Raw genomic sequence first — 144179 nt, 5'->3', positions numbered from 1 at the left:
CAGTTACTATTATGAATTTTCATAAAATGAATAAACTACCAACAAACTTAAGAGGGGAAAAATGTATGATTTTGACAACCAATTTAGAAGAAGGAAGACTTTTTGTGACACTGTAATCCATACAAACATAGTGCTGGTAGGTATTATGTCAAAACACACTTTAAAACTTTATATAAAGATAATCCCTGGGGCATCTGACGTAGTTATAATAGGTGATACTTTGCCATAAAAATTTATAGTGTAATATACTATTGACACTACCGATAGCCGTATAGTTTTTAGATTACTTGCCTTAATATACATGTAGCATCATAATCTGTGGTGTGACAAAGAATGACAAGCAATGACATAAGCAGGCGTGTCAAGTGTTCTGATACAGGTTTGTTTACAGTTAACGTGTTCATTACCATACCTGTGCGTGACGCACATAATAAATTAAGTGATCAAAAGCTGATTTATAGTATTGCTGCAGAATTAATTAAGTGTTATAAGTAGCTACTGTTACTGTATGATTAATTTCCTTTCATAATCTGTATTATACTAAGGTTATTTTTCAAGTAGGTAATTGAGACACAAACTGTTCGAATTTAGGCGTTCCATTTTTAATTCAAAAAAGGAATCGAACATCGGCGTCATTCTCCAATTTTTTTTTGGTTCGTGACTTTTTTTTGCAGGAATAGGCAAAGGCATTATGCTATACAGCCAAGTATTTTTTTCTATGAAACTTCAATCAGGGGGCAATTATTTTTTTCTTGCGACAAAACAAAAGAACATCACTCCTCCAAAATAACAAGCAGCATCTATTACGCCTTTGCTCGATTCTATTTTTTTTTGCTCAACCTTTTCGATCGACGTCGCAGACAAAATTCACCCATAATGTAAACACGCCTTAACCAAACACAAAAGGAAGGACGGTGCAGAATAGGTAATGTGGTATATAAAGAAAACATCGAATTTCCATGTCGTCCGTGGCAATCTACATTATATTCCCAATAAGCCGGCATGTATTGCGTATATCAGACGTTTTGATTATGTGGCAGCAAGATATGGAAATAAGGATTTGTTTCGGCTGCCAAGTCGCGTTTTGGCAAACGGAAAGATTTGCTGTGGCGTGGAAAATGGTAAACGAGACCATTAGCGGAAAAGCTAGTGTAATTTTCGGATGTTTAACACAACAATATTTTTACTATCTCGACAGCGGTCGTTTTTTTTAAGTCAACACAATATGGTACTGTTTAGTAATAAATACTTTTGTTTAAAGTTACTAGAACTAGACTAGCTTGTAGCTGTACAAAGAAGGAATATGACAAAAAGTCAGACAAAATCTACTAATCTTCAAATATGGCGTGGCTTGGAAGTCTATAAATCTATCCGAGCCAACATAAACCATCTTCTGTTTTTCAAAATCAAGCGCATATTTTTTGCTGTAAAAAGGTGCCCTTAATACTTTCCGAGTGTTCACATTTTCACGCGTCTCGATAAAAGTAGGTACGAGTAATCGAATATGTGAACTACCGGAGCCCACACTACATCGCCCCCCGAGGGGAGGCTTCCAAGAAAACGAATCCCATCCATCAACAAAGAAATAACGAATCGTGCCTTAGACAAATGATTGACAGTGAATGAAAAAAAGAATAAAAAACTGGAAAAAAAGAAATGATGATTCTTTATTCAAATTTTCACAGCGTTCGATTTTTTCCTTTGTCGTGAACGTTCCGTTTTGTTTCCATTTGTAATTTGTCGGTTTGCTCTTTACAGAATAACGGTGCGTTTTGTTCGAGCGTAAAAGTCTTTTGGCAAGTTTTTTATTGGTTTATTATAGAGCGCGTTCGGTTCGCAAGTATTTAGAGTAATTGGCCCAAGTCGATTGAAGGGTGCGATACTAACTGCTCGTATGGGAGGTAGCTTCAATTTCGTTGGCTCAATTTAGATGATTGTAATGTTTTCTTGAACGATAATGTTAATAATACTGTGGTTTGTTTAGAACGAGTCGATCATAATATTTTAATAAGAGCATTTAGCACAAGTACGAAGTATTCTATGTTAGAGTGTTATGGCGCAAATATTGTACAAGATTATCATGATGAGTTTAAGCTAATTTAAGGTTTTGGTCTGATGGTCCAAGCTCCCTTTTGACTAAAAACTATCCATTTTTGATATAATGTTCAGCAGACGTGATAATGATGATTGGCTAAATTTCATCTACTTTCCACATTTCCACAGATACTTAGTCGCGGACCGCAGTCAATTCTTACAATTTCCAATTCCTCAACGAGCTCGACCAAATCATATTAATTAAACAAAGGTTCACTACCCTAAGTACCTATTCCCAAGGCTACAATGATCTTTAATTAACGTCACAAATCTCCAAACAAAAAAACAAAACCCAAACGCACCAATCAGCTGTTCCCGAAACGCAAACGCGGAAGCCCGCGTTTCGGTTAAACATTGCGACCTTGTTATCGGACTAATTCCACCCGCATCCCCACATAATTTGCGCTTACCGTAAAACTGATTACTCCGTTTCCAGACGATTCCGTCCCTTTCCACTCTCCCTGTCCCACTCGCTCCCATTCATGAACCGTTTAATTATACCGCCTTGGGATGGCATTATGCGATAGCGAGAGTGGCAAAGTTTGATTGGACTTTCCCCGGGAAATTTCCATTTGTGGGACAGCCGGTGGAAAGTGTAAGTGTTCTGTAACAGCAAAGGGTTGTTTGTAGTTTACTGACACTGGATGTAGGTCGGGTTCGGGGCTTAATTTCGCTGTTGTGTGTAAATTTTAGCGAATGCGAGCCGGAAAGTTTTAGGTCTAAACTGTGATAGTCGCCATGTAGGTTGTTAAGTTCCCAAAAACAAAATTATGTCGTGTTTGTTGCTATTTTTCTTTTATTTTAAAAACCAACTGTGTTTACTTAACAGTACGTGTTCCTACGTTACCCAAATATTGATTGCAGGATATTTATCTCTAATAATTATGTTCTTAACTCATCTCTTTATGAGAGCAAAACGTACTTATGAATCTGTTGCGTTAAGTTAAAATCATAAATTCCCTTCCCTACCTTGTGTCTTTTACATTTTTCCTCTCGTCTCGTTTCAGCCAAATGACGTCAATTGCTAGACAAAGGCCTCCCCCAAAGATTTCCACAACGAACGGTCGGCCCGCATCCATTAATGAAAACTACCACGAGTAACATTCCGTTTCACTACTCATCACGCCAGATAAAAACAAAACACAAAAAAGCCAAAAGAAAAGCGAAAGAAAACCTGACAGTTGCATAACACCGTCCCGGCTATTACTTACGTTCGTCTCCCATTTTTTAAATATGGAGCAAACGCCCGAAGCGAAGTTCTCAAACACTCATTTATTTTCTCCTTCACTTTCTTGTCTTCTTCCGGTTTAATTTTAAATGTGGAACGCGGTTGAGGCAGGTCGGGGTATATTAGGCCCCCGGCGTAATGAGTCAATGGGGGGTTAACTCGGATTTGCGAATTAAGGAGCGTTAAACAAGCGAGCGCGGGGTAATTTCGTCACTTGTTGATGTGCTTGGAGGTTAAGGTCGCGGAGACATTATTCTTTAATCTCTTATGTTTTGTATGTGTGCGTTTGTGGATTATGTCAGATCTTTTTATTTATTTATTTATTTATTTATATGGCATACCAACAACATATATTATACTCTTATGATTAACATTTATGAACATAACATTTCTGATATATATGTCACTTAAGGGTAAGCACAACATTATCTTTTATGACGTAGATGGTTTTTTACTAAGGCTGAGTTGCACCACCCAACTTTAACGGTAACTATATCGATAACCGGTGCTTTTTGTATGGAATTTGACAAACTTTTGACGTTTATTAAAGTTAAAGTAAGATAGTGCAATGCGGCACTAAGCATTAGTGAAATTAACTGCAGAATATTTTTGGTGAATTAACAAAATGAAGTGAAGTGAGTGTTAGGTTATCATAATTTTGACCATGAAAAGTTTCATAGATTCCTACTAATATTATAGGTAAATGCGAAAGTTTGTATGGATGTTAGGATTTCATGATATTATGTTTTTTACTATTTCACGCAAAAACTACTGAACGGATTTTTTTAAATTATAATATTGAACGTATTTTGTTAAAATACAGTATTTTTGTTTGTACCCAGATTAACATATTGGCTGTAATTTATGACGATCTGTGACAAACCAAAGTTCACACGGGTGAAACCGCGGGCAAAAGCTAGTATAATCTAAAATAGTTTCCCCAAACCCCGTTCTATGATCCTACTAACTCAAACTAAACTTCGAATAAGCCGTGAGCAAATAGAACGTTATTGATGCTTGAAATAAAAATGGCGGCTTCAATAAACCATAATATCGTGACGCGACTTATTGGTACCCATCGCCAATATCAGAATATCAGGCTATTCACAATAACGTGCTGCGAGGAATTACTGGGATCGACGATACACCACTGTCTTTATTTTGCAGCAGGACTTCAAAGCAGAATAACTTTTAACGCCTTTGCCTGAAATTTTAATGAAAAAGAAAAACATGAATTAGCATTTTTTTTTCAGTTGCCAACTGATTTTGCGCTAACCTGCCAGTAGGTATGCAATAATATTGATATTGCTAATTGTGTTGTTCACAATCGAATATTGAATATCGTAATAATCGAAGATATTAATATTGTATACCTTATACTTACTGAGTGCTAACACAGATAATAAAATTGACCATCGCTAAAAGAAATCAAAACACAATAGAGGCAATATTACACAAAAAAGAGCTAAGATAACGTCGATTACATATGCCTTTATTAATTTAATTGAAATTGACCGAAGTATAAGACACTTTTCATATTAAAAAGCTCGTACCCAAGGCTGGTTCATTACAAGTTCTATAAGAATCAACTAAATGCTCTTTCGTTCCAAAATTAGTCAACAGCGATTAACCTGATGCTCCATATTCGTATCAAAGTTTGATCCAGCGAGCATCCCAAAAATGTTATAGCGACGTCCATTAAACATTAAGGCTTGCCTTCCAAGGACTTGTTTACGACATCAATACCCCGTAATACACATATTAAGACCCTAAACCCATCTTTAGGGCAACAAAACCTCATCCCTTCAAAATTGACAAGGATAATCATTTCAAAATCGTGTCAGCCCAAGCAATGACCTTATTAAAGGCCCGAATGTACCCGTAGCGAATTATGCACGAATATACGTCAAGAATGAGTGTTTTTATATACAAATGTATATTACACGTGCTACTTGGTAAATCCTTCAGAGGAGAATGAGATGGGACAGGGTGGCATCTGCCCCCACGGCGGGGGAGGCGGCCCCCTCACCTATAGAATGTCCCCGCGTTTGAGGAGCCCCTTTTGTGGAGAAGGGTTACCTTGGGAAACGAATAGAAAATAGTACATAATAAAAATTCAAAATATATTCTTTGGAGGCACCAATTTTCTGGAATACCCTGAGGGTTCTTGGATTATTCCCTTTTATGTTGGAAGGTTGATGCATGAAGTTTTGGATTGCCAGCTCCTGGTATGACCGGTTAGAATACAGACCACAAAGGAACGAATGTTGAATGCATGAATAATTGTGTTTCGATGTTACGTTCTTGCATCTCTTGAAATAACTTCTTCGATGTTATAGAATAGGTTTGATGATACGTTAAAATACTTTTAATTGCATTAAGTGAATATTAGAATGTACTCTAATAGTTTGGTTTCTTTTTCCTCTAATCTTACTTGCTTTGAAGGCCATAAGCATTTGCTATCTTTTAAAAAATCGATACAACAATACATGGGAGATTGTCTTTGTTTTTTTTTTACTTTAATCTTACATTTTTAAAGTCATGAAGTACCTGCTACCTATTTAAAAATCAATACAACAATACATAGTCAAATCTCAGGGATGCTTCAAAATAAAACTGCGGGTTTTTATTTGTATAGTGCTAATGTAAAAAATATCATAACTTTTCACAATTAATAGAGTAAGCAAGATTTCCAAACATCTCACGAGAAGTTGCCAACAATCAAAGAAATACTTACTAGAATGTGAGTAATAAACTTGCATACCAAATTATCGGGAAATTCAAATTTACTAAGCAAAATAACTGCAGATTAATAATAATAATATTCTCTACCAAATTTAAATATAGGAAATTGTTCAGACAACCTGCGTGCGAAACGTCGAATCTACGGTTCCGCGAAAATAAATGTACGGAAATTGTGGTTTGATCTAACATCCTATGTCAGGTTCCCATAAGAAAATTCCATTTGCACAAACGAAAAATCCATCCAATACAATATATCACACGGTTCTAAGCCCGTTAGGTGAGGGGGACGGGTGTATGGGAGACGTGGGTGGGCGACAGAGACGGAATCAAATGTCCCCGAGAAATGGAACGTAAGGAGATTGAATAGAAGTCACACTAATACTCGCGCGAGTTACCTTTACGCGTGTGTAGTATACGGTTAAGGCGAAGGTTGTCGTAAAATAATATTTTAAGGCAGTCGACAGCTCGTTAGACTATAACATTTTTGTTGCAAAGTCGCACTTATGACCTGCAATGTAATATGTTAAACTAGATGTGCCTACGTTCGTAACTGGTAGTGAAAAGAAAACATGTGACAATCAGATTCATACTAAGCTTAGAATGAAGTATGAAAATGATGAACAATAACGATGAAATGACCTTACTGAAAAATAAAAAGATTTAAATTAAACAGTTGACAATACAATTACATTGGGTTCGAAGAGCAAACTTTGTAAAAGGAGCTGCAGGGAATTGCAGGTTGAAAAAATGAAACTTGATTGAAACATTAGATTAGAATCTACGAGTATGAATGATGCTTTATGTAAAAAAACAGATAAAATATTTTTATTTATTTAGCCTTCTTAGGTTAGGTATATTATAATGATGAGTCAAACAGTCATAGTCATTCTTTTGAATTTTTTTTACATGAAAACTTGCCAAAAATTTTCCTTACCCTTAACAGAATTGCATTTGTGAGCGCCTAAGTACACCCACACTCTCAAATCCTCAGATCAGCCGTAAAGAAACGACGCACACATACCCAAGTAAAGGCTTAGATCACGCACACATGTGCACTCTGTCGTATTTCGTACACGTACAATGTCGTGTTGTTTGTGTGTGTGATTTTCGCGATATAGTACCCTTGGGTGAGACCCTCCTTTTATTTATTATCTGGAGTTACGGTTTGAATAGTTTACGGGATATCTTGGTGGTGTGATGTTATGGTGACGTTATGGTGTTCTTGGAACTGGTATTTGGTGTCTATATGAAAGAAAGAAAGAAAGATAAAATATTTATTTGGTACCAAAAATAGAACAACTCAGTTGGAAGAGCAGTCGCTCGGCAAGCGAAAGGTCGAGGGTTCGATTCCCGCCTTAGGCAGTTCGATTTTTTTAATTGGTTTAATTAAAATTTAGTTTGTGAAGCAACTCTAATCGCTAAGAAATTTTAATAACGATTAAAATAATAACAATACAAATCAACATAAAGAGAAAAAAAAGAATAATTATTTGTACCAAAGTGGTATCTGCCCAGTATGAGGCCATGACTTTGTTAAAGTAAAAAGGTTACTTTCAGACCTATATTTCTAAAGTCACACATAATTTAATTTTCTACTTCATTTCTTCTATTTTCGTCTCAACATAGTGTGTTACGGAATAATTTCTACTCCATCTCTTGCTTGATGAACCGACGACCTCAAGAAGATAGGCAGCAGCTGGATGAAAAAGTGTTAAGAAATTTACTATAGAAAAGTCAAAATAAATCATTGTCAAAAGAAATGCAGCATGTGAAGATTTTACGATTGAAATTTTTATGATTATCAAAGCTTTAAGAGCAGTCAATTATTTTAGCAAAATACACCAAGTTATGACGTCACGTTACACGATTAGTTGACTGGATATTAAGTTATACAAAATTACATTTGAACTTTATAAGTAGGTTGGCAAGAGATCAAGCGTAACTCTTGCGTTTCAAAAGTCGCTCTTACTCTACAAAGAATAAGGTACAGACCATCTCAAAATCCACGTCATATTTTATGAGTTTTCATTATATGAAATCGTCATAACTTATATATTACCCATACCACTTAAGAATCAGCCGATACATTAGCAAAACCACTAATGTGTTATATCCCTAACCGACAATAAGTTTTTATGGGAGCCATGCACGGAACCATGTTTAGCGGTAGCATTCATGCCAAGTATACGACTGAGTATAACATGCGGAAGTGGTGCGTTTGGACGGGCAAGTACACTTGACCAAGTTGTGAAAGAAAGAAAGGAAGAAAAACATTTATTTGGTACTAAAAAGTTGTGAATGTGGTAGTAGTGATAGCAGAATCAAAAGCCGGTATGAGAGTAGAGCAAATATCAATGCGTTTAAGTTGTAGACGGAAGCTCATTTTGGTTATTGTAGATAAGCATAAGGAATCTATTTTACTGCAGATCATGTATCTGACTTTTTGTAGACTTGAAACTTGCTTATGATGTCAATGACGTATCAGCTAAAGGAGAAATATGAGCGAACATCAGGCCTTCCCATTCCCGTCTGGCTAGTGTGGGGAGTAAAGGCTAAATCCTCAATTTTCCTATAGTAAATTAAAGAGGGTCATGCTCTTGCAATGGTGGCTTAAAGACCTGTTGGTGATGACGATGACGAGGTACCTATTTCATGAATTGCTTTATGCTTAATTGCTATCTGAGTGACTCTTGAAACGTGATAGATACACCTTGGATTCGTCGGAACGTTAAGTACTTAAGTCTTATAAGTAAGACTCAGCCTAAGGGCTGAGTTGCACCACCTAACTTTGATCGTAAGTAAGGAGCGCTAACTATAACGATAATCGGCATTTTTGTATGGAGTTTAACAGATTTTTGACGTTGGTCAAAGTTAAAGTAAGATGGTGCAACCCAGCCTCATTAAGATGTTAATCTATAATAAACAGATATAAGCAGAATGTCCCAGTGTCCGCAAATTAAACTTATCAAACTTGCGGTCAGACTCGACTTACAAAAATTTACTTCAATAAAATAATTAGATCCTCAATAAAAACGCCAGAGTGACTGCTCCATTACTTACATACGATACTTCATACTTGCCAATGTAACTATATCAAGTCAACTTTCCTTATCCACCCTTCAAGTCCACTTGCCTGTTCAAACGAATCACATCCTCGTGCCGTGTTCAGGTTCCATCAACTGCGTGAGCCAAGTGAGAATTCATGTGATATGTAAATCCAAGTTATTATAACGATGCTTGATTTCTGCGGAGCTATTCTTCAATTGTTGTTAACATTGTAGCAATGATGCCTAAGTTTAGTATTCTTAGCTATTTGTTGCTGTGTTTACTTGCTGTTAAACTTATGAACTGTCTATACCTATAGGCCAGTTGCAGTAGAATAAAACACAAAATTCTTCAAATAGGAAATAATTCCTAGAAAAGGTTCAAGTGACAGTAGATTTTAAAAACAATTGATAATAATTCAATTGATGTGATATACGAGTAGTTTGCATTCTGTTTTATGTAGTGTAGCTTTTTCAGGAGCCACAATGGCAAGTAAAGATTGTGAGAGTCTCTACTTGGATTCATATTGTGGAACCCAATCCAAGAGGTACTACCACTTGGATTGGGTTCCACAATATACAAAGTCATTTTTTTGTGTATTTGTTCAGTTTGGGCAGGACATTACAGGCATGAATCAACCCAATTGTTCAATATAATTTTATAATTTGTTGGAAACATTAAACGATCGTCTGATGAACCATTTTACAGACGTTTATAAAGCCGAACTCTAGGATTGTGACCTTAGTTTTCATAAAAATAAGTTACACCTAACACAGTAATTTTTAAGTACAAAGAGTCTTTAACTACGTCCAAAACCCAACCAGTAATATTTCTCATCCTACTAATATTATAAATGCGAAATCCTACTAATATTATAAATGCGAAACTTTGTGTGGATGTCTGGATGTCTGGATGTTTGTTACTCTTTCACGTAAAAACTACTGAATGGATTTTTATGAAACTTTACAGTATTATTATTTATAACCGAGAATAACACATAGGCTATAATTTATGACGATCTGTGACAAACTAAATTTCACGCGGGTGAAGCCGCGTGCAAAAGCTAGTCCCACATAATGAGAGTATTATTTCTTATAAAAGCAATAGGTACTTACTTGCTCTCTCCACTTCCCCTGTAACTCTCTTCAAGTCAACTCGCCCTACCAAACGCGCACCACTTATCGTGCTAAGCGTACATCAAGCGAGTGTGCTACGGCTAGTGAGGATTCATGTGGTATAAATCAGTTTTACAACTGATTTGTTTCTGGGCAGGCCTAGCAATGAGGGTCGTCATGCAATGCCAGGTATTGAATTGGGAGTTATTGACATACACGTTATTTTCGAATGTCTTTGTGTATCAAAATCCAATTTTGACTTAACAATACATTTTTAATTTTCTTGAATAAAATCAAATTGCATAAGGTGGGATCAAAACCACGACCTTTCGATTGCCAGGCGACTGCAGAACTACTTAGACATTGCTACGGCCAGCGTTTATTTAGTTCATTTAGTCTACTATACACATCTACTACATTCATTAGATATAGTAGTATTCAGTAGAAAGAGCTCAAATATTTAACTACCTACTTGAAATATCTCACGTACCTACCTACCTACTTAGAAATTGGCGTGTGATTATTCAACTATTTGAAAATTCTTACGCACAGGCTACGACAAAACAAGCTAAATACTGGACTTACATTGGTATAATGGGTGCTCCTAAATATTCATCCTCCGTGATTCATATGCCTTTAACAACCCTAAACGCACATAACAGATATCTAATCCAATATCTTCCAGACACGTACCTAATCCCTTACTCAATTCAACTTGTCACCAAACTCATGGTCCGATAGCATCGGTCTCCATACAATACAGGCATTTAGACCCAGCTAGGGCGCCTAAAGGACGTAGCACATTTATCAACCCGGAAAGGGATCATAACCATATTATTATCAACTTGAGGCTGTCAGTATTCTTTGTATGGCCTACTCCATACTGCAACGAGGAGGTGCCTGGATGCGAGCGGCGCAGGATCGGTCTTCGTGGAAATCCTTGGGGGAGACCTTTGTCCAGCAGTGGACGTCTTTCGGCTGAAACGAACGAACGAACTGCAACGAACTTTTATCGGTACCGTAACGCAAACGCCTCTCCACGCAATTGACAGCGCACGAAAGGCGATGACAGCTCGCGAAAGGCGATACGGTGTTGATCCCTTTCCGAGTTGATATGTCTGCTATGACCTTTAGACCCCAGCTAGGGCGTCTAACCAGGTATCAGATCGTCTGCACCGGACGCCCGGACGTCCGCGTCAGCAACAGAATTCGAAATTCGAATTCAAACATCGAATAAAGGTGTTCCAAAATTCAAACTCGCCCGTTTTATTTCTAACTGTCAGCGGAGTGAAACAAAAGAGCGCTGATAACTGGTAAGGGTTATTTTGTGCCAGTATTGTTTTTGTTTCAAAGCTGTCGCTCTAAAACTGTATACTGTCTTGTGAACACACATGTCAAATCTCATAAGTTGTTTGATATTCGAACGGATCGGTTTTTTTTGGGACTCTGCAAACGGGATGTTCGTATGAATATGAACGCTAAACACGTATACTACTAAACTGAATCCTGCAAAAAACAGTCTCTGCAAAAAAACAGGATGTCCCCGTGGGAACTAGCCCTAAGTGTGAGGGTTGGAATATAAATATTTTACTGCTATTTTTATTTATAGATAATAGTGAAAGAATTTTACGAAAGAAGGGTAAATTTTAAACTAACTCTACGCTATAATAGCTTTAGTTGGCACTAAATTTCTTCCTAGACAAACAAAATAAAGGAGCAAACGCCATGTGCACGGCAGTTGGCTGGTTAGACCTAAGGCCATAATGTTTGTACTTTTTGTTTGGACTGGGCAGTTATAAATTTTACTAGATGTGCTCTTGAATGATTACAATCAATAGAGTACCAAATACTAAAGCTGGACTGCCCATAATAAGCCATCTTACTTAAACTTTAACAAACGTCAAAAATCTGTCTAACTCCATACAAAATACACCGGTTATCGTTATAGTGACGGTTAAAGTTATGTGGTTTAACTCAGCCATAGATACTTTGGAAAACTATTGATTGAAATTGCAATGAAAATGAGTCAATTTTTCAACAAATAAGCACAGAAAAAACTAACATGGGAGAGGCCTATGTTCAGCAGTGGACGTCCTATGCCTGAAATGATGATGGTGATGATAACACAAAAACTATCATGAATTTGTATTTCAAACACGACAATTATATCGACATATTATCATGTCTTGTATGTTTTCGATAGTGATCTCTATGTTAGTCAAATAGTTTTAGTTTTTTATTGTCACTTCTAGAATACTATTATAATAATATACGAGTACACGGAAAGTTTTTATAAAAGCTGACATAAGCCCGTATCTAGCCTCCAAGGCTAATGCCTGTTAATTGTCACACTGTATAGTGGTCAGCACATTTGACTCTACATTCTCGTCAAAATGGCTTCTATTACAACCACATGTTAAGACACTATAGTGCTTAGCTTGATAATTCTCAGTTCTTACATATCTACCCTTCATCACTATTATTATTGTAAAACAAACACTATAAGTATTTTATTTTTATTTTATTTATTTAAAGGCACAACCACAGAATACAATTCAATAAAATTACAATGATAACTTAACTAGGTTTCACAATTATTATAAGTATTAATATTACAAAACAAAGTCGCTTTCCTGCCTGTCTGTCCCTTTGTATGCTTCGATCTTGAAAACTACGCAACGGATTTTGATGCGGTTTTCTTTAATAGATAGTGATTCAAGAGGAAGGTTTAGTATAAAATATGCAAATTTAGAAGAGAAAAGCCAAGAAATTCCATTGCAACTGTGCGAACGGGCCGCTAGTTTGTTATAGGTACAATGAGAAAAACCAGAAGTTTAGTGCATCCATATAATTTAAAGGAAACTTATGGAAATTAAATCTAAAATGTTTTATAGAGGAAAGATTTAATTATTTGTTTTTTTGTATTGAATAGGCTCCGAAACTGCTGGACCGATTTGAATAATTCTTTCACCATTAGAATTCTATATTATTTCTGAATAACATAGGCGGTACGAAGATCAGCAGGCCAATTAGTAGGAAACAAAAGGCTGACATTCCATAGGAGTTACACTACTTTTCAAGATAGACCCAAGTAAAAGATATTAAATACATTGTTCTAATTTGAAACTTCTTGTTACAACTTCACTTGTCACTTGACCGGTCCACACGTCATACAGGTGCCATACTTATCGTGGCTTATAACCGGTGTCATATCAGACTTGACGGAATGATGACTCGCCTCGGGCGTCACGCGACATTAATACTCTATAATACATGTAAATATCATTTGATACGTTACTTAAAAAGTTGTATGACAGGTGCCGCAGAAATTGATCTAAGTAAACCTATTACTGCTAGATTTGCCACCGTAAATTCAACTTTATTGTGATGGATTAAGGTTCAAATTAAGACTAATGGAAAATTTATTTTCAAGATCTGTTAAAGGGTTAATACATATTGAAATGTAATGCCTTTTAAATAACTTTGCATAATATGACAGGTTTTAGTTGCAGTGTTATGCTAAATGCTAATTTCTCGCTGACAAGGCGAGGAAAATATCTGTGGTGCGGTTTTGTTTAATGATCCTAAACAAAGCAAGAAGTTTTAATGCATTTGATATCTCCCTACGAGCTATGTTACTTAGGCTGGGTTGCCCATCTTACTTTAACTTTGACAAACGTCAAAAGTCTGTCAAACTCCATACAAAACCACCGGTTATCGTCACAGTTACCGTTAAAGTTAGGGGTGCAACTCAGCCTAAAAGTAGATAGAGTTTGATGATTTTAATTAAATAAAAATCGTTCGTTCGTTTCAGCCAAATGACGTCCACTGCTGGACAAAGGCCTCCCCCAAAGAGATTTCCTAACGACTGGTCCTGCCTGCCTTAAAGTAAATTTATCTTTAAACAAATGCTGTAATATACTAGCATAGTCATGTTTTTTTTCACCAATTTAACTAAACAAACATTACCATCACCAGGATACCCATTATCACATAATAGGCCGTAACTTTAACAACCTTTGGGACATAAACTTTTCTTTAAATTGCATCCAGTAGATAAGATCTATATTTATTTCGTATAATAACAGTTTCGCTATCTTTCGGATCGCTTGTCGTTACTATTATAAATCGAAGAAATATCGCCACTAAATGGACTTAACCCTTTGCTGATTTATGGGTCTATTAGACTACTATGAGTTCAAAATTTTAAAAAATACGTTATATTATAACCCTCATTCTTCTTCTTGTCGTGTCGACAACAAACCTACACAGCGTCAGCCCAAAACTCCGCCACAAGAGTGGCGTTGTCAGTAGCCTTCATTAAATCTTCCTGCGTGCAGTTGTTTGGGCACGTAGGGCACGACATCGTGCTTCTCTTTCTCACTCTTCCAGTGCATGTCGTAAAAGCGACTAAGGGACAATTAAGCGAACTTGAGGCCTCCTCAACTCGTCTGGCCAGCGTGAAGAGTTTAAACTAAATCCTCCATTTGCCTCTGTTAAGTAGAGAACAAGTGGTGGATAGCAAAATCATAAGTCATTAATTTTCTGCAAATATACTTCTGATTTCCACAAGGTGGACCGACGACCTGATAAAGGTAGCAGGAAGGCGCTGGACGCAGGCCGCTACCAACCGTGCGATGTGGAAGTCTTTTGGGAAGGCCTATGTTCAGCAGTGGACGTGACGTCCTATGGCTGAAATGATGATGATGATGATGATGCTTTTAATAAACACATTACTACTCCTTTGCGTGCGCAGTCGGGTAAAAAGCGCTTATTTATGTCTCAGTGTTACTTTTACTCTAGCTCTGCCACTGTTTCAGGACAATTGAAATTAATTTAGGTCTATAAGACCCGCAAAACGTACAACCACATTTTACTAGCATTTGTCGGTTAAGCCACTTGATGGAATTCGTTAAACCAACAGAGCAATAATATATCATACCATACTTTATCTACGAAATCAAGTGCAATTTTTATTTTTATTGAGCTAGCAACACCTGCTAGTCCTAAAGGCAGCATTAATTGTTTCGTAATTTATATGCGCGTGCGCAATATGTCTGTCCCTGTCTGTTTTAAGGGCCTCCTGTCCATCTCGGAGCGAACGCGCTGACATTTAGAGGCTTTGTTTTACTTTACTTATTGCTGCATTGTGCAATCAATAGTTAGTTAGATATCGATAAAGTTATCGTATTAATGAGCACTATAAAACTCTTATTTTGTGTGGTTCTAACGTTTTTGTTACTGTATTTTCTTGTGACACAAACAAAACAAAAAGGAGTTTTTTACTTTTCTAAACCTCCAAAATACAAATTCTCAATCGCAGGTCTTTCGCTTTAAAAGTGAAATAAAAATAAGCTAGAGCTCTCCGTCTTGATAATATTAGACAATTTAGACATCATAGATTTGAACCAAATTCTGGTCACTAGGTTTTAAAGGTTACTCTATCTATACAGTCGCTTAGTACATCTAAATGTATGTAAAAGCAATTTAGCCAGTTAAAACCAAATGCTTAAATAACAAATGTATCGATGGAATGTTGAATTCGTATCCATTCAACTAATCCTATAACTTCATGATAATCAAATCCGGCTCGAAGGACCAATGAAAAGCACATTACGTTAAATGAATAAAAACAAGACGAGTCTCTAAGTTGCTAGCATTAAGAATATACCTACATTTTTGCATTCGATGTTGCCAACAAAAGTTTTCCCAACCCTAACCGCTGCACTCGACAAATGTCGATAAATTAGTGTTGCATCTGTTGTTTAACGAGCGTATTGGTGTCTAAACGTGCATTAGGAATTAGGTATTAGTTTTATCGATAGCCTGATGCGCAGGCGGCGATGCAGCTGCGTTTTTAGGGTTCCGTCCTAAAGGGTAAAAACGGGACCCTATTATTAAGACTTCACTGTCTGTTTGTCACCAGGCTGTATCTCATAAACCATGATAGCTAGACAGTTGGAATTTTCACAGATGATGTATTTCTGTTGCCGCTATAAAAATTAAAAATAGAATTAAGTAAATATTTAATTGGGCAACCATACAACAAAAAAATATCATACGGAACCCGTCGTCCGCGTGTCTGACTCGCACTTGGCCGGTTTTTCTTTGTTGGCACTTCCAATTAATTCAGTGCTGCCAACCTAAGGGTAATCAGATGATCTACTGATTAGAGTGCTAAATCAACTGCCTTCGAGCTGATAGCTTTATATGCAGACGTGATGGATGGACTCGCGGCAAATTAGTGGAAATAGTCGATGGCTGGAATTTTAATTCTGAATTTAATTGTTGATTACATTTATTTAGCCATTGAGTGGTATGTCAACAGTAAGGCTAAGTTGCACCATCTTACTATGACTTTAATAAATGTCAAAAATCTGTCAAACTCCATACAAAAAGCACCGGTTATCGTAAAAGTTACGGTCAAATTTAGGTGGTGCAACTCAGCCTAAGAATAGGTTTTTTTAACGTCAGTACAGACGACACCATACATTTCTATTGCAAAATCCTACCTACTAGAACGATTACGATACCACAGAGCTATAATATTACCTACTCTTCTGTATTTAATTTTTATAAGCTATTGGCAACATACATATCCAGAAAAATAGTATACGAGTTTTACATTAATCCTTATATTATTACAACATTGTAAGTAAATGTGCATACACAGCCCGTTTGTCCAGATGTTTTACTCGAAACTCCTATCGATTTAAATTTTCCCCGTTAATTCGATTAATTACGGCATTCTACGGTCCTGCAATAGATAGGATGCCGGAGCACCCGGGGCTCATTATTTCTTAAAACGGTATCAGTACGAACAAATAAGTGGTAGAATTATTTCAAACAAAAACGGAGGAAGTTGGGCCACAGTATAGAAAGGACCAGTATGTTTTTACTTTCATAGTACCAATATTTCAACCCAGTGTTTTTCAACCTTTTTCATGACACGACCCCCCTAGCATGAAAAAATATTTAGCGAACCCCATCCGCTCGCTGTTTTTTCATGCATTTTATAATGTTTTAAAGATGTTGTAGGAACCGAATATTTCAATCCATACATTTTATGCATTTTCATAATTAAAATTTAACCTATTAGACGCCTCTCAGACAGACCTTTTCATCGGCCAATAGTTTGGTCTCTGACTCTAACTCGACTAAAGTCTGCAGTCTGCGGGATGTTTTTTTGTTGATAGCGAAGCCAGTTGATAAAAGAGTATACATATCATCGTACTTTGCTAATATTATGTCTTATTCTTACTTTTTTATTACGTCAGAGTATAAGAAATACTGGTCTCATTTGTGTATAAAAAACAACATTCAAAAATCGATTTAATCTTTGGTCGATTGGTCTAAATATTGAAATTAATCCAATCAGAATCCTCAATCTAAGCTTGAAATTAATCCAGTTTTGTTTGAGCCTCTTTTACTAAAACAGAGGTCTATAAAATGGACCTACTGCATTATTTATACTGTAACTTCGACTATTTTGCACCAATAATATTGGATGTGCCTTAGTTGGCACCGCACCCTGAGGCGTATAAGAAATATCGCCACATTATTTGGTTAATCTAATTTAAACAATGTCGGTTAGTTTATGGTGGCTTTGTTAATAGAAAGTCGGTAAGCTTTTGATAATTTTAATTAAAGGTATTACAAGTAAAGCATATCGCCCCTATCGAGGTAAAATATGTGTGTATTGCAGCGATTTTCTAGTTTGACTCTATCAACAGTTTATTTTATTAGGTTTTTAAAAGATCTCTAGGCATCCCAATAATTTGTTTTTGTGACGAGATGAATGAGGTTTTAAATAAAAAAAATAGAGACAGTCAAAGCTTATTCCATTCTATAGAAATCCTACCATCTATATTTTCAATAACAATACTGGATTGCTAATTTTAAGTCTAGTCGCAAATTAGCGAAAAGAAAATATTAAATTTTCTGCAACTAACTTCAGATTACACGAATTATGGCAATCGCCATCGTTGTCGCAATCCATAGACAAATACCATTAGCAAATTGAGAATCGCGTCAATGAGATCGTATCGTGATCGTGCCAGCATCGTGAGCGGGCGTTGAGTAATAAAGATTTCGGAGAATTTGCTGTATTTACACAACACGAGGAAAATCTAAGGAGAATTTTTCGTAGTAACTTTAAAAAAATGACAAACATTAAAATTGTATCGTCCTTTGCAGTTTTAAGTACATATGATAAAAAATATGAGACGGTCTATGACTTAATCGAACAGATTATTATTTTTACAGGTACTTAACCCATAAAAGAAAAAAAACGGGGAAAGTGTTGACCTAAGAAATGACAAATGAGGTGTACGTACACATCGAGATTTGCGAAGGCACCTAATATTGTCTGTTTGTCTGTATTGAGGAAGACACAGTAGTATATTATTAAATATTTGTGTGACTGACAAACAATCCAGTTTTTTTTATTAAAATACGCAAGCTTTATTCGAAATACATTTAATAATTTATGCAAAAAATTTGATGTTCCTTCTGGGATTGGTTTAGAATTATTATCCCTACGTTCTTCAAAATATACTAAACCGAAATCGGACGATGTAAAAGCCATTCCCAAGGAATACGAAGAAATACGGCGCAGACGTTTGCAATATCGCAAAACGTGGCGATTGCATATTGATTGTCGTGAATTATAGTTTTTGTCGCGTGCTCTTGCGACTAGCTTCGAAGGCTTTGCTTTTTGGTGCCAGAATGGTTAATGTACAACAACCGTTTGTTGTTCCGATACGTCATAATACCGGCAAGGGTGAGTTGGACTCGAGCACTAATACCATTTTAAAAATCAAGCATTTCTAGCGACAATCTAAGAAGACCTACTGGGCATTACAAACTATGGTAATAATTTATGATAGTATTTTTAAGGATAACAATAAACAACTTGAAAAAATCGAACTGCCTAATTTACAAAATTAGTTTGAGTTTAATTAAAATTACAATAATCTAAATATCCCTGACTCCGTCAATAATTCTTGTGCTCATCATTAATCCCTAATTTTTAAGTGCACATAACAGGAATTTTGTTTTCACAGGGCTTACTTAAGAATTAGGGATTGATGGTGAAAACGGGCATAAGTCACATCAAGCAGTCATGGCTTTGCTTATGCAAACTTGGCTTAGTGATATAACTACGAGTATTTCTAATTCTTGAAGTTGAAAACATAGTAATTATTTTTTGTGTCTCTGATCTCTTTTTTGACTATGGACTATGTAATTATTTCAAGCTAGTTTTTTCCTAAAGTAGGTATAAGAATTTTGGATTTTAGCATCAATTACATGCTTGCGTAAGTTCCTTCGCCTTTTTCAATTGCTACTTAACGTAATAACTTACTAGCAACTAGTATTATGTTAACTGTGCTAGCATTAATTCGGGATTAAACAATAATTTCTTAATGGTTTGTGAGAAACCATAGTTTTTTGTCTATGTTCATAACCGTAACTAATTCAGAGTTCAACGTTCGTTGTAATTTTGTACGGTGTCATGGCATTTGATTGACTTAAAGCTGAAATTATCTTATAGTTTTATTTTTGTTTCAGTTTAATGCACTATTTTAAATGCTATCACCGTTTTATGCCTTCGTTTTACGTATGTCAGGCAGGCAAGAGTGCATTTTCTCGAACTCTTGAGTGTAAATAGAAATATGTAATTGGTATTAAATAATTTGGTCCACGGCCCCTTGAAACTGCTTTTTTATCCACAACGAGGAAGCTCTTGGCCTGCAATCACCCAGATGAATAGTGATGATCAGGCCGAAGATGGAAGCGAACTTCACCCGGAATCCTCAACAACGGAGGAACTGACTATACCTCTAACCGACGCCGGAACACAAATAATGTGTTAACATTTTCTTATGGTGCGAGGCTTAGTTAAGCCACAGAATTAAAAGAACTAAGGTAAATGTAGAAAAATGTTGTTTCTGGGGTTTCAATCTCAATTGCAATGCAATTTATAACATTCTTTCTTAAAAAAATTACAAAAAGCTCCCCTCAAACTTTTCAACTGAATGTAGATCACGAAATCACGAATCACTTTCTCCACAACCTGTGTTTAACCCTCAGAAAAAACTTACAACAGCTTTACACCACCTGAGATCAACAAAGGGATGTTTAGACCTTTTTTATCGAATTGTCAGTTAACCCTTCCGTGGGGAAGTCTTCAAACACCTGCGTAGAAAGTGAATCTATTTAGGGTTAAGTTTGTACAATGCAATCTGTGTCGGGATGATTTGTGTGGGACTTTTTCTTGCCTTTGAAATTGATAGGCAGACCCTTTCAAGACGTTTATTAAAGGGTTAAAAAGTAGAGAACGAACTTTTTATGGTTATGGCAGTTATTGTTATTTCATCGGTCGGTTCTATTGTCTAAATAAAAGTGTCATAAAAAGACTTAATGCAAATTTTTAACGCCTGCCTATCATAGATTAAAATCTGCAACGGACAAAACCTAACATCAGAATAAAGAGAACCTCCTCCTTTTGTTGAAGTCGGTTAAAAAGACAAAAACCATCAAGATTGGATCTAAACACGTGCATTAAATTGAATAAGCTACGATCGCTCGGCATCGACGCATTAAATTGCAACACAATTAACTATGCAACGCAAAAATGGGACCATTAGCAAAATATGCGCTATTTAAAAAACTTTCTTAGCGCAACCCAGTAAAAAATATTCACACGCATATTAAATAGAATACTTTCGAAGCCCGTTGCCAACAATAATGAGAATCCGTTTTTTATTGTGGCCATTGTGACACACGCTCATCAGAACACCTGAGTATTACAATGCAGCATTGTGAGGCTACATGATTTATATTTGCATACGGCTTTGTATGAGTTCGTTAGCATCGTAGGGTTCGATTGAATCGAGAAGGTTGAATCGAAGATCGATTGAATTCGCATGGGTCTCATCGGCCGCCGCTCGCAGCGGAGGGTTTGAAATATATTAATTTTAATTTGGAATACTTGTCGAGAATTTGCTGGTGGACTAGTTGAAAGGACGTCTGGAGAGTTGTCGAACCATTCAGAATTTTGGCTTTGTGAAATAAGGTATAAAATAATAATTAAATATAATTTATATTTCATAGTTTTTATTTTGTTGTTTTTGGAAAAACTTAACAAAGATAATCAAATTACTCGTAAGGCAACATTCTGTAACGATTTTCAAATTCAAGCAAACAAACATAGAAATTAACGACTTCTTATGCTCTACTATTTTCATTTTGCGGACAATTTATGACTGTCGATTGTTTTGCGAATATAAGAAAAAAAAGTAATCAATTCAAACCGAATTTTTTGAGAGTGATTATCATAATCATGTCCACGCTAAAGAATCGAAGTGTATAAAGCATTTCGATTTACTAATAATGGCTAGACAATTCGATTTTCGCTATCGACTTCGCAATTTTTTACCAAAGTATTTTTTAATAAACACCCTGTATATTGTAACCCTTAAAACATCCAGGTACGCGGAGTACAATAGTTCATTCCATAATGCGCCGAAACTCAATATGCAAATTCGTTCTTTTGGCATGCTAATGTGTTTTTTACCGCTTTTTACAAATGTTCGCTGCTGCATCGATCCAATCAATACGGCTATTGATTTTTCGAGTGATTTATTGGCTTATACTCTGGTTAGAACCGGTTTGACAAATGTTTATTTTGTTGGCTTAGTAATTGGGCTTAGAGGAAATGTGACTAATTTAAAAAAAAATAGTTCAAAAGTATGGCAAACCTATTATTGTGACATAAATGTAATTATACGAATTTTCCTCGCGACGAGTAATTATTATTATTTTACCAAAACAGAAAACAAAATCTATTCATTTTATCAAAAAACATTTTTCATTAAACTTAGTGGGTTGAGCAAAACTACCTACTTGTTCCTAACTACAACCTACTTATTCACAAAATAGAAAAAGACATCGAAATTACATTACCAACCCCAACAAAACTTTTTTTTACCCCAAAACCCCGCTCAAAACATCCCCATTCCAACCGTTTACTCCAATATCAGAAAAAAACTACTTGACCGCCCCTTTTTATTTGCCGCCGCTACCCAAAATTTGGTTCATCCCACATCCTTTGTACTGGACCCTCTATCGTGGGGGTGATTTTTTTGTCTGTCCGTACGCACCGTTTTTATGGCAGGAAAACGTTTGCTTAGGTGTATTTAGTTTTATAGTTTTGTTATGGTGAAAAAGAAAATATTTATGGATGCATAAGTTTTCATATAATTTATGTGACATGAATTTATAAAACAGGTTTTTTTCGATTGCATGATAATGTGACACAAAGATAAGTGTGATAAAAAAAGTCCTAAAAACGTAGCGAAAACAAACGAGATCATTATAGAACTATGTATTCCTAAAGAGAAGTTACATTTGTATTAAAACCGAATCATATTTTTTAAGGAAGATATTTACACTTATTTTTATCCCGGTTTTTGAAACAGAAAAGCGCGCGATATAGTTTTTCTGTGACAAAATTAAAATACGCGGATAAAACTGGTATTATTATAATCATTTTCATTGCATTCAATAAGATTGCTAATGACTAAAAAACAAAGTGTTAGCAGATTGACTTGAACTAGTACTTCACCAATGGGTCTTAATTTATGACTTCTAAATAAGGTTAATTTGACTTCTAAATAAAGTTAATTTCTAAAAATGGAAACAGTGAGGTTTGCATAAGAAATGTTGACCATTAATTGAATAAGTTTTTATTACCTTTTAGTTTTAAAATAGGCTTTAATCAGAAGTGGACAGTTTTGCCTTAAAAACTTTTGAAGCCATAAAAGAGAAAATTACGAGTAGAAGGAATTCAGATAAGAAATAAATAGAAAGGAGCAATTGAAAGAAAACTTCGTATTTTATTAGTCTATTTTAGAAATTAAAACTTAAAGTTCAACGATCTCGCTCGTTACATGACAATCCCATTTAGGATTTTCTCCTTGTAACCGACTTTAAAAAAGGAGGAGGTTTGAAATTCGACTGCATTTTTTTTTCCTATGGCTTAGTGTCGTTTGCACATTACAGCCAGTGTCAAGTAAAATAAAATCATTAGTATATTTTTGTGACAACTAAAAGATATGATTATGTTACACTGTTTTATTTCATTTACTCTCAAACACATTCACGAAATTAATAATGAAGTAATAATCCACTAATAAAACACGTTTTTACTCGGCTTTACAACAAAACCACAGATTAGTAATAAGTTACTTCGACAAAACTGCTGAACATGACGTTTCACTTTCCCGCCAAGAAGTATATTTTTCTTTGCAACTCAAAATGGTGACCGTTAGATGACGTCAGAACATAAATAGCATGTCACCCATCGCTTGTAATTACGTCGGGCCCGCCTGAACGATGTTGGGCCTACGTGGGTCCACGTATTAATATTTATTAACGTTTTTATTTGTGTTTTAGATGTTTAAGAATCTTTGGAGGCATTGTTTTAAGTATTAACCTTCGTATGACGTAATGTAATGTAAAATTCATTTGTTTTTGCGATTAGTATTTTTGCATGTCTTCGTCTTTAAATCATAGAGACATAGAAGTTGATATTGCTGTAATTAATAAATAATAACATCAAAATCAAACAAAATATCATAATTAAAATTTCAAAAACACATGTTCAAATTAAACACAAAGAAATTAATAAATAATTCACAGCACGACCACTTTAAATACACACAAAAAACACACCTATCAATAAAAACTGACCACAAACGTCCAGTGTAACAAACCGTGTAATTTCCTAAATTACTTTTAAAAATCGAAAAAATACCACCAGCTTATTACAGCTCACCCCATAATTTGATGGTGGTTGAACCCAAAAATTGACCCCCACCACGGGTTACCGCCCCTTGGCAGGGTGGCCTCCCCTCGATAGTTCCCATTGATGGATCGACTCCTGTTGGATTTTAAATCCTGTTAGATTTTAAAACTTATTGGAATTTTTGAAGACGGATTTTAGGCGAACACTAAAACTATTTAGAAAGAGCCAAGTCCATTTCGTATAATAAAGAAAGATATTAAAAAATATGACAATGATTGAAAAATAAAATAAATTAATATATTATTTTTAACCCCGGTTAACCTGAACTTAATTCATAGTTTCAGGTTCCAAGGTCGCAGCCTTCCAAGCTTTCAAGCTCAGGCTATTTTTTATAATTTTAAATCAGAAATAATAATCATCCACCGTCAAAAGCTTCATACCTGCTTACAAAAACAATGTTATAAAATTCTTATAGGAGAACTTGTCTTGTTTCAGGTTTTCGCGACGTACAGCGCCATCTATTGACAACGTGTGAGTATACTACGTACGAAACCACCCCAACCCTGTTTAGACTTGTTCACCGCTCGTGGCGCCATCTATTTTATTTTTCTGACACTGATCACGCTATTTGCAGGTTATTTTTTGTTTTAGGATTGGGACCAGCTGAAATATTTTAGTAGTCTATTAAGACTATTTAAAAAGCAATATTCTTATGGCAATAACAATAAATGCGCGTGTTATTGTACCAATGACGCCATTTTAATTACTGTTTAATGTAACTAACTAGGCGAGCCCTAATAATAGTTTAAAGCTTGAATATTAATCTACAATTTATTATTAACCGTCCATAAAAAGGAGTTAATCCGCCATAAAAACATTCAATAACGAACCTCACGATTGCATTAATTTAATAGTAATTACTTGTGCAATTTTGCACATTTTCTCAATTAAATATTTGCATCATCGTTTAATATGCAGATGTTTGCTTATTCTGTTAGCCACTTCAATTTTCTTTAACAACAGAACTGTCAATCTTAAGACTAACTAAATTGACTATCAAAATGATTGCAAAATCCACTATAAAATAAAGTGAATCTACAACGAGTTAATTAACTTCTTTGTCATAATTTAAACGTGCAATTAAATACTTACACGTTATCTAGAAGCAACAATTCAAATGGCATGTTTGCATTAGTATCTGTCTAGCCTAGCCAGTTTTTAGAAAAGACTGGAGAATTCCGCAGAATCTAGTCCAGTCACGGCAGCTAATGTAAACAATTATGCGCCTATTGTTTTCCTGTTCACGTATAAATCTGTCGAAGGCGTTCGACCAGGTTGCTCTCGATACATTGTCGCTTTACCAACGACTGCATTAGTACTAGTGTTGCCAGTCGATACTTGAATAAATTGATGGCCTATCGATAGAGTACACATCATAAACAACTCTCGATAGGTAGATCTAGGGACTGGATTCACCGCTTACTTCTTTCTTTTCCAAGAATTATAGGCGAGAGTAAATAGGCACTAGACAGGTTTGTACTATTCTAGACTGCATTTTACTGCACATCCGCACCTGATGTTGCGGTAAAACTTTGCGCTGCATAAAAAAAAGATCATAACATGACAAAACTTTGACAGACTTCAATGCTATCGATATTCAAAAATTTCCACAATGACTAAGTAATTCTGCGCTACCCGTACCCAGGCGCTTCCTGAAATCTTCACAAGATAGTACAACGAGTCAGAAGTCTGCCTACACAACGTTTTCCGTTCCATGGTTTGCCAATTATTATCTGCCCCAAAGATCATAAAAAAGCTTGCTACTTATCAATTGAAAATTCTCAATGTTATCGATAGCTTTTGTTAAGTAAAGAAGTTCGGCAACACTATTAGGAACTCACGTCACAATTCACTCGGCACGTGTAGAACTTGTACCATTTTATACTGCACTAGTATCCACCTACGGCTACGCTCGTACTGTCTTGTCTATCACAATCACATGTTTTACCAAAAGCATACGTAATTTTTCAAATCGACTTAAGACTTTATGGGTTCCCCACTTTTGTGTCATATTTATTTTGAAGACCATTAAGAACTATTTTTGAAAAAATAAAAACTTTCCTGATCCTTTAGATCTCTTTTCCTACTGAAAATATATTTAGAGGTTAAGGCATGAAAATATAGGAGACAATTACGTCATAGACAGACATGCAACTATTTTGTCATTGTTATCATTAGTATGACACATCAACTTAAGTGATTATACCACAGAGAACTCGATCCGTAAGAGGCGTTCCGCAAGGAGCTGTTATGGGACCACATTTTTATAACCTCTTTGAATTTAAAAGCAGCTAATTGCAGTAATTAACGGTGCTTTAATTTGAATTGAAAGTGACAATAAAAATATTGATAACGCTAACGTTTTTGCAGCTGAAAATTGGTGAAGAAATGATAGTTTAAGTTATGCATTTCTATTAGCATACATAATAAAAATTAATTAAAGGAACATAAAATGTAGCGCCGTTTTACATATAAATTGACATTCTTTTCTTAATTGGTCCTTTAAGGTTAGTTAACGATTATACGTTCGTTGTCTTTATAACTAGGTTAATTTTGTTTCACACCGACAAAAAATATTATAACTACAAATTGCCTGTCACTTTATTGTCTTTGTAAAACTGGAAGCAATTATTTACAATTATTACACAACCTACATAATTTTTACACGTAACATTTAACTGAAAAAAAGTTTCAAATTAACATGCCCTTTTTCAAAGTACTTAATTACTTATTGATGAAAACTAAAAACAGCAATTTGATCTTTATTGTTCACTCTATTTACACAAAAACAACTATTAAATTAAAATACTTAAGTCATTTACTTCAAGAGTAAACTTACATGAAGTATTTCTGTAGGCTTTGTATGTTAATATCCACCCTATATTATAACATTTCCTCATCTCTCACATTGTTTTTCCTTTTAATTTTTTTTTTAATTATAAATCTGCCGTTACAAATCCAACATATTTATGACATGTATGTAGTTAAACAAAACTATCAAGAACATTTAATATTCCATGCTTGTGAAAATGAATGATTAAGGCGATTTATAAGTAATCGATATCTCTTGATGTAAATTTAAATTAATTTCGCGATTACATTGTAATTTTGCGGTGTGAAACCGCTCGATTTCAATACCATGATACGGCAAATATTAATTTGAGATCCAGTGCAGCTCTTGCAACTTATTAACGAGATAATGTGTAATGTGCGGGATTCCCGACTGTACAGCATTGTATAGTTGGCAGCATTTATTACTCAACACCAAAAATGTAAATCAAAAATATTTTATTAAATTTTCACCACTAGTGGCACTTATGAACGTAAAAAAAACAGTAAAAAAAAGTTAGCCCTTAAAGGGTACTTTACATTTCTCCTTATCTTTTGGGCCCTACCAGCGCTTCGAGACAAACATTAACTCGTTAGCTTTATATCAAACCGTAGTGGTTTTTAAAGCTAACTAAATTTAATTGTCCCAAAATCAAGGTCTGTCTTTTACTTGTTAAATAAATTAAAAAATATATGGCAAGTGCTTTGAAGTTAATTTTACATTAATTATGTAACATTTTACTAATTGTGAAGGTAACATTGTTTGTCTGATTCGATTTCACACTAAGCCACTAAGTATTTTTTTACGAATTTTAGTGGAAAGATAGACTTTGATGGAAAAACAAATAAATCTTAGGGATTCAAGAGCTTTTATTGTCAAATTAAGGCTTGGTATTTCTTCTAAAGTAGGTATTTCGCGCTGTCAAAATCTGCGCGCGCAATTCTTCGCCGAAAACAGCGCGTCAAAGAGCTCCCGCCACAATTTCCAGCTACACAGTATAGAAATACGCAGTTGGTTAGGTTAGGTTGACTTCCTTCCCTTCAAGCGTCACACTCACAACACTTTCTAATAGAAATCATATCCAAGTGATACAAATTAAAACACCTTTCAGACTTTTTGGGAATATATTCTAGAATCGAATAAATATAAAATATAACTGCAGAAGTAAACACTGTTCAAAGTGGCCGTGGCGTCGCCCGACCTTCTGGAAGTTCTGCGCCGGCTTAAAGAATTTCAAGATTACGTCACCCGACCTATCGGTAGGCCCTTGGGAGCTTGAGCGATTGGAATTTTTTTTTATGATAAGTTACTCTTAGTAGCGATTATTTAGAGCTTGGATAATAAATTTAATTATAGTTGTTGCAATTCACGAAGCTTTGCATGTGGTTAATAACATTAATCAGTATAGGTACGCATCAATTTTGTTCAGTCTCTTTGTTTATTAATAAATAAAAATATCATACTAAAATTGCAGAAACATATTTGTTTGTATTGGTCTGGGTGTTTTCTTTCTATAATATGTATGACGTATGTACGGGGTTCTGTACCTATCGAAAATTGCTATAAGCATCACACGCGGTTACCTGCGTACCTCTGTGCACTCATGGGAGTTTAAGCAGAGGTCCCTAGAGTTTGACTTTGAGCTTTGTTTATAGTCATTACGAAGCAGACTGATGGGAAACTGCAATGTCTTGAATTCGAAAGGGTAATTTGACGGTGTTTGGGGAATTCTAGGAATAAATACAGAGTCTCCTCATTGAGATTGAGACATTTCAATTTGAGATTTCACTTGACATTGAACACAATCTGAAATGGAGTTTTCAAACACTTGTAAAAATAAAAAGTAATTAAATCAAAGGCACTAAGTAGTATTGATATCAACTTCGAAGAAAATGACTGCCAAAATTACTTTCTACCCGTTCCACACGTCTTTCATGAATTATATTAAGGTATTGTTAAACTAAATTTCAAGTAGATTGAACCAAGGAATCACTTTGTCCCATACAAACTTTGCCCCCTTTTTTCACCCCCTTCATTTCATGACCCCATTTCGGAAAATCTTTTCTTATGAGATGCCTACGTCATAAAAAGAACACACCTTCCAACTTTCAGGTCTCTACGATATCCGTCAGTCATTTAGGACAAAGCATTTTTATTAGTTGTTCAAAACTCTATCGTTCCAGGTATGTCATTGACAGGAGGGCGCTACTATCTTAATGGGTTATTCATTAGTCCACTTGACATTTCAGAATCGTTTGACTTTAGATACCTAAGCGATTTGATATTCGGAGTCTTTTAATGAAATCAAGTTCTGAAATAACTTGAGGTGTTGTACCCGATCAAGCTTTTCATTGCAGGACAGTTAAATAGTTTTATTAGTTTCTTCTCTAAGTCTTAATTTGTCAGAGTAGGTAAAGGCTCCATGAGTATTTAGCTTTATAATAGTTTTTAATTTTTTTCTTGAAATATTTGACGCCTTGTAATCTCTTGTAATCTCTCGTTAATATAGGTCCACACAAATAAAGAATGTTTGAATTCGACTTTAATAATTATGCTCTTACATAATTATAAATAAACTAGCTTTCCGCCCGCCGCTTCGCCCGCGTGGAATTTTTTGGTTTTTATATAACTTATTACACTCAGATATAATGTGGCTTTATATTGGTAAAAGATTTTTTAAAATCAGTTCAGTAGATCCCGAGATTACCCCTTACAATTTAACAAATATACAAACACACAAACTTTACCTTTTTATAATATTAGATTATAGATAGGTAATTTGAAACCCTATTTTGTTTTATTCTTTTTTTTATTTTAAATATTTCACGATCCAAACTAATATTTACTGTAAGTAAATGCTAAATAGTAAATATTAGTTTGGATTGTGAAATATCCTACTAATATTATAAAGGCGAAAGTTTGGATGTCTGGATGTCATGATGTCTGGATGTTTGTTACTCTTTCACGCAAAAACTACTGAACGGATTTTGTTGAAACTTTACAGTATTATTGTTTATAACCCAGATTAACATTATGACGATATGTGGCAAATAAATTTCAATAAATAAATAAGACTAGTCTAAAAGCGCCATCTATCGTCATTGGTTAAAATCTACAGCACTGGACAAACTACGGTATGACGTTCGTAAATATTCATTCGAGGGAAACCGTGAAACGCCATCTATCAACATGGGTAAAATGAGGTAAAACATCATATCTAACGGGGGTAAAACGAGGTCCACGCGAACGAAGTTGCGGGCGGCCGCTAGTTTATAATAGGTAGCTTTCCCTTCGCAACCTTATTGGTATTCCATGTATGTGTCTTTTAACTGAGTTCTGTTAAACATTTCATGTAAAATTTGTCCAATTATAACTCTACTAGCTTTCCGCCCGCGGCTTCGCCCGCGTGGAATTTTGTCTGTCACAGAAAAACTTTATCGCGCGCGTCCCTGTTTCAAAAACCGGGATAAAAACTATCCTATGTTCTTTCCCGGGACTCAAACTATCTCTATGCCAAATTTCATCAAAATCGGTTGCGAGGTTTAAGCGGGAAAGCGTAACAGACAGACAGACAGACAGAGTTACTTTCGCATTTATAATATTAATTTACATCTGCATCTGTAAGCAAGGATTCATGTTCTCCAGCCCAGATGCCGAGTAAACAGAATCGTCTTTCAGTGACGTGCAGCTGCCCCTATATTTGACCCACTGACCTAATTTTTTTTTATTTATTTGTGTCAGTGTGCTCTTCTAAAGAGTGAAGACGATTGTATGTAGGGTAACGGCACCAGTGGTCAGCCTCATAACAGTTTTTTGAAGTTTTGACAATTGCCATTTCTACAACAATCGTCGAATAAAAAAACGTACAACATGTATGGATTTATTGTTTATTGTAGTTTCGAATCAACGTTTATCAAAAACAATAATTCTCTTAGTAAAATATATAATTAATTTTAAACAAAAAATGGCCCAGTGTCCCAGTGAACAGCCTCTAAAAACCAATAAACAGCCTTGTTGAACCCAGTGTTCAGCCTATAGTAAGTATAACTAATAATGAGATCAAAATAAACAATGTTATATCAAAATCAACGATATTAATCACATTTTTATAGCAACGATTCACTTAGCACAAAAAATGTATATCGCACATTATACAAATATTATTTTAAACATACTATTGCAATCTCTTTGTGTCTTCTTATTTTCTAGGAACTTCTTATTACTTATCATGAAAACAGCAATATTTCTTTTAAAAAAAAATCAACGATATTGGTATATAATTATGTCCTATTGATGTATCTATAATCCACTAGTATTGTGGTTCTTCACTTCTAATCTCTAAAAAGAAACGAGTTTTTGCCATTCCGCAGTTTTAGCTAAAAAAAAGTGAACAATAATAACTTTTGGATATGAATACACATTATACCATTATTTCAGGTAAAACTTAACTAACATGAAGTATTACTTATAGATTTACACACAAACATTCGCATTTTATACTTAAAATATTATTTCAATAACATCGTGGCTGGAATACTGGATCATTGAGACCCAGTGGTCAGCCGCTTAAAAAAATATTTTGAAATGCGGCTGACCACTGGGTTTTCTAACAATTAGGAAATACTTGTCTCACTAAATATGTAAATATTAATTTAACGGTTTTAATGGCTCGTTTTGCTTTTACTGTTAAAAAAAAATAGAAAAACCCAGTAATCAGCCCCGGGGGCTGTCCATTGGATCTTTCATAAAAAATCAGTATCCAATGGTCAGCCCCTCAAATTTTTAAGTAAAAAAACAATATTTTTTATCAAATTTCATAAAATTAAATGCAGTAAGTAATGTATAAAGTTATTATCTATAAAACACAATCACATTTCATACTAAAATATGTTATTTCTCACCTTTCAAAAGAGCACCACGTGAAACAAAAAATATGGCGGACATGACACTTCTGCTCTTGTCGGCGGACAGCACCTGTATGAACGTGTTTACTTCTCTCCCCTGACCCCCTGCCGCTCCTATCGCGTGATGCATGAACCAATAAGGAAACAGAGCTTCTATTTAAGTGCGCGTGTTTTGGTTATTTTGATTACAGCGATATTTATGGCCAATAAACAACGCAATAGGCTGATCACTGGTTCCTGGCTGACCACTGGTGCCGTTACGTTACTATTAAAATGTAATTTTAACTCATTGGTTTTGTCTCATATTTGAGGAATGTATCATGAGTAGAGTCTTAGTTTAAAATGATGCCAACGATTTAAATTTCAATAGGTAGACAAAATTCAGAATTGTTAATTATCAAAAATTTTAGCTTTCTCCAGTAACACTGGTATTATTATACTGTGACTCATCAAAGTCATCATTGTCAAAAATATTGACAAATCGAGAACTGTCACGGCCAAAAAACTGGCACGCGTCCGTCCTCCGTAAGCGCCACCGCGCGACTGATTGAGATTGTCCAAGCCGTCATGGGCGATTTTTTCCACATTTTTTAACATATTAACTAAATAAGACGCAATATAAAAATTTCATCCGTTAAAAGCCCTCAAGTTATTTCTGTACTTTAGTTTAGTAAAAGATTCAGAATCTCAAATCGCTTATTTTAAAAATAAAACCATTATTAGAAAACGAATAGAGGTAACTTTGGGAATTTATTCTATCGAGTCAACTTCATCAAATCGTGTTTCCATCCGTTAATAGCCCTAGAAAATATCCTCAACTATGCCCAAAAAAAATCTTAGCCTTTTATTTTACTGTTTAGTACCTCAAAAATGAAAAATGAAAACCTCATTTTCGCCATTTTCTCTGTTACCCGGCCTTAAGTAGTGAAATCAGTTACGAAAATGATGAAATTTTGTAAAACCTCAACCGCAGATATTGTCACTATTTTGTACCCATTATAAAGTGCACAAAATACCCGCCAATAGGTACACCTTATAATCGGCATTCAACTTACTGAAGGTAAATAGAGGAAGAAAAGAAAAGGAGAAAACAAAGAAAGATACTAAGAACTTATTTTCTTCTTCTCAGCTGCAAGATGTCCACTGCTGGACAAAATAAACGACTTCCCCAAGGATTTCCGCAGTGAATAACTTAAAAATATTTGCATCTCCTTTAATTTGCAATTTATTAGTTTATTACTATTTTCTATGTAAGACGTTACAAGAAATCATCATCATCGATGATTAGCAGAAAAGCAGTTACTGGGCTGTATTCATTGTGCATTAGGGTTGCCAGTTACAAATTAATTTGAAACAAATTTCGACATAGTATCAAATTCAATCTCTTTAATTTCTTTCAGTCTTCACTGCAATTTACCAGAGTCAAATGCAGGATTTAGCCCATTTTCACCCGTTATAACGCTGGTCAGTTGTAACGTTTTGAGGCTGTTTTCTCCCTTCTTCTTCTTCTTCTTCTTCTTTTCAGCCAAATGACGTCCACTGCTGGACAAAGGCTGTTTTCTCCCTTAAACGAATCTAAAGATGGACTTGGTTCTAATTATTTTTTTATAAACTTGACTCTGTTGTAGAGGTCAACGCAAGTTTGGTCATTAACAGTGGGCTGGGCAGCCCTCTGGTACGCATACCTGTGAAATTAGTAGACCCTTTGATTCTAGATTTTTTTGTTTCTTACTCTTAAGTTGGTAGCACAGTTTTATTCAGAGTAGCCTATTTCTATGGTAATTTAAAAGCTGCAGCGTCTTTTATTTTTTTTTTGATTGGATAATTTATGTCACCGTAAAATTGTAAATTCCGTCAGATTATAATCGGACGTGGTTAAATTACAATCTAACCTAACCTAACCCACTGTTAGTTCACAATCTAACGCGTTATATTATAAACTGACAGAGTTCACAATTTCACGTTGACAGATACATAGTGAATTTCCATGGGCATCCGACAGTGGCAGCCCTGCCTTTGTCCCTGATTGCCCTTTCTGGAGGCGAGATCAATCCTTTATCAGGCGCATCGCGGACGCCCAGATCTCATTATAATTTAAACGCACCGAGATGCGTTTCTGTCGAATCACGGCTACAATGTGCACGCTGTTATGAGCACAGTCGGTTGCGAAAACTATTTAGATATTTTGAAGAAGTTTGAAGAAGTAGCGAAACTGGTAGTTACGACAAATACAGGCTGTAGGCGCTGATTTTCTGATTGTAAACGTCTTTGCCTTTGTAAAAGAACTAGGCTTATTGCGTTCAATCAAATACATTTTGAATATATCCAAAGAATTGTTCATTGAAAAAACAGTTACTCAATATTCTTCTTTTTATTTAATTGTGTGCGCAAAATCTTACTTAACTCAAATTTAATAATAACTTGTTGTGATTAAGCTAAGACAATAAAAATTAAGAAATATTATCTATAATATTAAGGTTATTAATTGTTTGTAGATTCAATATTAGGTATAATTACGCGTATAATTAATTAATTAATCCTAAGTACTTACATTACAAGCGCTCAATTTTATTAAAAGCATTATAAAGATAATAAATGTAGTTAATTATTTTTAATTACTCATTGTATTGGTGGATAGACATGTTACAAAACGATGTATCTGTTGATACTTCACTAATTATTTTAATGGAAAGCCAAGTGATTATTTTTAATTATGAAAATCGCGACCTGACTCGTGCTAATATTATGAAATCATCTTAATGTCTGTGTAATTGATGGTAATGAAGTGTGGGTGATTTATTACTTTATTCGTCACTAGCGGCCGCCCGCGACTTCGTACGCGTGGATCCCGTTTTACCCCCTTCCAGGCCTGGCTCACTTCGTGCGGTACATCCGATAATTACCTACAGCAAAGCGCCCCGCCGGCGGGTATTATATCAGTCGAGTGTCACGCGCGCGCCCGTCAGGACGCTGGCGTGCGTTGTAGTAGGTACCTAATTCTATGATCGAAGTATTATTTAAAAATGGACATAAAGAGAAAGAAATATTGTGCGGCGTTCGGGTGTTTAAATTCGAAAAGAAATCTACCGGATTTATCTTTTTTTTCGCTTCCCAAAGATGCTGAAAGGTATGTTGGCCATGTAGGTAATCAATAATAAAATTCTTAGGATAGTATAGGATTCTTCTTTTTTCTATGATAGTATGTTTAATTTATCTGTCTTATGTTTAAATAGGTATGAATGAAGACATTGTAATAAAACAAGTTTTTTTAATCCTAATTAGGTATATTTGAAATGTTATTTTTACAAAGGTAAAATAACAGTAATACTTACTTACCTACATACGTACCTCATTACAAATAAGTAGATTAATTATTTTTTCACTAGACAACAACCCTAACAGCGTAAGAAGAGTTCAGAGGCACGCGATAGAAAGAGACAAAACTTGTAGGTGAATAAAATTGTAGGTACGTAGTGCTGTGCGAGCTGAATTCCACTGTATCGCGTCGTAGCAAGACTTGCATTTATTTAAATCGTCTTGCGGAGTAATCCTTCTGTACCTGTACTATTACTTATTCTGTGCCCCTTCATCTATCTTACGCGGTTTAGATTTTCATACTAATGTTTTTTCCCGATAACTCCCGTTCCCGTGGGAATTTTGCAATATCCTGTTGTAACTAAGCTTTAAGTTTACTAAGGTACCTGCATGCCAAATTTCAAGCGTCTTACTTAAGCGGTTTAGATTTTACATACAAAAGGATTTTCCCGCTAATTTCCGTTCCCGTGGGAATTCCTAAGTATACTATAACCTGCCCAGGAGTATGAAGAATAATTGTACCAAGTTTCGTTAAAATCCGTCCAGTAGTTTTTGTTTCTATAAGGAACATACAGACAGACAGACAGACAAAAAAATTACTGATTGCATTTTGGCATCAGTATCGATCACTAATCACCCCCTGATAGTTATTTTGAAAATATATTTCATATACAGAATTGACCTCTCTACAGATTTATTATAAGTATAGAAGATTAGAGATTAAATCCTTCCTCTAAGGTTCAATAAGTGTGCCATTAAAAGGGGCTTATTTGCAGTTATGGTACATAGTACAAAAAAAGGGTCATGTTATCTTTTATAAACGCTTTTCTAAAATAATCAGTCTGGCCATTCAGCGCGGAAATGCAGCCAGGATTTTGGGCTCAATGTTGCGTTGTTTGGACAGCGATATATTTTTACAAGCTTTTCGTCCGCGGCTTCGCCCGCGTGGAATTTCGTCTGTCACAGAAAACTTTTTCCCTGTTTCAAAAACCGGGATAAAAACTATCCTATGTTCTTTCTCGGGACTCAAACTATCTCTATGCCAAATTTCATCAAAATCGGTTCAGTAGTTTAAGCGTGAAAGCAAGACAGACAGACAGACAGAGTTACTTTCGCATTTTTAACGAGTTCTTAATAATTATGATATGTAATTGATTCGTACCTGTAAGACATTGTAGATCAGTACATTCCAGCGCAACTAATTGATGTTTTACCATCTTTAGTATTCAGGGTCTTCCACCACCGTTACCATTCCTGCATGGTCGTAACGGACCCTAGACCCGCCTGGACTGCTAAGAGGCGTCATTGTGATTCTAGAAGCACTGTGATTCTTATTCAAACAATATCTTTATTAACAACTGCCTGCATGAGGAGAATGCGTAATGCATAGTGGATGGAAAACGGTAGGTTTGTACTGAGATGTTAATGAATAAAGGTATCTATGTACTTAATAATGATGGTAAGTGATGATCAGGCCGAAGGTGGAAGCGAGCTTCACTCGGAATCCTCCACCACAGAGGAACTGGCTATCTTACCTCTAACTGCCGGAACACAACAATGCTGTTAACATTGTTGTTATGGCGACAGACTTAGGTAAGATGGTGGTAGCTAGCCAGGCGGACTTGAAACAAGCCCTACCACCAACCAAACCGAGAAAATTCTGCCCCCACTGGGAATCGAACTCGGGACCTCTGCGTCTGAAGCAGGTGGTCTAACCACTAGACCAGAGAGGCGTTACCACTAGACCACAGAGGCGGTTGACCACTAGACCATAGAGGCGGTTACCACTAGACCACAGAGGCGGTTGACCACTCGACCACAGAGGCGGTTAGTTAATGTCTACTAAAACTATGACGTGTCCTTCAAAGTTTGTTAAGACGCAACTGTTAGTTACTGTTCAAAATTAAATGTCCAAGTCGTTGCGGTAAAAAGTTCTCAAGTAACCAAGACTCACCTGAAGACGTAATGAAGGCAGGCCTTCCTACTCGGTGAACTGACTACCTGATGAAGCTCTCGGAAAGCATAATTATGGATGCAGGCAGCGCAGTCTGTACTGATCTTTGTTTAAGTCCTTGAGGGAATACTTTGTCCAGTACTGGATGTCTTTTAGCTAAGAGTGGGAGGAGGATATCATCATCATCATCATCATCTCAGCCATAGGACGTCCATTGCCAAACATAGGCCTCCCAAATGCTTTCCATGTTGCCCGGTTGGTAGCGGCCTGCGTCCAGCGCTACCTTTATGATGTCGTCGGTCCACCTTGTGGGTGGACGTCCCACGCTGCGTTTTCCGGTACGCGGCCTCCACTCCAGATATATGGAGGAGAATATATGGATACTATTTATACAATACCACACCGCATTACTGATTTTCATCGCATCGCGTAACCGCAATATCCCATTCATCATTCACAACCAGACATTTGTGACTTACAATAGTGCTATTCCAGTATATGGTATTTATCAAGCCTATTCATAAATTAAGCCTTAAAATGACGGGGCTTATATCAGGAATTCGCGTTCATTTGTTGGGCCGACAGCTTATTAGCATTGTAACAACCGCGTGCCTAACTTGGGCATCGAATCTAAGATTGCTGTTAGCTCACCACCAATCAAGGCTGGTATCCATTGTGAGAGCAATTTCTGGGATAGTCGGTCTCAAAAATTCTAGTCACCTACTCATACAGTATTTTTGGTAAATACTTTTTCATGTAAAGAGACGTAATGTAGAGAAAACTTTAATTATGATGGACTAATTTAAGTTAAACTTAATAATAATAATACATTAATTGTTAAGGAAAAGAATTGCCGGAAAAATTTGGAAAAAACAAAACAGGCTTCTGAGTAGGTAGTACCAGATTTAGAGGATGGTAGTAGGGCAAGTCTATGCTTTGTGAAAGAACTCATCAAGTTCAGTTCAGGCATTTGGCGTGATGAGTGATAACTCTCATCTTTCTCTCTCTTCTCACGTCACTACCTTGTTTAATATACCACGCAATCTTGTATACCCATTCTTATAAGATACACCATACAAGAATGCATGGTAAATTCAGTGAACTGCTCCTGAATCGAATGTACAGTCACGGAATGAAAAGGTTCGTCAGTTTTCAAATTGATTCCTTCAACGAATCACGAGCACATATTACCTTTTGAAACTATGTTACAGAATAATCTTGAGTTAGAGAAAATAAACTTTAACTGTTCGTCAGTAAAGTTCAAAATTATTCAGATCAAAGTTATTTGACGATTTATCTTGTCAAGAAGATTATTATGATTGATAAACTAAAACCTTCTTGTTGGTTCAAACTGCCATTATTATTTCTATTAAATAAAAAAAACTATTGTCAATTGGTCAATGTCATCATTGCATTGCACTGATGGGATAGAAAAATAAACAAGCAAAACCTTATTCGTTAGCAAACGTCATATTTATTTCAATGTTAGCAGCACTGTTTCTTGCACTATTATGTTGGCAGGTTTGACTCTTACAGTACCTAGTGCAAGCGAAAACCGACACTAAGGTGACGAACCTTTTCATTCCGCGACTGTACCTACTACTACTATTTCTATTTATTTATATTAACCGGCAGACAGTGGTGACTGAGTTTGTTGCGGCGCTTCTTCTCAGCACTTGCCAAATGTTGGTCTCGAAGCGCTGGTAGGGTAAAAAGATTATGAGACATGTAGAGGCTCCTTAAGAGCAAAATGACGATTTGTAAGAACTATTTATTAGTCCAAACAAATAAAGAAATTTTGACTTTGACTTTGACTTTGACTTTGAGTAATCTAAAATGGTGGTCTGCTGGAAAAAGGTTTTTCTCAAGGATTTCCACAACGAAAAGTCCTGAGCTGCCCGCGTCCAGGTGCTTCCTGCGACCTTCAACATTTTCGCTCTATCACTCCACTTTAAGTGCCCCATAGTAATTGCTTCAAACTCTCCATTCAACTGAACAATTCTATTTAATCTCGCTCAATTTAACTTACCAAAAGATCCTTGATTACAACAAAACGACAGCAGCCACTCCTGCCGAGGTAGTCCACAATTGCGCTGAAATTCAATCTGATTCCTATCAGAAAACTGTCAGCAATGAGTGGGCAGTCCGGCCAGGGAGCCGCGACCTCCCGATGTAGGAACAGATAATATCATACTGGACAAGAGGACAGGGAGAACAGCCAGGCAATCGTTGACTTAATATTTGTCACATGTATTGGCCTTGTCCCATCCTTGTTGGGTAGCTTATTCAGGGAATGGATGTTTTTTCCAAAGATAGATAGTGATAGCTCATACAGTAACATCATATTACAAGGCCTGTATTAGAATGTATGTCCAATTGTCCATGGACCTAATATTTCTAGTTAGATCAAAAGCATTCTATAAACAACGGATTGAAATGATTGCTCATCATTCGCATTAGTGGGTAGATATCAAAAAGCTGAACACATTGTTGATTGAACTCCAAAATGTATTTGATATTTATGTAATTTTCTTCATCTTTTAACATACGTTATCATTCGGTCAATTACTAATTAAGTTTTCTTCTTCTCGCACTGTTTGTACATCTGATGTGTGGATAATAATAAGATGCAATGAAAGCTCAACTGACGAAGCAGGGGAAGATATTTCCGAACTATACATTCTGTAAGTAATAATATTCCCAACTTTTCACAAAACAAGAGTTAAGTCAAATGAACTGTCTTTCCTGCTTTAACTATGACAGTACCACGGCAGAGGGGTCACCGCCGACTGGTCGCCGTAACAGATTTGCTGTCAACTTTAATCAAGTTATTTGTGCCAACCGTTACAACACAGGCCCTTTCGCGGATTCGACTCCTGATTTGGTCAAAACGGAATGCTCTTAAGTTACAGATAAAACTATTTAAATAGGAATGTTTGAGATAGCCTTCTGCATGAATGGCTAAATAAAATGTGGCTAATCTTGCAGGCATATCTTTGAGTAATGGTTTGTCTTTAATTTCGCAATTTGTTGAAAATAATTAGCTCATTAATTATTTAAATAATTCTTTTTTTATTATTTACATTTTGACGTTCATAAGTGCCACTTGTGGTCTAAACTGAATAAATATTTTATGATTTTGATTTTGCTCTATCTCCATGATTTGACGTTTATGATTCCACCATCTAACACCACGTTTAGATGTGATTTAGGAGTCAATACAAAAAACTATGGATTTTAAAACTGACAATTTAATGCAGACTCTGCTAATAGGCCACCATAGAGCTTATCAATATTATTATAATCTATAGCACATCACAACAAATCATCGCAAGTCCATAATGCAGTCGGAGGCACGTCGAGCGTGTCACTCCCACTCGCAGCCTACAATGGACCCTAAGGACCTTGGGAAACCTCACTAACCTAAAACTAAGTAAACGCAGGGCTTGTCAATTGCAAAGTTAGTGGGTCGCATTTTAAAATGACAAAGCTGATGAAATGTAGAGTTCGTTCTTATCAGCCAAATGATGTCGACTGCTGGAAAAAGGCCTCCTCCAAGGATTTCCACAACGACCGGTCTTGCGCTGCCCGCATCCAGACACCTCTGGTGACCTTCACTAGATCGTCGGTCCACCTAGTACGCCACGTCTACCACGTCGCCATTTCAGAACTTTTCTGCCCCAGCGGCCATCATCTCTGACGGCTGCGGGAATGTAGAGCTTTTTGAATTGAGATCACATCTTGGCAAAAGTAGTTTTTTCACAGCAGCACTGTAGATCTGAGACCTCACTGTAGGTTCAACTCGATACCTACACGCATTTCTCTATAATTTGCATAGGTCCGTCAGGTCATTCAGTCTCCATTATAGGAGGAAGAACTTCTCTAATTTACCAGAGGCATAATGAATTTGGCCTACACTTACCACTTTGGTCAGACAGGTTGAGGAGGCCTGATTTGTGGTTTAATCGTCCAAGCTGATGTGGTATAAATTAAACCTAACAATTTACTAACAGCATGCAGCCCACAATTGACCGTCCCTGTCCTCGGATCAAATGTGGGTGGTTAATAATAATTCTTACGACCACAATTATTTAAGATTGGCAGATATTTCAAAAGCGCCGCTCGTGTGGGACTCTACTTATTTATTTAATTATGCCACGAACTTGCAGTTATACTAATTGTGCACTAAACATTGCAATGTATTATTGTACTTTATACTAATCTAGCTAGTAGAACGTATGGAAGTTTAATGTCCAATCAAGTAAGACCTCTGATTTATATGGGACTGCGTGCAGTAGAGAGCTCTAATATTTGCATCACTTATGGAAAGTTAGTGTTCCCCAATTTTATTGTTTGTTTGACGGAGCATACACCAAGCTAAACAATGCGAGCTCATAATATACAGTACCTAATACCCCGCTTTACGCGACCCCGTTATGCGCGGTTTCACTATAACGCGAATTTCAAATTTCGCGTAATATTATTTAATAATTTCAAATGTCTCACATTACGCGAAATAATGTGTTAAACATAATGTAAAGTCATTAACTTCTCTTTAGTCGCGGGAATCCTCGCTTCCTCTGAACATTGATTGAAGAATTGGATCTTCCCCGTCTTACGACTCTGTTCTACAGGGATTCCCTCGTTCGTTTCGTTTGTTCTGTCGTGTGTAGCTCGGCTGATAGTCGTGCAATGACTCTTGTTTTAACATTTATTGATTTGTATTACATTTTGACTATGTTAAATCATATACCTCGATATACGCGAATTTCAGTTAACGCGATTTTTTCTGGAACTTATCCTTCGCGTAAAGCAGGGTATTACTGTACCTACTTAGTTGTTATTACGGTTTTGAAACAAAAAAATATACTCTAATGTGATGACTGTAACTATGGATTTCGAGATTTTTATCCATCCATCATCTATCAAAGCAAACATTTTCTCTTCTTGCTCTTAAGCTGCGTGCTTCACAAGGTAAATGAAGGCTGGCCTACACAAAAATTGTGTACGTTATGGTCTTAACTCATTATTAAGTACCTACTAACGGCCGCCCTTTTACCCCCTTAGGGGTTGAATTTTGCAAAATCCTGTTTTAGTGAGCATCTACGTTCTAAAAGGAATCCCCATGCAAAATTTGAGACTCCCAGCACTTGTACTTAAAGCATTGATACTTTTACACAGGGTTTCAGTGATCAATATGTCTGAACAAAGGATGAGAAAAGAAGTACACAGTCATCTCATTATTATTTATTTTATTTATCTCATCTACTCACAAAAATATTCCTACAAATAAACAAAGCAATACGAATCCTTGACAAGCCATCAGCGAGTCACGCCAATAAAGCCGATATTAAGGCTGGGTTACACCATCTTACTTTAACTTTGACAAACGCCAAAAATCTGTCAAACTCCATACAAAAAGCACCGGTTATCGTCATAGTTAAAATAGTTAAGGCTGGGTTGCACCATCTTACTTTAACTTTGACAAACGTCAAAAATCTATCAAACTCCATACAAAAAGCACCGGTTATTGTTAAAGTTCCCGTCAAAGTATGTTGGTTGGTGCAACTCAGCCTAAGACACGGGACTTAACGCGACGTTTATTAATGAGTTACATTATGTTTATGTTATCATTATGAGTGGACGTCATTTGGCTGAAACGAATAACGAACGAACATTATGTACTCACGGCTTGACGTAAAATAGTAAGACCCGTGTCTTACTATTTCAGTTGAAATGGAACGCGAAAGTTTAAAATCTTATATCGTCATAGTTACCGTTAAATTTAGATGGTGCAACTCACCTTAAATGCGATATGCCACTAAAAGAGTTAAAAGTATTCCTCGTATGGCTAATGGCGGTGTTCCTCGATGGTCGGCGATTAATAGTGCTTAATCAGAGTTTAAACGGCGATAATTCGCGGCGTATGCAGCCAATGCAGCGGTAATGCCTCGATCACGAACGAAGATTTGGGGGTTTTACACGATGCGGTCTATAAAGGCACAGACTAAATATCAGACCAGTACTATGCTAAAGGTTAGTTTAAAACTGAAAAGTTGAAATAAATTAACTGAAAATAGGTAGTAGAAAATATAAAAATGTTATTATTTAATTTGCTATTATGATAAAAATAATACTTGAAAACATTGGGGGAGGCATAATGTTCAGTTGTGGACGTCCTGTGGCAGATGATGATGATGAAATCATCTTCATTTATATTATTTACATTTCTTCAATCAGTCAATTCATTCAATTACATTTCTTCAGTCTTTCTCAATTATTTACATTTAACAAAAGATGTTAAAAAAGCGTAGGCCTACTTTAGCTTTGCTGCTATTTTAGCTTTTATTATAATTTGTCAATGCCATTAAGAGTGAAACTATTATAAATTCTAACCTACTTTAATTTTCCGTTGTTTAAAGAATCGTCGACTGTCTTTGTTGCTCTTTAACAATAGTTTCTTTTTGATTTCTTACAGAAAACACTCCGTGTAAATGCCACATTTTAACTTCGCAAATCATTTGTAATTACAAAACCTGTATTCACTCCAATCCAGACCCTTTTCCGACACCGTAAGATTTATAATCGATCGCAAGCTTGCTACAATCTTGTAATCACTCTGGCTTAAATGACATTCCAATAGTGTTGACGGGAATTCGCTGCGATCAAGGCTACTAAAGAACTGAGCTAGCCTTTGATAGAAAGAACAGCTTGTTTCGTTAATCGTTTTTGGTAGATAAATAAATATTTTGGGACTTTTTGCATTGTGCCAAACTAAAAACAACTTATATTACCTACTAGTTAACTGATATCGTTCGTTTTAACTAACGCCCGTATTCACAAACATTACTACGTGGTCTCACATTGCGCGTGGACGCACAGGGTCACACACGAACCAATCACAAAGCTCTATTCAACGCTGTGCGTTCGATTTACTGCTTCACTTAAGCAAGCATGGTTTGGGAATACGGGAGTTAATGTCGTCCACTGCTGGACAAACTGGTTGAGTTTTTATTGGCGGTCAAGCTTTAGATCCTGGCTACACAGGAGTTGCAGCGGTGGGAAAGAGGGGTGGGAATAGTCCCGTGCTGGAAAAAGGCTTTCCCTTAGGATTTCCACAATGACTGACGGTCTCACAATACCCATATCCAGGTGCATCCCACAATCTTCACCAGAACGACGGTCCATCGAGTGGCTACGTATTTCGGTCAATGATCAAAATCAAGGTGTATTTTAAAAAAAGAAAACTGATCCATGTAATTTTTATTCTAAAAGTAGCTTATGCCACGAAAATCTGGAAAAACCACAGTATTAAGATCAGGTTTCTTTATTAGGAAACGAATGACAGACTAAGACTGATTCCTTGAAAATGATATTATTATAATGATTCAATACCTTTCATGGCCTTCGTCCCACATCTCCATTTATTTATCGACAGTGATGACTTGTAGTCTTCCAAGAAACATCATCTTTTTATATAAATCACTTACTATTATAGATGGACAATTAAATTCTACTTATATTACTCACCCGTTGAGAGATTTCTGTACAATTGACAGGTCTTCAGGTTTTAAGTGTTCGTTTAAAAATAACACCTATTTTAACCACTTAGGACGTCGTATTGTGAGTATGTGTATCTTGATATGCTGTCGTCTGTACAACAGTTACTTTGTCATCATCACTCATGACTCACGTTACCTACTGCACTCGTGGAAAATCAATTTGTCCTTGACAGGACATGATGATTCCATAGTCCGGTAGTTTGGGTGAACTCTCTCCTCTCAGAGGTTCAATTCAAATTCAAATTCTTCATTAGTATATAGGCCCGTTTATGGGCACTTGAACACGATCTAAATATACCTTATCCTATCAAAAGTTTGGGACAAGACATCAGCTAGCGCTAAGAAGAAGTGGCGGAAGAATTTATTATCCAAAAATGTACCCCCTTATGAATGACGATGATCTGATTCAAAATTCAACATTGGATTCAAAATTTTAGCGAGAAAAGTCGCGGGCAAAAGCTAGTTCGAAATAAGCATCATAATTTTCCAAAATGCTACCCATAAGGGGATGAAACGGTGTTCCAAAGTTAATAGCGAGCGAAACCGTGGGCACAAGCTAGTTAGTTTATAATAAGCATAGTAATTGTCTAGTACCGATCTCGTAACTATACTTCAGTGTTCCTCATTAGTTATGGTATTATTCTGATGGTCCATTACAATTGAGTTGAGCTGACAATGCGCCGGAGTGGGCTGAGTTTAGTGTTATTATTCATTGAGATGTTTCGACTTCGTGTGCACATGCACATAATAATGCAGGCTTGAATTATTAAAGGTGCTCCATCATCTGGAGCGTTCGACTGTAATGTAACATTTCAGATTCGATTTTTATCATTACATTACAATATGGGCTTAGGCAGTCTTGCCCTGACTTTACAAGTATTTGCTGCTGTCTTTCTCGAATACTATAATCTGAGCCTCTTCAAGTTAATGTATAGGCATTTACTATACAATGCGAGTACTACACTGCTTCTCACTTAACATCAGGCGTGACTATTCTACCTAAAAATGCCTGTAATGTAACAAGTAGGTAAATAATAATAAAAATAAATAAATATCCTTGGACATTTTACACTGCGCTTCTAAGTCCCAAACTAAGCAAACCTTGTACTATGGGTACTAGACAACGGATATAAACAAACATACTTAAATACTTTTTTTTTGTAAATACATACTTATTATACATAGAAACCACCCAGTCCAATACAAACAAATATGTTCATGCACACAAATGTTTGTAATGTGCGGGAATCGAACCCGCTACCTCCGGAATAGTTGTCCGTTTCGAACCACTACACCAAACGGCCGACAAAAGGTATATTTGTAAGTTATGCACTCTCTTCCCTGACCAATGTAAGCTCGAATCTGTAACATTACAACAGGTTATGCACGCACTGTGATGCTTACAGTTACAGGCAAACGCTCCAGATGTGAGAGCACCTTAATAAGTACGATGGCGGCTTCCATTACTACCCACGTCGGGACATCTCCATTGTCTGTGATGACTCACGATGTTGATGCTGATTCCTATGGTTATTAAGAACATAAATCTATTTTATTCTAGCAGTTTATGATGAATTACAAGCTAGGTGCGCCAGTAAAGATCAGGCACGTAGGATCATTTTGTAGAATAGTTTCCTTGTTCATCGCAATTTATAGATATTTGTATGTACTTCATGCTGGGACAGAAAATTCTCGAGTGGCAACCAAGGGGCCGGAAGACGTAGTGTGGGCCTGCTTCCTTGGTGGACCAACGATCTGGTGAAGGTCGCGGTAAGTACCTGGATGCGGGCAACGCAAGACAGGTCATTGTGAATCCATAGGGGGAATTTGTCCAGCAGTGGACGTCATTTAGCTGAAACGAATGAACAAACGAACGATGTAGGTACTTCATAATTGACACCAATTAACGAAGACCCCTGGGTTTTTTTTAAAGAATATTAGTAACTTGTATTGCACAAATTAAAAGTCCCGTTAGCCCCTCGTACTAAGCTAAATGTGCTTGTATTACAAGTGGGCTCACCAGCACCACAATAGTCGTGCAGCGGCGGAATTCGAACCCGCGTTCTTCGGATTTCGAGCCGGCTAGTCCGACCCCTCCACTATTTAGTTATCGTGGATTCATGGGTCGATCCATGGATCTACGTCCAGAAGTGGGGTCAGACTTAAATTAATCTGACAGAATTGAATTAACCCCCTTAGACTATGCTATCAATTAGTACTAGGTGGGTGGTGCTGTATAATATGTATCACCTATGTATTCAAGTGATTTTACACCTAAACCTCTGGGAGTCAAACTTTCTGTGCACTAAACTAGCCTTGGTTTTTGGAATGTCTCCAATTCCAAAAACTAAGGCTGGGTTGTATCGTCTTACTTTGACAAACGTCAAAAATCTGTCAAACTCTATACAAAAAACGCCGGTTATCGTTATAGTTACGGTCAAAGTAACGTGGTGCAACTCAGCCTAAGTCTATTAGGTACATAACCAAATACAAACTGTACGACTTGTTAAAACAAACACAGAACTGGCCCTAATCCTCGGTTTATATTTAGCAGGTCTCAATTAACTTGACCTCAATCAGCATTAACTACTTTAACCACTCGAGCTGCTAATGCGATGGTGATATGACCCAAATTAGCGAATTAGTCACGGAGAAGTGATGAGCAAGCAGATGCAGTTAGCAACGAACTATGCAGCAGGGTTTTGTAGTTTGAACGAGTTTCAGAAACGGTTTTATTTGAATTTTAAATTAAAAAAAAAAAGTAAAGATTGTAAATTAATAATTTCTCTGAAATAAACAAAATAGTAAGGTAAAGTGCATCATTGCAAAGAGGTAATTTTTTTTTATGTGATAGGAGGCAAACGAAACAATTAATGTAAAAAAAACTTTTGTTTGCAAATCGAAGAAAAAGTTAACACTATGAGTTTAATATCATAATTATATTAGCAATAATTTACATAAGAGTAATATTATTATTAATGTTAAAACTTTTTACTTAAATCTACTTCGATTTGATAAAAAAAAAGTACCTACTTAAATTTTATGACATACATATGAATTTTGCAGTAGGAATGGTATCTGCAACGCTGTGCTAAATTTTGATCATCAATGACATCTTTTATCGCAACAAATTAAATCAAAACAAATCTCAATGTAAATTCACAAAAAAAAGTCAATTAATTCATCTATGGTCACAAACAAGTCATAGACAAAAACAATCAGTTACAAGTTCATTACCTTATCAACGTTTACCCTATCAACATCATCACGTACGTGAGTGAATCCAACTAGTTAGTTTAAGTACTTCCGAAGCAAGTACAGTCAGCTTCAAATAGTTCGTGACACCTGCCCCCCTAGACAAAACGCACTTTTTGATCGAATCGAAAATCGAATCCGTCAAAACTCCATACAAAAAAGGGGCTTTTCGACCACTTATCGACTGGTTTGCGATTATAATTTGCACTTTGTCTAGACCCACTGAAGTGACCAAAAAGTTGACAACACAACCTTATTCCAATGGAGAAGTTTCCAATTTTACTCTTTTAATAACACTTGAAAATATAAGTAAAACTAATAATAATTGTAAAAGAATCATGAAAAATATCTCTACAAATAAAGGAGTTACAGGGCCAAAATAGTTAATACTAAATAGTTGCGCATAACAAATATTTCGAGCATTTGATCGGTGACGTCACGGCACTCATTCGGAGTACAAACAGTGAATCACCCCTGGTCCAGTGCTGTTGACTGATCCAAGCCAGGGTCACTCAAGATTCTTTCTTAGTAAAAATTTGTAACCTTTTTTTCAAATATCCCATACCTGACCAGATAAAAAAAGAAGAGGAATACTTTGACATAGTGTCATTCTCGACGACGTGTCATGTCAAACATTGCGCGCGAAAATAAGTAGGTAATTTAAATAATTAATTTCTCAGCCATTTCTTGATGGATTAAAAAAAACTTTACCGGCTTTTTAGTTTTGGTCTGTATTTTAATCCCATTCAGTGAAATATAATGTTTTCAACATCACGAAACTTCTCCATTGTAACCAAGATGTATTGCAAACTTTTGGGTAGGTACTATAGATAGGTGTTACGAACTATTTAACGCTGACTCTACATCCCAACTAATATTATAAATGCGAAAGTAACTCTGTCTGTCTGTCTGTCTGTTACGCTTTCCCGCTTAAACCTCGCAACCGATTTTGATGAAATTTGGCATAGAGATAGTTTGAGTCCCGGGAAAGAACATAGGATAGTTTTTATCCCGGTTTTTGAAACAGGGACGCGCGCGATAAAGTTTTTCTGTGACAGACAAAATTCCACGCGGGCGAAGCCGCGGGCGGAAAGCTAGTTTAACATAAGATAGTGTCCACTTTGAGTTCGTTCGTTCCTTTTTTTATGTAGGAGGCAAACGAGCAGACGGATCCCCTGATGGTAAGTGATTACCGCCGCCCATAGACACCCGCAGACCCAGGGGCGTTACAGGTGCGTTCCCGGCCTTTAAGGTGAAGATACGCTCTCTTCTTGAAAGCTCGCAGGAGAAGAAGTTTGAACGTTCGTTCGTTTCAGCCGAAAGACGTCCACTGTTGGACAAAGGCCTCCCGCAAGGATTTCCACAAAGACCGGTCCTGCGCCGCTCGCATCCAGGCACCTCCCGCGACCCTCACCAGATCGTCGGTCCACCTAGTGGGAGGCCTGCCCACGCTACGTCTTCCGGTTTGAGTGTCATTAACTATTTGACGCTGACTGTACAAGTACAGTCCAACTAGTTAGGTTACAGCCGCGCCCTAATTACCGATGTCGTTACAGATAAAGGGTCATTCTGGGTACGTGTCGCTATGGGCTGGCTACTTGATGGACACAGATCGAGGTAAAACAGCCAGTTCAAGAAGATATTGACGAAAAATACTGTGGCTAATTGATGGAGACAGGTCGAGGTATAACAGCAGACAGCTAAAAACTACTAATATTTTAAAGGGTCATTCTGGGTACGTGTCGCTATGGGTTTGTGGCTACTTGATGGGGCCATAGATCGAGATAGAACAGCCAGTTCAAGAAGATATTGTCGAAAACTGTGGCTAATAGATTAAGATAAGTCGAGGTATGTCAATCAGTTCAAGAAAAAGATACCTATATTACTGTGGCTACTAGATGGAGCCACAGATCGAGCTAAAACAGCCAGTTCAAGAAGATATGAAAGAAAACTACGACGATTAAAAACTACGAGTATTTCAAAGGGTCATTCTGGGTACGTGTCGCAATGGGCTGGCTACTTGATGGACACAGATCGTGGTAGAACAGCCATTTCAAGATGATACTTATTGACGAAAACTACAAGTATAATATGAGTATGAAATGTGAAAATTAAAAGCAATACAATAATTGTACATTTTAAAGTTCAAAATAACTATTTGCAAAAACAAAACTTTATCATAAGTTTACTAGATATTTTATGTAGGAAGTAGGTAAGGTCACCCGGGGCGAAAGCATAAAAAGCATTGATAAGATTGCTCTATGCTTCAAAAGATGACACTTTGTTGAAAATCCATCAAATTAAGAATAAAACCAATTATTCACTTTATAGCCTCATATTTGCTTTCGCCCCGGGTGACCTTACCTAATCTTTTCAGTCAATGATGTTAACAATGTGGACGGAATTTACCCTTTAGGGTGTAGGCTGTTTGTTCTTAAAGGACTATGGTTGTGCTACGTCTTTTTGACGGGCTATGTTTAAATGCAGAAACAAAACGTCCGATCACGAAAAAAGCGAAATAATTATAATGAACAAAAATAAGTTATTTTGTGACAATAAAGTTTCATAGTAATTTTCTCACTTATAAGGACTGCAATCAAAGGTAATAACTTCTTGCATCTTGTTTTTGATGATAAAAATAGTTGGTGGCCATGTTTTTGTTTATAATCTTGTTTTTGCTGACTCTAGATTTATTTTTAAACGAATACTGACCTTTACTTGCCAAAAACACATCCTTTATAATCATTTTCAATCCGATTGACCCCCGTATTCACAAACATTACTATGAGGTCTCACAGTGCACGTGGACGCAAAATTGTGACATATGAACCAATCACATAGCTCTATTCAACGCTGTGCGTTTGATTTGCTGCGTCACTTATGCAACCATCGTTTGTAAATACGGGCGTGGGTTAATTTCATAACTTAATTTGAATTTTTCATCTATCTGGGATCCGAACCCGCGTCTAGTGAGGTAACCGTAGTAATGGCAACAATACTAGTAGAAGTCTAACTAGTAACCATTGCCACTGTTTTTCTAGTCGGCCTACACTGAAGTGGGCAGCTTTTTTAAAGAAATAAAAAGAATGAAGCGCTACTGTCACACATAGTGATGTGCGGGTTACTGTAGTACTAAAGTACGGATATTAATTTATTGGATATGTATGCATATCCAATAAATTAATAAAAATCTCTTTTTATGCATATCAATTTTGATAACAATAGAGTTAGTTTTTAGCTTATATGGCGCTAAAAAACTTAGACTTACCATTAGGAGACAATTTTCTTGTTTGTCCTAATGATGATAACTCATTTATGCTTTGGGTCAGGGATTTATTAATTTAGTTACAAAAATACAGGAATAAAGAACGTTAAAGTCGAAACATTAATATTGAATGAAGCTTCGGGAAATCGCTTGGGTATGTTTATATGGAAACTCGAAAATACTTTAAGCACTACAAAGTTTTTTTACATGTATTACGTAGCATCCTTACCTTTGGAAAAAGTATTTGCAATTTTTTACAGTAGTACCACAGAATAATATAAGTACAAGCGGACTCGCTAGTAGCTTGCCCATCCCTACATAGCTATCTACATTAAAATTTGTTCTAAGTAACAAAGTTTCCGAGATTTGCCGGACAGAATCCGGACAGGCATGCGGCCGGTCGACCACTGCCGGACGGTCGGCAGAAAAAGCACCGCTTTTTGAGTCTACGACTTCTGGTAACACTTTGAATGTTAAACAGATAGTTTGCCTAAAAGAAGGGAAGAACAGGAGATCGTTTTTATTGGAGGACGCTTCTGAGTAGGTACTATCTGGGTACAAAAAGGTGGATGGCGTTAAAGGTTTAATTCCTGGTTCCTTATCTTTCTAAGCTTATGTTGAACATAAATTGAAAGAACACTTGATAACATAACATAAAAATATTAATAACACTAGTTTGAAACTACTAAGTTTCATATTTTGTTTAAAATGTTTTATTAACTGTTAAAAATATAAGTAATAATAATAATAGTAACCAATAAAGAGCTTTTCCAAAAACTAGGGCTTTTATCAATTTGAAATCATAGAAATTGCAACGTGTATTTTGCCGGACAGAAGCTGCTTTGACATTATTAAAGTCATACGATTTTTTTAATTTCCTTTTGGCTAAACATTGTCAGTCATCCTAAAACTCCAAGAAAGTCATTATTGTAACTGACTCCATGGACCCGATCTAGTGGTCACAAGGTTTGTTTTTGACGGACATTCCCTTTTCAATACAATTTCTACCAAAAATCAATTCTGCCAACGGTCCAAAGCAACGCAATCAAGATCCGAGCCCCAATTGAGTTACGATGACTCGCGCGGTGCGCCGGCGCAGCGCGGCTGATTATTTGATTTATACAAATTGGAACTACATTGGGTAAACGAATGCCAATCGGATCAGGAACTAGTAGTTCGTACTATCTAAAGGATTTGTTTCAATCTAAGTATGATAATGCGCATTCTAAAACAAAGTAGCCTGCCCTGTAAGTTATTGTCCTCAAGGGTGTCGAGACTCTAATAAATAGAGTCAAGTTCCGTGCTTAATACTGCAGTATTATCCAAGTAAGACCTAAGTCTGTCGCCATAACAACAATGTTAATAAGTTCCGGGAGTAAGAGGTAAAATGGGCAGTTCCTTTATGGTTGAGGATTCTTATCAACTCATTATTATAACTTATGGAAGCTCTTATCAACTCATTATTATAACTTATGGAAGCTCGCTTCCACCTTCGGACTGATCATCACTTTCCATCAGGTGAAAAACAGGCCAAGAGTTTCTACGTATGGTTGAAACAACGACCCCTTGTCTGGTTGAAAATAGCGGGTGAGCGTTAGATATGACGTACTACGTCCAACGGTGGTGTGTAATTACCTGAATTAATTAAAGTACGAGTATTATAAACCTGTAAAAAATAAACATTTGCTCATTACATTATTATTATTTAACCTATTTTTTCTTTTGTTTTAGAATTCTGATTCTGCGGCGCTACCAGTCATCTGCGATCACCCTTCCCACAACAGGTAGATTCTGCAGCAATACCACCACACCACCAGCTTCATAATTTGGTAAGTGTTTTTTTTATAATTTTACCCCATAATAATTTCTATGGTCTCTACATTTTGATTTAAAACAACGATGGAATTTGCTGCCTGCTGCTGTCTTTCCCGAAGACTATAATCCGGGCCTTTTCATGGCGAGAGTGAATAGGCACTTACAGGGCAGATATGTACCATCCTAGACTGCATCCTACTTAACATCAGGTGCGATTGTGGTCAGATACAAAAAAAATTCATGTTATGCATAAAAAAAAGACTACAAAGTATGAACGCCTGATTTGAAATTTTAAGTAATGTTAAAGCCTAGTTTAAAATGTTGTATGATGACTTAATTTTAAAAAATATTATGTTCCAAAGAAATCCTTACTAAACCATACTATGGGAACCCTAAACCGGTCGGCAAAGCACGCCATGACTCAATACGCCAAGACAATCGGATCTGGCCAAGACCGGTAGCTGTCCTTCATTCGCGTTCATAAACAAATAGCCAAGCTGTAGATGAAAGTGGATATAAACGTTTGAAGGAATTTGGAATTTGCGAATAAATTCGATTTCAAAGTAGTTTAATATTGAAGTTTATTGAATGCTAATTGATGTTTAAAGACCGCTAATAAGTAATTTTTATTATGTATTCATCTAGAAAATTATTGTGCCTTGAAGTCATTGGTAAATGCGTCAAAAACCTACCAATAAAAAAAATAAAAAAAATATCCTTGGACATTTTACACTGCGCTTCTAGTCCCAAACTAAGCAAAGCTTGTACTATGGGTACTAGACAACGGATATAAACATACTTTTTTTTTTAAAATACATATAGGTACATTAGAAAACACCCAGTCCATCCAATACAAACAAATATGTTCTTGCACACAAATGTTTGTACTGTGCGAGAATCGAACTCGCTACCTCCGGCATAGTAGTCCGTTTCGAACCACTACACCAAACGGCCGACTAAAAATGTAAGTAGAGTGAATTGTTTATTTTAAGACCTACACCTTTTATGATCAAGAAGTCCCGTGGATCTTTTTTCATTATATAGCTTAAGTTTTGAAACCTCTCTAGCGAAATTAAAATAGTATGATAAGCAAAATTTATTTAAAAAAAAAATCCTCACTAAAATACTTGTGGGTAATAATTCGCATTATAAATTATCTGAATTGCTAATCTATGTTTATGAATAACCATCATAAAATCATCAATAAAATATCTTAATGTGTTTAATACCTACTTACTAAATATAATTTTATTATTATACCAATGGTAGAGTCGGTAAATTAGAAAAATAACCAAATGTCAGAATGCATGATATTAAAAACACAGGCGACTACATTTTATGGCAGTACTTTTATGGGGTTTATGTGTGGAAAATATAAACCCACAGTAAGCAGGTGCAAGAGCTTAAAAAAGCTCGTTGCCGTATTTCACCACGTGACGAATCGAACTATTACTGTCTCTACTAACGACGGTGTTTTCTTCACTACACTCATTAAGTCAGCTCTGTCGCAATTTTTCTTCGGCTCCAGCCACTAATCCACTCGCCGCAGGCCCGGCCCGCGCCCCCTGCTGGCACAACGACGAAACGACCAAATAAAATGCTAATTCAACACAAATCCGTTTTTATTAAATTGTAAATAGACACGAAACATTTTTTCCTGCCAAAGCCGGTCCTGTAATTGAAACCTCTGTCGCATTAATAAACGATTTCATTAATAAAACACGCAACAGCCCAGTACCAATTAATTTTAGTGTGGTTCGAACATGAGGCAGCGCTAGCGTCGCGCGGCGAAACGCGGAACTACGATGATTTCAAAAACCACCCCTTTCACTCAGTGCTGCCACGGCGACAGGGAAAGTTTTCTCGCACACCCCACGACGCTAAAAGTTCCGCTACTCCCCGCCAGATGGCGCTGTATCATCGCATCCCGAAGCATTCGCTCCGCACTTTGCATGTGTGAGTGTGAGAGGGAGACCGCATGACAAAAATAAAAAAGGAGTAAAATAGACAGCAATATGTGTGTATACCAAGGCGTGGTTACGTGCATGCAAGCGATTTTTTTATCGCAAAAATGGCCGGAACTTTACACGTCCCGCGTTAGAACGTAAAGTCGCAACTGCGATAGGCGCGTCGAGTGTGACTTTTAACGCGCGTCAATAAGGTTGAAAATTGAAATGTGTTTTGTATAAGTTGCGTTTCGACGTCGATGTATGGCGAAATAATTGGCGTCACTGGCGTCGCGGCGTCATTAGAAAGAGAGGGTGAAACTATGTCGGAACGAGCCTCGCCGACGACCGTTAGACGGAGGGGGATGGCGCATTGGCGTTCGCGCCCGTTAGAACGGGACGTGTGTAAAAAATGCCCGAAAAAAGCAGTTTTTCAAAAGGTGCGATAGAAATTACAGAAACATGGGCGCGGTTTAAAAAATGTCTGGAGCGCATGCGCCCTGTTCGGAAAGCCGGCTCGGAAGTAAAGGGGGAAAGAGAGGTTGTTGGTAGTTTATTGTGTCGAGGTGCAGTGCAGGCCGCGGCGCGTCGCGATCGGCCGCCCGACAAAAACAATAACTGCTAATTATTTCGACTAATAACCTCGTCTGAGGGCTGAAGCGAAAATTTTTCGAGATGTGTGAGTGTTCGAGTATTCGGGATCGAGATTCGAGAAGTTCGCTATCATCTGTGGTGCGGTGTTTGTTCGATACGCTGCAGTGGCGATGACTCCGCGGTTTCCCGCTAAATTTCATTTGGTCCGAATCGTGGTGTGTTCCAAAATTGTGATGCGAATTGCAAGAAACAGTGTGCGATGAAGTCGAAAATGTAAATAAAAATACAAAAAGAAGAAATGGAAAAGTTACTAGGTACGTAACATCAACTGAAAAAATATTAGGAGCCAAGTTGACACAAGTGTAGAAGCAAAAATTTGATCAATAATAAAAATAATACAGTTTTTCATTCTGCAAAAAACGATTAAAGTGGGAAAACTATGTAACTTTACCACTGTAAGTTTCCTCACTAATGAAACTGTTAAAACTGTACTTTGCAATAACAGTGGTGGAAGTAAAACAAATTTTCTGCCCTAGCAATAAATTTAGAGACAAAATGTAGAGCCAATGAAAAAAGAATACACCGTGAAATCGTGTTATAACTACATATTACGTAAATCATAGAAGAAAGTCATTATCAGTTGTCTTTGGAATAAAAATAAAATATTTATCACGAATGTCAGTTTGTACATGTATCTCTACGATAAAATTGATAGCAGCGGCAGGTGAGAGATAGTCGTTATCATTTTAAGAACACGGGCAAGGTTAAAATTTGTAGAGTTACATAAAATTGTCGCATTGTTGAAATTTTCAAGGCCAAAGTCCTACAAATATAACTTATGGTAAAACATGGCTTGTGACGTGGTGGCTTACTATTTGTCTGTTTTGGAAAGACGTCATTGAAGTTATTAAAACTACGTCAGAAATGATCAAAAATACTCTGAAATTCAAACTTTAGCTCCTAATATCTGTATCCGAATGCGAACTAAATTCAGTATGTCGTCACCACGAAAAGTGTTTTTCAATTAACTTATTCTATATTGTCATTGAAATGAACTCTGTTAAAGAATAAAATATTGACGAAATTAACATGTAGAGCTCGGAAAAATATAAAAAAAGATACTACGTAGAGTCAAAGTAGGAATTATTGAAAAATATGAACATGATGACGAATTTGTTTTTAAACTGTCATTGACGCTACTGCTGTCATTGGAATTAATAAACTTCCAACTGGCTAAAAAGGTAGAGAAACAACAAGTCACAAAACCAGTTTTAATCCCAATAAAATTTATCACATTTTAAATGTTTGTCTTGCAAAACAAAATGTTCAATTGGAGGATATTGAAGTTGAATCGTAGGATCGTCCAATGGCATGTCATCACGTGCTGAGTTAAGGTAAAAAGCAATATTAACTCGATAATTTCCTGTTCGCCTTACATGGCGTGTGTTAGTTATATATCATTTGAGATATTAATATTTATAAATCAAAGGCACGAGTGCGGAGTGGCAAACAAGCTGGCACTTCTAGATAAAGAGACTCTACATTGTCGCATTTTTCTCTTATTAATTGACTATTGTGTGCCATTCAAATTGCTGGCTCAATAATCAATTTTGTGACCTCACTGTTGTAAAAACACGTTGTTAGTAAAAAGTTTCCATTGATACTTTCTAAGAATAGAGCTATAGATATAGAAATTATGACTGTAGAGATAAAATTGTGAGAGTAAACTGTATGTTTTCTGAAAACTGGGTTAACTGTAAGGGTTTTCTTCGACAGTTAACCCTGAAATTCAATTATTTGAAGAGCTTTGTTTCAATGGTGCGTCATTTAATTCTGTATCTTTGCCTCCCATAAATTTTATCGTAACACGTTTATCGTCTCACCAAAGAGACTTTCAATCATTCACATTTCTGGATTCCCAATAACTCTGTACTTTGTAGTTTTAAGAATTCTTACAAAATAACTACAAAAGATACCATTTTAGAGGTCCCAAAGAGGGATTAACTTGATGACGAAACGATAGTCTTGACTCTACAATTATACCTTTTCCAATGTAAAGTTCTCCACAAATTGAGCATATAAATCAAAACGTTAACGTTTATTACCAACTGTTGAACCCACTCAAAACACGAGCGAGTTTAAAGAACTCGTCTGATCAACTTTCCAAAAACTCTCATCTACAACTAATTAAGTAAAACGTATAAACGTGAGTCCCATGATCCCATCGCGGTTAAATAAATCAAAAATCTACAAATTGGCTGAAACAACACCTGTGCCGGTCGAATACTGGCCATCAAGCTTTTAAAACGACATCTAAAATTGCAGGCTTGACAGAAACGCGACAGATAAAAACTGGTCAGAATAGTATTTAAGTTTTAAAATTTGAATTTCGAATCGAGCGCGAAGTGGGTGTGGGTACGCACATTACCAACTGTGCAAACGATCTGTACGTAGCGGGCGCACGGTCGTACGCCGCGTCATCGCTACACGAAAAAGGTCTTTACACTCCACACCTCAAAACAAACTTGGAGGCCGCTCGCCCGCTCCGAGTCAACATTCGCGTGCCTCTAACTCGTCTCTTACTACATTTTCGTCCTCATTAAATCGTTAATTCAATACGACTTCGCTAATAATCGCTGTAGATGCTAAGCAAATTTCGGTAAAATTTATTTGCCGTTGACTCATTGTGGGTTTAGCATATTCTTGCTTATGAAATCCTCAAAAAGAGGCGTCGCCCGACTCTAAAATTCCAAATTAGAAACTCGCTTGAGCAAAGACACGTTCCGCCGAGAGGCCGTTTATGTTAACGACTTCCCAAGTTATCTGTCACAGGCCAGCAGCTTGTTTGTCAGATGTTAATTAAACATTTACAGAACATTCACATCGATTCAGGTGGAGATGGCCACGTCAAGTAGATTAACAGTTACGTCCGATGGTCCGTAACGTTGAATATGGTTTAATTAATAATTTTGATTAACAGTAATGGGCCGAGTGTACGCCACATGTTGCGTTCTGAAGTAGCCCATTAGGCCAGAGCTGAACAGTGGCTCTTTGAGTTCGAAGGCGCTACATCTCATGTACGCGCACTTACAATGTCTGACACTACGGCATTATTGCATCAAATGAATACACATGCGTTACGCGGGCGAGGTGTAGGGCTGCGTCTCTTTCTATTTCGCAGCATAGTGTTGCGGTCTCGTTCTCCACGCACGACGTCGGTCGCGGTCGGCTCGTCACATCCCTCGGTTCGTATACCTAGCGCATAGGAGCTAGATTGGCGCGCCGCGTATTCAAAATAGGAACGTTAGTAATGGATGGGAGCTGTGCGGTGGGGTGGATGTGTGCGTGCGAGAGAGCCAGCGACCCTCCCCCGCCCGCCCCCGCGACGCCGCGGCAGCCGCGCGCGTTCACACAACCCGTTGGCCCGGACGGCGCGTCGCCCGCGTCGCGTGCGGGCCTTGACGCGGCGGACATCGACGCGCGAACACGTATCGCTCATTGTTTTTTTATCATCTTGAAACACTTCGCGCTCTCAACCGTACGAGACTTCTTATAAGACTCTACGTCTACACAATTTTTTTTTCCAAATTCTTTTTCGAAGTTTTCGAGATAGTGCAACATGGATAGTGAACTTCGAATTTAGAATGAAGATTTTTTCTTTTTTTTTTCGAAATGAAATCACTTGTCAACTTATACGAAAGCAAGGGAGCAAAGCGAATGCGAGTGGCGTAAGGTTGTACGATTATTTTTGTCGATAGTCAACTGGCTCTACATTTCTGAATGATCAACTCAAACATTTAAAATAAAAACAAAAAATAATAAATCAAATGGAAGTGAAATATTCCAACTTCGAAATAAGTGAAGGAAGTGCCATCTAGTGTCGGGAAATGAAAAAAAAAATACAGAGGCGCTGAAAATAGTGTCAAGGAAAATTGAAAATAAAAAGAAAACAGAAAATAAGAACGTTCAGCATGAAGTTTTACTACTGAACTATGAGGTGAGTACTATAATTTATGAAACATTTTATCACGGAGACGAGTAAAAAATACATACGATACTGATGTAGAGCCGTCGGGATATTATTGATAACATTAACCATTTTGTTTTCATTTATTTTTTCGGTATCAAAAAAGCCTAAGGATCCCTCTTATTATATGCTTTATATGCTTATAATAGTCACATCAATTACCAACCAAAAAGTGGCGCAAAAAAGCTATCACTTTAATCGTTGCGGCAAGCAGGTTGTTTTTGTAAATAGATTTTTGGGTTGAAACCCAACAAAAAACGCGAGTTTTTGTGGACAAAAATGTCATCGGTCGAAAAAAATGTGGCAAAAAATTCGGAGTGAGTTGTAGGTTGAAGGGAATGATAGCTTCAAATACTTTTATAAACCCAATAAAAAATTTGATATTAAAAAGGGCAATGCTTCAGAAAGAAAAAATAAAGCAATAATAGCACCGTGAAATTCTTCAACTCAACATTAGTTTTAATTTAGAGATTACAAAATACTCGTTCGTACCTACGACCCGGTTAGCAACAGCAACTTTGTGATAAAACAGTCACATGTTTTTATCTTGTTGCCATTTAACACACGGCCCTTATCACACTGAACAAACAGTCAAGGAATTTTAAATTTATTTAATTGTTTTTTCAAACATCGTAACTAACTTTTCACTGGCAGGAAAAGTTAAACCACAATTAAAAACAAAAAGAAAAAAAAAGAAATGAAAAAGAAGCGTGTTTAAAGTTTCAAAGATTCCAAATTTAAAATTCGGAACTCTGTATCTTGCTTTATGTAACCGCTGTGCCCTCAGCTATCAGTTTCACCTTTAACTTATCACGTTGTTTTCGCTAAAAGGTGATTTTCGTACACCATTTCTGTATACTGTAGTCTTTATGTGGTTGATAATAAAAGCTTATTTTACCTACCACACGTCAGCAGACACAACAACAGTGTTTTGTTAGTTGTAAGTGAGCACTATCGTGCCTTATCTCGGTTGCTATGGAATAGATGTACAGACCAGAAAAAAACGTGAAATAAGTAAACATATTTAACAAGCGAATATAGGAATTTCCTTTCGTACTGTGATGGCTTTGGATCGGTACTAATAAATATTGGATTGAACCTAACATTATATTCAAAACGCTTAACTTCAAAAATGTAGAGTTCCTTAACATTTGTGGATTTCTAACAAAATGGCATCCAATTTTTGTCTAGAGTTACCACATGTAACCATGTACTAAAGTATCTATTTATAGTAAGTACGTATTAGTATGTAAATAAATAAGAATGTAGAGTGCAATATTTTTTAAAACAATAACTTGCGTCTTTAAAACAATTTTTAGTTATTTTATTTTAAAAACTAAGTACATACAAGTTTTCTCTCTGGTTCAGGCAAAATATCACTATAATTCAAAATCTCAATGCAATAATTAAAAATGTATCCTTTAAAGATATTTAAATAACGCCTGACGGGGAAAAATTGGTCAGTTCAATCTTTGCCCACAGTTGGCGTTGGCACACCTACAATAAAATCTTTTATAAGAGAAAATTAGAAATATAATCTTAAAACAATACTAGACCAGACCAGAGTACAAAACTATTACATAATTAATTAGGTACCTACTAACTGAAATTTTACAAATATTTAATTCCACTCCATGTAAAAGTTTGTTCTAATAAATACGTAGTAATTATTTCCTCAATAAATCCTCTCTCAGCGCAAATAAAATACGGGCCTACCTACATATTTTCCAAATTATAAGTGGTTTGAGAATTTATTACTGTTCACAGACCGATGAAATCCACTACTTATCTGAGAATAATCTTTATTGGCTTTGAAACATCACCGATCATTAAATTAGTTCAGAAAAAAATATTAATGCTTTCAATTAAAAAAGTCTTAACGGCATCAACACATTCTCGATATAACTGGACGTCGAGAAAGACGTAAACACCTGATTGATCGAGTACTCGAAACTCGAAATTGGAATCGAATTACATTCCGTTAAAATTAAAGTCGTTCTTTTTTTAAAAAACAACATCGCGTTTGTACCCGCCAGTACTCAAAAGATATGAAATCGAACGCCCACATGCACACTTTTATCTTGAAATAATTTGGGTGTGTTACACGAAAAATAGTTTGTTATAAGAGTTTAAACGCGGAATTATTAATTTAATTTGGCCGTGGGGAACTTTTTATTTTTATACGGCCTTAAGCTTATCGTGACTTGACGTTTGTACTTATCTTCATGTTCTTTGACCAACAGAATTTGTGGTTCTTTTGTTTTCGTTGGAGCGATGATTAAATTATTAAATGTCGTCGCTGAATCATCGTGCAACAAAAGCTTTGCATTGACTTCACAAATGTCATTGTAATAAACCATTCCTCTTTTGGGAGGTGTGCATCGAACCAAGTTTTTGTCGGTCTCAGCTAATTAGACAATCAATCTTAGGCCCGACGTAATTTGGAGCCAGAATAGGACTCTACTTTAATATACTCGAAAATATGAAGATATAAATCAGAAGGTTGTTCAATGTTATTAATTTCAGTGCGCCTTAGGCGACAGGCAGGATCGTTAGTCTCAGAGTGCGGCCCAGGTTCGATTCCCGGTCACTAATTATTATTTATGGCCACTAGGGTGTCCCGAAATATCTTTTTTTATATTTTCGCTACACAAGACCCCTCAAAAGTTGCGTTATAAGATGTAGATTAGCGTAAAAATAATTAAAAAAATATAAAATAATGTCTCAAGGGCTCTACCGGCATTTTTATGTCTGAAAAAATCACTTAATCAGCCCTTCACTGTTTGTCATCTATTATATTTTTTTCACAATTATTTCATTTTATTTTGTAATTACAGTGGTAGTGGAACACTAAGATATGATTTGCAGGCAATAACAGACTGTTTCCAGTGAGGAATAGGTTTGGTTCGAACTCGCAGAATTCATATTTTGACTTGTTTTTCTCAAATTTTCCACTTCTTCGGCGAGGCTGTTGGTATTATTTCTGTTGAGGTTTTATTGCTGTAAGGTATTGCACCGCACTTTTTTGTTATAATATTACATACTTTTAGCATAAATTTAACAAACGATTACCAAATATATGGTAGTAATATACTTTTTGATTTTTTTCAGGTAAAAACTACCTAGCCAAAAATCTTTAAAATATTATATTTAAACAGAATACTAATTAACATGTTTAATAGTTTTAGCATACTATTAAATATAAATAACATTTTAGAACGTTACATACACTTTCTAGCTGAAGTTTTTGTTCTGTACGCAGATTTTTATCAATGGTGAACTTCAACGGAAGTAAACATATATTTTTAGTTATGAAACGCATACATGTTATATACCAAATTAAAGGCAATTTAATACACTTCTTTGGTTTGTGTAAAACTTGTAGTAGAATATAAGACATTTTGTAAAAAATTGATTTAAAAAGTAGTATCACAAAAATGTAAAAAAAATCTATTTTCCTTTAATTACTAACTAAAGGTTGATTTTATCGATACAATTCATACCACAAAATATCAAGCGCACACGTAGAGCTTTGATTTAAATAAAAAAGTAATCAAATCGGACAAATGGTTTTCAAGTTATGGTTGATTTTCTAAAATATACTGCAATTTTTGTTAGCTTCCACTCAGAGATGCCAATCATTGTTTTATAATAGCGTGATAAAATTATTAACCTGCTGTGAGAAGGGAATTGGGTACCACCAAATTAAATCGATATCTTGGTGGACCCATGGATTAATAAGGAACACATTAAAATCTTGCGCGTAAATGCCTAATTTTGGTCAAAAAGCCAATTCTGTTTTTAAAGCATTTATGGATTTATTGGTTTTTCAACTATTTTAAACCTTGCTGTGACTCATTGTGTACCCTCAAATTTCATAAAAATGCTATTTTTGTATTATTTATAGTTTATGTTAGGAACTCCTAAAATAGCAATTTTAAAATTGTTCAAGGACAGGTAGAGGCCTCAAGATGACATATATCTAATAAAATTTAATGTTAATCGTAATCTATATGTCAAAACGCAACTTTTGATACCTCTTGCGTAACCGTAGCTCAAAAAAATTTTTTTCCCATACAACGACGGGACACCCTAATGGCCACCTCTTATCTCTAGCCTGCGGCTGTAGGAAGTATTACAAAATATCGGACTCGCCCGTATTGAGGTTTAAAGCGAGATGTTAATTGCCCGGGCTTGAAAGAGTAATTACTATAAATTGAAAACAAAAAACGGAACAAAAAAAGTTACGAGAATATTGTGCGTCGATTCATTCTCGTTCGATCGAGTTCTTTCATTTGTTATTTAGAAGGCATTCCGTTACTCGAATAACTTTTTATATAATTAGGTACTACGTCCCTAATTTACTTACAATTTAATTTAATAAACCACTAATTTTAGACACATGTGTACAACAATGAAAAAGCAATTAACACGTTGATCGTAAAATGGCATTTAATTTCTTTGTTTGAAATTCTAACCTAAGACCTTTTGATGCATTTAAGAATTGGATCCAGTAATTAACGCCTGTAAAGTTTTCATCACGGTGTCAGATGCAAAAATAAACTCGATGCAACAGCCAACTACAATGTAACATTTATAAATGAACCGTATGTATAAATCTAAGAAACAATATTCGACTTCAGAGTATTAGTAACGGTCATTAATTCCACTAATACCGATATGGATGTTTTTTGTTTAACAAAATCAGGTTTTGCTTATTGTCGAATAACTGTTCCTGTCAGTTCTGTTTTTACTTCAGCATTGCTGCCAAATCGAGAAGACCACTTAAGTGTGTCAGTCTTGTTTACGCCAGTTTCGCCTGACCCGGCGTCGTTAACTTGAAATTTCTCTCAAAATAATTATCTCCACAATTAAACATACAGAAAAAAACAAATTTCACATTCGAACCTGCTTTTACTCCGTTTGTGGGATGTCACGATCTGTCACTTTATAAATCTCAGGCTATTCACAACTCAACGCGATAATTTACGCTTTTGAAAAGTTCATTAACCCTTTGTAATTTGGATTGACGCCATTTTTTATGTGTAATTACAACATGTAAAGTCGTAACATTAATTTTTACTTTTATAGCTACACTACAATATAAATGAAAGTTAGACATAGACGCTTCAACACGGAAACCAACTTTAACCAATTTTACTGGTAACATTTATATTTTCCGGAAGACTTTCAAAATAGTGTTAATTATTGTGCTGTTCTGTTAATTACATCGTCCATATTTTTCGCTAATGCTTCCTAATGCTGCTTAATTGAGTTAACACTTTTAGTGTTTTCTTTGTCTAACATACGTAAATGCTGTTTCTTATAATGTGCTTCTGAAGCGTTGGTATGAATTAAAATGTCGTCCAAATATAGCATTTACATTTCTATAGACTTATAGGTTATAGTATCGATCGCTAAAATGTGTGTACGGGCGCTCCACGTGGCCTGACGACTGAGCGGCACAATCTCTAGCCTTGGGAATTATTTTAGAACGGGCTCGGAATATCTTGTTGTAATGTATTCTTAAAATGCAAACTGCAGTGATGCAGACTTTGATACTTGCGCTGATCAAAATAAAAAACCAATCGATTGGACATCGATATGTTTTGCACAAGATAAAAATAGTACAAAAAGAGTTTTATGTGCGATATTTTAAACGTTTACATAGTATCTCCTTAAATTTACAACTTATGTATTAGCGCATACCTGAGCTCAGTCTCTAGTTTTGTTTATTTTTAATTGTCAACTCTTATGTTTTTTTAAAATTCCTCTGAAATAAAACCGTTGACATTTTAAACTGTGACTATTATTAAAAGCCGAATTCCATCGCCATATAAACATTGAACTAGTTTGTCATAATGAACGGTTCATAGTAATTTGTGGTTACTGGTAAGGGAACAACAAGTGACCATAATGTTTTTTCAAGAATAAAACGCAGCTCAGATGTAATGATAGCATTTGTGGATGCAGAAAATTGTATCGTGTGTTGAAATAAAAATAATAAAAGACGTTAAAGACTCGAAGCGTGCAGCAAAGGGAACAATTTTGTAAATTGTATCCCTTTGAGGATCCAAAGAAATCTGTTTGTATTTTGATTTTAACAAATATGTACATATGGCTTTGCATATCAATCAATGTTCATGTATGTATCACAAGGCTTAATAAGTTCATACGTTTTAATTATTCACCGAAAAAAAAGATCTTTGGAGCTAACAGCTGTTAATAGGACAAAAGAAAATCAATAGACAATAGATATTGTATAAAGACCTTTCAAGGTTATGTTCGTTGGAGTAATCCTGTCACAATTTCAATTTAGATAGAAACAGACTTACCTACTTAAGAACTGGACAGTCCGACAAACCATAACCAAAGTTAAGTCTCTAGTCAATCATTATTTTAATTAACGTAAACGCCAAAGAACGAGGTTCAACCGCTGTTAGCCATCATTAAAACGCACACAAAATACTTCAACTGTCAATTACTGACAGTGGAATCTTTAAATTGATATATTTTCTATGAAACCACAATTCTGAGAAGCAGTATTCATCTTGTGCAACAGTAATTTTGAGATGACTAGAAAATGGGCGTACGATGAAGTCTAAACTTTGTTTACTACAAATGAATTAGAATTAGTATAGGCCTTTAATTTAAACTAAACTGATTATAATAATGTAATTTGAAGAAATGATCCTGGAAAAAAAAAAGGAAAATTTGAGTCAATAGAAATTCCGAACTTTAAGACTTACTTATAGAACACAATTCAAACTTAAAGTTATGTTCTTTGAGTGGTGAAGTCGTAAATCAGCAGCCCTCTCGCAATAGCGGTGAACAACGTCAAATGACCACAAAATATTGGCCTCCGACGTCCAATAACGTCATAATAGTGCGCCGGGCCGGCATTACGGCCAGGTGGTCATTACAGCTACTGAGTACGGTCATTTCTGCACTTACGACATTCAGCTCTGAGTGTTCTAAGAACTTGTAGAGTAGATCTACAAGTTCTGTCCGATACCGTGGGTAAATACTGCAAAGGTTTTTTCGCTTCGCATGTTTCATTCGCCTCTCTCAAGTCTCGATCGACAGAGATTAAGAAAACCTAAATTGTTAATTTCTTGTAAGACATGAACGGTAATTATATTAATTGAATCGACAAGATCTGTTACAGATTTAATTTTTACCACTTAATTTGAACAAGTACCATTAAATAACAGGAAATCGATCTAGTCTTTAAGCAGGCGGTTAATAATTCTATTTAAAGGCTATTAAGCTTGGATTTGCTCGAATTAAGAAAGTTATCTCATTCATTAATATTCCGAAACTGGCTGTACATGTTTTTGAATTCACTATGTTTATCGAAAGGATAGGTAGGTATCTTGTCAGTGCTGTAATCAGCGGCGATTTGGACGATGATAATCATGTTATTAGTTTTAATGATACAAATAATTATATGAATGAAGTAGACCCGGTACTAAAGGCATGCGGTAACGAACACGGTGTCAGTAATGAGATATTAGCGCCGTAGAATATGACCGGGCTACACTTAATGATATCACTTGGCCCTACGGGCACGGTCAGTTTAATATTACTTAATTCTAGGCTATTACTCACATCTCACTCCTTATTTATACTATTCTTGACGGGCAATAAACCCAATTTTAAAGGAATGTTGATGTACAAAAGAATACCCATGAAACATAAATTATCTACACTTTCTCCAACACGTGTTTCCACTTAAACTTAGGAGCTTATCAAAATAGTCAGCACTCGAAATGCGATATTTTGTAAGATGTCGATTCTAATTCGATTGATACCGTCAGCTGTCAAACCCCTATCAAACGTCAAATTCCCAACGTCAAGTCAGAATATCTGTCTTCGTAATGAGATTCTAATGAATTATTTATTTTAGCTTTGGTTGTACTTCCCTTGGGTATTCGTAATGTTTGTATATTACTTTAAGCAGTTGGACATACAGGGTGTCCCAAAAACAATGGATAACCTTGTTACTATCGATAAGCCTCACTATGGTCTCTTTAGTATAAAATTTCGAGATTTTTAAGTTTTTTTAGAAAATTGCCACCTTCAAGAGGAAGCCTATCTTTGGTTGCAGGGTTATCTATATTTGGGACAACCTGTATATTTGGTGAATTAATGGCAAAGGTTGGCGCTTCGCAAATGGCCAACGTTTGTTCAATAAGCGATACCAAGTAAGCAAACATGTTTGTTGCGAGTGTCACGTGAGTCACAGTTGGTCACAGCCGAGAATAGAATAGATAGACGGTAACACAGCTAGTTTAAACGTTGAACAATAAGCATGTAGGTTTTATTAATTTCGCTATCGCGTTACTAAATTCCATGACATTGTTTCCTTTTAAATAGCGCTACTGTGTTAAAATTATCTTTAATTTAATTGATTAAACTAAGGCCCGACTCGACCAAACTTTTATCCGAGAATAACTCCTGGAATAACTGGCACATTGACAGTTTTAGTATGGGAAATAATCAAAACTGACGATTTATTCCGAGATTATTATTTACTTTTGTTTGGTCGAATCTACTCTAAGACAGTAATTTACTGACTTTAGAACACTTTAGAAGAGGACAATAATGTCTACAAAATGCCAATCATTGGAATTCAAGATCTTCCTTTAAAATCTTGTATTTTTGAGAGAGAGCGGGGTATCCCTTTATCAATGATTTTACTCGGTAGAAATCCCTCGTCCAAAGACAGCACGTTTCATACAAAATAGCTTCACACGTCATAACAGAACATTTTGTGCTTAACATTTAAGATGTCAAACAATCTGAGATAATATTATTATCACAAATACCAGTCCAGTAAGTTGTACCAATGATAAACATATAAAATGCCAAAGTCTTTATTACACAAAGGAGCCATAACTTCGTTTTATGTTGCAGGAATATTCAAACTTTGTTGTTTTCTCAGTACCTATAGTCAACAGCACATCAGACTCTTCATTTTTGTTGAAAAATAGCTCGTATTGCAATTACATAAGAATTACAGTGTTTAAGTTGATGTGCTGTCATTTTCGTTGCATCATCCGTGTCAATAGCTTGTGAATGCATCCTCAGGATTTTGTGTACACATTAGTTTAGATATTATTTGTGTGTTTGATGTAGATAAAATGCTTTACGAATTACTATTCTACCGTCTGTTTGTCAAGAACTATTTATTCTTTGTTGTTTCATACATTATGAAAGCAATACATAATAAGCTGAATGCTGCCCAAAAAAATATTGAAAAACACATTTTTTTGAGTCTACTAATAGACTTTGTGTCATTCGTTTTAGAATCGACTTCGTGATCTTTTCGCTACCAAATAGAACATGGCACTTCATGAAATCATTTGATAAACATAAGTTTCCTCAGTCATACAAATCGATTGGCATTGATATTTTGTCATCGTCAAACTTCTCACATTCAGAACCGAAAGCGCCAAAACAAGCCCGCGTCAACGCCAAAAATCCCACGTGGAATTTGGAGTATAGTAAAGTTACTGTCGTCACAACACATCCCTAGTTTGTTTTTGTTGTGATTCACTCCGTTAGTGACGTGAGTGAGCAACAAGTTTTTCTATTGTCTCCCGATGACACGGTTACACATTGTTGTACACTTTTCAGTCCGAAGCAAACGAAGCAACCGACCGCTTCTTCGCCCCGCCTCAAGCAAGGTGATAATTACAATTTAATGACTACAAACAAAAGACTGTCGCCAAGCGTCGTTACCGCTCTATGAAACAGTTTATAATTGGCTAATTAACAATAAAATATTTTTTACAAATGATTAATGCCATCAATTATCGTAAATCATGCAACAATATGTTAATTCACAAAGACGCTCGCAGTTCAATTGGGTTAAGTGAAAAAATAAAAGGTTAGATATCAAAATTTTTGACAGGTAATTAAACAAAACACCCAACTTCGCCAGTGCATTGTCGGATAGACATAAATTATTATTTATTACAGCGAGAGTCTAACACGAATTCAAGGGCGTTGCATGACACTTACAAATGATTTTTAGATGTTTTTTGACCTTTTTATTTTTTATAATACGCGATTGTTCTGTCTTTTACCGATCGTTACAACACTGGCTGGTTAGATCACAAATTTCAAAGGTCGAAGGGACTGTTTTTTTTGGATTACGTCATCGGAATTTGAATCAACCTTGTAACAGCCAAACTTACGTAGGCTGTTAAACAATGATTTTTAAATACAATTAAAGCATTACATGTATGATGTAGTGGTACTTTAAACAAATAAACGCCTTTAATTCATATGCGTTGTGTTGGCTGTCAAAACATGTTTGACATCATAAAGTAACAAGTAATTCATTACTGTCTACGTCACAAAAGAATAGAAATCTATAGAGCACCGTCTTTCAATGGGGCACAATCGAATAAAGTGCTTTGTACTTTTATTACTATTGCAGCAAACTTGTGAACTATTGTGATTTAATTTCCCGCTCTTAAATTGAGTCTTCGAGTGTATTTTCGAGTGTTGCGGTTCTTTTTTTGAATAATTGGCGCGTATTTTGACGTTCGATTCGGCCGCACCTATTTTTCTTTTGTTTTTAAATTGGCGTACCGTCATCGAATTCGATTAACATGCCAACATTGTTTCAATCGATTAATTTAAGTGATTGCAGTATATTGATTGGCTTCTACATTAATTAACGTGGGTAATGCTGAATTTGTTAACATATCGGCTTACATGTTGTTGCTAGTTTTTTTAGCTTCACCGTGATCCGTTATACTCGGGCTTAGGAATTTGATACTTTCAAAGTTACAATGTTGCACTTGTAAGTTGAACTGAAACCATGCCTGGTGGTTTTATGTGTTAATCTCTTTCAATACATTGAACAAAAACTGCTGTCAAATTTAACGTACCAAAATAGTAAAATTACCCAAAATAAATAATTTTCATAAGTATCCCGTTTATATAGCTTACTTACCTACCAACAAAATAAAAATAAAGTAAGGTCCTAGAGTAATGCTCATGATAAACCGTACGGTATAAGTAAATGCTGATAAGTTGCACAAACTGGTATTCTTATATCAGATAGTCTGTTTACGCTTGCCCTACGATTACACACCCTACGCCGTTAACCCTTAAAAGTCCATGCAAAGGATGATGGGCACAAATGTATGGAAAGTGGTACCCGCTCCAATAGCCATAACCAATATATATTTTAAAAGGCCTTTAGATGTAGGAAAATGTCTGCTATGGGGCCAGTTCTAATTCACGTTTTGAAAGCAGTAATTCCACTAAGTATTATAATGAAAGTATAACACAATCATCCATGTATACGAGTATGTATTATGACTACAATCTATTAATATAACTAAAAGAAGCATTGAAAAGGAAAGGATTATACCTACGATGAACTACCCAAGCTATTAGCCCTTTATTCGCTTTCATCATCATCATCATGATCATTTTAGTCATAGGACGTCCAGTTGAACATAGGCCTCCCCAATGATATTATATAAATGATTTCCACAATGGCCGGTTGGTGGCGGCCTGCATCCAGCGCCTTCCCGCTACCTTTATGAGGTCGTCGGTCCATCTTGTGGGTGGACTTATTGGGTCTTGTGGGTTTATTCGCTTTGGCAACTCATAATAAAACCCTTAAGAAGTAATAAAACTTTAACCCCTTTATTAATAAAAGTTACACCCTAGTTGAACTCTGGCTTAAATTGTCATTTGGTATGGAAATGTCATTTTAATCCAAGGTTCTTCCTACGTGTAACTTTTTATTAATAAGGGGGTAGTACTTCTTTAAATAAAAATATTTATTTCACAACTATCCCTATCAATAATTATAGAGTTAAGGAAGGATGCTGGAGCAGTAAACCCTTCCTGCCTCGCATAACCTAAGTACCATACGATGGACACGTATGATACTTCTTCTTCTTCTTCCTCGGTCCCTCACTGATGAGGATCGCGACCACAGATAGTGTTCCTCCACAGACTGCGGTCATAAGCTGTGTGGACCGCACGATGCAAACTCCCGCCCACCGTCTTCCTCACCACGTCCGACCATCTCGTCGGTGCCCTGCCCCGAGCGCGTCCCCCTTCATACTGTATGATACTTAGGTTACACAAAAAGTATCTTTATCTTCGAACGCAACCAGATCTGAGGCTGGTGGCCATAGTGAATGTTGTTCGTCTTGGTAAGACCTTTCAAATGACACTACAAACATAACTATTGGAGCCGGGTACCATTCTGCAAAAAAGTATGTATATCTTCGTACACAACCAGATCTGAGGCTGGTGGTCATAGTAAAAGTTGTTCATCTTGGTAAGACCTTTCAAACGATACTAGACACATATCTATTGGAGCCGGGTACCATTTTGCCCATTGTCCTTTTGCATACATAAATTATGTATGTTGACACCCAGATACCTCCGATAAGCCGGCAGACAAAGACGAATGGTTAAGTAAGAACCGTTGACACCTCGGAGTGATAACATTTTTGATAAATCGCACCTCGTTCGGATTTGTCGTGCCGGCTCATGACTAATATGAATTAATTTCAACCACGATTTACTCGGTTCAGTTACCTAATAACTGGTATAACCACTGTATTTATGAATCTTTTTATTGCTTTGCAAATGGTTATATCGACTGCCATAGTCCAACGCTAATTGGCGAGTTGTCAAGTTTAATTCTCTTTTATTAAAGCAAGTAATTTAACTTACGCGTGCAGTCAGTTTTGTTATACATTTAAATTCCTGCTTTCCTTTCTTATAATCATGTATTATTACGTTTGCTTCGCTTTGTGATTTTATTAAAGCAATAAAAGTTTATGTCTTGAAAGACACCCGTCTTGTACTAAAAATATCTACCTAACATTGGATACCGAAACGTTCTGTTTTTAAATTTTATTTTAAAACTCGTGCACGTTATAGCGGTTACTGGCCATAATAAAAAATATTAACACGGTAACCGCTGTGTTACTAAAAAAGAAGAAAGGAGTAAAATAATTCTAAATTTAAATATTTCAAAAACGGTTAAAGTGTGGGCAAATAGAACAGCTCGCTTAAGATTCCCATCGGGTCTAGCAGGACCCGTTGTCCCTTGCCCCAGGGAACTAGTTAGCAATAAAGTTACCGTTAAATTATTCAATTTCTTCGCTCAGTAATTGCTCGAAGACATACTCGTGGAACGTCAAATGAAAATAAAATCGTAAGGGAATGCGTTCTTTATTTAAATCGTTTGACGTTTAGATAGTTATGAAAGCTAGTTAAATCGTTTATTGCATTTAAGAGTTAAGACACTTAAATGCTGACTCATTTATAATTATGTTTTAATATTGAAAACAAAGGAATGTACATTGTAATTCCTTTTTTTTATGTATAAAACTTCATCAATTAAATTTTAGATATTCTTCAACAAACATTTATGTCAAAGTATTAAATATTTTACATTATGTATTTAATCTCATTGCTACATTTCTAATAATATATTGTATTGTTTCAGATATTGGATTGAACCGCTGCACTGTCATGAGGTAAATTATTTAAATCTTATTTATATTTAGACATTTGACGAGGAAACTCGTTATTAACATGAACTGTGTGTTCAAATAACTGGCGTGTCACATATTTTGTGACTAAAATAGTTATAAATTGTTAATTCGGTAGATGCTAGTTTGATATTATACCTATATATTTAAATATTAAAACAATATCTGAAGAATATTCATGAAAAATTGGCTACAAAAATTTTAAAAAATAACTCAGTCATTTAACACTTTGAGCGCCACGTGGCAGATAGTGAATGTATTTCCGGTCAATCAAAAAATAGTAAAAAATTCAAGCACCGTTTAATACCATTTTCCACTGACCTATTGAAGCTGACGCGTATTTTCGGCAACTCGCGAACGCACTTCGTGGCGCGTTAAGTCCACCGTAAGAATCGACTCTCAACGAACGCCAGTTCGAGCCCCGACTCCTGCGCATTTTGGGCCTTTATCGAAGCTAACATTATTTCTGTAAATATGCTAGTCAAAACAAGGCCGAGACGAAATGCCCCTATACGGTCGCGGTCTAGACAACGTGTCTCTAACGTATCACCAATGGGGCATACAATTCTTATTTTATTACTGAAAATAAGTGCTTTACAATGAGATGAATGGAAAAAAATGTTTTGATCCACACATTTTTAATGCTTCAAATTATTTTTTAAAAATAAAAAAGCACTAAAATTATTATAATCAAAAAGGCCCCAAGTAGAGTCACTAATCTGATTACAACGTGAAATTATTATTCAACATAATGCGAACATAGCGTGTTGTAGATAACGTCATTTTAGGATAGGTATCCCATTCATTTCATTGGTGGAATTATTACATACTTAAAATTATTGCTCACTCATCGAAAAAATCCAAAACTTTATCGTTTGCAGATTGCATTATCTTTAACCTTCGAGAGAAAGTTAGATAAACAATATGATTGATGGAACAACTTAACCCTTATCGTGCCGATTAGATATGTATTGTTGTGGATTTATTGTCAGCTGAGCTGAAAGTGACCCTCGATTACGTAATCGTGCTCTGAGAGAACTCAGTGGAAGCTTTTTTTTTTTAAATCTAAGACTTTTTTTAAAGATCAGCTACATTAAAAAAAATAAGTCTTAAATACAAAAAATGCTAAACAGTATTTCGTAGGTAAGTTTTAAACTATTTTCGATCGTCTTTAGTCGATTGACTGCTCACTTTGCATGTCCTTTCGAAGGTTAAATGTTCTGAAGTGGCAATTTGTTATTTTGGTTAGCAAAAAATAGCTTGTTTTACATAAATACAGTGCATTTATCATGTTTGGTAACCTTTAGATGCATTCGAATCGAAGTTTTTGCTTCACTCGCGTGTTTTGTGACTGACATTGGCATTAATCTTAGATCCTATATTGTTTTTATATTAAAAATTCTTTTGTTGCATTTTTCATATTCCGCTTTGTTGCTAACTTATTACGAGTACTTTGGCATGAATACCAAACTCCCCTAAGTAGGTATTGTCAAAAACTTATTGTTTTCTTGAGACCACCGGCCGCAGAACGCAATAATTCATTTATTAATGCAATGTTTCTTCTATTATTCCCATTTCTTTGTACACCACCCGGTTCCAACTACCCCAACCCTTCCTCGCCATACGGTGTCTTTAATGCCCCGACTTTCACATCCTTCCTGTTTTAAATGTATTCATAACACGACAAAAAACCTAATGCGTATCATTTGACGGTTTCTAGACAAAAGGTCGATGTCTATTGTGGGGTTAAAAGGATTTTTTTGGGCTTCGAAGATGCAACGGATAGTTTGCTTAGCTTCGAACGTAATTCGATGATGGTTTACTCTCGGTTTTGTTTGAGCTTTTGTTCTTTTGATGGTCCTCGACTAATAATGTTCTTGTTTTTAGAAAAAATAATAATAAAGGCTCTTTAATGACAGTCTGTCTGCTACATAGAAGTGATCGGTTTATGCTCTAATTATAACCCAATTGTTTTTTCAATTTAGAATAAATTTTCTTAATTATAAAATACGTTAAGCAAGAGGCTATTAATATTAGCTAAATGAATGTAGATTAATTGTTATTGAGTATCGTATTAAAAATACATATCAGCATAATAAACGACGACAAGCCAAATCAACTCCTAACTGATATATTTCAACAAACTTAATAATTTACACAGATAATTAAAAATCTTAATTCGAATAATTTGTTTTGATATCACAAAATATGAGCTCTGAAAAGTAATATTTTTAACGATACACCAGCCAGCGATACATTAAAGCGAATGAAAAATGATATTGCATTGGCAAGATAACAATGTCGTACATCGTCATAAGTAATCGGCTCGTTAACTTCGGACTACTTGGGCCCTTTCATCGGCGTCTTACAAACCGCCGCACAAAGTGCGTCTTTGTCGTTCCCTATCTCTGTAGTCTACAATGGCTACCGCGCATTAAAGAATCTAACCCATTTGAATAACGCATCCCATTGTCAATATTATAAATATTATGCTAATGCGATAAAAGATATTTTTGACTCCGGTCGCTTAGACCAGGTGTCGCCAGAAAGGGTTCATGAGATTCAAATGTCTAACCCTCCTGTTCGTGCAATCATTTATTAAGATTTGCCCTTTTGTTTAGCATATGATTCCCATACATGCGTGCATGTGCATCGTAATTTATGTGAGAGCATGATATTTTTTGAAATTCGTTCACAGTTCTTAGATTTTGAATGGTGTTTGAAGACGGTCGTAAATTCGTGGATTAGTTTTATAGTAGTTGGAATAGCATGATGTGGCATTTTGATGTAAGATAAAAATGTTAAAAAAATATGTTTTATGGACGTAGATTTTACGAGTATATTTAAATAGTTAGTTTTAATCTTGTTCATGTTAAGGATTATTCATTAGTGTTACAATTTTATAGCTTGCATTTTGAATAAAACATTATAATTTAACGTTGGCTTCGACGATAAAATTCTATATTCGTTATACAAGTCTCTCTTTAGGATTTCGTTTTTCTTATTTAGGTGGTTTAATCTTATGGACATTTGAGTTTAATTATATTCATACCTTAAACGATTTTAGATTTTATTGATCTATCAATTTTGTAATTCTAACACAAAACCACTACGGTTCCAAAATTTAGACTAAAAGTTTCCCTACTTTATGAATTTGTATTTTTTATGACTTTGAATGTCAGCAATTTAATTAGGCTGACAATTTCCAATATTTCATGTTATTAAACCTTGTACCTGCTGACTTATCATACGATCAGACATAAAACGTAATGGTTTTGACTGTTGTAAGTATTAATTTTACTTCTGTCTTTACGACAAATATTTAATAGTTACTGCACACTGCACATGTATCTGTCTTAAAAAGAATGACTAATTATTACCCCCGCAGGGCGCCCAACATACCTTTATCCAGAAAACACAATTAAAACAAACTAATAGTATCACGCACTGTTAACGCCATCTGTCACTGCACAATTACAGAAATGTATTTTATTTGTTTTCTTACCTTACCTTGTTTCAACATGTCGATTTGTAATTGGAACCAATTTCTCGAGGTTCATTGTAAGCCCGGGGCCTAATTATGCAATTATTGCAAACGAAAAACATCGGCCTTTTTATCGGTGGTTACGAAAATTTAACACTTATCCCGGTCTTCGAGACCGTGCGGCGTTTAAACGGTTAACACACTTTTCATCTATGCGTTTATTAACTGGCGTACTTCTAGGCGATGGTTAGAAATCGACCATTGCTCGTCGCAGTTCCTCACGGGACATGGCAACTTTAAACATAAACTTCACGAATTCAAACTAGTTCCGTCTCCTTTTTGCGAGTGTTCCACTGATGATGTCAGTCATGAGCAGTCTGCCCATCATATCTTGTGGGAGTGTGATCTTTGGAAACATGAATGTGATATAATACTTACAAAACTACAATACAACAGTACAATACAATATACAATACAATGTGATATAAAACTACAATACAACATACATCTGTTTCCGCAATTTATTACACCGATCTTGTCGCGACAAGGAAAAATTTCCGTGCTTTTAAGCGATTTTGTGAAAAATATTATTGGCAGGTAGTTGCTAATTGCTCATAAGATAGGCCCCCTTAATTTAATTTATTGTCCGTGGTGCATAATCTTTTTCTTAAAGGTTTTAAACCTTTGTTTGTCACCTGTCATCCGCTTTGCAATGGAAGGAAGTTGAACCTTAATTTCGAACTCCTCCTATGTTCTTCTGATTAATTTCGTTGCGGGTCCAATGACAGTTTAACTTTCCCCCGGGACAAACTTGACCTTCATTGGTTGGGTTTTTGTGGCGGTCAAGCTGTAGATCCTGGCTACACAGGAGTTGCAGTGGTGGGAACGAGAGGTGGGAATAGTCCCGTCAACTGGCGTACTTCGTGAAGCTTACTGTAAAAAATAAATTGAGAAAAAGATCGTTACATTTTTTGAGCGTTAATCTAAGATTAATAAATTTTTGCTCATAAAACATAGTGTTTATCGCACCTATAATTTGTTGATAAAAATAACTGTTAATAACAGTGTGGTATTACATTCGCTTTTTTGTTTTATAAGCCGGCTGCAATTTCCGGTTGTCATTAAGGGAAGGGTTCAGTAGAGCTTGTGACTTTTCTATTAAGTCTTCTTATATTTTTTTGACCTTAATATTATGAGATGAAATCGAATCAATAACGGATTTCCTTCGCATAGATACTGAAACAGCAAGCTTCATAGCGTTAATGGATGACTCGACTGCGGACGTAGAGTCGTTATTATTAATAACGCCCATAATTCAATCTCATATCAACGTGCACTTAATTAACTAGCGTCGAAAACAATAGGCCTGTACGTTTAGTTGAAAAAACTAAAAATATACATGTAAAAAATATTAAAACTTCGTTAGTTTTGGTGCACGTCGAAAATGTTATTGCTTAATTAAGACGGTGTAAAATTAAATAAAGTACGTAAATATTATAATAAAATGTTCTAACATCATTGTAAAATCATTGAAGTGTGTCCTTTTGGCTCGTGAATTCCGTAGTCGTGTCTAAAAAACGTTCTGAGTACAGTCACCCAAAGTAGCCAAAAATCGCAACGTCTTTGTTGCAATTGGATTAAAGATTTGTTGTCAACTTTTTGACCACTTTGGGTGTTACGAACTATTTGGCTGACTGTACTTAGATGTACAAAACGTATGGTAATAAGAAGCAGCACAGATGGCTAGTCAGCACAGCTGTTCCTCGACTATTCTTATGCAAAGCAGAATTTCATTGTGCGTTATACAGTCGCCCGTTGTACTTACCACGTACGTGTACTAGCAGATTCCTCGATGTAAAAGAGTTTACGGATATTTTATAAGAAGAACAACCTTCGTGGTATTCTATTTAGATTTTTAAATTAAAAAAGAACACTTCTTTTTTCGTTCTACATTCCAGTGTTAAGTGAACCTATAATTCTTAATTTAAAATTTGAACTGCGCTTCGAAATAGGTATCCTACTTTTTAAAATTCGAATAAGGAACTTTTTTTTGTTAAGTCTTGATGAAACGAAATTGGATATCATTACTTTTTAATTAAAGCAACTGGCCAGTGTAAGTGAAAATATTAACACAGAGGTACACACATTTTTATTAAGATTAAAATTCTGGCTGGATTAATAATCGTGTAATTCCTTGCCGGTTATGTTTTTAATTAGCGCGGGAAAATGATGGAAAGACAGGTGGGGTATTTTGTAAAATAAAACTTTTTGGTCTAGATTTAGTATTTTACTCTTACGGGATTCGTAAGCTTGGAGATGACTCAATTTTAAAGGAAAATGCCTGAATATTTTTTAATCAAAATATTGCATTGTCTTAACTTTCACTGTATAATGCCATTGTTATAATATAACAATTCACTCGTAATAAAATTGGTTATTTGTTTAATTCAAACAATGATTAATATCTACAATCAGTAGAAGAAACTCTACTATATCAGAAACTTGTGTAAGACATTATTATTTTTTAATGAAATCATACAAATTCTAACAACTCTTATCATCTTATCACGTAAAGATAAGGATAGGTAAATAGAAGTTAATCCAGTCAAACTTGACAATGGAAGTAAATCGTCCCTGTTTTCGCTAAACAACGATCGCGAACGTTCGTCACGGTAGGATTCGTGCGAATTCCGCTGTCACACGTCAGAAATATTTGACGCATATCGTTTCCAACGCTTAACCGTTTATCTTTTTTTAATTAGATCGATCGACTATTGTAACAATATAAATTATTTTAATCGTAACATATCTGTGCAAAGATTTATAGACAAATATGCGCTATTATTTATAGCCCGATGAACGAATAATTGCTTTTTTAATATCTTCTGCGAGTTGATAATGTATAATTTTTAATTTATTTCAATAGAGAAAAGAAAACGTGTCATGCTATAACTGAGGATTTATAGTGTTTTCTATGACTAATAAGGCGGGGCACAGTAAAATAGAGATGGCACGCCCGGACGGCACTTAACTGCTAACTAACTCGTATCCTTTATTCCTATTAGCATAAGATTCATGTTAGCTCGTATATTATTTAATGATGCAATCAGGAACAAACGCTTGGTTAAGAATGTGTCGTTTTATAGGCGTTGTAAATAATTTACGATCGTTACGAAAACAAACCGTGGACGATCCGATTTGGTGTGGAGACAACCGAGTAGACTACGTGATAGTTGCTATAACAAACATGAAATATCTCGGAAATTACCTACCATCTTTCAGTAAAATTTTACCACGTACTTAATGTGACATTTTGATTTCATTCGCTAGAGAATCGAAAGATGCGTCGTTTCGTCCCATCTCCTGAAAAATTGCTAAAAATTACTTACGTGGTGACAGAACAGAACAAATCGTCGTGTCTTTATCCAGACCAAAATGATAATTCAAACAAATTACTTACCTTATTTAATAACGTACGTAAAGCCCATTTTTCCTTAGCTACACTCACGCAAGCCATAGGAATACAGAACCTTATTTAAATGATTGGAATTCCAAAAAACGTATTTTATTAAGCAGAATTTTATTAAGCCTGAAACTGATTAATTATTCATAGCACAAACAAATGAAGAAGATGAAAAAAATAAGCTGATAGATTGAACAAAATTTTAAAAAATGGAATCAATCATTAAAATCGAACACTGGCCATTTGCCACTAAATAACTCAGCTATATAAAAAAAGAATTATGAAAAATAAAATTAAATATCGAACACAATTCCACGACCAATTTGTCACGTGCAAAATTAAAAACGTCTTAAAGTCACATTTATTCGCAATGAAATAAATATAAATACATAGGTAAGAACACGAATTTGGCATTTCTACACCAATAAGTATTTGTTGTAGCATACATTTTCAAGTAGTACGTTAATTGGTTTCAAGAATTATTGTGATCTGGCACGATCGAAGTTGCAATTAGGTACGTACGCGAGTTTTTGCGCGCGATTCGCGATGTAATGTGACACAAGGAACAAAAATACAGAAGGGAAATGTTGGCTGTGTTTTGTAAACATACCTATTAGGGATTTGGTTCTGTAACTTTTAGCAATAGGATTGTACAAATATCCCAAAACACCCTTAATCCATATCCACGGAATTATTTTAGGTTTTGTTGAAGTAGTTGTACCTAGGGTTAAAATAAAATTATTACCTTGAAATTCAAGGCAGTTTACATGGTAGAGTTTGAACATTCCTTACATTTAAGTCATACTTTACCTCTTCGATTTTAAAAAATCCCAAACAGCACTTAGCAGGTGGAAGCATCCTTTGGCTGAGTTGCACCATCTTACCTTAACTTTGACAAACGTCAAAAATCTGTCAAACTCCATACAAAAAGCACCGGTTAATTAAGGTTAAAATAAAGTGGTGCAACTCAGCCCTAGTGTTTAATTTGACTGAGGCATATTGAATTTACAGTATACTTTGTAACTATACTGTAGTTTTATAACTCAAGAACTCCTCCTTCAGTTATACGTTATGCATTCTGCTGGATCTGAAACTTACGTAACTGTGTTAATTGCTATTCTTCAAAATGTAAAGTCTAATGACTGTACACTAACTGCTAAAGTTCTCGTGCAAACCTACCACATAACCACCATTACTCAGCCGGGTTCAGGCGTCCTACATTGTCTCATTAAGCCATGTACACATGTTCTCACACATAAATTCTCTCGGTTTCAGCGCTCCCTTAATTCGGTGGCTTCCTCAATAAAATTTTATAGGTTATAATTAACCCGAGACCACACGCAGGAGACGCGACGCGTTACTCTTTTGTTTTTCTGAAAGTCTTCCGTCCCGTTTTGTCGCACGCTGTCTATGTAAGTCTATCTGTGTCTAATTGATAGTGTTTTGTTCGATAGTGCTGTTTTAGTTCGTTTGAAGACGCAAGTGCCGTTCGGTTGTTGTTTAATCTTTGATTCTATTTTTGGCTTTATCAGTTTTTATTGGCACTGTTACTGCAACAGTATCACTATCAGTGTAATGGTATGTTTAATATTGTTAGTATACATAAAATATGATGAATGAAAAGGATAATGACTCGTGCCTGTAAACTTATACTCAGTTGCAGGTATGTGTTAGTATTATAAGCAATCCTTTAAAAAACATAATCATCATTGTTTCTGTGTAAAGTTTTCATATTTGCTTAATGTCTGGCACATTGTATGAAAAAAAAAACTTTTATGTATTAAAAAGTTCAAAAAAATAATTCATAAAAAGCAGTTAGTAATCATATACAGACTAGGGCATGTAATATCGGAAGGTTTTCAATTCCGATATTGGATTCCGATATTGGATCTCAATATCGGAATTCCGATATTAATATCGGAATTGAGTTCATGTGCTATAAAATTAGTATTTGGTTATATTCGTAAGAATTCTGGATTGTTTACAATAAAATAATGATTTTAATCAAAATCTTTAATTTGGTACAAAACAGCACTTCATAAAATTGAAGTATTTTAAAACCATTTTTACGTTATGGGTATCCATTGCATTTGGTTTTTTATGTGACAAGAGGCAAACGAACAGACGGATCACCTGATAATTAATGGTTACTGATAATGAGCCTATGGACTAGAAAATAATTAAAGTGTTTTTGTAAAATCACAGGTATCAAACAAACTTTTACTCCTTCATTATATTACCCTGTTTTATATTGGCGGAACGAATTTTAGAGTCATTCAAATCACGTGTTACATAAAAAATTGTAGAGAGTGGTAAAAAACTTGATTATGCTTGTAATTCGTTCCTTTTTGATTATCGATGTACAACTCACAAAACCACGAGTCATCATCATCATCATGTCAGCCATAGGACGTCCACTGCTGAACACAGGCTCCGATGCTGATTTTCACAATGGCCGGTTGGTGGCGGCCTGCATCCAGCGCCTTCCTGCTACCTTTATGAGGTCGTCGGTCCACCTTGTGGTTATGAGTCCTACGCTGCGCTTTCCGGTACGTGGCCTCCACTTCAGAACCTTGCTGCCTCATCGTCCGTCTGTTTTGCGTACTAAGGCAGAACCGTTGGAACACCTTATCACAATGCTCGAAGACCTTAATCGAGTTTCCCAACAGGTAGGCCTTCGGATGAATATGGAAAAAACGAAGCTTATGTCGAATGTCCATGTTGCTCCTTACCCAGTTTCGGTTAGGAGCTCGATTCTCGAGATTGTTGACAAGTAAGTATGTCTATCTCGGAGAAACGATTAGCTAGGTAGTTAGATGCAATTTCGAGAAAGAGTTAAATAGTCGAATATGAATGAAGACGATAGTCTTTAATTATTGTGTGTTACCAGTGATGATATACGGCTCGAAAACGTGGCCTTTGAATATAGAGCACAACGTGCTATGGAGAGGGATAAGCTTGGTGTTTCTTTACGAGATCTAATCAGAAATGAGGAGCTCCGTAAACTAACTAAGGTCGCTGACATAGCCCGACGGATTAGCAAGCTGAAGTGGCAATGGGCAGGGCATATAGTACGCAGAACTGACGGTCCATAGTCCAGTAAAATTAATGTTTGAAAGGGAGTCGAGAACTCGAGATGTCGTTCTTTGTTGACCAAGTACCTATGGCAAATGCTAAAATTGATTTAGAACAAGTTAAATTAACCATAAATAGTAGAAAGATATTAAAATATTTGCAGTGGAACAAAAAGTGATGGTGAGAGACATGAGAAAATCATTGGTCTTTGCCAATCATGTACTTTGGGCTTTGTGGCAGGTTGTGGCGAGTTTAAACGCTTTGTTTAAAATGTCAATTAAAACTTTTATCTGATTCCGATATTACGATATTGGGTCGCTCAATATCGGAATTGAAATATCGGATCTCGCAGTCCGAGATTCCGATATTACGAGATTCCGAGATTCCGATGTTCATGCCCTAATACAGACTGAGCAATAAATTGCAATATTAAAGTATCAAATTACTATGCAAGGTATTCACACAAAAAATCCTGGCAACATTCTAGGACCTTAATATGGCCACCCCGTGGTTCGCAGAACCGTATTATGACAATCCTTAATTAACTGGAAGGCTATTAATTAACGGTTGGTATCTCATCTCATTAGGCTATATTTAATAAGCCAGTACTAGTATTTGTAGTATGCTGCAAGGTTTTCAAGCTAAGTATGATAAAAAGTAATAATTATAATAATTATGAGTAAGTTAAAATCGTGTTTAAGTTAGTTTATTACACCCATTAGTTCCTTCCTCTTCCTTTAAAATAACTTCAAAAAATAATAATGCTGTAAAGAGAAAGAAAAGCTTTTTGTGTTCATAACATTACATCGAAATTCATGTTGCACTTAAATTTTATTATAAAACCAGATATTTAATATTAAAAATACTTTATAACGGCCAATCGAAAAACCACAGACTAAAAATATAAGCGATTACCATGCAAAACAAGTTGACCCAATTTCATGTAACTGATGTCATCGACGAGCGATGCGAATTAAAAAATAAATAATGTTTATACAGGCTGTCCTTGTGGTTAATAAACTAGAGTACTAGTCCACTTTTATCTTTTAAAGATTATTTTTGTGTACAGTTAAAAATGTCTAATAGTATCAATATAATGTTCCAAGTTTAAAAGGATTTAAAAATTGGCTCATTAAGCGATGTTCCAATGCAACATCGCAACTCGTACGACAGTGCAAATGGATGACCACTTATGTTTAATTCACAACACCCTGTATAAATAAAATTTAATGAATATGGTAGTCACGCCATTCTACAACCCCCCTATCCATCATGCAGGCGTGGCGAGTGACCGACGCAAACTAATCGCCCCCGTTGATAGATGCGACGCCATATTGGAATTTCCTTTTTTAAAAAACAAACTTTTCATTCACGATGCGCAAACGCAGCCAAGTAATTAACTTGCCTTGTTCGGATGCTGAAATTTAAATTTCGAATTCCAATTTCTATGGTAATTTCTTTTTAAATGTTGTCTGTTTTTGCAATGGTTTAGTGATGTCTATCATTGTTGGTGTAGGTCAGAAGGAACGATGGCTTATCGCGTTTTTATCGACTCCTGTAGAGCGTGAAGTGTAAATTGTTTTAAATTTGTTCTACTTTTAAAATCGACGTTCTTATTTCGAATTCACTTGTTTATTTGTGCCTGTATAACGATTTTCTTCGCTTTATGCGTTTGATGTAACAAAGAAGGGTTTTATGATTTTACAGCTTACATATTTATAACCGGCATCTAGTTTATTGTGTTGCTTGTAAACTTTCGCCATAATTGGAGCAATTTGAACGAACGTTAATGTAACATAGCTGTTCTCATGTAATAGGTTATTGCTAACATAGATACAAGTTTCATGTTAAGAGTAAAAAATATTTAAATTCCTTACTTTAAGAGGTATCCTAAGTTAATACAATGTTTAATGTAGAGTAAAAGGTACGTACAAGATATTCGCAAACAATTTTGAATTTACATCAATATTTCAGTTTGTTTTCTTAAGGTTTTATTTGTTGTTAACTGTTTTTTACAAAATCTTTGAGTGAAGATTTGGCCTGACACTGTAGACGATAATCTCGTCCACTTAATTGAACCACTTTCAGACCAGTTTGGCTTTCTTGCTGTTTGATGTAGCTCTTGATATTGACCGCCAGAACTGCAACCTGTAAAAATACATAAAACAGTTTTTATAGACAGTATTTTCTTTCTTTAACTGAAAATTCCAATTTATATCTAAGCATCGTTGATTGAAATTTAATTATTATTGTTATCTGACAAGTGTAAAAAAATTGTTTAGCTGCTACAGAAATACAGTGTAAGGGTCATTGACCCTTTATTTATTATGTTCTAAAATGAGTCATACTTTAATTTATATTTAAGTTCAATGACATCAATCTTGTCCCTAAGCCTGCTGTCAAAGCATTTTTTTTTATTCAAAAATAGATCATTTTATACGGAACTGCCACGTTTCCAGCCAGTATTTTTTATTTTATAAAACCCGAACAAGTCGTACGTGCAAGACTGCGTATCTCGGGGCGGCATCATCTCAAAGTTTACGTGAGCGGAGATTTGCTCGTATGTACGAGTTTCCACTCAAAACTTTTATTTAAAAACTTTTTTGACGCTCAACTTTTTCTAAGTTGCCAGTTTGCTCGAGCAATTTATTTTTCAAAGAATTATAGTTTCGATACGTTCATAAAATGTTAGAAAGGTTTTAATAGAGATTTCTATAAAACTTCTTGCTTATATTTCTCTCAAGTTACGACATGCATTGTCTTATAGACAGATAATTAGCTAATTAAGTATAAGTATACAATCCCATAACATGCATTATTCCACGACAAGGAACTAATTGACAGGCTAATTGTAAAAACATGCGCAGTTACTTGTTTATAGTCGGTAAGAAAAGTACTTGGAGTTTTACTTTCATCGATACGAGGGAAAATATATAAAAAACATGAAACATTCTGAAGTAATGTTTTATTAAAACATGCATTCGACACGTGTATAATTATTGTGACTTTCTGTTGTGTAACTATAATAATTATAAGTGACTTGACTTTATCTATTAGGTATAATTTATAATGACAAATTATTCGTGTTTAATAAACTCAACAAGAAAATCGTTGAGGGTAACCGACGGTCTGTGTAGTTATTAAAATTAATGATTATATTAACTTAATAAAAAATGTTACCTGTACATATTTTATGAAGTTAAGCGTCTACGTCTAATAATTAGTGTTAAAAGGCACAAATATAATATTAAATAAAAGATATCAACGGTTTATAAAATACTTAAATCATTATTCAACCGCAAATTAAAATAAATGCATTCACTATCTGTTTTCAATTTTGGAACGCTAGTTTAAATTAGGAACTCTATATTCCCAAAATAAAATCACACGTCTTCCAAATTCAAATTGATTCGAAATTCGAAATAAAAAAGGATCAAAAAACTGCGGTCGACCTAGACCGCGGTACCACCAAGCTCACATCAAACTCGAACTCGCCTCGATTAACGAAATCTTCTTACGTTTCAGATTCGAACGTGTCGGAAACTGGAAAAAAAACATCGCCGCGCCCAACCTGTTGTGGTTGGGGACATTTGGTGAGCGCTCGAATTTATTCTTTACCCTTTTTTGCTCCACTTTTTAAGTTTAAAAAATGTAAATAATACGATCCTTTGAAAATGTTGAGATACAAGTGGTGTAAGGCTTGGGCACACCGCACTCAAGTTTTTAAATTTTTTTTAAACTTTGAGAGAGCTATTTTCCGGAATAAAGTTATTGTTCGATACTTCCTCCATAATCCAATTATTTATCAAAAGCTGTGTTAATATAAGTGCAGTTTATAAAAAATACAATGAATGATCATCATTGTATTAAAGATAAAATACTGATATCCTACATAAATTCTGATTAACAGATAGTTAAATAAAAAGGTATGATAAATAAAACACAAGCATTTTTTACAATTAATCATTTACGAGGTGTGACCATTCCATTCATACCGCAATTTTAGTCTGCGCGTGAATGCTTAAAACAAACTTATTTTATGAATTTACTACCCATTTTTGCATTTAAATTATTTGGTTAACTGCACTCGGTGCATCTCCACCCCAACATCTCACATTGGGACTGACAGGACCACTCTGGTTGAGGTTAAGTGCAGGTATCGTCTTTTACGTTTTTTATTCCTTTTTCAATCCGGCCCGGCTCGAAAATAGGTTATAACCTATTTATTTTTCCTTTGAAATTGTGTAGGATAAACTTTAATTTGGAAGGGTTAGGGTTAGTTTTTTACGCCATAGATTAGATGCACTCGTGACAGTTATAATTTAGTTTTTTACGGCTCGGAATGGGAACTTTTTATTCCTTTGCTTTTAATTAAAGTGGCCAGTATTTTTTAAAATTTGAAATTGGAATTTGTTTAAAAATTATGAGCGACTTAAAAACAAATGAAACTCTACAAACAAGTGCATTGCGATGCCACACATATGTGTTCCGCTGCAAAAATAACTTCTTCGAACCGCTTCAATCATTAATTTGATTCCTTTTTGTCACACATAGACAATCGCAGACTCCGTTGATATGTTTTAAATTATATATTACTTTTATAGCCCTCTATTTGTTACATCTCAACCACACTGTAGAATCGACTGTATTTTAAACTAGTAAGGTTGATTTTAGACTGGTTGAGTACCAATGGCGGTTTCACAGAATCGGGCCGGGTATGATTGTATGCAGCAAATTATCTAGGCATTCAGAAAGGTCCCACAGATTCTTAGTATTTAAGCCAAGATAAATACTAGGCTCCGCTGTGGTATTTAGATGCTTTTTGTCCGTTAATCTTTATTTGATTTAATAGCGGCTGGGAGAGCAATTTGCTTTTCGCAGGATTTGTATTTCTTGCTGGTGAGGGAAGCTAAATTAAAATTGCAAGAAATTACTTTGAATTTTTATTTGAGAAGTCACATTTTTTTATTCCTAATGAAATGTTTCACAAAGTAGCTCTACAAAATGTCATGAAAAAGAATAAAAAAGAGGCATTTAAGTAAATTCATAAATACACTGCTTAAACTGCAGTACGTGTGATTGGGAACTTTTTTTGTCTTTCTGATTATGGCCAGCATCAAAAAAGGTTAAAAACTTTTTCCAGCACCTGTACATCTGTGATAAGTCACTTTTAAATTTCGAATACGGTTTTTGTTCTGGAAACAATTTACCATATCCGACCGTGGGAGTTAACTGACAACTTTGTTTACAGCCAACGAGATAAATGTTTACAACAAATTGTTTACAGCACGTTGTTGCGAGTTTGTAAACAAATGTCAGATGTAGGTTACTGGATGCAGATTGTGTTAAAGAAAACAAAATTAGAAATACTAAATATTCACGTCAAGTCGCATTTATTTCAAATATTCGTTTTACACTTACTAAATCACTAGTAGGTATTGGTAGATTGATTAAACTAATTAGTAACTTAAATAATGCTATGCTTTAAAAAGCATCGCATAACGTCGGAAACGATTACCATAATCGTCGAAAAAGACGGAAAAAATGTTGCCGTTTTAGTACGAACACACGCTGTTTCACGTTTTTAGTAAATAGCATGTTAGCGTCAACAACTTGGAAGGTAGTACGGCATAAAGTTAAACATTGTAGAGTCTTATATTAAGGTAATAGGTCCTACTTTGCAACGAAAATGTATGTGTTGACGACTGTACTTCGTGCCAATCATCGGGACCGGTTCGAGAACGAATTTTACTAATTCACGAAAACAGCCGTCGAGTAATCGCCAATATTTATCCTCCTTTCGTGATTATTGAAATGGACAGGTACACATAGAGTATTCCTTTTCTCTCCAATCTTGAACCTTATCGCCATAAAATAAACGCGCGAGAATCCACCTTAATCAATTTACAGCTACGCCATTTAGATACTACCGTCGATGCATTGGAAGTGCCTTTACTATTAGCTTATCTGTGGTAGGCCTTTCTGCGGTCCCATTAAACGCATATTTCGAGATAAAACACCTATTTGGAAAATTCCAACGTATCTCGCATCGACATGTACGGCTCGTAGTATTTAATTAAATTGTAATTTAGATGCCTATTAAATAAATATCTAAATCGAGACTCGACTCAGTTTTTATCTCGACCGGTTTAGCGATTTTGGTGTCGTGGACGCGTTCGCGGCACAACCGTTCCATATTCAAATTTCAAATTTTGAATTTTTTCTTGGTGGCCAGCGCCCGAACTGGTTTTTTATCGTCACAGTTTCGAGTTTCATTATCCTTTAGAATATCACTGGGTTTATCAAGGCGGTGTCAGCGGCGGTGCGCCCGTTCATTTATTTACATCGACCGATTTGTTACACGTAAAAAATTGATAAAGGACCGGCCTAACAAAGAGTTAGGTCACGCAGGTCACGTCGGTCGTTGCTCAGCCGCCGTAAAAAATATCGCAAAATCATCGCCGACACAAAAACAGTGTGAGTCATATTTTTATTCCTTGCAATGCAGTCTAATAAAGGAAATTTGTTCCGTACCTTGACGCTGCTGTGTAACAAGTATGTCGGTCATTCTTCGTACAATGATTGTCTGTCATTTGTCTTGACTACACGCGTTCAATGTGACACGGCGGGCATTAACGTCAACTAAAAACTAAATAAAGAGCGTAATTTGCACGTTCTTGCAAATTGTTTGCGATAAGTTATGAGATGTCATTTATTCTCAGGTGATCTTTGATCTTCAGTTCACCTTGGCGAGGAAAAGGCAAAAGGAATTCGACGGTTTACGTGACGATGTTCCAATACGTAGAGTCATTGCTCCGTGCGTGCATCTTGAACGTGTATCATTGTTACGTCGTTAGCTATGTAAATACATTTGCACGCTTTTGTAGCAAAAAGTACAATACACAAAAAACAAATATTTTAGCTAGGATAAACTGTCCGCAGTTGACCGAGGCAAGGTCGTGCGGATTTTGAACTTGGAACAAAAAATCATTCCACATTTAAATGCTGCATTATGACTGCGCTGATTGATGGGTTATCTTTTCAACGATTGATTTGCTTTTGTTTTTTTTTTGTTCCACTGCATTTGCTGCCAGTGTTTTTCAGTGGGTGTCTGAAATATTTTACGGCATTCATTCAGGCTTGATTTATTTTTATTCCTTTGATGTAGGTCGTCGACTCCTTGGAATGCGATATTTTGTCACAAGTGCTTTTTTAAATCCCATTAGTGATGTTGACGTGCAATTCATTTTTTTTTTTGTCGATATTTTTTACTGATTTGAATTTGGAATAAAAACGTAACCTCATAGGAGGTTCAAAAACTGATTTTAATTCACTGTTCTCGATACCCGTTATGCACACGCCTTATATGGGCTAGAGAAGCATTGTCTCTCTGTCACGAGTGACTCAGCCCATTGTTGTTGCACAATAGTCTTTGTGCATTGTACGGGACCCTGGTGTTACGTATTTTGTAATAATTAGACTACTCGGTTCTTAATGACACATATGCTAATTACAGAATAATCAGTGATTTGTTTCATTGTGCTACGGATTTCGTTGAATACCGACTGATTTACAGAATTAATTAAACATCGACTGTTTTTAATTGTAGCCATGTTACGATCGATACTCAAAAAATTGCATTAAAATGCCAGTAAATGAATAATGCTAAAATATGAGGTGTGAACATGGGGATGAATTATTTAAAAATTTAAATGAATGGCAAAATTAATGACAGCAAAACATTAAGGTATGAAATTTTTCCCAAAGTAATTGCCTCATTCTTTGTTTCAGACTCTCACACGATTAAAAAAAGTCATTACTTACATACTGCAGAATGCAGTGACATTACTGAGTTTTTTTTAAGAATGCAAAGTATTAAAAAAGTTTTTTACGTCAAATCGCTTTGCTCCAAGTTAGGAACCTATTGATCGACCGCGAAATAGGTTTTTTTATGATAAAAAAAATCTCCTATGGCACGCGTAGGGGATCTCCCTTAACCATTTTAGAACACAAAAGGCCAAAACGAGTAAGGGTTTCATAATAGATATGCGAAAACTCGATCGCTTATAGCAATAAATTCGGCTCCCGAACTTTTAGTGGGACAATCGAATTCAACCTTTCCAAACAATGTAATAAGATCAATTTTAGATTTGACCGTTCGTTCATCCCCTGACAAAACTTGTAGGCGGGAAAAAGTGGCAGTCCGTTTGGAAATGTCAAAACAAATTAGCGATATACATGTGCGAATGTGTGCGACACACCTATATTGTCCCTCTCTTTCAGCCACGTTACTAACGATAAGGACGGATACGATATTGAATCTAATTTATCGGAGTAGTTTTCCCCTTCTAGTTTGACGTGTGGGCTACAAATATGGAGGTTTCAAGCTAGTTTTTATGATTATTAGTTCTGTAGTAATAAAATACGTTGACAATCTTATTAGTATTTTTGACGTAAAAGGTGCGCTATTCATTAAAAGTTACGATAATGTTTTTGTGTAGTTGGAAGATAATAGCTGGTGGAATTGATTTAAATAAGATTTACGGTTTTTGAATACAGTTTTTAGTACCATCAAAAAACTGTAATTGATCATGCGTGTCATCGACCTTGGTTGCGGTTTAAACGCGACATGTGTTGTCATTCCCACAAGAGTCGTTACGTAAATAGTTTTAATCTGTAATCCACACCGCAAATTAATATGTGTGTTCCCATTTAAACGTAAAATTGTGCGCGAGTTCGACAAACGAACGTTCGTAATTCGAAAGTTCCAAATTCAAAAACATCGAACATAATCGCACTGACCGCACCGTTCCAATTTTGAAATTACGGAATTGGTTATAAGTAATTCAAATATCGAATGATGAGTCGAGTGGGTGGCGACGAGTATGATGATGGGGTAAAAATTACCCCCGGGGGTAATCCACGGGCCACCCTATGTGAGTTGTTTGCGCGTGTGTGTTTATGTGTGTTGGAGGGTATGATAATAGCGTATTTCCGCTGTTCGCTGGTCCCTCCCGCTGCAACGTACCTACCTACTGTTTTGCCGATTGCATACTCACAGAACAGGATTCTTTATTACGGATTGCGAAATGTTATTATTTTTTATGGCTCCGCTGAACATTTAAGTTTCCAAGAATGAAATCTGATTATTTTTAAGGGAAAAGCAATCTCACTAGGCTTTGTAGGTACTTATATTTACTGTGTACTGCTGTTAAACAACAAAAATAAGCCCCAAGAACGTAATTGACATCGCTAAAAAGGTACAGCGCACATAAAATTGACAACTAAAACTCAAAGCTCGTAAAGTTCGCAGTTTACCAAAATATAAAGCGTTGAAACCCATTCACATTGTACAAAAATATCAGTTAGGTACCTTTTTATTAGAAGCCATAAACGTAACATATAACGTACAAAATGGCCATTAAAATGCAGCTATTAAACGCCTCCCTGAAATAACCCGAAAACGACTGTTTGCATTCGCCCGACAAATGCCGAGTGCATTTCTCCACAAAATAGCGTCATAACTCAAAATAAAACGGGGCAAAACAGAACGGTTTAAACTGCAACTTCACACATAATTACACCGAGCGTTTAGCCGTGCCCTTCGCTTTTTAGGGTTCCCCATTAAATCTTCCGTATTGATCGAACTGGTTCTTCTAGAACCCTTATCCGGCGTTGTTAATTATCTCTAAAGACTCAGAAAAAGAGCAAATTTAAATTTAATTCAACGAAACTTTTTTTCTAGTTCTATTTACGTACGGGACTCGCTGTTGTAACCCTCCTTTTTAATTGTCCCTATAAAATTTGAATATGGAACGCGCGGGAAATGTCGTCGCCATAAACGTTCACAAGCATGCATCGACTTTTGGCAAGAGACTGCTTTTTCCGCGCGCAAATGGCCCGTGGCCTCTCTACTATGTAAGAAATTACAACAAATCCTTTTAGGGGAATAAAAGTTTCTAGTTTTTCAAGTTTTAGCGGCGCTGTGCGGTCATTTTCACAGCCACGGTGCATGTCTATTCGGTACGTGCCGTGAATTATTTAAAACAATTAATTCAGTTGACGTGTTCGATTTGTAAGTTGGCAGTATTGGCTCCGCGTTGTTCCGCTTGGAACCAGAAAGTGGCTCGAGCGTTCCCACACTGAATTTGGTATTAACAACGAGTATTCGATTTACATCTAGCTCGTTAGTGGTGTATTGAAAAGCTTGTTCTTATCGAAGACAGTTTGATATCTTATTTACCTGGTTGTCGTGTATTTCATAACTGTTCCAGTTCGTAACGAGTGTAGTACTAACACAAATTACAAGCTAAAACATTTTTTGCCCTGTGAAAATTGTAAAATGTGCTTTGTTACTTGGCTTACACATTTCAAAACGTGTACGAAACTAATTAAACTCGTTAAAAGCGTTCGAACGTAGAGACGGAATCACGAATGCGTTCGAAAATCGAATGCCTGCTTTTTATGGCTTGCACTACAAGTGTTTTCTTAATTGCCAGCATTACGAAAGTGACGGGAACTCTTTGAATCCAGATTATTCGGCGTCAAATGCGTATTCGCTATTTATCAAGCGCTCGCAGCTCCAGACGCAAACTGCGTCTACACACGCGAACAACTCGAGTTTCCCCGGAATCCGTTTTCGCTACTTGAGTTATAGTAAAACGTGACCGTATTTTCTATTCTGAATGGGACAGGTGCTGTTTAGTTTAGGGTAACAATACAATGGTGTCTTAGAATGACTGTTCTTTTTGACTCTACATTTTTCTACTTATGCTAATGCATTTTTTCGTCTCCATCAAAGACGAAAGCTTCTTATTTTTTATAACTTAGGCGTTTTAATATAGCAAATCAATTTCATCATGGGAATTATTTTTGACTCTTAAACTTCCACAGGCTGTACGACATACAACTGTCAAATCATGCGAAAACGTCACTGCACCTGATAACAAAGCAAAGCTTATCAATGCGTCACCAACCTTACCTACAGCTTACATATCCTTTGTCTTACCATTTCTTTAAATAACAAATTAATGCGCATAAAAATACTTAATTAAAGATAGAGTGCACACAAAGACTGTCTCGTCTAACCAGGACGTATGGACGCATTAGTCACACATCGTACCATGCCGTGTGTACGCGCACTTATAGTGCGTCGCGTGGTTATCAATTGAGCCGTTCATACATATTTAGTTGGAATTAGGCTCGGAAAATTGGACTAATCGTGGCAACTTTCACACACGGCGATTTGTATACACTTATCACGTCACTAGTTCGAAATTTAAATTGGTAGGCTGTTCTAAATTCGAATTAGGATTCGAACTGCATGCTACGATTTTTAAATGAGTATGCGTAACGCAGTGATTAAAATTAAACAGCCAGTACATTCTTGCAGAAAAAATAAAAAGCTTACGGGGTGGTTTGGTTATTGTGTTTTAATTGTAAGTTTTTTTTAATAAATATATTGTTTTTCTGCATATAAGCAAAAAAATGTAGTTGTTTTTAAAATGTAAGTAGAGAAATAGCTGTACCTTATACAAAAAACAATAATTACCGTAGCGTGGTTATTTATCTCATCCTTTTCGTACATCTGTTAGGGCGGTAAGCCGCAGATTTGCCAACTAATTTCAACTGCAAATCCTCGAAATGAGTGGGATTTGTCGAGCCACCCTCCAGTAGACACCTTTATGTAATGCAATCGTAAGACGCTGCGTCGTTTTTTGTTAACACATAGCTATATATTTTTTAATTTAGTATAGTTTAAAAAAACCTATTTTTACTCTTACTCTGATTTTTTTCTAAAATCTCTTGTTTTAATATTCACGTTTAAAAACTACAAAAGTAATTCACTTATGAAAAAATAATGATGAAGGCAGAGGGAATAAGTCTATCATAAAACGAGTATTCATTACGTTTAGCTATCAACTCGAAGAAGATAAATATCTTTGTTTTTACAACGCATATTATCATAAAAGTAGACAACAAGGGTTTTTAAAGTTCAAAGCACTTATCACAATAATAATATCTAGAACAAAATTATAACGATCTGAAGTTTTATGCAACGGCAATTATCATGATTAAGTGCTAAAACGATGTCAAGAATCAACTTGGCGTTCATTAACCTAAAACGAAACTCATATTTATGACATCTTTAACATTCCCCATTGTATTGTTAATAATCATAATAAATACGACACTGACGGCGCTCATCAGGTCTACCAAACTACCAAGAGCTTTCAATCCTTATTATTTTAGTAGCTGTCGATTAAAATCCAAGGTTCAATTTAGTTTGGCGCTTAAACTAACTAATTACATAGGGTGAAGACGCGTCAGTTGGTAAACTTGCGTTATGGCTCATTAAAATTGAACTTTAAGAACATGTGCTGTTTAAAGTGTATTGTTGGAGCCCTTTTAGCACTCTTATATTACCTATGTTTTAGGTTTACGACGTTTCGCGAATTAACGTGTAAATGGGTGTATTAAGACTGATAGCTGCTTTTTCATCATAAAAACGTTTTCAATAATGATACTGTTTTGAGATAAGCGAAAGTGATCGATTTTAATATATTTTTCAAGATAACGAATGAGGCTAACCAAAGTAATATTCTTAAAAACTACTGCTGACTTAAGTTCACACAGCACTCAAATAGATGTTATTGTAAACCCAGCATGCATTGTCCAAAATATTATTAATCGATCACTGAAACCCAAATCCGAAACAAATTTAAATATTTCGCCAACAACAAAAACATTTAAATCCCACGGAAGCAACTTCCTTGCTCGCTTCCTGACATTTTCATAATAATAAAACCGGCTCCCGTATTAACACGTTGAGTGCGAAACCAGGTCTATAGACCTTGTGTACGTCTCGCTTACCGTGCGGCTAAGAAAATTATAGTCTTCCTTGTCGTGCGAAAGGCATAACTTCAATTGGGTCCGGTGTAGGAAAGTGATGAATATATATCTATGATGTATTCTTAAAATAGAATCCAATGATGTACCTACCTTAATACCAGGTTTTTAGACCTGGTACCGCACGGAAGTAATAAAATATCTTCACAATGCGAAACCAGGTCGAAGCACCTTGTACCCTGCGCACCTGGTACCGCACCCCACGCTAGCTGCGTGCAGCCAGTGTTGCCTCGCATTCGTAAGAAACGCACATGTCGACATGGCGTCAAGAGAAACAAACAAAATCAAAACTGCAAATTGATTATAATTTAATTTGCTACACGATTTATTGCTAATTTAAATAATATTTTTCGTGACAAACATTTGAAGTTGTAACTAAATGTTATTAAATAATATGTTTTCTTTAAATATAGCTTATTTAAATATTTATGCACGTATGTCTTATTGTAAAATATTTAGACTAAATTATTAAAACATCTTTGTTTGTTACTTTTTTAAATTTTTATTAAAACTTAATTTAAACTATCGATATTTGTATTTCACATCCCTAGAATACCCACCAGACTTCCCTACTTCAGTGCGGCACAGGGTGCATAAGCCTTGTATTTTGAATATAGCTATAATTTTTATACTAAACAAGTTATTCACGAACGGCTTCAGGTGTATGTCAATAAATGCATTATTATTAATATTCAAAGAAAAAAAACACAATATCTATTAGCATGAAGCCAAAAATAAAATTAATGTATCTTAAATATTACAAGGTCTTTAAGCCTTGTGCCGCCACAATGTAAGTTTTAATACCAGGTTTACTGACCTTGTACCGAAGGAATGGAAAGTATTAGAAAGTTACTGCCGCAGCAAAGGTGTTAATATTTCGAATTTCTTATGCAAATCTCGAAATTCCCACGGCAAAAATTTACATGCCTTCAAGGGTTAAGATCACTGGCACAAATCCCTTTGGTATAAGTTATGCGAAGAGCAGCTTTGAAAATTAATTAGTAGGGCCCGCGAGCAGCTGGTCGAATTCAAATGCAAATGTTACCTTTTTGGTGCGCGCGGAAACGCGTCAGTGGACGACGGCGCGTTGTGCTGGCGTACTTCGTCGCGCTATTATTTATTTACTTTTTAATGCTGATTTTGTTTTGTTTTTTAGTGCTGTAGAATCTGTTGTGGCAAAGGCATAAAAATGCTGATTCAAAAGTGAATTTTAGAACGTTCCTATACGATGTCTTTTGTTTTCATAAAAAGTAGGAATTGTAAAATCGAACCCTGTGTTGCACCATCTAACTTAAACAAACGTCAAAAGTCTGTCAAACTCCATACAAAAACATCGGTTAAAATTATAGTTACTTTAAAGTTAGGTGATGCAACTCAGCCTAAATGTAATAATTTATGTACCTATAAAAGATAATAACTATGTGGACATTACAAAAACTGATTTTAGTCCAAGTATAAGATAAATTATATTGTAATAAATTATATAATAATATTGTACGTCTAATAAATGTTTCCTCTGTGTACTTCTGATGACCATTTCAAATGTCAATGTCCACTAAGTTTTGCTAGGAAATCTTAAGAAAAGAAAGAAGAAAATCAGAAGAATCAAGAAGAAGAAGACAAGAAGATACCTTCAGAAGATTCTCCGACTGGTGATTGCCACTAGCGAGGTATAGAGTTCCTACGTATGATGAACTGTAGGAACTTCATACCGTGCTCTTGGGATTGCCAATTATCTACACTATTAAGAAGAAAACAAGAAGAAATCCAGAAGATAAGAAGAACTATAAATGCAAAACTATGTTTTCTAAATAAGTACCTATGTAATTTTATTGTGTAACTGTGTATAATTTGTGTTTTTGGTTACTTTTTGATTAATTTTATGTGCACTCTACCACCATCCATGTTTTACTTTTTAGGCTGGGATGCACCATCTTACTTTAACTTTGACAAACGTCAAAAATCTGTCAAAGTCCATACAAAAAAGCAAGTGGTGCTACTAAGCCTTAATGTGTTTAACTATTTTAACTTAACAGGTTGAATGTTTTTATTATGTTTTAGCCTATGCTCTTTGTAAGAAATTAAGTGGAATGATATTATATGTAACTTACCTTTTGTGATAAACTGAAAAGTGTGTAGCCAAGCTGCGGACAAAACCTAGTAACAAAATTACAAATAATACGACAGCAAACTCAGTAAGTAAAACACAATAAGTCATTATTATTATCGACTACTATATTTATAGTTATTGGCATGTAATAATAACTTATTGGAGTCAAGTAATTACAACTTTGTATAACAAATAAGTGACAGATAACATTGTTGTTGAACCGATGACCAAACCACCAAAGGGTTAAGTGCTGCAACTTAACCCTTTGGTGGCTCATTCTACTATTTAGAACTTTATTAGGGCCCTAGGGTGTTTCTTAATCCGTAGAATAACCAATTGTCAAATAAAAAAAATGGCAAATCGAATGACGGTTAAATATCGGCAAAATGCGTTTTTCGAACGATATGGTTAGATTTACTTTTAGTACAATTTTTGACTAAGGCTGAGTTACCTAACTTTGACCGTAACTATGACGATAACCGGTGTTTTTTGAATGGAGTTAGACAGATTTATGACGTTTGTCAAAGTTAAAGTAAGATGGTGCAATCCAGCCTAAGTATCCGTTTTGTTAATATTTAACATAGCCATTTCTAACAAACCTGTGTCGTGGTGACATCACTAGCAATCCAATAAATTGTAAATTTGAGGGTAGTCGAAGATCTTCAACCCGAACAAACGACGACGCGAGCGACCAGTCTGCTTGTGACCACGGCTGTAGTAACACGGCAGAGACGTCGTCAAACTGTAAGTACTCATATATCCATACTGATAATAATGCGAAAGTGTATTTGTTTTAGATGTAATTTAGTATAGAGATAGTTTAAGTCCCAGAAAATGTATAATAAATGTGGCCTTTGAGATCTTTGTTATTCTAAGTTTTAAGTTTAAGTATCCATAATGGGACGCGAAAGACTTTTTTATACCCACAACTGTTGAAAGATTCCAACTCTAACTATTGGATGCAATATTAATATCTAGGTATTTAGTTAATATCATTACAAAAAATGTGACAGTAGACCTACTGTACATCAAGTCAAATAATAACACTCGACATTGGCGAAACCAGTGTGCTTCAAATACGCACCATTGAAGCCATTAAACAAAATAATAATAATAATACCTTATGTGTTTGAATAGGAGCTATTTTGACCAAAACTATGTAATAGTTTTGTTTGCTGGAACTATACTTGACTAAAAAGTTCATCACTACATAATTGTAAAACAAAGTCGTTTAATTTATAAAAAGCAAATATATGTATTACAATTAACTTTTTATAAAATATAAAAATAACATCGTCAGCTAAAAATAAAACTCAATTCCAATACGAATAAGTTTTATTTTCCAAAAGTAGCTTGAGTTACTTAAAAATAAAAACTAGCTTTAAAACCGTTTCAAAATTTAATAAGCTTTCAAACCAAGTTCTGGCACAAAATTTAACGGTTACAAAAAATTAAAAATTCTTTTATAAAAACGTGATGTCTTATTTGAGCAAAGAATTAGATTTATTGCTTGTAACACTCGTTTACATACATTAACTCTCAGAAAAATAAGATAAGTTAAAATATAAATTATTATTTGTAACAACGATTAATATTTAAAGTACTGAAATATGTTAATAACTGTGCGATTTTAATAATGTATTCAATAATTCTAGTTTAGAATCAGTTAATTAGATGACCGGAGCCTACACAAAGGCAAGTTTTTACCAACATTATATTCAAAACTAAAAACATTTGAATAAATCACGTAATATTTTTGAACTTTTTTATTCAAATGTGCACTAAATCTGCATAAAATCATCGTTGCCATCTGAAATCTTCTCCACGTGTATGAAGTAGAGGTAAAAAGTCGATTTATTACCGTTTTCATGCCTTATACAGTTAAAACTAATGTCTAGACTGAAAATACTTTATAATACTTATCTAAAAATAGTTTGCTTGTATTGGGGCAACGACTTGATAATTTTTATTAAATGTCTCTACATCAATTTCTAAAATAGTGAACTGAAAACCAGACCTCTTCTGTTATTACTTTAAAGGCAGTCAGCCTTAATTTTTAAATGTTTGCACTATAAAAATTAAATATCATGTGAAACGATAAAAACATATTACGTAAAAATGCGTAGATTTCCATCTGCTGACTCGGTATATTCTTATATACCGAGTACTTCTTGTACTATAACCCTTTTTTTTTGCTACGCCGTAGTAGGCTGAAATTTTTAAGAAGGTGACAAAACATTTGGAGTTTTTGGTTCTACTTCTTTTCAGCAGTAGGTAGTGCTAGGGTTGGGATGCGTAAAAGGTCACTCTAAAGGGCCTAGCTGATAATGTAATTTAGACACCCACAAGGGACAATTTGAATTCCAATTTCAACAAATAGAATTGGTTTAAAATGTAGATTTATTTTAATTTTGAATGTGTTATAAGTCGTGTCACTGTAGAAAATGTGCTCGTGTCATTTAATAACAAGTCGTTTATAATTTTGATAAGAAATCTTGCGCCATATTTAGTGAGCCAACTTTAGACAATCACAAAAACGATTTAGGTATCAATTTATGGAGCATTCTTGTATTTTAATGCACTGAAATGGATATTTTTGAGCGTATAATATTTCATTGTGATATATTTTCGTGTTATCCAACCCAGTGATTGTTTATTTTATGATTCATTGTGTTAAATATATAATTAATCATCGACATGTAAAAACATGAAGGCAAACATAAATATTGTGCATGGATGCATTTACGGTGTGCAGTTTGTTTATTGGTATAATTGATCATGAAAAACATGATTGATCTAATGTCTACATTGCGGTTCTAAGAATTGGTGATTAGTGAATTGATAACCATAAAATCTAAAATGTTTGTTAAAGAACAATGAGACTTTTTCAATACAAGTAAAATGTTTATTAAAAACTGTGAAAGTTTTTCAATCCAAGTAGAGTTTTCTTTGGATATGTTTTGCAATGCTAGGTTTTTCAGTTGTATAAATTTTCACGATCCGTGGATGAAATGATCACTCTTGATGTCGTTATCATAAACTCATAATAATTGACTTAAAGTTGGCAGACTTACTTCCAGCTGGCCGTAAGTCTGCCCAAGGAGTGGGCTTTAATTTAATCAATAAAACCAATAAGAATAATTAAAGATACAAAATCTATTAAAGAAGAAATTAAAGAAGTTTTTGAGCATCGTGTCATAAACTGTGGGCTTACCATGAGTTTACATTACGTTTGCTCGCTAGCAACTTCGTAAAAAATGGCATTAAAAGTATGGCAGATTGTACAGCACCCCTAGCGACTACTTTCAAGAACTAAAATCATTGTAGATTTTTTGACGCACTCGCTAGCGAGTACACCTAACGTAAACTCATGACGTTAGATTCAAAAAAGTTGCGTAAGACTCAATAAACTTATTTCTGTTCAACCCAAATCAATTTCAGCGTACCTACCTACCAAACCTTTCCTTAATCATAATATCGAAAATTCCCTTTCTCGTTATCGCGATCTTAACAGCGTGTAAACCAAAATAATTGATGAGTTGTCATTAAATTTTAATGTACGGACATCACATCAAGATTACACTTTAGCATCTTATGACGTTGGAATAAGGTATATTTTGCAAGTAAAATGTACAGCTTGATGTGCTGGGGACTGTTCAGCAACATTGTATGAAGCGTTTAGTCAGGCCATAAAGGTTTCCGTTCAAATCATAATTACGAGAATACTCGTCAGTCGATGACTTTTATTTAATTTTGTGCAATTTAAGTGGTCAGTTTTGGGCTTCGAAAGTTTGAACTGGTTTGTTCCTCTCTTTTTGAAGTGTTTTTGTAAGTGATAATTTGTATTAGGTACTAGATATCAAACCCTTTACATAAATGCGAGGTGTGCGATACTTTTTTCTGCATGTTTAAATCTTTCCGCCGAAAACTGAATGTCACGCCAGCCTAGTGACACAATTGATTTCACAAAAAGGTTATAAAATATGTAGACATCGAAAATAGGAAATTTTCTCTTTTTTTAGTTTCTTTAAGCATGTTTTGTCATAAAATTAATCCGAAAGAAAACATTTAAGAAAAACTGCTACTAGGCAGCATTTTTCCAAAATGGCGGCGCGAGCAGCAACCATACGAGGTCGCAAAGTTGAAATTCGTAAAGAGCACATTGAAATCTATAGATTTACCAATTTTCATTACTCCCGGAAAACTTTTGTACCAAATGGACTAATACGAAAAAAGTCCTCTAGTGGTGACCATAGGCCTGAAGACGTAGTGTGGGCAGGCCTGTCTCTCTCTAGCTGGACCGACGATCTAGTGAAGGTCGCGGGAAGTACCTGGATAATATATAGGCAACGCAGGACCGTTCGTTGTGGAAATCCTCAGACCTTTGTCCAGCAGTGGACGTCATTGGGCTGAAACGAACGAACACAGCTTAGAAACAACAAACGGTTTTTTTTATCCACAATGAGGAAGCTCTTGGCCTGTATCTCACCTGATGGTAAGTGAAGATCAGGTCGAAGGTGAAAGCGAGCTTCACCCGGAATCCTCAACCACGGAGGAACTGGCTATCTTTCCTCTAACTGCCGGAACACAACAATGCTGTTAACATTGTTTATGGCGACTGAATTAGGTAAGATGGTGGTAGCTAGCCAGGCGGACTTAGAACAAGCCCTATCACCAACCAAACCGAACAGAAATATCTGCCCCCACTGGGAATCGAACCCGGGACTTCTGCGTTTGAAGCAGGTGGTCTTACCACTAGACCACAGAGGCTGTTAAACGGTGATGTCATACTTCGATCAAGATAATGGAGGATTACCATAAACTGATTTAGCGATATTTTCTCGATTGTAACAATCAAATGTTAATTTTATTATATAGATATGTATGATGATCTGCTGTGGGCAGATATAGTTATATAATCAAAATAAATATACAAGATAAGGCTTCAAGATAATAATATTATCGATCCATAAAAAAAAAAGATTGCGAAAAACTGAAGATCAAAGATTAGCGAATCTGAAATGGGTTTATCCCACGTCTCATGCCCACTACTGTATCTCTTGTTGATGATGGTTGAGAAAAAGCAGCGCTAGTAGCTCAGTCACTACATAATTTCAACCTTACGACGTTCACTGCTGAACATAGGCCTCCCCTAATGATTTCTATCATAACCGATTATAGTTATAAGTCGATTGGTAGTGGCCTGTATCCAGCGCCTTCCTGCTACCTTTATGAGGACCTCGGTCATTGGCAATTTCCCTCCATATGAAAGTTCATCTAGCCGCATCGAAAGTTCGAAGAAAATAGAATTTCCAGGTTGTGATCTCTTTACGAAAGAAAATATGTGAATTTCATTGCTCTGATATTATCGCACAAAGTCTTTAAACAGTTAAAACTAGAAACTAAACTTCATCTCACTTAAAATTAGGGGGCCATTGCGATTAAATACCTGCCATTTTTACCTTTTTTTGCATAAAAAATCTATACGACTGTATATTTTGACGCAACGTCATGACTTTTCGCATTAAATCAAAAATCAAAATCAAAAATATTTATTCAGTTTAGACCACAAGTGGCACTTATGAACGTCAAAATATTTTTATAGAAAATAATAAAAAAAGAAAAGGTAGCCTGAAAAGGTAGAAAATTAACCCTGGGTTACACCATTATATTTCAACTATAACAAACGTCGAAAATCTATCAAACTTCATACAAAACACTCGGCCTAAGAAAACGCGGGTGAAGTCACGAGCAGAGACTAGTTCTACACAGCAAAAAATGTAATGAAACCTTTTACCAATACCATAATTAATAAACTCTCTAACAATCGCCGTTAATCACTTTCTTGTCAATAACTAATTGTTATCATCTATTTAGGAAAAGTCTAGCGGTTTTTCTGAGCCATTGTTCTAGTTTTTGCTAAGCAGCCCATCTCGGTATTATGACGAAAGAGTGCGAGCGATTGCAATAGATTTTATTACTGAGATGATTGTTTTCTATGGTTTTTATCCATTTGACGTAGGTATTTCTATCTGAGTATGGTTGCCAGGTGTCCGGCTTTAGCCGGACATGTTTGGCTTTTTACGGTCTTGTCCGGCCAAATATTGGCTTGTCCGGCCTGTCCGGCTTTTGTTAGACTTTTATGTGGCTGCCGCGCCAGGAGAAAGTCGAGCTACAGAATAATGTCAAGCTCACGCATCAGGATGTTCAGGATGTTAGACCGATGATGATAGTACTGTCAAGAGCACGCATCAGGATGTTAGACCGATGATGATAGTACTCACTCGTGATGATATATGACACTAATTGGCTTTTGTGTTTTTGGGCCTGGCAACCCTATATCTGAGGAATTTTCTGGACTCAATACAACGATAGTCTTAGATTAATAAAGCTTAGATAGACTTTAAGCGCAAGAAAAGCGAGGCAATTTAAGAGCACCACTGGTAATAAAATTAATTGAGAGTAAAGTTTTTAAGTTTCATGGGACTTAGAATCATACCTTTTCCACTATTTTAAACTAGTCTCAAGATTGAATCCATAGTTTTGAGACATATCAAAATCAAATTCACATTTATATTTTTCATGATCTCACTGCAATAAAATCAACAGTTTTTCTAATCTAAAATCAATAAGATTGTATCTCTCTTCACATTTCCATACAAGAGAATGTATAAAGTTTATAGCATTATAAATTATCTTTCCAATAGGTAATCAAATTATATTGCCCCTATCTTATTTTATTGAACTAATATTTTTACACGTTTTTCATTGTCTTAGCTGTATAATTTATGGGCATGAGAAATTGTTATGGAGAAAATTATAGGTTAGTCTATTATGTCGAAGAAATTTTCTTTTCAGCATTTAATGTGTAATTGAGTATTTATTGTTATTTAGTTATTGTAAATAGTTATTTACAAGCTATCAGTTATTAAATAGTTTGAGGCAATAATTCCTTCTTATTAAGTACTTACGAGTATGTATTATGCATGTTTCTATAAATGGTAATTAATGAAATTATGAAGATTCTGAATGAGTTTCCTTCACTTTTTTCTGTTTTGTTCCCTAGTGGTGACATGAAAAGCTATAGGTATTAATTTAGGGCTTGTACGAAACGGCCTTGAAAAGGCTTACTAAAAGATAATTCAAACCTATCTCTACACACAATTTACAATACTGAATCACAAGAAATAGTTACCACAAATTTTGACAAATTTTAAGGTCCCAATTGTCTTTGCTAAACATTTTGTTAGTGTTAGCTGCATTATTAGTTAAGCCTGTCTCCATAGCGATACCTCATAAAAATCATTTTATTTTTTTGCAAGTTGGCATTTAAAAAGCACTTTTACACGTCCCAGTATTAACCCTACCACTGCTTCGTGACAATAAATGGGCCAGTGCTGAGAAGAAGCAGCGCAAGAAACTCAGTCACTATCACGGGACGATTCCCACCTCTCGTTCCCACCGCTGCAACTCCTGTGTAGCCAGGATCTACAGCTTGACCGCCAATAAAAATCCAACCAGTGAAAGTCAAGTTTGTCCCGGGGGAAAGTTAAGCTGTCATTGGACCCGCAACGAAGGAAACTCAGTCCCTATGGTTAGCCTGTTTTTCAAGGGTGTACAGTTCGTTAGTTACCAGGCGAAGACCTTGCTCTATGGGCACTCTAACTAGGTAAGATACAACTAATTGTAGATTTCAAGTCCCTCGACGGATTCCCAAACTAATATACTTGGAACCAAAACTGGTCGGGGTCAATGATCTACACTCATTAGTTTTTGATCACGCTTGCCCAGCACACATAACATCTTATCCCTATAGCAAAAAAATCACAAAATTGTACTCCATACGGAGACGAATACGGTTGAAAATCCAACGGGTGGTGAAAGAATTTTTTATAATACAGGTACTCTAAAACAGGTTTTGTTCTTTAGACGGTCGAAATGATAAAATTCCACGTTGGTTCGTGTAGATTAGGAAATATCTTCGGCTGGCTATAAGTTTCGAATGTTTAGTACCTCGAGGGGCAGGCCGATAAATTTTGGTAGATTATAATAATAGTTACCGGACCGAGGTGGAATGTCTGGAAGGTTCCGTAGCGGTATTTGTTGGTATCGGGTTTTGGGTAACGTTCAGTTGGTTGTTTTTGATCGAAGTTTGTCTATTATACACTTTTTATGCTAATTGATACTGATATTTTATTTTAAAATCCGACCAGAGTTTGGGTAGATACCAAAGCGTATACTTTAAATAAATTAAAATAGAATTTAGGTATTATTATCTTGTATCATTCTTCTAAGTTCCATTACATCTATACCAAATTCACCAGTTACCTACTTCATACTTGTAAATGAACTTAGACAGAGTTACTTCAATACATTCTAAAAAATTTATTTTGGACGAAAGCGACCAAAATAAACTTCACCTTCAGCACCCGTCAATCGCATAAATGTATGAGTTATTAAAATTCTTAACTGTTTATTGCTATCTAATCACCATAGCATTGTTACTTGTCTTGTTACTTAGCCACTCTTAGGTCCTCTGAAATTCTAAAATCACTGAACTAGTGGCTATTTGTTACCACAGTGTTACCAGTGAATCACTGAAGTCAGATTACCAAACAAAGCTGATATTACCAAACTCTGGCCAGAATGGTTAATACTTACCAATTGAATGCAAATATGATCGCACGCGCATTCTCTCACGCACACTACACACTACGCGGGGCACATACAAAGAAAAAGTTGGGGTAAACAATTGAAATGTATTTCGGTACAATTTCACCAATGACGTAACCTGTGGTTACATACTGGTATGTATCCTTGAATAAGTCTTTTTAGTCAGTGAATTGTAATTACTAGACGTAAGCCTTCCCCAAGGAGAATCGCATAGCATAGCACCATCTCCCACTTTTTCATCCAGGCACTACCATTGAAGTACCTTCTCCCATCTCTCACCATCTTACTTTACTTTATCTTTAACAAACGTCAAAAATCTGTCAAAGTCCATACAAAAAGCACCCGTTATCGGGTGGTTATAGTTACGGTTAACGTAAGATGGTGCAACTCTGCGTGTACTAAACACGATCTACATTGAGTGCCAGTAACATTTACCTAGGTACTTACATTGTGCCTACGATAACTCAATTCTGAGGTAAGTACTTATTTTTAGATTAGTGTAGATTCTGAGCCCTCTACTAAGTAGATGCAATATCATGGTGAAATATGTAAGAGGTCGCGTTTAACTGAAGATCGATTTCTATGCTCAAATATTTCAGAATTTCTAAAAATAATAAAAATAAAACTCGAAAGTATCGACTGACGAGACTTTATTCACTGAAAAATATGTCCAAAATACAGTTGACGTCATGGGCTCACTCGAACGACTTCTGCCTCCGTTTCAGGTACCCCCGTTTGAAGAAACTGTTCTGTAACAAGCAGACAATATTGATTATTAGCACATTATGAATTAAATATAAAAAATAACTCGTGCTAATCTGCAACGAATTAAATGCATGCAATCTAAATGGATTTACTATCTAACACCAAAATACGTAACGACTTTTACATAAAAGCTTGAGATGAATTTATTGCTAAATGTTATTTTCTATGGAACCGATATTATGTATTTATGTCAACTATAATAAATTAAAAAAGACAGAGATAGAGAGATATTAGATACACTGCACCATTGAGTTAGAGTTCGCCAATAGAAATTATTAATCAAAATAATAGATAGTGTGCAGCTGCCGACTAATGTTAATGTAGAGTGTGAAAATAATGTCTTTAAGTGCGTGGCAGTGTGGTCTCTTGTAAAGGCACCGGCTAGCTACACATGAACAATTATACTATAGGATAGAACTAAGTTCCTAGGTATCCTAATTCCCTGTTCCAATGTTCGTCTGAACAGATAGCACAGACTCTACACTAAATCTAACCAATATCTATTCAACTAACTGTACCAATAGACAAGATGCTCAATGCTAAAAATATTCATTAAAACTCACATGATAGGTCATGTGCAAATGAGACGTCAGGACACGTAGACAACATAATTACACAATTAGCATCTTGCCTACAGTAGCAATTTAGACTATGCGACAAGGAGAAGCGGGGTATTGGCAGGTAACATTCACCATTTTGGCGGACTTTCTGCAACAGGCTGGTATCGACTCACACGTCGGCTGGTGGATACAGTCAGGTATAGCTTCACAGGGAACATAGCCTTCACACATCAGCTTCCCCAAGCATTTAGGTATGAATATACAAGGCGGATCATGCTTACACTCCATCTTTACATTCGGCTTGACTTGAGTACCAATCGTGTCTCGCGCTGCCAGAACAATATACTTCTTAGGTTTTCTCTTGCAAACAGGCAGTTCAGTACACTGCGGCTGATGATCACATTTCATCAAGTTCACGCTCTCATTTATGACGCATTCTGGCAGTCTCTGACACATTGGCACATGCACACATGAGTTCTCTAATTTTGGGTCAAACTCTGGCTTGTAACAGCATCGCACCACTTCGCAGGGAGGATCGTGGTTGCAAATACTTTGCGTCATCTTCTCCGTTTTGTACTCTGCCTCTAAACGTTGCTGTAATGTGAAATCAGGATGCTGGTACTGGCACGCTTGTTCCTGGTGCTGCTTGTTGATTTCTTCTTTATGAAAACCACAGTGAAAACTCGATCTTTGAGTCACAGGCCATGCTGAAGGAGAGAACTGGCCTTTCACTGGAGGCAGATTGAGGCAACCATTGATGAGGATACAGGGAGGATTGTGAATGCAGAGTATTTCGCCGTTGTACTTCTTTTCTAGCGATGCTTTGATCTGATCGTGTGGCTCTTGACATGGTCTATTCATGTCATCGCTTCCCTGACCTTGCAGCGGAGTCTGAGGTGTTGGGGAGTCTTTTTGCATAGGAGACAGCGGTATCGGTGTGTGACATTTGCATTGGATTTTAACAATGGGTGTAGTTTGATCTTTTTGTGCTGTATTGCTCATTTTGGGCTGGCTTGGATTTGGGCTTCCGCTCGCTGGAGATGTTTTGCACGAACAGATAACATCCTGTGTGCCTTGATCTCCAGTGCTTACTGGACTTTTAAAATCTAATTTAGGCCCGGTTGCATCACGTAGTAGAGAATCCATGGCATTGGGACATTGCTGCGTATTTGTGCAATGACACGACTTTAGTAATCCACTTCTGTTGTTGTTCTGATATTTTTTGTTGATTCTGTCAACGAGATATTCCCAGAAAACAGATGAGTTTGAGGGCATCACGTTGCAGCCAAAACTGCTCATATCTCTTAGGTCTTGTTTACTCAATTTACTTGTTCTAGGAGTGGAGAACACCTGATAGTTTGGCTTAGCAGGTAACTGTTGCTCTTGTGTTTGCCTTACGAGTTTCTTGAGGTATGATTTCCTGATTTCTCTTTCAATCATCTTTTTGAATTTCTTTTTGGCTGTCTGTATGTTTTCACTAATAGAAGATGAGGTGAAGCTGCAGCTAAGGTTGGAGTCTTTCGCAGTTGCACTCTTGTTTGGACTGTCCACATTAATTCCCGAGTCTGGTGCATTGTCCAAATCATTGTCAGTCGAGTAAACAGACTGCATCGCAAAATTGTGAACTCTTTTGCTGGGCCTTTTTAGTCGTTTATGGTTGCAGTTAACGCAGTATACTTGGCAGCAGTTATCTTTAGTGGAATTCATTATAACGTGTTTATCCTTGACATTTGAAGCGTGAGACCGACTGAAAATATTTGACAAACATGGAAGGATTTTACTGCGAACTAGAGATATTCTGGAGTGGGTGTTATGGACGTTTATATTGTTGTCGCCTTCATTGAAGTACTTGACTTTTTTCCTTTTTAGATAGTTCTGTTTCTCTTCTACTGGTTCAACGCATTCTTTGCAGGTACACTGTCGGGCGTGGATGGTTCTAGGCTCTGTGTTGTATTTGTTTTTGTATCTCTTGCTACTCACTTCTTTCTCGTAGTTCGCCATTGCAGTATGCCTATACACCTTCCTACGTAACACGCTATGGTTTGTGCCGCTTTTCAATGTTTCATCATCAAAATCACTGCTGTCTGAATAAGTCTCGAGGCACTCAGGATTGTAGGTCATCAAAATATCAGAAGAATCATCGCACATACTGCAAGCAATCCAAGACCCATATACTTTCTGGTTGGTCTCGGTTTTCGAGTTTTCGTGATCATTACGGATTTTTTTGGATCATTTTCGTCGCTTTAAATTCACATTTTTAAATTATTGTGTTTTAATTTTGAATTTCACGCCTGTCAGTCGACATGACATACTTCGCTTGTTGTTTTCTGTTTTCGTGTGACAAAATTCTTGCATCGTCAAATGAGTTCTTATGTAATGGTTTACATAAAAAGGTTACAATTGTTTCACGATTAATAACTTTTTACTTGAATGCAGAAAAGAGGACTATGTTTTTAGAATATAATAATATTAATTTGTGTATGACGTGTGGTAGATGTAAGTGTATTTATGATATTTATTTATGCTTATTATTATCCTTATTTACCCAAATACTAAAATGTTAAATAATTAACTTGAGACTTCATCTTCTCAGTTTTAACAAATACTTAATTATTTTATTTTATTCATACATGAATGTCAAGCTTTTATTTTTAGTTAACAGGTACTGTTAATTAGTATAAAAGTACGTATTTGTCAAATAGCAAAAACAAAGCCATTGTCTATTAAAAGAAAAAATATTCTAATTTTAAACGTACAGACGACAGCACGCATCTATTCACTGTGGGCTCTTAAGTAGTTGTAATAGAGGTGATTTTGGTCTGATGTGCTGTACAAAGACGTTAGTCAAGCTGCGCACACGCATTGTGGCGTTGAAACAATGGCGCGGCATGATTACGCGCGAGCGCCGAATTAATATGCACACTGATACGTCATCGTGGAAGCGTTGTTCGTAGAGGGGGGTGTGTACTGCGACTGAGTAGTTTTGAGCTCAAAAAGTGTTTAAAACAATGAAAAAATATTTTAATAAACTGTCACAGAAAATGCTGTGTGTTGCCTGACAATTCAAGAGAAGCAAATTAAATAGACCTAGCTCCTAGTAGATATCACCGTATTTGTAGTGGAATGAATGATTAATATGCAAATGAACCACTTGACAAATATTTGTAACAGGTATTACGTTTTTCTTCTGATATGCTCGAATTCAGCAACTTTGCCAGATAGATGTTACAGAAAGAAGAGAAACAAATCTCCAAATTTTAATTTTTTTTTCATCTGTAATATAATCAAAATTTAGCGTACTTGAAAGGATATTGTTAAAAATGAATCTCTACATACCCTTACCTATACTATACCCTCCTCATACTAGCAGCAAGTATCAACCTCATTAAATCGAACTAAACAACTAAGCATCGCGTCACACTATAAAATAATAGGAACAGAATAAAAAACAACGGAGGTGAATGCCGGTGCACGTAGGTACGTTTTAGAATAAATCGAAAGGGTTCCAATATTAATATAATAGGGGTCCAACCCCACATAATCATAGGTGATCTAACGTACCTTTGACCATAGCTCGAAATGATCAGCCAACTCTTGGCGAGACATTTAGGTACAGATAAATGGATACTACAGGACTTTCTAAATTTACAGCGAAAATTTTGTTAAAAAGTATTATGTTGTTTTGAGAATTCAAAAAACTTCTGAGTTAGCATTTCATCTGATTGTAACAATGACAAGCTGTGAACTTAGATTTTAATCAATACATTCGGAGCCACTTTTGACTCGTGCTTAATAATTTATGAAGCTTAACCTTTCTTTTTTCAGGATATTAATGTTAAACCCTGGTCAACATCACCAACAACAGAATAATCAAGGCACAATATCAGCTGTCAATCAGTTAGAATATCTCCAGCTGAAAATAGAAGACTACGAAGGACGTGCTGTTGGTTCTAGTAAGGTAATCCATTTTTTTGGTTTTAGTTAGGTACGTAATTTTTTTTACATTAACTTTACTTCAACTTACACAGTGCTTATGGAAGAAATTCAAAACTACTAAAATTCATCAATGAACACTGTTTTCACGGTTTTTTTTAAACAAAACATTATTAGCAATTTGTATTGCACAAATTACTAATAGTCCCGTAAGCCCCTCGTGTTAAGCTAAATAAGCTTGTGTTACGAGTGGGCTCACCACAATAATCGAGCGGTGGGAGGTTTTACTGCCATCATAAGCATTAGCATCTTAGTTCTATCTTTCGTACAAAGTGTGCTGTCTCATCAAGTTGGTCTACCAAACCTTTTTCTTTTTGATTCCAAATTAAAATTGGAACGGCTATTATGTTTCGGCCAGTAGTCCTCACCTAGCCAGCTGGGATGGGGTTAAATTTACACGGACGGTTTGTGTTAATGAAAAAATTTGACGTGGAATTACGATTTGAGAAACAGACACGTTAAGGCTGGGTTGCACCATCTTTAACTTTGACAAACGTCAAAAATCTGTCAAACTAAGGGTACCACCAACTTTGACCGTAACTATAACGATAACCGCTGTATTTTGTATGCAGTTTGACAGATTTTTGACGTTTGTCAAAGTTAAAGTAAGATGGTACAACCCAGCCTAAGCACAAAAAACGTCGGTTAACGTTATAGTTAGCATTAAAGTTTAGTGGTGCAACTCAGCCTAAGATTTTAAGAACCAACCACTAGCTTTTGCCCATAGCTTAGGTCGCGTTAATTTCGGTCAGTCGCAGTTAGTTACAGCTTATATGTTCAATGTTCATCAGGAATAATGTAGAATTCTAATGGAGAAAGAATTTTTCAAATCTCTTCAGCTCTAGACATTTTATAGAGCGGCTCATTGTTCTGTTACAAGTAAATGTACTAGTCTATACCCACCTTTAGGGTCGGACGTAGTTCAAAACCGCTCTATTATCTTGATTTTTATAACTAACCATTAATATGCAGCCGTTTGTGCAAAATTACTACAATGTTGTCCAAAACATAATGAGTAAGAAACTCATTATTTATGCAAACCAGATTTTTTTCGGACCCCCGCGAAGTTTGTAGGTATTCTGTTTATAAACAAATTTCACATTTAATGTTCAAAATTGAATCTTACGACCATAGCAATAGGGCTGTCATGTTTCGCAAACAATTGCCCAAAATGTTTTAACCGACCGTAAAAATATACAGTTGTATGGAAGTATTTTTCTTCATAAAACGAGTGCAAGATGTAGGTACGACTAAAAATAAAATGTAGCCGTTTTTTGTTCTCAATTTTTTGCTATTCATCTATTTAAATAATAATCTCACACATTGGCCAAATGACTAGCTATTAGAATGTTTTTGAACTCAATGTGCTAAATAATGTGATAAGATAGTGAATAAGCATTCAATTATGCGGAACGAAATAAACGAATTCTTGAGAGGTGACTTTGGTCTTAGTAAATTCATTGTATTTCTTTGGAAAATTTAACAAAATAACTATGCAACTACGCTTTTCAGCAAGCGATAGATAAACTTTTGGGTATCTTAAAAATAAAAATGACTTGTTATGACTTATGGACAAACTTATCAAAAAGCCGCTGGCCTTAAATCGATCGCGAATTTTCAATTCATTTTTCATTTTGTTTAATATTGTTAATAATACCTACATAACAAAATAAAATGTCATTATTTCTTAGCTTAAACTTTTACCTGGTAGTGGCAGAATTGTTGCCACCATATTTTGAACGTTATTGAGAAAACATAAGGTACAAAACTAATGAAAAATATTTTTCTCCATACCATTTAAAGGGGCTAACGTAGCCTGCCTGTTATTCTGTTATTCAATTTAAAATCACACACAACTGGTGGCAATGCAGCAATAATAATTTTATAACTGGCACAAAACAAGTTCAAATTCGAAATTGGAACGGAACGTCAATCGAAAATTAATTTGATTGGCCGAAATCCCGCGGGATGCGCGATCACCGAAACGGTGGAAATGGGGGGAAAAATAAAAAAGTTTTTTTCTTAACGGCCAGTGTATGTTGAGCCGCCATACCCATAAACTGATTCTGATTTAGCTTAGTAGATGTAGTGGTGTAGGTCTGGTTAGGCTGGTGGGTGTGTGCAGGGTAAGCCAATCCGCTGTCGCGATTGATTGGGGCGATTTAGCGAACATTGGCAGGGGTGAGTCACTTTTGGCGTATGTGAAACGTGGGTGGGTCTTGTGTGGAATCGAGTAGGTAACGTGTGATAATGTTGGGTGTGTCAGAAATATTAAAATTTGAAGATCTGCCGAATCATGCGAATCATACATTCTTGTAGGTATATTTGCAATGCTAATGTGTAGACTTTTAGGTGTTTAAAAATAAATTCTTTGGATTCTTAGTTTATAGATGATGATTTCATGTCACTGACCTACCGCGCTAATATTTTATTTAGCAATTTTGCAAATAAGGCCCACTACCTTTAAATACTGATTATGATTTATGCTCTCAATGAAGTTACTAAATAAGTATTTAACTTAGGAAGAGACATGTCAAATCAAAAAGACTTTTGAAAAATAACCTTTTATCCTAACTAATTTAGGTATTTTACTGTATTGCATGATTTATTAGCTCGGATTCAAAAAGCACCAATATTTTGAAAAAAAAATATCAAAACTTATTATTTTAGAACTTTTAAAAAGTTGTAAAACTTTTTTCAACAAAAACGCAGAGTAAAAATCAATAAAGGCGCGCACCAAGCGTTCCACATTCAAATTCGAAAGTTTCTTTACGATCATTTATCTATGCGTCCAGTTAAGCCGCGGTCACACGACCGTTAGTCTTCCGCATAAATAAAATAAATGTAAATTCGACTTAGATGACACCTTTCACTGCGACACGAGTAACCAAAAAACATTCCCATGAGGCATTAAACCTCAACTTTGTATTGAAATGGTGACTTGGACCAGTGGGAGGGAATCAGAATCGAATAAAATTTTTATGCGCCATAAATGTCGGATATGGACACAATTCTTGCTCCATTTTGTAAACCTGCCTTTAATCTTATAAGACATTTTTCAGCGCTGCCATTTTTGACATTTATTTTCTAAAACCAAAATTTATAGTTTCTCGAAAACTAAACTTTAACCATTAAACATGCTCATTATCAATCGATCTTTGAAATTAGGAAAACAAATACTTTAAAATAAATCTGAATATATTTTCAATTAATTTTAATTGTGTTCAAATGGCATACAAATTAGTCGATAGACTTGATTTACAATATTTTTTATGTTTCATTAGATAAGATAAAGATTTTTAACAATGTAGTATAGTATCATTAAAATTCATGAATATTCAAAATTGCCAAACGTCTATCAAAAATCAGAAACCCATAAAAATTAATTGGGTTATTTATTATTTGCAAAGTATCGCTAATTAACTGATTTGAATCAATCTTATAGTAGTAAAAAATAACGTATTTTTCAATCACATAGAACCGATTTCTATTGGCTATAGAATCTTAAGTCCCACGCTGATCATTTGCATCTTTAAGTTGGCAATACAATGTTGCTAACTACTATCAAATAAACACAATTACCCACCATCTCAAGATCTCTCTACCTGCACAATCTACGTCTAGAATAAATTAGAATAATTTAAATTACCATAACACATGAAATAATCAATTGATACTCATGCGGCTACCGGCTTACCCGTTTGAATCGTACTTTTTACTTTTCTCACGTTCGTAAAGCAAAGGAATATGCAAATGTAGAGCTTTGGTGACGGAATCCACACTATATGCGGACGGTAGCAAAAATATTTAAATTTAGAACGTGGTACGTTTTTTTATTATGCAAATTAGAGACTTGTGACTGTTTTCCTGTCACCTGCAATTTTTTTAATCGTCAATATTCTTTTTTAAAGTGTGTAAAGCCCCAAGAATTGTGGTTCTCATACTTATTGGATTGCAAAAATAAATAAGGTGTCAAGGCGCTAAAGAAATCGTAAACAAAATGTAGATTACGAAAATCATAGAATAAGTTTTACTTAATTAATATTTTGCCACTTAAACAAAAATATAAAACTTGTAATAAACCTTATCATTGGAATACTTATACGAAACACATAAATCTTGTATTAATATAAAATATCTTATCTTAATAAGCAAAATGTGTTTGATTCTCAATTAATGATGTCTTAATAACTAGCCTATAATTCTTTTTTATTTAAAATCGATATTATTTTTATAGATCCGTAATAATATTATGTAAGACACATAAGTGACGGTACACAAACTCTTAAAATTGTGTTATTAAAACCTATTTGGTACAAGTTACAACCAATTAAAAAAAACAACAATATTGTAGCATTTCCAGGAACAACCTTTTACAAAAATACTTAATTATTAAAAATATTTTGTTAATATTACGGAACCAAAAACGCTAGAAACACACAGTAACTACGCTTGTATTAACAACTGCTTTCAAGTAAATCATGTCACTTCCATATGATACTCTGTCCACCTGCGACAAACTAATGTCCGTTAAATTACCTATTTTATACGTTTTATCTTTTACGGCGCAATGATTTATGATAATTCAAATTTCGAATGCGAAAAAATGTTCAAAAGATTCTCATAATTGTCAAAAAAGAAAAACTACTTCCTTTTTTGAATAAATAAATGATAGAATTTTAACTTGTCTAATAAAGGGTTAAGTCATGATGTTAGATGTCATAAAAATTAAGATTTATCTATAGAGTGTCTCATGTTTGGTGAAGGAAATGTTTATTGCCTGTTTAATAATTGGTATGAAAAACTATCTATCTAGCTAGACTAATCATGAGTGCTAATGGTCTCTGCATTTAAAATACTGATTATCGAGCTTACTAAAATCATATTTTGTCGACTTCATTGACCACTTTTTGGACTTCGCCATATTTTTGCATTTGTGAAAGGTCAATTTTGAGCACCTAATTGTTGTTAATTACAAACGACTTATTACATTGTTTAGCAAGCTTAAAAATGCTATTATTAATCTAATAATAAGGTCCAAGCAGTTCGCAGATGCACAGCCATTGTAACCTAATTCAATTTATAACATGCAAATTAAGCACTTTAAATAAAAAACACACACAAAAAACAATAAAAAAGAGCAGATGCGAATGAAACAAAAAGCGAAACGTTTTTTTGTCATTTTCCTCCAATTTCATTGTAATGACATTCATTTTTTGGCGGGCAGAAAAAACGTTAACCCTTGCATTTTTTACTAGTAAGCTTAGGCCGTCTCAAAAAAATCTAAAAAAAAATTCTACCGGGTCATATTAACGCACGCGTATGCAAATAAGTCCCGAAGAGTTCAAGCACAAAATATGGTATTAAAAACAGAAGCGAAGGGAGGGTTAAATAAGGGGTCCGCATTTTTTCATCTCGCATCTCCAAAAAAGGAATTTTTGATAAAAATCTTTTTCGTTTTTTATTATCTTTTTATGCTTAGCCGATTGTTGTATTAGGATGTTATGTTGAAGTTGGGGCATGAGTCTGAAGTATATTGCATGGCTTAAAGGCTTTTTCTAAGTTTCAAGAGTTAAAAGAGATTTTTATTATAATGTCCTGAAAATATTAATAAAAGCTATTGAGCCGATAAAATATATCATACATATTTCAGTTGTTTTTTAAAATAGTGGGAAATTATAACTTGAAGCCTAACCAATGCAATCAATTTGTAAATATTTCAACGAACATTAATTAACGTTTCAAAGAAATTTGTAGTAACAAATATTATATTTTATTCCGAGAAGTTAAGGGCAATTTGGTACTAGGTATTCTTAAGTAACAACAATAAATTTTAATAGTCCATGCCAGTGATTTTGCTCAGTAAAAACTAAAGACAAACATAGTAGGTATGTACTGAGTTGATAAGTTTATCATCTTTTACACTATTTTACTAAATTGACTTACTTTTGTACCGACTGAGAAAATATTGAACCTTTGGTTCAAGTACCTACAGGGAAAACTATAGTCATAATATAAGTTTCTTACAACATCCATTATGAAAACGTTTCCTTTCTTTCCTCAAACTATGACTAAACTTCTAATAGTTTCTAGAAACGGATCTAAAACTTTTTGTGCGATTTTCCTACAAAGGTAGCGCTTAGTGAATCACTCATTTAATTGTCTCAAACAATATTCTTAATTAATAAAGCATTCAGACCACGGATGTAAAAGGGTTAAATTATGGAAAAAGTAGATTTTATAATTTATAACACGTCGTGAGATTTTTTCAATAAAAAAATCTCACGACCTGTTTTTTTTTTGTTTTGGACAACAAGCGATCTTATAGATCTAAACTCTTCACAATCACAAAGTAAACGTATACTAATAAGATTTTTAATTGGACTATTTTCAAATAAATTTACTGGGAGTAGAAGTATACTACTAATAAAATTAATGCATAAAAATACATAAGTGCAACAAAGTATTTTCTCCTTTTTTGAAGTCGTTTAAATACTCCATCGAGTTTTCTATCATTCTATCGATGTCAGAATAGTCCCCTTGAAAAGAGATTGTTAGAAGGAAAATAATGCGAGCGCCCAACTAATGAGTCATCGAGTCATCCGTTCTTTAATGACTTGGTTCTTAGTCATTTAATGTCTTGCTTTAATAATATAGGTAAGGTAAATCATCAATCCTTTTCTTATTATAATAACATAGTGCCTTTTAAGTTTTTTGCTTGAAATTCAACTGTTTTCTTCAATTTATTAAACTAACGCCCGTATTCACAAACGATGCTTTCTTCAGTGAAGCTACAAATCCACAGCGTTGAATAGAGCTCTGTGATTGGTTCATGTATCATCATCATCATCATAATTTCAGCCAAGGACGTCCACAGCTGAACATAGGCCTCCCCTAATGACTTCCACATCGCACTTTATGGAGGGAAGTCGAACCTTAATTTCGAACTCCTCCTATGTTCTTCTGATTAATTTTGTTGCGGGTCCAATGACAGTTTAACTTCATTGGTTGGGTTTTTATGGCGGTCAAGCTGTAGAACCTGGCTTCACAGGAGTTGCAGTGGTGGGAACGAGAGGTGGGAATAGTCCCGTTTACCAGAGGCAATGATTAATTGGTCTACTCTCTTCACGCTGGCCTTGTAAGCTGAGGACGCTTGATGTTCGCATACCCTTACTTTTTCTGTTACCAAAACTTTTATTCTTATTAGAACTTTAAATTTTTACTTGAGCCCTACACATGCCCGCATTGAAACTAAAGCGTAGCACACACTGCGTTCTTTTGTTTTACCGTCGAGTGCTACGGTAGAACAAAGGCGTTTTGTTCCGACGCCCCGCGGTGGATGCAAATGAATTTTATTGAAGAATTGGGATCCATTTTTTTCATCATGCGGGCGACGCACGTGTGTACCAGCCCTTATTTAGGTTTTGATTATTATTAGTTTTTTAATTGTAAGGTAAGCCCGTTGGTGCATTGTTTTTGGTGAAAGTCGATTGTACTAAATGTTTTATGTCTAGTTAGCTAAGTACAAAATAACTGAAAATAATAATTAAATAGTATCTAATTTTAAGCTTTTGCAACTTAACTTCCCTTCTATGATCTGAGAACTTGACAATATTATTAGCTATAGTTTTTAATTCTAACGTGAGATTCCTATCGGACAAAATGACATTGTCAAATTTTGTCTATGGGATAAATCAAGAACAAAATAACTGCTATTTTTAACGAATAATAATCTTATAAGACTATTTGTCAAAGTATCTAATAGTAATTTCAATAAATTGGTAGCAGACTCACAAAAATCTTATTGTTGGCTACTTTTCTTATACTTTACTAATAATGGTTTTATAACGTAAAAAAGTATTGTTATTTAAATAATCAGGGGTGTTTTGGGAAAACAAAAAATAAAAAAATATATCTGTTTCCGCCCGGGATCGAACCGGGGGCCTTGTGCGTGTGAAGCACACGTGATAACCGCTACACTACGGGAACTTGACGGCTGGGGATGAAATTACCGTTTAGTTCTAGTTATGAACATAATTATTTTCATTTATCTGGGGGCACGGCAGTGCCCCCACCAAGTCGAGCAAAAAAGCGGCACGGCCGTACCATCCTTTTCTCGAAGCAATTCAGGCCATTTTCGACCGCCTGTAACTTCGTTGTGGATAAAACTAGAAGGCTGAATTTTCATTAGCTATGCAGGCATTGTAAAGACACGGTATATTTAAAATTTCATTCAATTTGAACCAGTAGTTTAAGAATTATAACGGGTCAAAGTTACTTAATTTTGTCACTCACTGACTGACTCACTGACTCACTGACTCACCGATCATCAAAACTCTAAGGCACTTCTAGCAGACCTAGAAGCTTCAAATTTGGAATATAAGTAGTGTTTGGTGTATGAATCAAGGAAAAACTAAAATATTTGGGGGCACGGTAGTGCAACCGCCAAGTCGAGTAAAATTTTTCAATTTCGGTCCAGTTTTCTAGATACATAACTGCTGTCTACAAAATACAAAAAGAAATGATATTTGGGGGCACGGTAGTGCAACCGCCAAGTCGAGTAAAATTTTTCAATTTCGGTCCAGTTTTCTAGATACATAACTGCTGTCTACAAAATACAAAAAGAAATGAGATCCCATCAAAAACAATACTTGTCAAAAAAACCAAGTCTCGCAACTCAGTTGTTCTACGGTAAAAAGTTGTGAGATCCATGTAATACCAAGTCCAGGCCAGGAAATCTTTAACGTTTTACATAAATATATTGACTTGGCCACATGGACCTATAAAAAAAGGCGGACGGAACTCGCGCTACAACAAAACTGTGACGCAAAATTTTGGCGTTTGTCTATTGTGTGAGTGAATTTAGGGATGCCATGTTAGCCAAAACATTTTACCCATTTATTTTAAGAAAAACATAGATCGGCAGATGTTACTTGGAAATGTAGACAGAATTATTCCGTGCCATTTTAAAAGGATGAAAGGTGAATGCGTTGAGGTAGGCGCGAAATTTTCAATGTTCAAATTTTCTTACATTGTTTGCAAGTCAGTGTGTATGTCAGGGTATGTACATAATGTTGATCAAAAATGATTCACGCAGTTACAAATTACGAATCTTGTGTACATTATAATCATAATCTTATGCATCATCAATATATTATTATTATCTATTATTTAAATTTGAATTTTGCAGTTCCACATTTTTGGGAAGGATCAAATTTGCCTATGAAAATATATCCCATTAAAACACAATTATTATGATAAATTATTTTATTTCCATAGTATGCGTAATATATAACTAAAAAGTCCTAAAATTATTATTAATTTCCCATATTTCGGGTAATTTTCCCACGTAAATAACTGAGAACACTGGTCTTTGACGTATTATTTTTTCGAGTGAATGACGTTTGATTTCAATTAATTTCAATATTTTAATGTCGGGAAATAAGTGATTGGATTATTATTTTGCCTGTGAAATGTGATTCCTTAATTTTTGTTTGTTCGAACAGAACGGTTTTTACACAATTTCATCACACAAGACATGTCGTATTCGTGTTGTTTTTTCGCTGCTTAAATGTGTCAACTGTGTGAAGTTTGCACTCGAAGTGGTGTATCAGGGTGTGAATGTGTGCGTGCCGGCCTGTACGTACAGGCAAGCTGGTGTATCCTAATGTCACAGTATTTTGTTGATGAGAATCCGTCCGACTTTTTTTATAGGTCCATGCTTGGCCATCGCATGAAAACACGTGTAAATTAAATTATTTAGTGCGATGGCCAAGTCAATAATTTATGTAAAACGTTAAAGATTTCCTGGCCTGGACTTGGTATTACATGGATCTCACAACTTTTTACCGTAGAACAACTGAGTTGCGAGACTTGGTTTTTTTGACAAGTATTGTTTTTGATGGGATGTAATTTACATGAAACAAAAGAACTAAGTTAAAAAATAATAACAATTAGTTACCAATAAATCGTGCATCCATCTGAACTACTTTAGAAAGTACCTAAATGTAGTACCACAGGTACTAATAACGGTACATTCGATGTCAAATAGAAAACGGCTTATGTAGAGTCATTCTTATAGGAGTTCAAAAATGTTATAAGAATTTTTTTTCTCTATACAGTACTTACATTATTTGTTATTATCTGTAGTCAAAAATAGTAGAAGCACATACATATTATTATCGACTTAAGTTTGACACTTCTACTGGACCGGATCCCATACAAATCGGAGGTCTTGGTTATCTGGTCATACATACGCCTACAAAGTCGCGCCCACTAGCAACAAATAAAAAGCCTAATTTATATGACGTTAGAACTCATATTTCACAGCGACAAAACATCCTAAACATGTGACAAAACAAATACCTAACTGCCTCTGTCTCTGAAATTTCGACCATAAACTTAGAACATTAGAATTCCGGATCGTTAAAACCGTATTTTACTACAAATGCTGCAAAGGAGTACCTATTTTATATTATTATTTTTAATTTTAGAAGGAAACAGTAATATAGACTCTAGCACTTCTCAAAATACATAGAATTTCAGATGGTCCCTAAACCTTAAATAAGAAAACTGAATTATACAGGGTGGAAACGATAAGTTATCTCACTCGATTATTTCGAAACTATACAAGACATCGAAAAACTGATTACTGATCCTGAAAATACTTCACAAGCACTATCAAAGAGAATCAATATTATAATGTTACAGAACAAACTGGAACTATCCAAAATTTCAATGTTTCCAGCTTCCATACATTTTGTATAGAAGAAGATAACATACTATATTAGAATATAACATACAAGATTTTTCTTCATATTTTGTTGTCTGTACATTTAAGTTTTCATCAATATTTTTTTAGCTGTTATCAATGATTTCACCTACCTCCTCAAATTTAAACCATGTGCTTTCTGCTTTATAATATTAGTAAGATTTATTACAACTTTATTAAACAATAACAAACTAAATTTGTACAGGTACCTAATTTACAAACTTAAAAACTATCCTACTATATACAAAAAAAAAAATACAATATTTACAAAAAAGGAAAATAAAAGTTAAATTAAAAAAGTATCCCTATCTCCAGATCTGTCGGTGAGGTTAGCGGTGCCCAAAAGGCTTATGTGCTTTCTTAAGTAATGTACAACGTGCCTACTACAAAGCTAAATTTTTTTAAGTTGCATCAAAATTCATCAAGCCTACTTTACTATCCATCCATTCTCACAATCTAGTTATAATAATATTAGTATAGATGCTTTACACGTCCCTCTCATTACACGTATTCTTACTATGACAGTTTCAAATTCACGTATCCCGCCTACACGCCTCTAAATCCCATGATCTCACAAGTACATACAGTCAGCGTCATATAAGTAGTTCGTGACACCCAAAGTAGCCAAAAAGTTCGCAACACGTCTTTGTTACAATGGTCAAGTTTCCATTTTTTTTTTCTTTTAATAAAACTTGAAAATATAAGTAAAACTAATAATAATTGTGAAAGAATCATGAAAATATCTCTACAAATACAAAAGTTACAGGGCCCGAAAGTTGCGCATTTTGATTCGAAGTAGTCACGTCATTCGAAGTACAAACAGTAAATCACCCCTGTTCCAGTACTGTTGACAGATATTTTTTTTTAAATCTAGTAGTTTTCAATTTTTCAGCCAGGTTCACTCAAGATTCTTTTTTAGTAAAATTGTGTAACCTTTTTTGACATATCCAAGACCTGACCAGTATTTAAAAAGAAAAAGAAGACTTTGACATTATAGTGTCATTCTCGACCGTAGTCTTTAATCTGTGTTCTCGACAGTGCGTTAGGGGTGGTAAGCATTGTGATTGAAACTTGAACAGGTGGCCTGACATCACGGGCTCACGGCACCGCCTATTTTTAAGTGCCACGCGAAAATATGGAGGTAATTTAAATAATTAATTTCTCAGCCATTTCTTGATGAATTTCAAAAATAACTTCACGGGCTTTTTAGTTTTGGTCTATATTTAAATCCCATTCAGTGAAACCAACATCACGAAACTTGTCCATTGAAATAAGGTTATGTTGTCAACTTTTTGGCCACTTTGGAACTATTTGACGCCGACTGTACAACAGCTCAAGTATGTTATTTAGCTATAAATAGGTGTTCAACAAATGTTTATTGCCTAATGTGTTGTGTGTACAGTCAGCGTCAAATAGTTCGTGACACTAAGGCTGGGTTCCACCATCTTACTATAACTTTAACAAACGTCAAAAGTCTGTCAAACTCCATACAAAAACACTGGTCATCGTTATAGTAAGGTGGTGCAACTCAGCCTTAAGTGGCCAAAAAGTTGATAACATTCCAATTATAACAAAAACGAGTTGCGATTTTTTTGACTATTATGGGTCACGAACTATTTCAGGCTGATTGTACTTAATCTGCTAAAAATACCAATAACCATCGTCGTCAAGGTCTGAACCTATTAGGATTCAACTCACACGGTCACGGGCTTGCTCGTAAAACCGTTGACACCTCGGCGACTTGATGCTTCAAGGACGACGGACGACACGTGTTGCCTTGAGAAAGCCCTTGTGATGTAAGATCGAATGTTCTAGAAGCTACTAGAATTATCCTGGGACTTCCTTCCAGAGTAAAGTGTGCACAGAAAGTCTTGTTTATAAAACTCTTAAAATTTTGCAAATAGGCTTTTAAAAAGTACTTTTACACGTCGCAGTATTAACCCTACCACTGCTTCGGGACAATAAATGGAAAGCCCTTGTGATGTAAGAGAACCAATGTTCTAGAAGCTATACTATGGTATAACTAGCAGTGTATGGTTTCTTCTAGGTCCCAAAACTCATCAAAATTGGTTTACTAATTTAGGTGAAAAACTGTAACAGACAGAGTAACAACGATTATATGAATCTAGTGCAAGAATACATTAAATCTGGATTTTGATTGCTTCAATAATGTCATCATAAGAGAAATGGATTTGGACCCAACCAATTTTGTAAACTTTCCAAAAATACGCCATAATATTATGGTAATTTATACTTTTTTATGATAGAAAAAAAATGTTTAACACCACATTTGCGACACCCAGAAACCGTTTAAAATACATTTGACTAGTAAAGCTATTAATTAAAAAGATTTACAGCCACTATCCAGCCAGTGGTCTGATCTTGAGCATGTGTCGCGAACCCCATAACATATAATAAGCTACATTATAAGTCATATATCACTATTAATTTACGACAATTTTCTCGCGCACTTTGAAGTGAATATTAAAACGTTTTGGCGCCATTGAAATTAAAAATAACGGCTATTCTGACGTGTCCCCCTGAAAACAGGGTTTATTACTTTTTGATTTATTTATTTTCAAGTTTATTAATTGTCGAAGTTTTTTTTATGCAAATAAACTTCTTTCTTTAAAATAACAAATTGTTAACGTTTGCTACTAATGGTTAAATATTAACAAAATGTTAATAATAGTTTAAAAAATGTACTAAAAATCAAGCTAACCATTATTCGAAAAACATTTTTTTCTGATATTGAACCACTTGTCATTAGACATCTGTCAAATTTGACTATTGGTTATTTTAACTACGAATCAAAAAACCGGGCCTAAGCGGGAGAAGAGATGACCAAAAGAAACCATTAAACTTTTTTAGCAGTAAGTTAAACAAGGACCTACGAAAAATCCAGTATACGGTAATAACCGCATTTTTCCAACGAGAAAAGTAATAAAAATGTAATAAAAAACACGGATATCCATCGCAAATGTTTGCTTCCAAATCATCACCAACCTGTGAATCATTAAATAATATTAGTTAGTTATGTGTGGTGACAAAAGTCACTGAAGAAGTCAAATAAGGCCACTGACAGTTGCGTAGCAACAAAGATACAGTAAGCTAACATTACATACTAAGGCTGGGTTGCACCATCTTACTTTGACTGTAACAAACGTCAAAAATCTGTCAAACTCCATACAAAAATCACCTGTTAATATTTATGGTTACGGTCAAAGTTTGGTGCCTTAAAAGCCTTAGGCTGAGTTGCACCACATCTTTAACCATAAATATAACGATAACCGGTGATTTTGAGTAAATAACAGTTAAATACCGGCACCTATTATAATAATTCAAGCGGAGGCATATTCACCAAATAAGGTCCGATTGGCAACCCTCAGGTATCCCGTTTAGTTAAGAAACCTTAAAATCGAATAAATATAATTTAAAACAAAAATTAAAATGTAACTAGGTATTACTCGTAAGTCGTAATTCAAGTTACGTGCCTAATATTAACTAGTTTTAGCGACCTTTCTTTTACACTTTAAGAATATGTAGGTATGTATTTATCAAAGATAAAAAGACAAATTGAGATATGATATCGGCGAATATATTGGCAAGGTTAATGGGAGTTGCCATATACAAGCAATAAATTATTTCCACACCATTTCTTATCTGGAAACAATATTTAAGGCAATAATTTAAAGTTATAAATGAGTTTAGATCAAAAACGAGATCGGGTAATAAAAAACATGAAATTCTTGGTTTGTGGTGCTTAATCAGAATTTAGATAAAAAATGTTTTATTGATTTGATTAGACTTACATACTCGTAAATCTAAAATATCAAAAAAGAAAGTCAACTTATTAGTTAGAAGAATTTATCGGTCTACTCTACACTACACGTGATAATCAAATTTCAATGATTGATGTTATAGGTAAGTACTTCTTTACAAGTTATAAATAATTCTTAGCTCGCATCAATATTTATAACTATGTATATTTGTAAACTCTTAAAAAAGAGGCTGATAATGGTGACTGAGTTTCTTGCGCTGCTTCTTCCCAGCACTGGCCCATTTATTGTCCTGAAGCAGTGGTAGGGTTAATACTAGGAAGTATAAAAGTGTTTAAGGAGACTACTTACTTGCAAAAATAAAATGAGTTTTATGAGTTTTGAATTTTATTGTCTGTTCAGTTATGCAAAGAGTCGAATTTATACCTTCTTCTTGAATCATTACATCTATCTGTTGCTGAAAATTGGATTAAAATCCGTTTTGTATTTTAAGCGCTGAGATATCGGGAGCGACTTATTTATCTAATGATCATAATGATAAAAATGAAGATAAATAACATCTCTCGATTTATAGAAAACTATTATTTATAGAACGTGGTTGAGGATTCCGGGTGAAGCTCGCTTCCACCTTCGCCCTGATCGTCACTTACCATCAGGTGAGATACAGGTCAAGAGCTTCCTCGTTGTGGATAAAAAAAACACCAATTTATGTAGGTACCTACTCTTAAGACATTTAAGCCATTCGTATAAATACCGTCTAACAATAAAATCCCCGATCTATTATTATACTGCCACCACTTGTTTAATACGAACCTTGTCCACACATTTGAGAATTACTTGACGCTTTTAGAACGTCATGAATCTTCATTAAAGTACAAAAAACCACTATAACAACAACTGTTCCTCTTCAACAAGCTCTAAAATAGTATCAACATCGTAGAGCTCATGGTAAAATGGTTTGTTGAACTAATTTGGTCACATACTAAAGCTGAGTTGCACCACCTAACTTTGACTGTAACTATAACGCTAACCGGTGTTTTTGTATGGAGTTTGACAGATTTTTGACGTTTGTCAAAGTTAAAGTAAGATGGTGCAACCCAGCCTAAGTATTAGTTCGAATGTTGAGGACAATAGTAAAAAATATAGTCGAAACTAAAATAGATGCCGTCCCAGAAGCAACTGATCTCTTAAGATTTTAATTGGCTGTAGAGTTTTTGAAGCCATTTTTAAAACCACATGAAAATAAACAGATTATACATACTTACTCGTTAGAAAGAATGCTGCTGTTCGGAAATTCTCTGTTTATTCGTAACTAGCGGCCGCCCGCAACTTCGTACGCGTGGATCCCGTTTTACCCCCTTCATCTATCTTACGCGGTTTAGATTTTTTCATACAAATGTTTTTTTCCGCTAACTCCCGTTCCCGTGGGAATTTTGCAATATCCTGTTGTAACTAAGCTTTAAGTTTACTAAGGTACCTGCATGTCAAATTTCAAGCGTCTAATTTAAGCGGTTTAGATTTTTCATACAAAAGGATTTTCCCGCTGATTCCCGTTCCCGTGGGAATTCCTAAGTATACTATAACCTGCCCAGGAGTATAGAGAATAATTGTACCAAGTTTCGTCAAAATCCGTCGAGTAGTTTTTGTTTCTATAAGGAACATACAGACAGACAGACAGACAAAAATTTTACTGATTGCATTTTTGGCATCAGTATCGATCACTAATCACCCCCTGATAGTTATTTTGAAAATATATTTCATGTACAGAATTGACTTCTCTACAGATTTATTATAAGTATAGATGATTATGTTTTCAGGTTTTAACAGTTTCATTTATTTTTGTAAAAGTTTGACAGCAGTCAGCGTCAAATAGTTCGTGACACCCAAAGTGGCCAATAAGTTGACAACACAACCTTATTCCAATTGTAAGGCCCTTTTCACACGTCCCGGTTGCCGGCTAACCGGCGCCGGCTACCCGGCGTCAAATGTATGGGCATGCCAGATTAATTACGCCGGAACATGTGAAAGCTACGTACCATGCCCATACACTTCACCACCGGGTACCCGGCGCCGGATAGCCGGCAACCGGAACGTGTGAAAAGGCACTAACGAAGACGTGTTGCGAACTTTTTGGCTACTTTGGGTGTTACGAACTATTTGACGCTAACTGTACCTACATAGGACAAAACTTTAAGCTACAGTTTGTGCAAAACAAAATTGAAATGTTTTAATTGGGAATCTAACATGAATTAACGGGTGATAATTTTAACTTGTTTCAGGTCATGGGATTCGCGATTTTCTGTGACAAGAAATCTCCGACTTGACTTACTTGACTTAAGGTCCTATGTCCCTTAAATGGGGCAGAGGGCGTCCACAACAGTCCTCTATCGCGTTCGGTCTTGAGCTTCGCGTTTGATCTCGCTCCAAGTCTTGCCGATCTTCTTCGCCTCGTCGGCCACAGTGCGCCGCCAAGTTTGCTTGGGGCGATCACGTTTGCGTTTTCCTTGGGGGTTCCAATCCAGAGCCTGCTTGGGGATGTGATCGGGATCCCTTCGGAGAGAGTGGCCAATCCAGTTCAAAAAGAGAAACCTCCGAGCGAGTTTGGAATACTCGTATCATCATGATTATCTAAGGTGCGCTTTGAGGAATAGTTTAGGTGCGCTTCATTAAGTGCGCCTCAAAATAGTCTGTACAAGAGGAACCGGACAGTTATAATTGGTCATTTTCTCAATATTTATCGCGAAGACACCTTACTCTACTCCTACGCATGTCTTGAAAACGCCTAACTGTTAACACAATCTCAACCTTATTTTTCAAGTGTTACGACTGACTTTTGAACGCTATTACAATCTGTTGTACAAGTTCTGACAAACGGCATTAAAAAGGCCATAGTAACACATCTTATTGGAAACTTAGAATTTTAAACGGTAAGAACCATAAAAGAATTACTAACGGTTTGTTCATTTTTGTTGCAGAATGGTCCGAAAGTGCTCTATGGAGCACAGAATCCTACTTCTTTTTTTTCTTTCAGAAACGTTCATTACAGCCATGTCGTAATCAAACTGGCAACAAATAGTAGGTATGCAATGTGATTTTATCCAGGAATCGAACCTAGAAAATTCGAGTCGAAAGTATCTCGCTCTCATTTCACTGGACCACGAAGGCAGAATCGTAAAAATAACGCTGAAAATCAAGTTCTAAAGCGGAGACGACGTTTCAACAAGCTCGTGTAACTCGCATTCTGCTTGGTAGACCGATGACTTCAAGAAAATAGCTAGCAGCAGCTTGATGACAAAATATTATCATGCTCTTTGACGCTTCTTGGTCCTTTTTTATAAGTCTCACTTGTGGAAAGTAGGTCGGCTCTACTCGATGGACCAACGACCTTAATAAGGAAACTAGCAATAACTGGAAGAAATAGTTGGAAAACATCATCATCATTTCAGCAATAGGACGTCCACTGCTGAACATAGGCTTTCAATAATAACCGGTTGGTAGTGGCCTGCACCCAGCGCCTTCCTGCTACCTTTGTGAGGTCGTCGGTCCACCTTGTGGGTGCACGTCCTATATGCTGATATGCTCTTTGTCATTTAATGGGAGGTGATCCTTCTTTATTCCTCTCAATTGTGGCAAGAACCGTTTTTCATCTCGTTCAAATTACTATAATGCTATAATTAATAGTTATCTCAGAAAGTAACTGTAGGGCAGCCGGTTTGAGGGACTTGACTTATAGTCAAATGGAAGTTAAAGTTAACATAATAATTAAGTTTGGTGGAAACATTAACTTTAAATGAGAAATGAGACTAACATGTTGTAATCTTACATTAACTTTAACAACCTTCAAAAGTCAGTCAAACTCCATAATAAAAACACCGAATTAGTTATAGTTACGATTAAAGTTATTGTGGTGCAACCTAAGAATAGTTTTTCTGCTGAACTCGTTCTCGTATCGTTTATTGATATCGAGTATTTCCAATTAAATATTTTTTCTTAAGAATAGTGGCTATATTTTCAAGAGAACAGAAGCGATCGCGCCAATCTTCCAAGTGTAAATTGTATTTTATAGAAAAACTAGTGTCCAATCGATCGCTACAATCTTTGGGCCGAAGTCGGAACCTAAGAAAAGCTAACAAATTTAGTTCAAACTGCTACTGAGAATCATTTAATGATATTAAAACTTGTAAATTGAAGGTTCGTCATCATTATCATCAAGGCATTGATTCTCTAAAATTTATTAAAGGCAAATGGAGTATGAAGGTTTATTTCGACTTTTTAATATACAAATTCTGATTTCTCTTATCCCTGGCGTTGCTGTAGAATCACAGAATAATAATAAGTACTAGTAGAATTCATAACAGCTCATTACAAACTCTACAAATGTTTGTAATAGTAGATATAATTTGGGACGTGTATAAGTGCCCTGGAAAGGGCCTATGTACTGAACAAACTATTTGAATTTGATTGTATTTAGGCCATTTAATTTGACCGATGCTGAAGGTGCATTTTTAACCGAAGATGGCCGAAACCAAAACTTTAATTCGACACCAAGAAGAACCATGTATCAGTATGTTAACAGATGACTATCGTAGATAATGAAACCCATTACATTAGATCAGCAGATCAGTGACGTTAACCGATATTATTGATGAAGATAATCCACTATTTATATCCTAGTTTTCGATTTGATCTAGCAAATTGATTGTAAAATTGACTGTTGGTATTTCCGTCAGTAAAAGTTGAAGAAACTGACAATATAAGGCCAAATCTAAGGTACAATCTTTCGTGACGGTGATTGGTTAAATGTAGTACAGTTATAAAATGACTGCAGGTTCTATACTTTATAATTTCTGACAATAGTACTATACTTTAATACTTACCAAGTTCCAAGTACAGTCAATCAAATAGTTCGCGTGTCACACGTCTGTCACAAGACTCATAAGGTACAGTTAACACGTAGAGTCATTTTATCCTACATAAAATTATTCATTTAAAATTAATTACATCATGAATGGTAATAAAATTGCTAAATAATAGTAAGTAGTAGGTTTGCCCTTCATAATCACAATAAATAGTAGCCATACATAAAATTTGCCGTCATAACGGGCAACACCAACGGTTAGTTTTCGAATTTCACCTCGAAGCAGGTCACACCGATCGGTAAGTTTGTGTCTTGTGTTGCCAGCAACGCCCCCAGACATCGAATTACTTGTATTGTGCCGTGTCTTTATTTGGCCCGTGCTGCAACGTGAAACATTTTGAGGTTCAGCTAAAAATAATGTCTAGGGCGATCGGGAAACCTTCGATGAACTTTGTTCAGTATTAAAAAGACGCTCAAAAATTGATGAAATGAGGAAGACGGTGGGTGAAAGTTTGCATCGTGCGGTCCACACTGCTTATGACCGCAATTTGTGGAGGAGTGTTCCTCCCCAGACTGCGGTCATAAGCAAGTAAGGGGGATAGTGTTATCCCCCTTACTAATAAACAGTTACACACTTGTTGAACACTGTTTTAAAGTGTCATTTTCATACTAAACCGCCTCTGTGGTCTAGTGGTAGGACCACCTGCTTCAGACGCAGAGGTCCCGGGTTCGATTCCCAGTGGGGGCAGATTTTTCTGTTAGGTTTGGTTGGTGGTAGGGCTTGTTCTAAGTCCGCCTGGCTAGCTACCACCATCTTACCTAAGTCTGTCGCCATAACAACAATGTTAACAGCATTGTTGTGTTCCGGCAGTTAGAGGTAAGATAGCCAGTTCCTTCGTGGTTGAGGATTCCGGGTGAAGCTCGCTTCCACCTTCGGCCTGATCGTCACTTACTATCAGGTGAGATACAGGCCAAGAGCTTCCTCGTTGTGGATAAAAAAAACGTCACTTTAAAACACTGTTCAGTGAGTGTGTAATTTTTATTAGTAAAGGGGTATGTGGTCGCGATCCTCATCAGTGACGGACCGAGGATGAAGATAGCGAAAATTGCAAGGTTTCATCAAAAATTATAATATCTGCTTGAAGGAGTTTTAATATTCCACTACGGAACCTCAGTGCTCGTTCTCCGTCACACTTGCCTTACACTCCACCTTTTAACTCCCGAATAAATCTGCCGGAGCCTTATTTACAGCGATCCCAATGATGCGTAATGGTAGGCCTGGAGAGGGCGTAATAAAATAAAACTTAAAATATTTCATCTCCAAACATTGCGTCCATAAATGCATTCAAGATCGAATGGAGGAACCTTGGGAATTGTTACATGTACTTGAGAAAATGAAAGTCTTAGGGCTTGTTTTCACGGTAATCCAGTTTTGCGGGATTCAGTAATGCAGGACGCAAAACTGGACTGTCGTGTGAACACCGCTCGTATTTGTAATTGGAATTTTAAACACATTGTGTTTAAAATTCCAATTACAAATACGAGCGGATAGGAATTTTTGCGGGACACTACACACGTAAATATTAAAACACGTGTGTATATTACTAAACGAAATCTTGCAAAAAATCCGTCTCGTAATGAACAGTTTCTGCAAATTACGGGATGTGTCCCTTGGGAACAAACCCTTATAATGATTACATATCATTGCATATTGAATAGTTTGTAGGATGTTTATACTATTGTATTCATGAGAAGAGTACCGACAATATAAGAAATCACTGAGAGACGTAACTTTTAGTGGGACTCGACTGTTAAAGGTATTTTTACGCCCGTATTCACAAACATTAATATAAGATCAGTGCGCGTGGATGCACAGGGTGTCACACAAACCAATCACAGAGCTCTATTCAACGCTGAGCGTTCGATTTGCTGCTTTCGATTGTGAATACGAGAAATTAATAAACAATGACGTCTTTAAGAAGGTAAACAGCTACTGAACTTAACTGTACCAAACTTTCGCTCCACTCGTCAAGTTTCCGTAGTGTAGCGGTTATCACGTGTGCTTCACACGCACAAGGCCCCCGGTTCGATCCCGGGCGGAAACATTATAACTTTTTGGATTATTATTCACATCACATTAATTATTTTTCTACCTCCTTCAAAATGGGTTATTGGTGTCAATTCACCATTTGGTAGGTACTTCATCATGTCACTAAGTTTTCACACACATTTTAGGGGTCTTTAATTTCAAAATACCACATTAAAATTTAGTTATGGGAGAGCTGGCGCATTTCATGGCCAAAGAATCAGTTTGGCCATTCAGCGCGGAAATGCAGCCAGCATTCTGGGCACCATGTCGCGTTGCTTGGACAGCGATTTGGACATATTTTTTATTTGTAAATATTTGTAAATTTAGTCCTTAAATTTAGTTAAATTCAAATGATATTCCTACTATCTTTTTGAATTCAGAACCGTTTTCATCTCCTGAGGATCTCCAAAACCATTGCACCAGTTCATGAGTCATTTATATGCGAGTGATACACTAAATGACACAAAAATGCGTGCGTGTGTCATGCGCGGCACAGCGCCATATTACGCGGTCGTGACACTCGTGCGACGGACGATTTGTACCATACGAGCACAGTTAAAGCAGGCTCAGTTGGATCCTAGGGTCCAAAAGATAAGGAGATGTGTAAAGAGCCTCATAGGGTTTTAATGTTTTTAAAATTATTGTAGAGCCGAATTTTGAGCAAAAATTAAGATTTTTCATACGTCCGCCTTGTAGTATAAGAAAAGGGCACACTTAAGGTTTGTAGGAGACTGTCCTGATACAGATTATTATAGCGTAGAGACAAGGATTTTTAGAGCACGAGTTTATTTTTCTAAAGCAATGAAAGTATTCCATTGACAACGATTCTAAGATTATGACTCATAAACTTAGATAATTTACTGAGTTAGCTCCTGCTATACCTTCATTGTTTCCATTGTGGCATCCATTCGTGATACCCAGTACCGAATATAAGTCACCTCGTTTGACCCTTAATACAAAAGCTGCAAGCTTGAAAATCTTTAAAATATTCTTCTGACTGTACATGGGCTCATTGTTCTGAAGTTACCTGTTACTTAAACTTTTAGGAAGTAGGTAGGTACGTAGAATTGGCACACGATTGCATCAACATTTGAATTAGATTATTGTTTATTTTTATGGATCAACGTAAGCAACAATAGCAAAAATAGGTATGTCGGTGTCGGACGGGCCTGGTTCTATTTGGAAACAATACTGTACAGCTAAATTTGAAGTTCATAACTCATCTTTGAGTGGCTACCTATTATATTTCTTTTAATAATTATCATGCTGCCTTAGAAAAGATAAGCAACACACTAGCAACTTATCGTCTTGCGGACATTAAGTTGTGGCATGCCTGCCCCCTCTTTTATAATCATTTTTAACTCCAAATTTTCCTATTCAGTTAGCAATCTTCAATGGCATCAAAAATTATCACCCATTAACAAAATCCCATTGAAATCATGACAACTAGATCCGAATCAGAACCACACACAAATCCTGCTGCTTCACATCACAATGCAAACTTTCATATGGGAGTTTCTAATTTGGAGTCACAATAGTGGCACCTATCTAATTCAGATGAAACCTGGTGACAATAGCCACTAATGTGTAAATAGAGCGCGTGGCTACGGCCCGTGTAATGTGGAGTATGGATCGCAGGATGGATATAGTGGTCATGGAAGTGAAACCGGGAAATTGAATTGAAACGCAGAAAAGATGTGATTTGAATCATTCTGAATCTGACAAATTTGAATTTGTTTGTTTTAGTTGCATAAATTGTCATCACGTTAAAGTTTCAACTGCTTTTGGCTTTGAATTCGTTGAAGACTGCATTTTGGTTACATTTGAAGTACCTACTTAACTTACTTACTGTTTTCATCTTCTATTGGGCCCAGTCACTAGAAGAAAACTTATTTAAAAATTTATACCAGCGACTTGACCCGTGGACCAAGTTAAAAGTGTGCCACGTCACTGGAAGACTCAATTCTAGTACCTACCTATCAAATCAAAGAAATTCTTTATTTATGTAAGTAGGCTCCCAAAGAGACTGTTACACGTTCCAACTCTACCATTGTTTCGGGAAAGTAATATCAATTTAGAGTCATCACGTCAGACACGTGATTCTGTAGGCTTAGATTCCTATGTAATAAGGTTTTATTTTGCTAGAAAAATGTATAGATAAACTAATCTGTCGACTGTGTCACATTTAAAAAATTCTTTTATCCTTCCTATTCTCCTATTTAACACATAAACGACCAGGAAACAAAGCATTTCTCAGAAGCCACGCTCCTCGGCTAAAAACTGCGGGTTTATTCGAGCCAGCCTATCTTCCTTCATAAATAAGCCAGTCATTCTCCGTCCATACTAATGGTGATCGCTGCCTGAATGAGTAAGTGATAAATAAACAGCGTATACATACATATACGTGAGTGATTGCAATTATTGTCTACTATACTAGAGTTTTCTTGGTAAGAAACTATGTATTATTGAAAAGATTTTCCAACAAAAATTCTTATTAGATCTGTATAACGAGTGATTGCAGGTGCTTTTTGACGCTCTTTGGGAGATACTGTTTCATCGAGCAGTAAACTGCTAAGTCTGTCTGCAATGATGATGATGATGATGACTATACACATGATCTTCATTTAATGATATAGGCCAGCTGCAGATACCTACACAATAATATCTGTAAAAATCTGACACATAATCTAGTTCTTTTTTACATAGTTGACTGATGCCCCTTTTCACCATCAATCCCTAATTTTTAAGTGACCCATAAGGTAATACATAACAGGAAACATTGTTTTCATAGGGGTCACTTAAAAATTAGGGATAGATGGTGAAAACGGGCATGACACACCATCAATAAACCGTCAATAAGCTAATCTTAGCTTAAAACGAACTTACTCGTGGTAACAATATTTGCATCTTTACAGCTTCTAGTTTTTAAATTTTTTTGCTACCCATATTAATATTTATTTAATGTTCCTATTCACTTTGCCATCAATCAAACTCTGGCATTCATCAAAATGTATGACTGCTAATTATGCAAAACTGTATGAATGATAGATATAATTTAAACGAATGGCTGCCCTCTTTAGCTGAACGGACACATCAATTCTAATCACATAAGTTTAATTAAATGCATAGCTACTTAAAAGCCATAGGACGTTCATTGCTGAACATAGGCCTCCCCCAATGATTTCCACGTTGATCGGTTGGTAGCGGCCTGCGTCCAGCGCCTTCCTGCTACCTATATGATGTCGTCGGTCCACCTTGTGGGTGGACGTCTCACGCTGGTTTGCCGGCAGTTCGGAAACGTGTCCTCTCGCTATAGTTTTCTTTGCTACTAAACAAATAAAATTGTCCTTTGCGGGATTCGAACCCGAGGCCAGTTCCATAGACTGTAGTTCTGGGTCGGTAGGGTACTCAGCGACCCGCGATAGAGTCATTTCCTGATTTTGATGTCGCAATACAATGTCGAACGGGAGTATACGTGAAGTTTTCAGAGGCAGCAATACAATTTGATTACTATTTTAAAGACAAAAGAGTATGACTCTTTTGTCTTAGGCATGTTTCGTGATAAATTATTTTAATTATTTGAATTGTTTTCAATGTATGTGTGATATTTGCAAAAATGTAACTAATTCACTATATGGCAAATCAACAATAACTCAACGTCAGATGCAGTTGCAGGTTCGAAAACTGCTGATGCAAATGATATTAAAATTTCAACTGACTAACCCCTACAGCTAAGGTAACTAATATCATATTTTTAGGAGTGGGTTTACCACAATTTCTCCAGTAGAACCGAACTACTAATCTTCAGCAGTCCGTCCTCTTCGTTATAAATTGTAACCTACTTAATTTTATCTGGTGAAGTTCGCGGGATGTGCCTGGATGGGAGCGGCGCAGGACCGGTCTTTGTGGAAATCCTTGGGGGAGGCCTTTGTCCAGCAGTGGACGTCTTTCGGCTGAAACGAACGAACTGTTATATCCGGTATTTGCATCCCTTATTGCTGCCCTGGCCGCCCATCCCGCCATGTCAGCAGTTTGGGATCCAAAGCCATGTCTCTCAGCCTTTCGAGTAGTCAGTCCGTGCTCAGATCCCATAGTAGGCGGTTGCTCCCGGATAATTAATCCGAATTCAAGTTCTAATTAAAAGAAGTTTTTTTTAAAAAGCTAATTTCAATTCCCCGCGTAACATTTTGGTGGCAGCGGTGGGATCCGGAAATCTCCAGTGCCCAAGCACCGCCCCACGGACTCGCTCCGGATTCCTATTCTGAAATAAATAAAAACGTTATCCTTGAAAACTTACCTTGTGCCAGTGAACGTGACAAGTGTAACAAAAAACTTACCGTGATATCGTCGAAGTGCCGTGCTACAAGTCCTACCTAGAACCTTCAGAAGATCGTTTTGTGCTCAAAGAAGAATCCAACTGCATCGTGACCCGTGAACCGCAATCCTTTACCTGTTCTACGAAGTTCTCCAAGCTCCAAGCTGTAAAAAGAAAATCCTAGTGAAACTTACCTTTTTCCGTCGTGCTCCGCCGTGACTGCTCGCCGTGTCCTTGAACCTGCAAATAAAAATCCAAGCCATCACTCAAGTTATTCGAAGACCCGTGACCTCGAGAACGGACTTTTATCTCTAAGTCAAGCATATACTACGCTGACAGCAACGAGGATGTGGTGCCCGGAGCGGCGTCGTCTAATTTCGGTTAATTTCGTCCGACGCGCGCTGGCTGCAACAGGCCACGGCATGAAGGGAACAACATACCTACATACTCAATACTAGTAATTTATTGCTTCCATTTTGAACTTAAAACTAGGAGTTTAGAATCGTAACGTTCGTAACAGGACCACGACATGAACAGCATACTATTATACAATACAGGGCTGATTCAATTTTCGGTTAACTTTAACTGAAGAATAAGTTTGGCATATTGACTTTTTCAGTAGGTATGGGAAATAAAATATGACAAATTGAATTGACAAGTTTTCTTCCGTTAAAGAATGTCTGACGATTGAAAAATAAGCCTTATAATCCTACACACTCAATCATTTATAATATTGTTCCCATTTTGAACTTAAAAACTATGAGCTGATTATTATGGAACATCTAAGGCATGGCAATTAGAAACGAGAAGATCATATATCCAGTTGAATTAATGACTGTGATGGACAGAAAGAAATCAAGGATAAAACATTTATTTTATTAATCAAACTAAAATAGACTTTTAATTTTGAAAACCATAAACAATAAAATAACGGTAATAAATTAAAAAAATCCATGCCATTGACTGTATGTATTTTTAGTGTAGTAATCTAGAAAACATAGTAAAAAATTACTTTTCTACCTTCCACTTGGCGAATCACTGGTAAAATTCTAGTTCTCAAAGCCGTTACAAAATCAATAACAGTGCTGCCCTCTAGAAAAAGTTAGTACTTACGAAATATCGTTAGTATCGGAAATCGCGCGCGCAGCCACAAAAATAGGCTCCTTTGAAAAAGTGAATTTGTTCTAAAACAGTGTTAAAATATCACTAAAAGTGAATATCTGAACTGACCAAAACCCTCTGAAGATTCTGACTCCTGAGGTGTCTCCATGAAGACAACACGGCGATAAGTAACAGGTAAGTGCTTCTGAATTTCTTAATTTAAATCATAATAAACTGCGTTTTCACGTGCATATCGATAAAATAGTCACAAGAGGCTTTAGGTTGCTGGGTTTCATACTTAGAAACTGTCGGGATTTCAGAAAGGCATCTAGCAAAATTGCTGTTTTCAACTCACTGGTTCGGTCGGGATTAGAATATGGTAGTGTCGTTTGGACTCCTTTTTATGAAATACATAAACGCAGAGTTGAATCAATACAAAAGAGATTTCTTTGGCATTTGTCATATCAACATAAATTAGCTAAACAGCTCCCTAGCTATAATACACGCCTAAATTATTTTAAACTGAATAGCTTGGAAGACCGCAGGAAAATATTGGATTGTCTATTCCTATATAAAATAATAAATGGTTACATAGATTGTCCTGATCTCGTTAAACAGATTAAATTCAATGTTCCCTTCAAACTAGCTCGGTTGTCCAGGTATCTGCCGTTTAAAGCAAATGGTTTTAGGACAAATCTGGGTCATTTCTCCTCTATCAACAGGATTCAGTCACAATTTAGCAACCTGTCACGTTCATCCGGGGCCAGCGTTGATATGTCATCTTCGCTACGTAAATTCAAAAAACAAAGGACAATGGGCAAAATGGTACCCGGCTCCAATAGATATGCTTCTAGTGTCGTTTGAAAGGTCTTACCAAGATGAACAACTTTTACTATGGCCACCAGCCTCAGATCTGGTTGTGTTCGAAGATAAACATACTTTTTTGCAAAATGGTCCCCGGCTCCAATAGTTATGTTTGTAGTGTCATTTGAAAGGTCTTAACAAGACGAACAACATTTACTATGGCCACCAGCCTCAGATCTGGTTGCGATCGAAGATAAACATACTTTTTGTGTAACCGAAGTATCATACGTGTCCATCGTATGGTACGTAGGTTATACGAGGCATGAAGGGTTTACTGCTCCAGCATACTTCTTTAACTCTATAATTATTGATAGGGATAATTGTGAAATAAATGTATTTATTTGAAGAACTACTAACCCCTTATTAATAAAAAGTTATCCCTAGGATGAACCTTGGATTAAAATGACATTTCCATACCAAATGACAATTTAAGCCAGAGTTCAACTAGGGTGTAACTTTTATTAATAAAGGGGTTGGAGTTTTATTACTTCCTAAGGGTTTTATTATGGGTTGCTAAAGCGAATAAACCCACAAGACCCAATAAGTCCACCCACAAGATGGACCGACGACCTCATAAAGGTAGCGGGAAGGCGCTGGGTGCAGGCCGCCACCAACCGGCCATTGTGGAAATCATTGGGGAATGCCTATGTTCAACTGGACGTCTTATGGCTAAAATGATCATGATGATGATGATGATGAAAGCGAATAAAGGGCTAATAGCTTGGGTAGTCCATCGTAGGTATAATCCTTTCCTTTTCAATGCTTCTTTTAGTTATATTAATAGATTGTAGTCATAGTACATACTCGTATACATGGATGATTGTGTTATACTTTCATATAAAATACTTAGTGGAATTACTGCTTTCAAAACGTGAATTAGAACTGGCCCCATAGCAGACATTTTCCAACATCTAAAGGCCTTTTGAAATATATATTGGTTATGGCTATTGGAGCGGGTACCACTTTCCATACATTTCTGCCCATCATCCTTTCTGAATTGTATACTCCGACGGTTAGCTAATAATTTATTGTTTTGCATTCTGTCACTTTGGCAACGTTATTGTTATCCAACATTCGGTGCATGCCGTGGCAACCTTTAATTAAGGCAACACCTTAGCTTAATTTATTTATAAGGAAACTGTGAATGTATGGTGTATGTTTTGTTGGTTGTCCTTAAATAAATAAATAAATAAATAAATAAATAAATAAAAACTAGTAATATGGGTGGTATCAAAGACTATCAAGCAATGATCAAATATTTCTCCTTACTACTCCCGCTAAATGTATTTTTTAATACTTACCGACGACATCGTCAGTAACATTTCAGTACAGCATAGCCACGTTACAGCTATACTGTATGGAGGGTGTAGTTAAATTCAAAACAAATTAGTAATTCAGTTTTATTTTATTACTGTTTAGAATATTCCCGTAAGTTTAGTAGTAACACTACACATTTCAAAACGTCACATTTTCAATATCATTTACATACCAAACGGCCTGTGAGATAAGATCTTCGTATAAATAATACTAACTGTCCAATAAATAGACAAACAATAGTCCATTGTGAGGCCTATCACCAAATATACTCATTCTCCAATTTTGATAGGAAGCGGCTACAAAATCATGCAAATCACAACCTTAACTTAATTGCAGGAAAGGTCACAAAAATGTAAATAGGCCGAAGCAGACGCAGTTTCACGGTCCATGATTTTTTATACAATGTACTCAAATTTGGGGAGATTGCATCACTATTACTGTTAATGTGAGCTAAAGTGGAAATTTTAACTTCATTGATATCGTGTAAGCTAAGTACCTCTAACTGCCTCTGTAGTCTAGTGGTAAGACCACCCAGAGAACTCGAATTCGATTCCTAGTCAGGGCAAAATTTTCTATAGGTATGGTTTTTGATGATAGCGCATGTTCTAACGCTTGTATTCACAAACATTACAATGAGGTCTCACAGTGCGTGTGGACGCACATGGTTACACACGAACCAATAACAGAGCTCTATTCAAAGCTGTGCGTTTGATTTGCTGCTTCACTTAAGCAAGCATCGTTTGTGAATACTGGCGTAAGTCCGCCTGGCTAGCTACCACCATCTTACCTTAGCTAGAACAATGTCAACAGCATTGTTGAGCATAGACAGTTGGAGGTAAGATAGCCAGTTCCACTGTAAGTAGTTAAAGATTTCTGTGAACCTCGCTTCTACCTTCGACCTGATCATCTCTTTCCACCTGCTGAGATGAGGCCAAGGACATACCTGTTGTGGATATAGGTACCTACCTAAAAAAACATGCATAGTAACCCCTTATCTTTAGATTCTTGTATGAACCACTCTGGCAAAAAGCGCTCAATATTTTGATAGGATTCTTCTTCTAGGTTTTGTAGACAAAAATCATATACTCATGAGATCCTAGTGCAGGCTTTTACAATTTAAACACTGTCTTCTTTCCGAGTAAAGTTATTTTTAAAATCTGGGGGCACGGCAGTGCCCCCACCAAGTCGAGCAAAAAAGCGGCACGGCCGTACCATCCTTTTCTCGAAGCAATTCAGGCCATTTTCGACCGCCTGTAACTTCGTTGTGGATAAAACTAGAAGGCTGAATTTTCATTAGCTATGCAGGCATTGTAAAGACACGGTATATTTAAAATTTCATTCAATTTGAACCAGTAGTTTTAGAATTATAACGGGTCAAAGTTACTTAATTTTGTCACTCACTGACTGACTCACTGACTCACTGACTCACCGATCATCAAAACTCTAAGGCACTTCTAGCAGACTGTGAGTGTCAGTGTTGGTGTAGGGCAGGGAAAACAAGTGATCAACACAAGATTCTAGTTTCAACTCCTTTATTATCGATATTTAACTTATGCATTACAGCTCCGTGTCACGTGTCTGTGCGTGTGTCTATTTGGACATTGAACTTTATACAATGCAATTTATTATAGATGTTAAGTACATTGACACGGCTACCACAGTACTCTCCCCCTTTGAAAATATGAAACAATAACTAAAAAATTGGCAATTAAAAACATATCTAATTGACGTTTAAAAACGTAAAATTGAAAATCAATTTACAAATAAAAAAAAACATGTAAATGTTAAGTAAAATATAACGTAATGAATCAAATGTATACAAATCTGTAAAATAAAGAGACAATCTACGACACTTTTGTCTGCTAAGTAATATTATGGTTAAAAAAAATAAACACAAAAAAATCTTAATATAATTTTAGACTAACACTGGAACTGATACGATGCACTCACATTTGAACACAGTCATTGACACTACACTGCACTACACTTTTCTTCAAGGGATGAACGCGGGGTTGGTTTGAGCATGCCCTTGTGTGGACATGCACCTCGCCGCTGGCGCCGCTGCTGCTGGCGCCGCCGCTGGTTTTCTGTGCATATTCTATCGCATGTATCACGGGGAGTGCTCCGAAGAATTATCCGGACTTATTCCTGCCGCCACTTTTCGCCACCGATCTACCCGACAGCACTTCCACCCCCATCACTTAAATGGTTGGCAGTCCACAACAGTACGTTTCTCTAGAAACTTTCTGCCCCGTACAACCAAACTGTGGAATGGACTGTCGTCTGCGGTGTTTCCGGACGGATACGACCTGCAAGCTTTCAAGAGGAGAGCGTATCTTTACCTTAAAGGCCGGCAACGCACCTGTAACGCCCCTGGGTCTGCGGGTGTCTATGGGCGACGGTAATCACTTACCATCAGGTGATCCGTTTGCTCGTTTGCCTCCTATCACATAAAAAAAAAAAAAAAAAAAAATGGTGCCGCCGCCGTCGGTGTCAATGGGATGTTTTTCGCCGCTGCCATTTTCGCCAATTCCTTGGCCATGGCTTTGCGTCCTCGAGCCATACATCTCTTCAGCAAATAGAGAGTGGCGATAATGATAAAGATTATGCAGACAGCACCCATTAGCATTTCGACTCTTGCCAATGTGGTGCTGGTTGATGCGGAGCCTCCGCTCGCAGTGGCTTGGGACTGCGACACCACGATTTCATCTTTTGAAGAGTAACTTCCCATGGTTGACTTTTAGGTGTTTTCTCGACCTCTGGTTGAAGTGTAATGAATTTTGTTAGTTATAAAATCGTACGACTGGCTTGATGATGCGACCGTACTTGGTAACGCGATCCGGTGTCGGGTGACCGTCAGTCGAATGCGTTTCCGTGCAATTTCGCTTTTCTGCACATTTAGCGTTTTCAGGTTCATTGACGTCGTGGACTGTGAACGC

The 144179-nt window shown here is 35.8% G+C and overlaps 1 protein-coding gene, 1 long non-coding RNA gene and 4 other non-coding genes across 6 annotated transcripts; 3 read left to right on the top strand and 3 right to left on the bottom strand.

The window, feature by feature from the left end:
* The first annotated feature begins 59017 nt into the window (after positions 1-59017).
* LOC135077209 (uncharacterized) lies at positions 59018-86730 on the top strand. Its single transcript, XR_010258427.1, has 3 exons — positions 59018-59534; positions 73069-73099; positions 86662-86730. It is a non-coding gene; the product is annotated as an uncharacterized LOC135077209 (long non-coding RNA).
* LOC135077764 (small nucleolar RNA SNORA16B/SNORA16A family) lies at positions 73552-73681 on the top strand. Its single transcript, XR_010258500.1, has one exon. It is a non-coding gene; the product is annotated as a small nucleolar RNA SNORA16B/SNORA16A family (small nucleolar RNA).
* A 16123-nt stretch (positions 86731-102853) lies between the features above and the next one.
* On the bottom strand, positions 102854-102925 carry Trnal-caa (transfer RNA leucine (anticodon CAA)). Its single transcript has one exon. It is a non-coding gene; the product is annotated as a tRNA-Leu (tRNA).
* A 4536-nt stretch (positions 102926-107461) lies between these two features.
* LOC135077208 (uncharacterized) lies at positions 107462-110475 on the bottom strand. Its single transcript, XM_063971754.1, has 2 exons — positions 108286-110475; positions 107462-107577 (listed from the first exon to the last, which is right to left on the bottom strand). Exons 1-2 carry the CDS (start codon positions 110299-110301, stop codon positions 107524-107526), a joined length of 2070 nt encoding a protein of 689 aa, XP_063827824.1. The 5' UTR covers positions 110302-110475; the 3' UTR covers positions 107462-107523.
* Positions 110476-120062: 9587 nt separating this feature from the next.
* Positions 120063-120135, bottom strand: Trnav-cac (transfer RNA valine (anticodon CAC)). The gene has a single exon. It is a non-coding gene; the product is annotated as a tRNA-Val (tRNA).
* Positions 120136-133586: 13451 nt separating this feature from the next.
* On the top strand, positions 133587-133659 carry Trnav-cac (transfer RNA valine (anticodon CAC)). The gene has a single exon. It is a non-coding gene; the product is annotated as a tRNA-Val (tRNA).
* The last annotated feature ends 10520 nt before the right edge of the window (positions 133660-144179 follow it).

The sequence above is a fragment of the Ostrinia nubilalis genome, chromosome 13 (genome assembly GCF_963855985.1).
Source record: "Ostrinia nubilalis chromosome 13, ilOstNubi1.1, whole genome shotgun sequence".
Lineage (NCBI taxonomy): Eukaryota > Metazoa > Arthropoda > Insecta > Lepidoptera > Crambidae > Ostrinia > Ostrinia nubilalis.
This window is presented reverse-complemented; position numbering and strand designations above follow the sequence as displayed.

Bases quoted from the DNA above. Each gene is read 5' to 3' on its own strand.
- LOC135077208 (XM_063971754.1), bottom strand. From the start codon at position 110,301: ATGTGCGATGATTCTTCTGATATTTTGATGACCTACAATCCTGAGTGC. The intron at 107,578-108,285 runs GTGAATGTTACC...TGCTTGTTACAG, and splicing joins GCAGAAAGTCCGCCAAAATG to AACAGTTTCTTCAAACGGGG.